Source organism: Cervus elaphus, chromosome 3 (assembly GCF_910594005.1).
Source record: "Cervus elaphus chromosome 3, mCerEla1.1, whole genome shotgun sequence".
Lineage (NCBI taxonomy): Eukaryota > Metazoa > Chordata > Mammalia > Artiodactyla > Cervidae > Cervus > Cervus elaphus.
In genome coordinates, this window is record NC_057817.1 from 51,151,798 (window position 1) to 51,295,976 (window position 144,179).

Below are 144,179 nucleotides of genomic sequence, written 5' to 3' on the forward strand. Positions count from 1 at the left end.
CAGTTGTGCATGAACTACAGCTTGCCAAGCTTTCCTGTCCTTCACGATCTCCCAGAGCTTGCTAAAACTCATGTCCATTGGATCAGTGATGCCACCCAACCATCTTGTCCTCTATCATCCCCTTCTACTGCTTCCAGTCTTTCCCAGCATCAGGGTCTTTTCTAACGAGCTGGTTCTTCACATCAGGTGGCCATAGTATTGGATCTTCTGCTTCAGCATCAGTCCTTTCAATGAATATTCAGGATTGATTTCCTTTAGGATTGACTAGTTTGATCTCCTTGCAGCCCAAGGGACTCTCAAGAGTCCTCTTCAACACCACAGCTTAAAAGCATCAATTCTTTGGCATTCAGCCTTCCTTATGGTCCAACTCTCACATCCATACATGACTGCTGGAAAAAACATAGCTTTGACTATATGGACCTTTGTCAGAAAAGTAATGTTTCTGCTTTTTAATACACTGTCTAGGTTGGTCATAGCTTTTCTTCCAAAGAGCAAGCATCTTTTAATTTCATGGCTGACTCACCATCTGCACTGATTTTGGAGCCCAAGAAAATAAAGTCTCTCGTGGTTTCCATTGTTTCCCCATCTATACACCATGAAGTGATAGGACCAGATGCCGTGATCTTAGTTTTTTGAATCTTGAGTTTTAAGCCAGCTTTTTCACTCTCCTCTTTCACCTTCATCAAGAGGCTCTTTATTCCCTCTTCGCTTTCTACCATTAAGGTGGTGTCATCTGCATATCTGAGGTTATTGATATTTCTCCCGGCAATCTTGATTCCAGCTTGTGCTTCATCCAGCCCAGCCTTTTGCATGATGTACTCTGCATATAAGTTAAATAAGCAGGGTTGACAATATACAGCCTTGACTTAGCCCTTTCCCAATTTGCAACCAGTCCTTTGTTCCATGTCCAGTTCTAACTGTTGCTTCTTGACCTACATACAGGTTTCTCAGGAGTCAGGTAAGGTGGTATCTGGTATTCCCATCCCTTTAATAATTTCCTACAGTTTGTTGTGATCCACACAGTCAAAGGCTTTAGCATAGTCAATGAAGCAGAAGCAGACATTTTCCTGGAATTCTTTAGCTTTTTCTATGATCCAACAGATATTCACAATTTGATCTCTGGTTCCTCTGCCTTTTCTAAATCCAGCTTGAAGATCTGGAAATCCTTGGTTCACATATTGTTGAAGCCTGGCTTGGAGAATTTTGAGCATTACTTTGCTAGCATGTGAAATGAATGCAATTGTGCAGTAGTTTGAACATTCTTTGGCATTGTCCTTCTTTGGGATTGGAATGAAAACGACTTTTCCAATCCTGTGGCCACTGCTTAGTTTTCCATATTTGCTGGTATTTTGAGTACAGCTCTTTAACAGCATCATATCCCTTAGCCTGGTGTTAAAGAAGTACTTACGAAGGTCATGCTCGGCTCTTTTTTTTAGAGCTAGTATAAAGTCTATCATTCTAGAAACCATTTGTTTTGAAGGCAAGATCCATATTCCAGAAAAGAAGGAAACATACAAAATAGTGGCTCACGACAATATAGTGAGCATACCTGGATTTACATTTTGTTCTCCCAACCTTATAGCTCTATAACAAAGTTGCTTCTACTTTATAAGTTCATGTTTCCTCTTATGTAAAATTACATAAACACTTGTCAGTGTGATGTAAGGACTGAATGAGCTAATACATTTAATATAGAAACCATGGAAAATAAAATATGGTAAAAATAGAATGACAATAATTGTGGTGATACTGATAAATAACCTCTGTCATGCAAAAATTAAGGACTAAATTACATTGCACACTTCTAGGGCAAATGAGTCATGATTTAAGAAATTATAGCTTAATGCTATCATATATTATTACAATAACAAATATGTTTTCTTTATAATAAAACAATGATATCAAACTCCTAGCTCTGTTATTAATTTATAAATGATATCTCAAAGTTATAATTTTTAAAAATGGCACAAATTACTTCAGCAAATTCTTTGCCTTACCAAGAAAAGAATAAAACCTGTTGTTTTCTACTTATTTACATCCTGTTGTGAAATATTTTTACAGTGTAGGCCTGTTAATTTTGATTAAAGCAATATCAAAAAAGTGGAGTTGCTTTAAAAAAAAAAAATAACCTGCCATAAGTCTCTTTGACTTTAATGCAAACTAAAACCTTTTATGCATTGTTATCTTGGCAAATTTTTAGAGTTTATTCTCAATATCTTTTCACAGTGTGAGAAGTATAATCTGGAATTCTGCCTTAAAACTTAATATAGTGAAAAACACTTGGTTTTAATGAAAGTTGAACTAAAGGAAATTCACACCTGACTTTTCTTGTTTTCTGCTTTAAGATGTTCATTTTTAATGCAGCTCTTTTTCACAACTAGTCAGAGGTTACACTACATTTTGCATGTACTTCAAATAGCATGTCACAGGTTATTAGCCAGTAAGTTTAATTTTCTTACTACTCCAAAATGACTAAATGCTTTCATCTGGCAACCTTGCCTGTAAATGAATTCTGTGTGGCAGAGTTCCAATGATGAGAGATCAAAAAATTATTTTCAGGTGCTATTTGTCTTGCCCAGAGAGTGCCCACCGATATATAAACATGGTGGATGACATATTTAAAGTTAGTTCAAGTTACAAAAATGGATTACAAATGATCCATGTATGAATCATGCTCCTAAAGTGTAGTAAGTGGTGCTATGCACTAGGAACATTTTGATGCTTCAACATCTGGCAAACAGAGGCAGCAGATTTTAAATCTACTTGCTCTCAGAAATAACAGTTTTGTATAAATGCGAACCCAAAACAACAAAGTAAATGGCAACGGGACCATACCTATCAATAATTACCTTAAATGTAAATGGATTGAATGCCCCAATCAAAAGACAAAGACTGGCTGAATGGATACAAAAACAAGACCCCTATATATGCTGTCTACAAGAGACCCACCTCAAAACAAGGGACACATCCAGACTAAAAGTGAAGGGCTGGAAAAAAATATTTCACGCAAACGGAGACCAAAAGAAAGCAGGAGTCGCAATATTCATATCAGATAAAATAGACCTTAAAATAAAGGCTGTGAAAAGAGACAATTTTGATGATTTTTCTCTTGACTGGATTTTCTAAAGTCACTCAATAAACAAACCATTAAGAATGCATTTCATGCACATAATAAAAGGGCAGCATTCCAGTTCAAACAAACATATTTTATTAGTTGCTTATGTTCCAAACAGGGTAAATTACTGACATTGAAGCAATTTGGTTTAAATATTCTAATTCATATTCTTCCAAAGACTTTTTTAAAAACAACTTTACATTCAAAATTATTGACGACTATATTCACATACTAAAACCACTTTTATAATTGTTTTTAATCAATTACCTTGTATTTTCATTGTCCATCATGTCTTTTCTCTGTTAGGCCCAAAGAAGTGTTAAAGCCCCACCTTTCACTTTTGTTCTTGTTTTAAATTTCCATACCTTTTAGTTTGGCTCTTCATTTATGTTGTCATTTACTATACACAATATCCTGTTTGAGAATTAAGACAAATTTTTATCTTCACTCATTTTACATATAGGAAGTAACGAACATTGAAAAATGAAGTGACACAAGCTAGTTAATGATAGCTCCAATTCTGGGATTTAATTGTTCAATTATGCCCCGATTTAATGTTTATTATATCACAAAATATTGTTTTGTCCTAGTTTGCTCTCCCTTTTAACCCTTTTCTCTTCTATTATTTGTCTAATTTCTCAAGAAGCCACATTAAGCATGGAGACCATTTTATAGTGGTCTTACTGTTTCATTAGTATATTTGCAAGCTCCTGTTACATCACAGGATGAAAGTGATAGAAGTTTGAAGTTAAGAGGAAAACAAGTAAAATGAAAATATTTCAAGCAAAATGATTGATATTGTAAACAGTTGATAAAATGCAATTTCAATAATATTTATGTAACACGTAAAATGCGTGAGTATGTGCTCGCGTGCTAAGCTGCTTCAGTCGTGTCTGACTCTTTGTAACTATATCCCACCAGGTTCCTCTGTCCATGGGATTCTCCAGGCAATAACACTGGTGTGGGTGGCCATGCCCCAAGGGACCTTCCCGACCGAGGGATCAAAACCGTGTCTCATGTCTCCTGCATTGGCAGACATGCTCCTAACTGCCAGCACCAAGCTGGGAAGCCCAAAGTGTAGAATAAACATACTTAAAGCTTCTAGAATAAAACAGTTCTCAATATAATTGTGCCTTTAGTAACAAGTCAGCTTTTTTTTTTTTTTTAAATCTTCAGAGGATTATTTTGTGACATTTCTTCAAGGACAACCTGTTTCTATTCATGGACTCAACTGCATCTTGTCTCTTTAACAACTGCTTAACTTTTTAAGAATTGTGACACAGTTCTGTTAAGTTCATGCTGCTGCAGCCTTCTTTCTATACAGCAAGGCAAAGGTTCCAAAGTCAATACACAAAGAACTTCCTTTTAGGCCTTTAATCAATAGTTGCCAATAATAAATAAGCATCAATTATTAACAATGGATGTGGTTTAGGCTGTTTTACTTATGTCTGCTTCTAAAGCACTTGTAATGGATTGCTACTGTCAGGCGCATCCATTAAACAGAGTCCATGCCACTGAAAGCGCAGAGAAGGGTCAGGATTGTTGACAAGAGAGCCTTAATAATCCCAGGTTATCTATCTTTGATTCATAAAAAAAAATAATAATAACTCTGTGATATACTAAGAAAAGCTGGCATATAGAAGAATTTCTGCAATATTATTTATACAAAATATTAGGATTATTTTATTGAACTTGCAACAAATCTGGTATAAAATCAAAATTTGTCAGAGATTAGACATATGAGTTTTTCCATAAAACACTCCCAAATAAAAGTCAGTTGTCTTTACTGGAATAAGGGAATGAGTTAGAAACTGGGGTGACATAAAGGCATGAGGCCACACATGGCAGTATTATAATGTGGTGATAAAATGCATTAAATGCTTTTTAGAAGATGTTATCCAAAGACCCAGAGGAGATCAGTATGGAGCAAACATTCAGATTAAAACTTACCCAATGGATCAGGGCCAAGTGCGGAAACTTTAAATAGCACTCACTTAAAACTAGAGATCCTGGTAGAATAAAAGGCAGGCAAATGGTAGAAAATCATTCAACATGTTGAATTTATACTGTAAGAGAAAATGAGTCAACTGTGTAAATCTAAACAGAAAAATAAATAGATCTAATTAGTTTTCTGGGCTTCCCTGGTGGCTCAGCGGTGAAAGAAACCCACTTGCTAATGCAAGACACTTGGGTTTGATCCCTGGGTTGGGAAGATCTCCTGGAGAAGGAAATGGCAACCCACTTCAGTATTCTTGCCTGGGAAATCCCATGGAGAGAGGAGCCTGACAGGCTACAGTCCATGGGTTCACAAAGTCAGATACGACTTAGTGAGTAAACAACAACAATTAGCTTTTCTACAAAAGAATGACAGGAGTTGAATCTTTCAGAGGGAAAGGAATGATGACATTATTTATCAATGAAAAAATTGTGAATCACTACATTGTACACCTGTAGCTTATATAATATTACATATCAACTATACTTCAATAAAAATAAATAAATTAAAAATGCATTATCACTAATTCATCATCATTTATCTGTAATGACTATGTGCCTAGTGTCCACTAGTTTCTCAAGTATAAAGTATTATATTTAATTCCTAAAATAAACTTATAGGGAAGTCATTATGATAATATTTATTTCACATCAAGAACTGAGGTTCAAAGGTGTTTAATAACATGCTCAAGACAATACAGCTAAAAAAATGAACAAAGCACAGTTAATCCTTATCTGATTTATGATCTATCATGGGTGTCTTCTGCAACAGACAGCTAAGACCAAGTGTAGAACTTAAAATACAATGTTTAATATGCCTTATAATTTGCAATTTTCCTGATTTCCTATCTTTTTCATGCACTTAATTGCCTAGAAATATATCAATGCATTAAATTAAGGAGAACAACACTCAGCAGCATGAATTTATGGACTGGTGAGTGGTATCAGAATAATATTTCTTCATTATCAAACTCTTCTGAGTTTCTACTAAAAGGAGAATTTCTACTGACACCAGCAGCTAAAGCTGTAGATTTTTCCTTGGCCCGAAGCATACTTTTTTCCCAGACTTTTCTGTGACAAATATTAGGGTCTCTGACACATAGTTCTGATTGTTCAAGGCTCAGTAGACATTGGCTGCCCTCATGTGCTTCCTAACTTCCTTTCCCTACTCCAAAACTTACTGAATATAAACAATAACTGGGAATTTCAAAAGTGAGATTTTCATCCTCCTTTCTTGCAGAGGATTTTGTCTCTATATTCTGTCAAGGAATTAGTCATTTTAAATTTTGACAAACATCCCTGAAGTCTTCCCACAATACCTTTTCTCTACCAAGGTTTGGCCATTGATTGGTTTAATTGTCTTAAATTGTAGAATCCTCCAAATTCTTGCTAATTTTTCTGAAGTACATAAAGTAAATAATTCACACATGACTATCAATATAGAATATCACTGTAGTATTGAGACAACTAAGATTAAATATAACTGACAGGTAAGCATGAAACAGACCTTTTTACAATGTCATCACAATTTTTTAAAGAGTTCAGATTTATGATTTAAAATGCTCAATTAAAATATTCTCTTTTATATATTTAAGTATTCATAATGTTTTTATTTCTTATTTGTCTCAATGAAAGTGTTGAGTCATCTGAAGATTTTTAAATTGAAATTTACCAGCAAAATCACAGTTTCAATGTTAAGTCATTTCTGGCCTCACATGTCTACATGGGTTTAACTCTTAAGAGAAGGAGCCCAATATTTCCCTTAGATGTTATCAAACCTAGTCCAAAACATGTATCTGGGGAAAGCAGGTTAATTTAAAAACTTAAAAAGTCTGAATTCAGAGTTTGTGACATTCACTTACCTAAGTATGTATGAAATAAAGAATAAAGGCAAATATAAATTTAAAAATCAGTTGATTTGTATAGGAGAATCCATTCTTTCAAATGGTTTCACTATAAACTTTTTACTTATTTCATTAGCTTTTATATATAACACAATTAACCTCCAAACATTACTATGAGTGAAACCTAATATCTTGATAAAATCACATCAAAGGCATATTTTTTTTCAAATTCCTAAGTTATATAGAATTTAGTTTGAAGGTTAAATCATTTCTCCAAGATTAGAGATATAAAATATTTGCTTTCCGAAAATAGTGAAAAAAGTGTTTTACTATTTACCTTTGGGAATACTAGGCATTTAACAGGAGAGAATGAGTTTTAAAAAGATTGAGTGTGTTATCTGAACCTTTCCTTTGTGGTTAAATTTTTTTTGCCATAAACTAAAGTGGTTCTATGAGACTCAATTTCACATCCCTTTAATAGAATCAAACATGATCAGCTTCCCATCTGTTCCATTTCTTAAAATTAGAAGACTTTGAAAACATTCTTTAAATTCATGTAAACATCCTAAATTGTTTTAAATCAAATGAGAACAGAGACTAGTTATCTTGTCTAAGTTATAAAAATTGTGTAACATTTAGGAAAGAAAATTAAATCTACCCAACCATATGATATCTTCTATGATAAATTAAAGTATAAAGAGATTATCATAACATCTTATATCTTTTTATGCTTTTCTAGAATTAATTCATTAAATTGAAACACCTTAAAAAAAAAAAGAGGCATGGGGAATGAAACCTAATATTTAGAACAAAAGATAGCATTTGTTTTGATGACAAAAATATTTGTCATCAATATTTTCAGGCTGCACATTACTAATCCCAGTTACTGTTATTTTGACTGATTAATAATGTCATACATTATAGAAAAAACATCATTTGTTAATTTTTGTACCAATATATTGCAGTGTCTTTGTTGTTTTCTGGCTAGGAAAACTGCAAGAATTTAAACTGTCTCAAAATATTCACTCTCTCTCTGTCTCTCTCTCTTCCTCCCTCCCTCCCTTCCTCTCTCCCTCCCTACCTCTCTCTCTTTTAAAATTGTTTTCCTATCTCTTAGACTAAAGAATCTTTCTGTCCACTTCGACGACATTTATTTCATACCAAATGCTGTGTTGGTATTACAGTGAAATCTTAAATCTTAATTTAAAAAATGCATCAGTACTACTTTTGTTTTACAAGCTATGTAAGTGTACCATAGAAGAAAAAATAATAATAATTAGAAGCAACATTGAGTATAGATCCGTTTCTGTCAAGAGTTAAATGGAAAACTCTTCAGAAGGTAATCTGCATATTAACATGTTTTACATTGCCAGAAGATTTTCAGAAATTGAAAAAATGGGTCCTCTAGAAGGAGATTTCAAAATAAAGTGATTCTGTGATTGAGAGAAACATTAAAGAGAAAGGTTAGGTCTGCTGGCAACACATTCTCTTAGTTTTCCTTCTGTGACAGTGTTGTGATTTCCTCTTCATGCTGAATATTTTCCTGGATATAGAATTCTAGACTAATAGTTCTTTTCTTTTAGCACTTGAAAAATAGTGTACTAGTTCCTTCTTATTGCAGAGGTTTCTTGTGGGAAAGTTGGTGTCATTTATATTGCTTACCCCTTATGTAAGGTACTGTCTTGCTCTCGATACTTTCAAAAAAATTTTCTTGATCTTTAGTTTTCAGGATTTTGACAAATGATGTGTCTTGGTGGTTATTCTGATTTTATCCTGTTTGGCATTTGTTCAGCTTCTTGAATCTGTAAGATTGTACTTCCTGCTAAATGTTGGAAGTTTTCAGGTCAATGCTCAAGTACATGTTCAGCCCCACCCTTCTCTTCTATTTTTCCAGGACTCTGGTGACACAAATGTCAAATATGGAAAGTCCGACATGTTCTGAGACTCTAGGTTTTGTTTCTTTGTTTTCAGTCTGTCATCTTACTTTTGTTTAGATTGAATAATTTCTGTTTTAGTTTCTTCAGGTTTTGCTTTTTCTTTGCTCTGTGCACCTCATTCTGTTGATGAGCCAGTCCATCCATTAAAAAAATAAAATCATCTTTTAATTTCTGAAATTTCAGTTTAGTTCTTCCTATCTTCTATTTCTTTGCTAAAACTTTGGGTTTTTTTAATTTGTTTTTAAGCATTTTATTGATAACTCATTAAAATATCTTTATGAAAGATACTTTGCATTCTTGAATGATAGTGTTAGCCTAAGTGTACATTGACACATGAATAAAGAAATTGTAGCATATGTATATAATTTAATATTATTTAGCCTTAAAAATAAGGAGATCCTGTCATTCATAACAACATGGTGGCCTGGAGGACATTATGCTAATGAAATAAGCCATATACAGAAAAATTTTAAAAACTACATGTCACTTATACAGGGGATTTAAAAATGTCAAATACATAGTAGAGATTTGAACGGTGGTGAAGTGAGGACAATGGGAAGATTTCATCAAAGGATACAAAATTGCAGTCATATAAAATGAACAAATCTAAAGATCTAAAGCATGTTAGGGGCTTGCCTGGTGGCTCCGTGGTAAACAATCGGCCTGCCAGCAGTGTAGGAGACACAGGTTTGATCCCTGATCCGTGAAGACGCCACAGAGAACTAAGCTGTGACCCACACCCCCCGAGCCTGTGCGCCGCAGTCCAGGCGTGCAACTGCTGCGCCCGCGTGCTTCCAGAGCCCGGGCGCCGCGAGAGAAGCCACTGCAGTGGATGCCCGCACACGCGGTCAGGAGCGGCCCCGTGCGCCCCGAGAGAAGCCACTGCAGTGGGCGCCCGCACGCGCGGTTAGGAGCGGCCCCGCTCGCCCCGAGAGAAGCCAGTGCAGTGGATGCCCGCACACGCGGTCAGGAGCGGCCCCGCTTGCCCCGAGAGAAGCCACTGCAGTGGATGCCCGCACACGCGGTGAGGCGCGGCCCCGTGCGCCCCGAGAGAAGCCACTGCAGTGGGCGCCCGCACACGCGGTCAGGAGCGGCCCCCGTGCGCCCCGAGAGAAGCCAGTGCAGTGGGCGCCCGCACACGCGGTCAGGAGCGGCCCCGCTCGCCCCGAGAGAAGCCACTGCAGTGGATGCCCGCACACACGGTGAGGAGCGGCCCCCGTGCGCCCCGAGAGAAGCCAGTGCAGTGGGCGCCCGCACACGCGGTCAGGAGCGGCCCCGCTCGCCCCGAGAGAAGCCACTGCAGTGGATGCCCGCACACGCGGTCAGGAGCGGCCCCCGTGCGCCCCGAGAGAAGCCAGTGCAGTGGGCGCCCGCACACGCGGTCAGGAGCGGCCCCCTTGCGCCCCGAGAGAAGCCAGTGCAGTGGATGCCCGCACACGCGGTCAGGAGCGGCCCCGCTTGCCCCGAGAGAAGCCACTGCAGTGGATGCCCGCACACGCGGTTATGAGCGGCCCCGTGCGCCCCGAGAGAAGCCACTGCAGTGGGCGCCCGCACACGCGGTCAGGAGCGGCCCCGCTCGCCCCGAGAGAAGCCAGTGCAGTGGGCGCCCGCACACGCGGTCAGGAGCGGCCCCGCTCGCCCCGAGAGAAGCCAGTGCAGTGGGCGCCCGCACACGCGGTCAGGAGCGGCCCCGCTTGCCCCGAGAGAAGCCACTGCAGTGGATGCCCGCACACGCGGTCAGGAGCGGCCCCGTGCGCCCCGAGAGAAGCCACTGCAGTGGGCGCCCGCACGCGCGGTTAGGAGCGGCCCCGCTCGCCCCGAGAGAAGCCAGTGCAGTGGATGCCCGCACACGCGGTCAGGAGCGGCCCCGCTCGCCCCGAGAGAAGCCACTGCAGTGGATGCCCGCACACGCGGTCAGGAGCGGCCCCGCTTGCCCCGAGAGAAGCCACTGCAGTGGATGCCCGCACACGCGGTCAGGAGCGGCCCCGTGCGCCCCGAGAGAAGCCACTGCAGTGGGCGCCCGCACACGCGGTCAGGAGCGGCCCCGCTCGCCCCGAGAGAAGCCACTGCAGTGGGCGCCCGCACACGCGGTCAGGAGCGGCCCCGCTCGCCACGAGAGAAGCCACTGCAGTGGGCGCCCGCACGCGCGGTCAGGAGCGGCCCCCGCTCGCCCCGAGAGAAGCCAGTGCAGTGGGCGCCCGCACACGCGGTTAGGAGCGGCCCCGCTCGCCCCGAGAGAAGCCACTGCAGTGGGCGCCCGCACACGCGGTCAGGAGCGGCCCCGTACGCCCCGAGAGAAGCCACTGCAGTGGGCGCCCGCACACGCGGTGAGGCGCGGCCCCGTGCGCCCCGAGAGAAGCCACTGCAGTGGGCGCCCGCACACGCGGTCAGGAGCGGCCCCCGTGCGCCCCGAGAGAAGCCAGTGCAGTGGGCGCCCGCACACGCGGTTATGAGCGGCCCCGCTCGCCCCGAGAGAAGCCAGTGCAGTGGGCGCCCGCACACGCGGTCAGGAGCGGCCCCGCTTGCCCCGAGAGAAGCCACTGCAGTGGGCGCCCGCACACGCGGTCAGGAGCGGCCCCGCTCGCCGCAGCCAGAGAACACCTGCGCAGCGACGCAGCGGCAAAGATCCAGCACAGCCAGAAACAACGGCATCGAATTGTTAAAAAATGATGCTCATAGTGAATATACTTAGTGATACTGTACTGAACACTAGAAATTTGCTAAGAGAGTAGATTTCAGGTAAGGACTGTACATGTGAAAATTGAGGTGTCAGTGGATGATGTCACCCAGAGTAAGAAGGAAATATTGTCCAGAACAGAAGACCTACTGAAAAATTAAATAAAGATGAAATAGGTTTTCTTTTAGTTTAGAAAAAAACTATACTTGAAACAATAGAGATGGTAAACGGCAGCTAAACTAAGTTATCTTAGTAAAATATTTCACCGTAGAATCTGTTTAGGTAAATGACCATTGGGGTTGTCTATATTGTCACATATCCGTATTGTTATTTTTTTCTTAAAATGAGGAGTTTCTCCAACGTTGTGTTGACTTGTGTATCTTGAAAAAAAGTTTTTAATATACAGCTGGTTTATACAGTGCTGTCTTTGAAGAATACCCAGAGCACAACCCTTACAATTGCAGAGACAGAACTCATGACTGATCAGCGCAGTTCATCCATATTTGAACCGACTCGCCAGTGACCCAGAAGCTTGTTAGAGCTGAGTCCGTGTAACAGCATGTTAGCTTTCCCAAAGCTCTTTGGAAATGAAGTGCTGTCCGGTAGTCATTAATTTTCATTATCCCTGATTAAATAGTTCTATTGGGAAGTGCATTAGTATCACGAGCTAAAAATAGACTGGGAATTCCTAAAGATTTTCTTTACATGCTTTTCAGCATTCTATATTATATAGGTTAATGGAGGCTCATTCTCTTTAGAGATAAAATTATCTTTTGTTTGTTCTCTGTAATTCATGCATGAAGAAAAACCAAAGTGACAATGGCCTGCGTGCAGTCTGAAAGAATGTTGGGTGTTTTGTGGCAGACGTTTTATCAAAGTGAAAGCCTTTGCCAACAATGGGAGTTCCTGTCATTTTCGCTTGTAACACTGTGTGTTGCACACTTAGAGGTGCAACACCATTAAATATACTCTGAGTGTCCTTTAGACATAAAATGTTAAGTTTGAGTAAGATATCTACCATAACATAGCAGTGCTGCCTTATAACTTTCACTAATAGATGCATAAAACAAGGAACAAATTAAGATGTATAATGCACATTATTTGTGTCCTGAGTTTAGTAATCCTATATGTTAATCCCAGATACTGAAATCAGGCAGATATGTTTTTTGAAAGTGGAAACTGAATATACAATTATGTGTCTAAAAAATTATGAAAAAAGCAGCATATACCATGCATGCCATATGTATATTCTCTTGCCTCTTAAAAAAAACTTACAATAATATTAAATGAACATGTTGATTTTTTCATATTTTAACATCCGTAAGTATTGAGCAAAATCTATCTGAAGAGTCTTGTCAGTAAATGTATATCAAATGTGTATCATTTGCAGGGCATTATTTATTCACTATACCTCATTTGCATGTATTATTAGCTTTAAGTTAAAAATGTCATGGTGTGCGTATAGATCAAGATGAAGTTGGAAGATCCTGAGCTCACCTGCTCTCCTGGGCACACCAGTACTACAACTTCATATAGAACCTCTGAGAATGACCTGAAGACTAGCAGAACAGATTTTCTACAACTAAGAGCATAAGGAAAATGCCACATCAAGCAGGGCTTGGGGGCAGTGATGTGGCCTAATTATAATCCACACCCCAGTACAGTGACCCACAAATAAGAGGGATGTCAAAACCACAAAGGTCCTCCCATGTTGGGCTCCCAAGCTCAAGGGAACCCCTGTAATATCTGGCATTGAACATGTGGTACGGTTTATACCCAGGAGAGCCAGAGGACTGTGGGAAACCAAAACTCTACTCTTAAAGGACTTACGCACAAACTGACTATCTCCAAATTCTAGCAACAAGACAGCCACTTGGAAAGTGTACAGGTCATGCAAGGAGATTCATTGACTGATTTTAGGGCATGTACCAGAGTGGCATGGAACTGGTAGAACTTTCTCCAAGGACAGAGGCAATGGTGGGTACTGTTATTATTTTTTATTCTTTTTCCACTTAGCTGACCTGGCCCTTGTGGACACCACCTGTGTTTCTCTTCATCAATATAGGTGATGCAGAGAGCCCACCCAAGGGTCCCCACTCAGCACCCACCCACTTCAGCTGACCCTCCTAGGCAGCACCTGCCCCACACTAACTGGTGGGCTGCCAGCGCTGCCACCCCTCCAAAGGGGCAACAGGGCGCCGGCCCCTCACACCAGCAAGGACACAGCAGGGCCTCCCAGCCAGCAGCCGCAGCACCTGCAGCCTCATCCCATCAGGGGGGTGCAGGCGGCCCACACAGGGGCCAGCCTCGGGCGCCCGGCTTTGTGAGCAGGGAGGGTCATGCTCTGGGCCGCGAAGGACACCTTGTATACAAGGCCGCACTCTCAAGACCAGGAGACGTAAATGAAATGCCCAGTATATAACAGTATTAGGCAAAATGAGGAGACAAAAAATAGCTTCCAAATGAAAGAACAAGACAAAACCCCCGGAAAAGAACAAAGTGAGTTGGAGACGGGCAGTTTACCAGATAAAGAGTTCAAAATAATAATCAACTTTTCACCCACCTGCCAGTGCTGAGTTCTTTCTTTAAAGACTTCTCTGAGGCAGAAATTAATACAGAGTGTAGCTCTGAGAAATTAATAGTGGCCGTAAGCCTGTATTGAGAAGAATTCTGAGTTCCACCTATATTCAGTGCAACAGAATTTTGTAAACTTTTTTCAGTCTTTGCCTCTAATGCCTGAAGGTGAAAAAGCATCACTTGAGGGTATGTTCATAGAGACTATATGATTAAAGCTTCAAATGGTATTGTGAGAGCTTTGAAATCAGATGATTTGAGTCTCTAAGCCTGTATCTGTGAATTACTAATTCTGTGTCCTAACGCAAGCCAGTTTGACTTTTTGTCTTTCAGTTTCCTCATCCATTAAATCCAGTAATAATGCCTGCTGCAGAGATTTAGTCTAGGCACAATTGAGAGGAGTCAGGTATGGAAAGTATAGTGAAGCGCTTTATGTGTTGTGAAGTTAAAATATATATAAATAGTTGATGTTGTTTTTAAGTCTACTGACAACTTAGCCACTGTCTCTCCTTCCTCTATGCTCTAAGGGTCCTTGAAACATAACTCACATGCATTCCGCTCTGCTGTGACTATGTATCAAGGCATGGATTTCTATCCTGGAACTCTGAACTTGTCTATGGTAGAGACTGAATCTTATTCATTAGTGTATTTCCAGCATCCATCTCAGTGCCAGGAATGTAGAAACACAAAATAAATCTTAAATAATTGACTAAATGAAATAACAAAGGAACAACTTACTATATTCTTGGATCAAGCTGAAACCATCACTCTCTCTACATGATTCTCCCCATGATGTATTTTGTCCAAACATATCTTTCTTCCATTTAAGTGGTAGCATTTTCACTGCAGTAGAAAATTAAAGGTATATGCTTTTTCACATAAAGTCGAAAAGTGAGGGGACAGAAACTTCACATATTTATCTTTGTTCTTGTTTTTGTCTTGCATAAGGCATACACTTAATGAGGAAGAAGACACTGAAGCAAGTAAGTATGAGACTAAACAGAATTACACACGTTTTATAATAATAATATAGAAACAAGCAAAGTACTCTTGAATAACAGAAGAAGGACTATTGATTTTTAGGGAAATCTACCTAGGAGATCTCAGGGAAACTATGCTAACTATTTAGCATTTGAAATAATTAAAGCCAGATTACAGTTTTGATAGCAAAAATGAGGAGAGATAGTTCATCCTCTCATTCTATTTGTTGAAATATATTATTGTATTTATATTATTGTAATAAAAATGCCTTTATTTTTGAAGACGTGTATTGTGATTTTTTCCAAAATATCTCCCTTCCACAGATACGAGATGATATATAAGGACGAGAAAAGAGAGAGGCTACACACTATTTCCTTCTTCTGATATCTTTCATAGAAGTAAATGTCGTGGTAGGACAGTGTAGCATCCCAGAAGACATATTCTTGTGTGGTTTTATAGTTACTAATAATAGAAATATGGCCATCATTTGAATAGCAATAATTTCCTCAAAACAATGTTAGATAATTATTTGATTTATGTACTTTATTGAAATACATTGTGTAGAATGGAAAATGTTTACATGAAATGTGTATCAGTTCAGCTCAGTTCATTTGCTCAGTCGTGTCCAACTCTGCACCCCGTAGACTGCAGCAGCATGTCAGACTTCCTTGTCCATCACCAACTGAAATGTGTATAGTTTCTTTAATTTTCACAATGTGAACACACCCAGGTGAGAACCACTCACATTAAAACATAGAAAAATCAGCATGAAAAGCAGAAAAATTTTTATGCTCCTTCCTTGACACTGTGCTCCAAAGAATCATTATTCTGAATTTTATGAGCAAAGATAAATTTTTCTTGGTTTTCAAATTTATGTAAATGATATCACACAGTATGTATTCTTAATTGTGGCTTCTTTCATTGATGTTTATAATTTGAAATTCATCTATATTGTTGCATGTGATAGTGATCTGTGAGATTTACCCATGCTGTTGCATATAGTGGAAATTTATTTAGATTACTGAACAATATTATATATGAACATATATCACAGCTTATTTGCACATTCTATTGTTTATGGAATTTAGACGATTTCCAATTTGGTGCTGTTACAAATAATGCTGGTTTACACAATTTTATACATGTACTTTAATGTAAAACTGTATGCATATATTTTGGATGCATATGTAGGAGGGAAATTGCTATGAGATATGCATACATTGAGCTTTACTATGTTTAAAGTGCTTGTGCCAATTTACAAATCTACCAACAATAAATGTAATTTCAATCACATCAACACTTTTTATTTATTTATTTTTTTAATTTAAATAATTTGGGGGGAACTATTTGTTTTGGGGTCTTTCCATACCATCTTGGGCTTCCCAGGGTGCTCAGTGGTAAAGAATCTGCCTGCCAGTGCAAAAGATGCGGGAGACACAAGTTCGATCCCTTGGAAGGGAAGATCCCCTGGAGAAGGAAATGGCAACCATCTTATGGAAAAATCTGAACAAACATTTTAGCCAACCCCAAAGTGGTGATTATGAGTATTGTTCAATATCTTTTAGCATGTTTAGATTTAATTTTAATACCTTCTTTTGAAAAGCATTTTTTAGTCGTTTTCCCATGTTCTTACTACATAGTCTGTCCTTTCTCATTGATCTGTAACAATCTTTTTATGCTAATGTATATGAATCTTTGGTCTGAAACATGTATTCTAAACATTATTTTATTCCCTATTTTTTCACTTTCTTAATTTCAGCATTTTATAAGCTCAAATTTTGAATTTAAGTGAGATCAATACTCCTTCATTATTAATTTTTGCTCTTTTATAGTTTTTATCTTATAGACACAGTCATTTATCCCAAGGTAAGCAGAAGATATTATTCTAGTATTTTTTCTTTAAAAGTTAGTTTATTTTTTCATTTAGGCTTGCAATTCAATCAAAATTGATTTTTCATGTGTGACATAAGATAGGAGTCAAGGTTCATTTTCCCTGTCAGAATATTCAGCATAAACACTGACAATTATTGTTTTAAGTGAGGTAACTATAGAAGTGGATTTGTATCTGTGTGAGTTGGTTGGCTTCTTTATTCTTTCTCATCTGTCTACTCTTTAATTCTTATTTCAACACCTTTAATTACCAAAAATTGGAAATAAATCTCTATAACGTATAGTGCCACTCCTCCAACTGTGTTGTTCCTCACAAAAGTTTCTTCACTGTTTTTGTCATTTGCTTTCCCATGTGAATCTTAGATTCATTTTGTCAGTTTTCTCAGGTGAGAGAAAAAATACTCTAAGAATTTTATTTTAAATTGCTTTGGATCCATTGATCAGTTTGAAAAGAATGAACATTTTTACACTTGAGTCTTCTATTTCATAAGAATAATAAACCTTTATTTCATTATTTTAATGCTTCTCAGAAATGTATTTTAGTTCTCTGAGTTTTACACATCTTAAATAGCTAGTTCCAAACATATTTGATAATTTTAATACTATTATAAAAGTATCCCTTTATTTCTTCTAATAGCTTGTTTCTGATGTATAGAAATACAATTTAATTTTGTATATTGACATTGTAGCCAATGACTATGCTAAATTTACTTAACAATTCTAATAGTTTACATGTATTCACATGGGGTTTTGTATGTAAACAGTAATGCCTTGTGTTAAGACAGTTTTTTGTCTTCTTCTCTTTCTCTTATCTGTTTTTGTCTTGCCAGAATAACACAAAATATAAATAATGTTAACAAATAGACTTATAGTGACTTATCTAATTTCCTGAGAAATATTCCACTATCCTACCTTTAAATATGGTACTTGCTATATGTTTGTTAAATGAAGAATGGCCCCTACTATTCTTGGCTACCTAGATTTTTTTGTATGACTTGTTTTTATTTTGTTTTCCTGAACCATGATTCATTGATTGCTGAAGAAGGCTTTCTTATCTCTCCTTATCAATAACCTCAGATATGCAGATAACAGCACCCTTATAACAGAAAGTGAAGAAGAACTAAAGAGCCTCTTGATGAAAGTGAAAGAGGAGAGTGAACAAGTTGGCTTAAAGCTCAACATTCAGAAAACTAAATCATGGCATCTGGTCCCATCACTTCATGGCAAATAGATGGGGAAACAGTGGAAACAGTGTCAGATTTTATTTTTGGGGGCTCCAAAATCACTGCAGATGGCGATTGCAGCAATGAAATTAAAAGACGCTTACTCCTTGGAAGGAAAGTTATGACTAACCTAGATAGCGTATTAAAAAGTAGAGACATTACTTTGCCAACAAAGGTCCATCTAGTCAAGGCTATGGTTTTTCCAGTGGTCATGTATGGATGTGAGAGTTGGACTATAAAACAAGCACAGAAGAATTGATGCTTTTGAACTGTGGTGTTGGAGAAGACTCTTGAGATTCCCTTGGACTGCAAGGAGATCCAACCAGTCCATCCTAAAGGAGATCAGTCCTGGGTGTTCATTGGAAGGACTGATGCTGAAGCTGAAACTCCAATACTTTGGCCACCTGATGCAAAGAGATGACTCATTGGAAAAGACCCTGATGCTGGGAAAGATTGGGGGCGGGAGGAGAAGGTGACGACGGAGGATGAGATGGCTGGATAGCATCATCGACTCGATGGACTTGGGTTTGGGTGGACTCTGGGACTTGGTGATGGACAGGGAGGCCTGACGTGCTGTGATTCATGGGGTCACAAAGAGTCGGACATGACTGAGTGACTGAACTGAACTGAATCATGATTGAGTGCTGAATTTTGTCAAATATATTTATGCATTAAATATCAGTTTTCTCATTTAGTTTCCTAAGTAGTGAGATGCATGATTGATTTTCAAACATTTAAATAAGCTTGCATCCTGACATCAGCTGTAGTTGACTTTTATTTGAGGTGTTCATTCAAGTCCTGGCTGAGTTGGTAACTCAGTGAGATTGCTACAGACTCAAAGTTTCTGCTTTCTGATGGCCAAAATTACCAAGAGAAAAAAAATGCCTGCAACTATCCAGGTGACCTCAATATGTTTTGTTTTCAAATCTTGGCCTGAGTACTGACTATATTTTAGTGCCTTCAAACACATTTTTGCTTGTTTGTTTGTTTTTCCTACCTCTTTTTTTCTTTCTTAAAAAAAGAAAATTATCTAGCATTTGTGGTCTGATTATATCTACACTGCCAAAGCTGGAAGCAAAATCTTCAATAATTTATTTTCACTGTGAAAATTGATAAATTCTTAAGATCGGAAAGGTCCCAAATCTAATTTATGATAGGCACAGTGACAATGTAAGATATATTCTGTTCTTATCCATCCCAGAATTTTAAGCTTTCTTAAGGGTCCAATCATGTGGAAGCATGTGGCACAAAAATCTTTATACTCAGACAGAATAAAGGGAAAGATCAACTTCTCAGAGGCCAGAAACTCTCCATTAAACCTGTACTCTATAAAATTACCTCTCTTAGAAATATTTACCATAAAAACAGATCCATATTTTTGAAGAAAAAATATGTGCTTGTCTTCCTGGAAAGTGTGATTCTGACTCAAGAGAATAGCCAGCCACTGTAGAGTGTCATCATTTCCTGATTTCAGAAACGACAGCATTTACTTTAACTCACTTTGTGTTGTCCTTTTACACTTTTGTTTTACCAGTTATGATATAAGGCGAAGCACAGAGTCTTTCCTTTGTGATCATGTATAAGTGCAGAATGTAAATACACTATCTGCATAAGAGTTTGAGCACAAACCCAGAATCTGAAACTGATAGAAATCGTATTGATCTTTAGTCCTTCACATTGCATTCATATTAATAATGAATGTGACAGGAGCATCATAAATATGCAAAAGAGTAACACATCAGCCTAAACATCACCCATAATTTGTAGTCTCACACTCATATAGAAAACCACTAATGGAATACAGTGCATTTTCTTTTCTATGAATAGTCAAATGTCATGCATAATGTAACAGCGCAATTGCTAATAGCAGACTCATTTAAATTTGTTATTATGGGCAATATAAACTGATCTTTGAAGTGGCCTGTAATAAAATACTTCTCTGCCTTTACCCTGTCCTGATTGTTCAGTTGTCCTTTCCCAGTTATCCTTGTATTTATGGGAGGCACAAAAATGATTACTTTGATATTTGGGAGTACTTATCATCCTCTATCAGAGATAGGAGAATGGTGACCAATGAATGACTATTAGTAACAAATCAAAGTTAAAAGTTGGTGAAGCATCTGCTCAACCATTTTAATGTCAGAGTATTAGAACATTCTTTCAGAACATTCATTATAACATTATACGCTCATTGTATGCATTTTCAAAACTGCCTTTGTTTTTGGAATAGCTCTTACAAAAATAGTAATACTGAATTCACATGCAAATAAGTAGGAACAGAGTCTTAGTTGTAGGAGCTCACAGGATAATTAACAGCACCTAAAACATTGATGGCTCATTGGTAAAAAATCCACCTGTCAATGCAGGAGACATGTATTCAATCCTTGTCAGGAAGATCACCTGGAAAAGGAAATGGCAGCCCACTCCAAAGTTCTTGCTGTCTTCCCTGAGAAATCCCATGGACAGAGGAGCCTGGCAGGCTAAGTCAGACATGACTTAGCAACTGAACAACAACAGAACTAGGTTAAGTATCGGAAGCTCCAGGAAAATGTTCACATATAAAGGAATCCTGCTTGATATAAATATCCTGGGGATTTCTGGTTAGTTGCAGTTTATATTAGGTAACATCATAGTGGATAAACTAAATGATCCCAGTATTTTAGCTCTGTTTGGAAGCCCTAAGAATTCTTGAGTTCTTAGAGTTACAGAGTTACTCTGTTTTCAAGGCTATGAAGAGTATGTCTAGCATCTATTTGATCTTGCCTTGAAAGTACTATAGAAGAAAACTATTAAATTGCAGAAGTACCCCAGTCTAGAATTTTTTAATACTTTAATAATAATAATACTTTATTATATGGTCTTACAGCACAATACAAAATGTTGGCAATTAGTGGAAGCTCTTAATGTCTCATATCAGAAATCATTGATGAATTCGAAATTCTATAATATATATTTCATAAAATAGTTTCATAAATACTAATTGAAATATTCAATTCATATTTTTAGTATTTGAAAAGATAAAGCCCCAATGTATTCTTCTTAAGTTATATGAAAACATGCAAAATCCCATCTTTGGATTAGAAACTAAGATATATTCATATAATGCATTGATAGTGAATCAAAAATCCACAGCCCACCCCCAGGGATTGTCCACATGCAATGACTGACAGATGAAGTGGTGAAGTCAAGCCACTGAATTGTAAACTGGGCCGATCGAAAGAGCTGCCTCAGACTGTGAGTTCCTGATCAGTTCTGCCAGCACCACTGTGGATCCTGCCATGCAGCCCCTTTCTTCCTCTGCCCCATTCAGTTCAGTTCCTGTCAGTCACTCAGTCATGTCTGAGTCTTTGTGACCCCATGGACTGCAGCACGCCAGGCTTCCCTGTCCATCATCAACTCCTGGAGCTAGCTCAAACTCACGTCCAACAAGTCGGTGAGGCCATCCAACCGCCTCATCCTCTGTTGCCCCCTTATCCTCATGCCCCCAATCTTTCCCAGTGTCAGGGTCTTTTCCAATGAGTCAGCTCTTCACATCAGGTGGCCAAAGTATTGGAGCTTCAGCTTCAGCATCAGTCCTTCCAGTGAATATTCAGGACTGATTTCCTTTAGGATGGACTGGTTGGATCTCCTTGCAGTCCAAGGGACTCTCAAGAGTCTTCTCCAACACTACAGTTCAAAAGCATCAATTCTTTGGTGCTCAGCTTTTCTTATTAGAGTCCAACACTCACAATCATACGTGACTACTGGAAAAATCATAGCTTTTGACTAGATGGACCTTTTTTGGTAAAGTGATGTCTCTGCTTTTTAATATGCTGTCTAGGTTGGTCACAGCTTTTCTTCCAAGGAGCAAGCGTCTTTTAATATCATGGCTGCAGTCACCATCTGCAGTGATTTTGGAGCCCAAAAAAATAAAAAATCTCTCACTGTTTCCATTGTTTCCCCGTCTGTTTGCTATGAATTGATGGGACAGGATGCCATGATATTAATTTTCTGAATGTTGAGTTTTAAGTCAACTTTTTCATTCTCCTCTTTCATTTCCTCAAGAGGCTCTTCTTCAGTTCTTCTTCACTTTCTGCCATAAGGGTTGTGTCATCTGCACATCTGAGGTTATTGATATTTCTCCCAGCAGTAGCGATTCTAGCTTATGTTTCATCCAGCCTGGCATTTCACATGATGTACTCTGCATATAAGTGAAATAAGCAGGGTAACAATATACAGCCTTGACGTACTCCTTTTCCAGTTTGGAACCAGTCTCTTGTTCCATGTCCAGTTCTAACTGTTGCTTCCTGACCTGCCTACAGGTTTTTCAGGAGGCAGGTCAGGTGGTCTGGTGTTTCCATCTCTTTCAGAATTTTCCACAGTTTGTTGTGATCCACACAGTCAAAGGCTTTGGCATAGTCAATAAAGTATAAGAAGATGTTATTCTGGAACTCTCTTCCTTTTTCTATGATCCAACAGATGTTGGCAATTTGATCTCTGGTTCCTCTGCCTTTTCTAAATCCAGCTTGAACATCTGGAAGTTCACGGTTCATGTACTGTTGAAGCCTGCCTTGGAGGATTTTGAACATTACTTTGCTAGCGTGTGAGATGAGTGCAATTGTGCAGTAGTTTGAAGATTCTTTGGCATTGCCTTTCTTTGGAATTGGAATGAAAACTGACCTTTTACAGTCCTGTGGCCACTCCTGAATTTTCCAGATTGACTGGCATATTGAGTGCAGCACTTTCACAGCATCATCTTTTAGGATTTGAAATAGCTCAACTGGAATTCCATCACCTCCATTAGCTTTGTTCATAATGAGGCTTCCTAAGGCCCCCTTGACTTTGCATTACAGGATGTCTGGAACTAGGTGAGTGATCACACCATCATGGTTATCTGGGCCCTGAAGACCTTTTTTGTATAGTTCTTTGGTTATTGTTGCCACCTCTTCTTAATATCTTCTGCTTCTGTTAGGTCCATACCATTTCTGTCCTTTATTGTGCCCATCTTTGCATGAAATATTCCCTTGGTATCTCTAATTTTCTTGAAGAGATCTCTAGTCTTTCCCAGTCTCTTGTTTTCCTCTCTTTCTTTGCACTGATCACTGAGGAAGGCTATCTTATCTCTGCCCCGTTAATGCCCCCTTTATTCATCTCACAGATATAGATTTCAAGAATAATACTTTATTAGCTTACTATATGCTAATCTTCATCTCAGAATCTGCTTGCTGGTTAACTCAACTGATAGCAAGTCCTTTGCTCCATATTCTCTGAGAAGCCAGTATCAAGACAATTAAATGTGCCAAGATTTTATTATGTTCATTGCCCATGAGGACAAATGGAGAGAAATCCTGGAGAAGCTTGGATAGTCACCAGACCTTGGGAAGGAAGTCTGACTGTAGAGAAGTATAATGTTTGACAAACTCACAGGAAATTGTTAAAGTCAGCGGTCCAAGGAATCCTGTGCCTCTCAAGGACGGCTGAGAGGTGTACAGTTTCCCCATTATCCTCGGCTGTTGGTTCAAGGACCTGCCGTGGATGCCAAAACCTATGGATGTTTTCTACATCTGTGACTCTACTCCTGTTTTATAATTAAGTTCATTTGTACCATTCTTTTAGATTCCACATGTAAGTGATACCATATACTTGTCTTTCTCTGTCTGACTTACTTCACTCAGTATGTAAATCTTTAGGTCCATCCATGTTGTTGCAATGTTGTTGTTCATTTTTATGGCCAAGTAATATTCCACAGTTTATATCAATATGTGCTGCATCTTCATTACCCACTTCTCTCTTGGCGGACCTTTAGGTTGCTTACCAGGGGTAGAGATGGGAAAGGGGATGGAGGGGAAAATGGGTAGATCAGGATTGAATACACACAGTGCAATTTATATAAAATAGATAATTAATAAGGACCTACTATATAGCACAGGGAACTCTACTAAATACTCTGTAATAATGTGTATGGGAAAAGAACCTTAGAAAGAGTATATATATGCATGTTGTATATATATGTGTGTGTGTGTGTGTGTGTGTGTATATATATATATAAACTGATTCACTTTGCTCTACAGCAGAAGCTAAAAACATTATATATCAACTATACTCCAATAAATTTTTCAAAAAAACATTGAATAAAATATTCATATGTTCAAGTCCTGTAGTTGTTCATCCTTATCTGCAGTTCTGCATCCTCAACTCAACCTGAGGATCATGTAGCATGACTTACTGAACATAGACCTGTTCAGTCAAACCCATGTTGTTTAGGAGTCAACTGTCTGTTTAACTTGGTTAATTCTCACAACAAACCTGCAAGGTAAATGTTAACACACCTCATTGTACTGACAAGAAACTATTTTTCTGGAATGTTAAGTGCCTAAACTTACCCAACCTGTGAGTCACAGAACAAGTGTTAGCCAAGACCAATATGTCCCAGGATTTTTGCTGCTAAGAACCACACGGTAATCACAATGAGCCACTCCATAGACTAGGAATTCCTGGAAAGCAATGTGGCTAGGTCACCCTGAAGCAATACCCCAAGTTTCCCCCAGAACTATATATCGTAAGTCTTTCTTCCTGCCTTCCCATAATGAAACATAAGATCATTATCAGAATGAGCACAGAGAAAAGGGAAGTTCTAAGACTTTCTAGATTATTAAACACACACTAAGAATTAATAGATAATAAAATACATTAATATTTCATACCAATTACCATTTTATTTCTGAATGCATAGTAGAAATATACAAACTCAGTAATGGCAGAATTCCAGTTTTAGGCCCCTGAACCATCTCATTAGGAAAATGAATTAGGAAAGATTAAATAGGAGCCCCTGAAACTTCTCTACCTTATCAGATTGAGCATTAAAAAAAGAAAAATATCACTTTGTCCCTGATAAAACTATAATGCTTAATTATATCATTAGAGATTTTAAATATGCTGTATTTGGCAAGAAAAAATAAGTGATTAAGAAGAGAGAAATAACCATGAAAATAAGTTTAAATGTTCAATCAACTGAGCAATTATCCAAAAGATACTGTTTAACCTAAAAGAATGTATTCTTATTTGCTTTAACGAAAAACTACTGTTATATTTATTTGGAAAGCTCAAGTGCTTCATTAACCTTGCTTTGACCTTCTTGATCCCCACCCCTAACCCACAGCAAGCTGAAAACTGGAGCTCCAAACATAAGGAACTGAGATATAGACAAGAAAAACAAATTTGTTGCCACATTTTATTTTTGCTTTAAGCAATCATTCCTCTATACCTCCATATCTATCTCTCCATCTCTATCTCTAGATGTGTTTATATAGAGCTATAATAGAACTGTTCTAAGAACTTCTATAATATTTAACTAACTTTATCCTCGTGATATCCCTATCTAGCAGAAAATGTTATTAATCACATTTTCATCTGAGAGGACCTAAGATCAAGGGTTACTAAGTAAATTGCCCCCAAATTCACAGTTCGTAAGTAAAATGAAATAAGATTTTGCACTCAAGGAATTAACTCTAGAGCCTGTGCAGGCACTTGATAGTCAGTTAAGACATGTCTATTTTAAATCTTACAGAAATATGAGTAAATTAGTCAATTGAATCAGAGCTTAGAGACTTGGTGGGATAAAAAATGTTTTATTAAGAACTGAGGCAGAGTTTAACGGTTTACCACCTTTTTCTTAGAAATAATAAATCTATATAGCATCAATATGCACAAATTGTATATACATAGATTTATATACTTTCATATATATTAGTATATTATTCAAAGACATAATTAACTATATTTATAAACAATTTAAGATACTAGCTAGATACCATTGGGTATCAATTACAATTCTATAAGGATCTAGCACAGATTTACAGTCACAATTAATGGCATGTCAAATTGTTGGAAGAAAAGTATTGATGTTCAATAATAAAGCAATCAGATTCTCAGAAGGCCAGATAGTTTGAACATCTTTCAAAAAATGTCATTTATGTAAGATTACATGCAAAATGCTCTCATATTTCAAAAAGAAATGGTGGAAGTATCAAAAATAAGTGTATTTATCTTTATGGCTGTGTTTTGTGGCACAAGAAAAATACAGACTAACAATGAATATTTCAAGTCTATCATCTGAATCTTTGGCTACATGTTGCCAAATATTCAGGAACATTTGGTTTGTTATTATCTAGTGATGCAGTAATACAGTAATAATTTTCATTCACATATTGTAGCACCATTTGATAACCTCTCTGTACTTCCAAGACGGCCCCCAATGAACCCTGCCTCCTGAGACATTAGGCTTGTGTGACCCTCTTCCTGTGACAGCAGGCTGGACTTAGTAACTTAGTTTTATCCATATAATATGACAAAGATGGTGAGATGTCATTCATTTGATCAGGTTACAAAAGACTGTGAGTGCTGTTTTTCTATCATACTCTCCCTTTCTTTCTGGCTTTGGTGAAGCAGTCTGCCATGTTGATAAAGCCATGTGGCAAGGGATTGAGATTGGGCACCAGTGAGCAAGGAATCAAGCTTCTCAATCCAAGAACCCTGAAGTAACCGAACCAGTCAACAACCACCCCATGTGAATCGTGTCTGACTCTGTGATCCCAAGCACTGTAGCCTGTCATGCTCCTCTGTCCATGGGGATTCTCCAGGCAAGAATACTGGAGTGGGAAGATGGTGGAGGAGTAGGTGACGTGGAGTACATCTCTCCCCACGGAAACATCAGGAACACACCTTCAGACACAGAACTGCATGCAGAACACCAGCTGAGAGCAGACAGGAGTACCCGACCAGGGGAAGGGATATATAGGCCCACACAAAACTCCATAGGATGAGGGAACTAGGGGGGAAACAGGAGCGTTAGTAGGACTGGACCTGTCCTCAGCGGGTGGGGGAACTGAAGCTGGGGTCTGATCCCCACATCAGGGCAGTTGTCTGAACCAGAGGAGAAACATTTAAGGCTGAGAGTGAAACAGCTGACCTGTGGCAGCCTAAATGGAATGAGAATCAGACAGTCCTTGCCGCAGCCATACACACTCCGGACAGACACCCAGGTCCCCTGGAAGGTGTAGCATCTGGGAGCTGGAGTTTAGGGATTGTGGCGCAATCCTCCAGCGAGGGTTGCTATTGACTGTGGAGAGATGGATCGAGGGGAAGTGAGGGAGGAGATTGTGGTGGGAAATGCTTTTGGAGGAAAGCCGGACAACCGCGGAAGCAAGGCAATGCTGCTGAGTCACGTATAGAGGGTGGAGCCATCACCATAGTGTCTCCCCACCACACGCCAGCATTGGCAACTGAACAATAGAGAGGCCTGTCCATCAAACGCTTGATGCACTGAACTACAGAGAAGGACCCCACCCAGGGGGGCCCCTCTATGTGCCTGACAAACCAAAGAGCAGAGAAGGGCCCCAGGTGAGGAGCCCTCTAAGTTCCTGAATGGACGGAGCAATGGAGAAAGACTGGCCAAAGAGGCCTTCTGATCGCCAGCTACAGGAGGCTCGAAAAGAGACTCTGATCGGGCCATGACTCCTGCGACGGAGGCAGCCCGTGTCCCTGCACACTGGGCGCCACCAGGGTCCCCGCAAGCCAAGCAGCTGTGTCACCTTCATGCTCCACTCTCACTGGGGTAGACCGGCCACAGGCAAAAAAAGTCTTGCATCTATGCACGCAGGGTCACTTCAGTAGTGCCCGACTCTTTGCAACGCTGTAGACTGTGGTCTGCCCGGCTTCCCTGTCAGGGAGGGGGGTTCTCCAGGCAAGAATACTGGAGCCAATATTGGCCAATCCTGGTTGCCATACCCTTCTAGAGCACTATATCTCCTGCTGCCCTAGCCGTGAACCCCCCTGAGTACCCGGTGCTGCCAGAGCCCCTGAGACCCAAGCAGCTGCACCAGCTCCACACCTGGCCCTCACAGGGGCAGACCCAAGTCCTCCAGGACAGCCTCAGGGGCAAACCCCAGTGGACGACCCACATGCGGAGGTGGAAATAAAGCCACAATTGAAACCTAGGGGCAGTGTGACTAAGGAAGAAGACCTAAAACCTTCCCACCACCTGCACAAGCTGCAGATTAAATCCACACGATCAACTAAGCAGACGCTATCTCTCTGGAATATATTAAAGGTCATTGAGAATGCCCACAAAAGAAAATGCACTCGTTCTGAGAGCTGTGGACATTGGAGGCAAGAACGCAGAGGAGGAGGACCAGAGTGAATCTCAGCTGCCCCCACAGCAGGTCCAGAGATCAGCACAGTGTCACGGGGCTTCCTAGGGAGGGGAGGTGGGCTGTGACTCCCAGCGAGGGAAAGGACGCTGACAGCACTGACTCAAGAAAAACATTTATTATTCCTATGTTTTGACTTGTTCTGTAGATTCTTTTGGATTTTTTTCTTTTTTTTTTTTTCATCCCTACCTCCAGAGGGGGGTGATGGGGAGGGAAGTTGGAGGGGATGGGGAACACATGTAAATCCGTGGCTGATTCATATCAATGTATGGCAAAAACCACTACAATATTGTAAAGTAATTAGCCTCCAACTGATATAAATAAATGAAATATATATATATATATATATATATATACACATAAGTATATATATGTATATACATATATATATAAGTGTTTGAATGCTAGAGGCTGCTCTTTGTAAATCCCAACAGGCATTTTAATAATCAGTTAATGAGCATTTAAATTGTGTTATAAAATATTTTAGTTGATATCTGTTATAGTATATTATGCATCCATCTTACCTGTGTTTAATTTTTATCAGCTGCTATATCTACCATATAACAATATATTAAATTTAAAAAAAACAAGTGTATACTTTATCTTTCCCATTACTGTGTGTGTGTATATTCAGTTTCCCAGTTGTGTCTGACTTTTTCAATCCCATGAATTGCAGCATGCCAGGCCGCCCTGTCCCTCACCATCCCTGAATTTTGCCCAAGTTCATGTCCATCGCATTGGTGATGCCATCCAACCATCTCATCCACTGAGCCCCTCCTCCTCTTCTCCCCTCAGTCTTTCCCAATATCAGAGACTTTTCAAATGAGTTGGCTCTTTGCATCAAATGACAAAAATACTGGAGCTTCAGCTTCGGCATCAGTCCTTCAGAAGAGTATTCAGAGTTTATTTCCCTTAAAATTGACTGGTTTGATCTCTTTTCTGTCCAAGGGACTCTCAGGAGTCTTCTCCAGCACCACAGTTTAAAGACATCAATTCTTCGACCCTTTGCCTTCTTAATGGTCCAACTCTCACAACCTTACATGACCACTGGGAAGACCATAGCCTTAACTATTCAGATCTTTGTCGACAGAGTAATGTCTCTGCTTTTCAATACACTGTCTAGGTTTGTCATCATTTTTCTGCCAAGAAGTAATCGTCTTCTGATTTCATGGTTGCAGTCACTATCCGCAGTGATTGTAGAGCCCAGTAAGAGGAAATCTGTCACTACTTCCACCTTTTCCCCTTCTATTTGCCATGAAATAATGGGGCCAGATGCCATGATCTTAGTTTTTTTAAATATTTAACTTAAAGCTGGCTCTTTCACTCTCCTCCTTCACCCTCATCAAGAGACTTTTTAGTTCCTCTTCACTTTTTGCCAGTGGAGTGGTATCATCCACATGTCTGAGGTTGTTGGTGCTTCCCCGCTGTCTTGATTCTCACTTGTAACTCAGCCAGCCCAGCATTTCTCATGATGTACTCTGCCTATTACAGGTTAAACAAACATGCTGACAGCCGACAACCCTGCTGTACTCCTTTCTCAATATTGAGCCAAGCAGGTGTTTCATACAGGGTTCTAATTCTTGCTTCTTGACCCACATACACGAGACAGGTAAGGTGGTTATCAAGAGACAAGTAAGATGGTCTGGTATTGCCATCTCTTTAGAGCTTTCCACAGTATATTATGATCCATGTAGTCAAAGGCTTTAACATAGTAGGTCAAACAGAGGTAGAGGTTTTTCTGGAATTCTCTTGCTTTCTCTATGATCCAGCATATGTTGGCAATTTGATCTCTGGTTCCTCTGCCTTTTCTAAAGCCACCTTGGACATCTGGAAATTCTTGGCTCATATAATGCTGAAGCCTAGCATGCAAGATTTTAAGCATGACCTTACTAAGCATGGAAAGAAAAGAAAGTGAAGTTGCTCAGTCATGTCCAACTCTTTGTGACCTCATGAATTGTAGTCTACCAGGCTTCTCCATTGACGGGATTTTCCAGGCTAGAGTACTGGAGTACTGGAGTGGGTTGTCATTTCCTTCTCCAGGGGATCTTCCCAACCCAGGGATCGAACCCAGGTCTCCCACATTGTAGGCAGATGCTTTTACCGTAAAGATGAGTGCAGTTGTCCAATGGTTAGAACATTCTTTAGTAGTACACTTCTTGGGAATTGGTATGAGGATTGACCTTTTCCAGTTCTGTGGCCACTGCTGGGTCTTCCAGGTTTGCTGACATATTGAATGCGATACCTTGATGGCATCATAATTTGGTGTTTTGAATAGTTCTGCTGGCCTTCCATTGTATCCACTAGATTTATTAACAGCAGTACTTCCTAAGGCCCACTTGACTTCACACTCCAAAATGTCTGGCTCTGAGTGACTGACCATACCATTGTGGTAATCTGCTTTGTTAAGATCTTTTTTGTACAGTTCTTCCATGTATTCTTTACATCTCTTCTTGATCTCTTCAGAATCTACTGTCTACTATTTCTGTCCTTTATCGCACCCATCCTAGGGTGAAATGTTCCCTTGATAGTTCAGATTTTCCTGAAGAGATCTCTAGTCTTTCCCCTTCTGTTGTTTTCTCCTAGTTTTATGCACTGTTCATTGAAGAAGGCCTTCTTGTCTCTCCTTGATATTCTTTGCAACTCTGCGTTTAGTTGGATGTACTTTTCCCTTTCTCCCTTGCTTTTCACTTCTTTCTTCAGCTATTTGTAAAGCCTCCTCGGATAACCACTGTGTCTTCTTGCTTTGCTTTTTCTTTGGGATGGTTTTGTTCACTGCCTCCTGTACAATATTATGGACCTCCACCCACAATTCTTCAGGCACACTGTTTTTTAGATCTAATCCCTTGAAACTGTTTGTTACCTCCACTGCATATGCATAGGGGGTTTGATTTAAGTCATACCTGGTTGGCCTAGTGGATTTCCCCACTTTTTTTTGGTGCAAGTTTGATTTGGGGACATGCTTTAGATCCTCTTCTCAGTCTAGCCACTGAGCTAGTCATCGCCAGTTGTCATATAAAATCTACTTTCATCACACATCAAAATCTAACCAAGAAATGATTTGTTGTTGTTGCAGAGAGTAAGAAAAGATGATACTTCAAAATGATGATTTTTTTTTTTTAATTTCTGGTCAGCTCATGAGGTACCCACTTATTGAACTTTCCCACCTTTCCAGTTTGCTTCAAATGGCCAGTGATCATTGAATGGTTGATGTTGAGTTCTTTAGCAGTTTCTCATGTAGTTGTAAGAGGATCCGCTTCCGTGATCCTCTCAGCTGTTCACTGTCCACTTCTGATGGCCAGCTACTGCGCTTCTCATCTTCAAGGCTCTTGTTTCTTTGGCAAAATTTTTTGAATCACCACTGCACTGTACACTTGTTAGCAGTTCCAGGGTCAAATACATTTGTTGATGTTGCGAGCTGTTTCCACTGCTTTATGACCCATTTTGAACTTGAGTAAGAAAATCACCTGAATTTGCTCTTTTATCTAAACATCATTTCCCTCTTCTAAAATAAATATAAAATAAACAGCAAGCAATGTTATTAACAAAAAAAAAGGTAAAGTAAGAAATGTGCATTAAAATAATGTATAACATAAGCTCATTTATTTAAGAATGTATTCCAATATTAAACTGCAAATTCCAACAATGCAAAACCGCAATTACTTTTGCACCAACCTAATCATTTATATCATCCACTGAACTCTCAACTATTTCTTCATTGCTATCCCTAATGGATATGTGGAAGATGAGAGTACTTTGAGTTTCTCAAGAAAAAAATGCATACATAATAGAAGACTGATGACAAATTTTGCCCTTATTTGAGTGATTCTAGAATCTCATATGTATAATATGTATTACTTTTAGATACACTTTGTCATGTTGGTGATACAGTCATTAAGATCTAATTTGTTATGGAATGTTTAAATAAATAATGTTTTAAACATTTTCTTCCAAATTTTCCTTTTGGTTGCTTTTATTACCCTCTGTCTTTTTCATCCTCATTTCTTGAGGTTCAGCATTTCCTCCTTAATGTTTTTCACATCTGAACTTTCTTTTAATCTATCTTCTAAGAACAGGCCTTTGCATTTCTTGATTGTACCATTTTAATGATTTCCTGTGAGATAGATAATTAATACCATGAAAATGGACACTGTGTCTCTCTGGTTCTCCTTTGTATCCTAAATGCTGAGAATAATGCCTAAGTATAGTGAGGAGGCTTTTAAATTATGTCACAAATTAATGAATGAATGATTAATGAAGATGCTTTTTCTAATTCATTTTCCTCTTCTCTTCAATAAGTGTCCAATAGATAATCAGACTAATTAACTCCTTGCATGACAGAACTTTTTTTCTGCTAATATATGTATCATATACATATATATTTAGTCACAATTTTTCTTAGCACAAATTACATTTCTTTCACTAGTTTGAAAACACTGATTTTTTTAAAAAATTCATCTAGGAAATTAATTTCACCTGACATTAAATTTTTCTCTTCATGTGATAGTGGATCACAATATTAGAAAAAGTAAAGACCCTATGTGCAAAGAATTTAGAAGGTAGCAAAATATGCAGATATTAGATTAATGGTTATTATTGATATTCAGAAAATTATGTTCAGAATATTGCAGAAATTTCTGAAATATACCTATTACTTGCAGGGGTAGAATTTGCTCTCCTGTGTTTTCAAATTTGTCTATATAAAGCTTTTCTATTTTCTTTTCTTTTCCATCATTGTTGAATGCTACATGTCAGAAAAAATGGTGGCGTTAAAGTGTAATTTTAAGGCAGCCAAGTGTAGTAGTTAAGAACATACACTTTGGAGTCAGACCATGTGAGCTTGAATCCTAGCTGGGCAACTTTGGTACTTTTCTTAATCTCTGTGTCCCTCAGTTATCTGTGTAATATGAATACCACAGAACATATTTTCTGGGGCTGATGTAAGGGTTAAATAGCTTCTGGTCACATGGATGATTCCCACACATTTTTATTATCACTTCTTTTTTCACTTTAACCTTGGTTTTGTCTGCATATGCAGGATGAAATTAGTACCTAAATAAGTAAACCACAAAATATAATAAAAATTAAAATGAAAAATTAACCTTTTAAAAATATGTTTCAACAAAAACCTTTTTTTTTAATGTATAAAGTATCCAAATTATCACCTCAGTATGCACTGTTCTTTCTTAGCAATAACTGAACAGAACATAACTCTCTAATTCCAGTGATTCTACTTTCTTTCAATCAACTTACATAAAATAAAACACCATTCAATATAAGTAGTATTTAATTAAATTATGAGTTTAATGTAAGTATACAGTTCTCATGTACATATCCCTACATAAATACAGTGCTGAAAGAAATCTTCAAACCATGGCTTTCTAGGTTTCATTAAATGAATTTCAGTGATAGCTTCTTTTTTTACTATGGTGTAGCATCACATTGCGTGACTTGGGCTTTAATGCATCATGATAATTTGCCTCTGATGGTTCAGAAGGTAAAGCATCTGCCCGTAATGCGGGAGGACCTGGATTCGATCTCTAGGTTGGGAAGATCCACTGGAGAAGGAAATGGCAACCCACTCCGGCACTCTTGCCTGGAAAATCCCATGGACAGAGAAGCCTGGTAGGCTACAGTCCATGGGGCCGCAAAGAGTTGGACACTAGTGAGCAACTTCACTTTCACTTTCCCTCTGACTCACAGTTTGATGTTGTATACTGGAGATGATGGGCAGAGGGACCTTGAAAGAGGTTTCTCTCACTGCTTTTGGTCTTTTATCCACTGATCAACAATACTAATCATATTTTGTTTTACATAAACAAAGGAAAAGGAAAGAGAGCACATTGAAATTCCAGGACCAGAATATTCCTAACTCTTGATGTCAAAAAATCTATTTGTAGGTAGTCTACAAACAGGAAAATCTCAATAGGCAGCAACTTTATGTTTGCTTACATACTATTCAACCGGAAGTAAGCAGTGAGAAAATTCAAATGCCTTGCTTCCTCTATCTATGCATTATTCCTTGTAAATCAACAAACATCTGCCCTCCTCTTCCAAATACATGTTCCAGGGCCCCAGTGGACCTAATGGACCAGAATTTAGGTATTCACTTTTTCCCAATATTTGATGGAATTCAAGATGACTGGGCTTTGGGCAGTGACCTTTACTTTACAGTGTGTATGCCATGTAATGGCATATTATTATCATTATTTGCTTCCATGGAAATCAGTTTCTTCTATGTTTCTTGGGACAAAAGTAAAAGTAGACATATTTTTTATAGATTAAAGCAAAATAATATAATTTTTATGGAAATTTTCTATGCCATTCTACTCGTAGAGGCAGAAAATTTTCTGATTCTATTAAATAAAATTCACATTTTTATATAGTAATTCCTAATAATGACAGTATCATATTGTTCATATCCAATTTTTGTTCACAAATTTTATACAAAATGCAGTGCATTCATTTTAATAATAAGAAATTTTATATTCTTAGGAAAAATTTTATAGAATTTCGGTGAACAGACAGCTATCAAATTTACTTTTGATGTGAAGTCAAAAGAAAGGCCAATGAAATTTCTGCAAGTTAATATAAATCACTGTAAAAAAAGTGTCAGGTAAGAGTTTTGCTAGTTTATACTATTTCATCTTAGTTTTGGTAAGATATGTTGATACAGTCAAGGCCTGATTAGGATAGGATAGAAGGATTTCACTGGTGGCTCAGATGATAAAGAATCTGCTTGCCAATGCAGGAGATGCGAATTTAATCCCTGGGTCGGGAAAATACCCTGCAGGTGGAAATGGCAGCCCACCTCAGTATTCTCGCCTGGGAAGTCCCATGGACAGAGGAGCCTGGCGGCCTGCAGATGAAGAGAGTCGGGTAAGAGCTTTGCTAGTTTATACTACTTCATTTTGGCTTTGGAAACATATTTTAGTATAGTCAAGGACTGGTCATATGACATCAGTTCTGTCTGACTGGAGGAAGTCAAAGCTATTATCTTAACAGAATAATAATAATTCAGTTCCTTTTTCTGAAATCCAAGGAACTATTCAAACTTAGTATAAAAATGGAACATAATCTTGAAGTTATGCTAAATAAACTAATAATGTACATTTCATCTAAAAATGAAAACCTAATGTGTCTTAATAAATCACATCACCAGTTGACTACCCCATAGTGGGCTATGCCAAATTGAGATTAAAAGTTTATATTTCTAATTTATACAAGGAAAAACATAAAAATGTGAAGGGAGGATCAGGTAGTTTTTCTTCCTTAATGCTTTTATGCAACTTAGCAATTAATAATAATATCTATTAATATAATTTGCTATTTGGATTCATATGTGTACATGTTCCTTTGCTCACACAGGAAGTAAATATTTTTTTTACTTTTAATTAAGATTGATATATAAAATTGAGTATCCTTAGCTACTATTTATGGTCCAGGAGATGGTATGGTTTCTGAAGTTATGCTACCTCGTTTCAAATTCTGGGTTCAAAATCACAGTAGACAAAATTGCTTTGTGTCTATAAATAATTTTGTTGTGGTGATATAGTGAACTTAGGCAAGTAATAAATCTGTTTTTCATCCTCTCATCAAAGAAGTGGGATAATTCTTTTACTACAATCCCACAGTGTCATTGAAATTTTACAGCCTAACAATGTGACACAATCCTTGCCTCATAATAAAGTGTTCATTATATAAAAATGAAAATTATTTATTTTCCTACACTCAATTTCAAAGTAGTAATACTGATCTCTAACCCTCAATCAATGCAAATATCTTGTGTTCTAACACCACCAAAATACTATTTCTCACATACAAGGATATTTTTCAGCTTATGTTTATTCCAATATCATATCTGGAATTGCCTTTCCTACTTTTTCTGCCCAGCTTTCACTTCATTCTCTTAAGTTCTAGATCAAATGTCACCTGTTATCTCTAGCCTTACCTGAGTTTTCAAGGGAGAATAATTTATCCTGTGTTCTCAAAATTTCTTTTTGCATATCTCTAGCATGCTATTTCGGAGAAGGCAATGGCAACCCACTCCAGTACTCTTGCCTGGAAAATCCCATGTATGGAGGAGCCTGGTAGGCTGCAGTCCATGGGGTCGCGTAGAGTCGGACACGACTGAGCGACTTCACTTTCACTTTTCACTTTCATGCATTGGAGAAGGAAATGGCAACCCACTCCAGTGTTCTTGCCTGGAGAATCCCAGGGACGGGGGAACCTGGTGGGCTGCCGTCTATGGGGTCGCACAGAGTCGGACACGACTGAAGCAACTTAGCAGCAGCAGCAGCAGCATGCTATTTATCACATTGAAATTTATTTAATTATTTATAATAATAACTAACATTTGTTGAACACTTACTGTGTGTCAGGTATTATGCTAAGTACTTTACATGCATTGTTTCAATTTAAGTTTCAAAGTAATCCTCAATAGCATCTATTGTTATCCTCATTTCTCAGATTTGTACACTTAATTCAGTTTATTTTGTATAACAGAAAGAAGTAAATTGTTTAAGTACATCTCTTTGTAAGTAGCTGACTTGGTATTTAATTCCAGATTATGACACCAGAGCAAATCTCTTAATCACTATGTGTGAGTAGTAAGTACCACATTTATCCCAAAACCCCAGAGAGGGATCATGTCTTATTTATCATGTTTAAACCTTAGCATCTAGATGATCTTCTGACCAGAGTATAGGCTCAAAAATGTTGACAGTTCAGTTCAGTTGCTCAGTCGTGTCCGACTCTTTGCAACCCCATGGACTGCAGCACACAAGGCCTCCCTGTCCATCACCAACTTCTGGAGTTTACTCAAACTCATGTCCATTGAGTTGGTGATGCCATCCAGCCATCTCATCCTCTGTCGTCCCCTTATGCCCTTCTCCTCCCACCTTCAATCTTTCCCAGAATCAGGGTCTTTTCAAAAAAATGTTTAGTCAATCACTTGATGTGTCGTTAATCACATGATTAACTTGTCTTTAGAGGAGTTGAAAAAGTGAAAGTGTTAGTCGCTAAGTCCTGTCTGACTGTTTGTGACCCCATGGACTGTAGCCTACCAGGGTCCTCCATCTGTGTAATTCTCCAGGCAAGAATACTGGAGTGGGTAGTCATTCCCTTTTCCTGGGCATCTTCCTGACCCAGGTCTCCTGCATTGCAGGTAGATTCTTTACTGTCTGAGCCACCAGGAAAGCCCATAGAGGAGTTGAGGTACCTGGAAAATGCTAATAAAATTTTTGACATACAAAGGATCTTTAACATCCCTGGAAGAAACTGGCCAGAAAACCAGAGTGCAAGATAAGCAATTGTTAGGAACACCTAAGGATTAGCTCTGAGTAATCTTTGTCTCTAATAGAAATAACTTGGACACCAAAAACAAGATGTCAAGAGAAATAGTCATGAGGATATATAGTCAACATAGATGAAACAAAGCTAATTTGACTCATTAAAACAAGCAGAGTTTACAAGGCAATCAACTGCTATAGCAATTAACTATTATTATGTAATCAGTCATCACAAAGTACCATGTGTTAAATCAATAATCTTTTTTTCTCATTTTTTAAAATAAATTATCTGAATGTTTAGCTAGCCTTGTTGGGAACTGCTGATCTTGATTGAGCTAACTTATGTACGTTTGGACAGCTGGTGAACTGGGTGGAAGCTGGCTTAAGATGGCCTTGGCTAAGACAAGGTATGAAGGTACAAAGATCTACCTTCAAAGAATTTACCAAACAGTGGAATATATGCTATGTAAAGAATTACTTCTAAATTTAAATGGATTTCCAGGGCAGGAATAGAGATGCATTCCTATGTGTAATAGAGATCCTATCTAAATTTGTCCCACTCTCCAGATGAACAGAGCTTATAAGGCAATCAGCTGCTATAGCAGCTGGACATGTGGACCCAGGGGAGCAAGGGGAAAGTGGGATAAACTGGGAGATGAGGATTGACATATACACTCTGCCATGTGTAAACTAGAGAGCTAGTGGGAACCTGCTATAGAGCACAAGAAGCTCATCTTGGTGCTCCATGATTATCCAGATGGGTGGGATGGGAGGTTTAGGAGGGAGGTCTAAGGGGGAGGGGATATATGCATACATATAACTGATTCACTTCATTGCACAGCAGAGTTTTCCGGGTAAAGAATCTGCCTACAAGGCAGGAGACCCGTTTTCAATCTCTTGGCAGGAAAGAGCCCCTGGAGAACAGAATGGCTAGCCACTCCAGTAATTTTGCCTGGAGAATTCCAGTGGATAGACAGCCTGTAACCACAAGTCCATGTGGTCACAGAGTCAAACAGGATTGAGTGACTAACACTTTCACTTTTTTCACTTTCACAGCAGAGTAGCACAACATTGTAAAGCAATTGTACTCCAATAAAGAAATAAAATAAATTCAATAGACTATGCTATGCATAATTCAAGGGCATGCATGATGCTATTGGAGTAAAAGGAAATATTTTTGTTATGAGGATTGGAGATGATTTCATGAAAGTCACATTATCACCAGCACTTAAAAAAAGGTTAGGCTTTTGGCAAATGGATGTTTTTAGCAGATGGAATGACAATTGTACCTATAATGAGGCTAAAATGTCCAAGACATAATCAGGTAATGACAAATTGTCCAGACTGAACAGAACATAGCCAAGTAATGGAAAGAGCTCAGCTGGGGGTATAAAGTTGAGGTATAGTTTATCCTGAGTTATTTTGGATATGTTTCATATCTTTTATGTAGTCTCTCTCTCAGATATTTTATATTTAATTGTGGAGGGAAAAAAAGTTAAAGGAATGAACCATTACTCACTTGCTAATGGAGAGTGCTCATTAGCAGAATCATGCATAATAAATGGATAGTAGTTACAATGCCAAATTTTAAAGTAAAAATAAAACCTGTCTAAACTTTTCCCCAAAGTTTTGGATAAGAAAGCTTGAACCAAGCAGAGCCAAGAAACTAATAAAAACCTCTATGTGCTCTTATTTCATGGTTTTCCCTATTAGGAAGCATTGGTGATAATATTATTAAAAAGCCACATAATCCCTCCTGTTCACCTTTTCCTTATTGCTGCAAAGTGATTAATGTTGGAATGTCAAGAACAATGACTTCTTTGCTGACAGAGTGATTAAAAGATGTGGAACCTGTTTTTACTAGCAAAGGTGATACTTGCTTGGAGGAGAGTGACAAAAGGTTCAGTGCACATCCGTGGAACTCATTAGAACAGAAACATAGGGAACAGGATGTTTTCATAGACACTAGACTCCTATTCATCACTGTCCCATCAAACTTCTGAAATTGATCCCTCTTATCAACTGTAATGAAATATAACAACAAGGAATAAAAGTTGTCTGGGAATTTTAGCATAACTGACTCCTTCCATTTTTGCCTTATCTGTTGGCCCTGAAATTACCTGCTTGTTGTTCCACCGCTGAGCCGTGTCACTCTTTGTGACCCATGAAGTGCAGCATGCCAGGCTATCTCCTGGAGTTTACTGAAACTCAAGTCCATTGAGTCGGTAATGCCATCCAACCATCTCATGCTCTGTTGCCTGCTTGAGGTACCATTAAATTCAGCCAAAATATAAATATTTTTATTCCAAAGATTTTAAGTGAGAAGAGAGGTCCTATATTTATTTTATATTTTATGAGGCAGATTCAAACCCACTTCAACAAATGACACAACAAATGGAACTTATGTATTATGTTTGAAGTAATGCATCTTCAAAAAAACTTTTAGGCTGACTACACTTAAACTTTTGTTCTTCATTTAAACAAACAAAAGAATATTTAACTTAGTCCCTGGCTATTCATATGTAACGATCCAAAGCAGAAACATTAACTTATCCTTTATGTTTTCTTCCAATTATTTTTAAATTTTAATTGCAGAAATTAAAGGGATTCCTGTTATCCCATTCTACATATTAAGACACCATTACAATATTTTAAATATTTAACCCATCTGACAGTACTTTGAGACCCATAAGCTTTTGCAGATCGTTGGATTATCAACAAGCTTTGTTTGAATGAAAATCAGAAATTCTCAATGTCATCAGAAAGTTTCATTATTTTAGTAATTTTTTTCCCTTCCAAGAACCATCACCCAAGTATTACAACCTGTTTCCCACACCAGAGTTTTGTGATTACATTTTCCTAGGCTTTCAATATCATTATAAATGTGCATGTTTAAGTACACATACACTGTTTGAGCTCTGTCATTGTAAATTTGAATATATTTAATTACTGATTTCAGTACTTTAAAAGATTATTAATCAAAAACTATTATCTTTTAGGTTTATCATTTGTATGCAACATGTGCTACTCAAGCATTTCTCCTATAGTATACACATTTATCTATTTACATAATCATCTCATAATTATGTGCAAGGGAATAATGAATTCTACATTCCCATCACATTTAAATATAGTTTGAAGAACCATATAAATCCTGAAATAATCCCACTTATTTAAAACTGTCAGGCGAGTGTATGTTCATCGGTTCTGTCTCATCACAAGAAAGATTTGGAGTGACGGACATTGAAGCCCTCGGCGTGTCACAGCTCTCGGGGCTTGGACAGACCGTTCTCAGGTCTCGAACGGACCGTGTTATAGCTCTTAGACAAGTCAGTGTTACAGCTCTATTTTATTTAGATAATAGCAGGAAAAGCCATCCTCGAGGAGTGAGGGCATGTCAACCCAAAGACGAGAAGAGAAGAGCGCCCCTGCGCGCGGGAGAGAGAGAGAGAGACCCTCAGCCCTTTGGCTCCTCTTTTTATATGGTTTTTTCTCCCCCTGGGCCTGCCCTGTGTAAATTGGGCTAGCCAGGAGTGTTGTTTGTTCTACCTGAGGACTTCACTCCAGTCCTCGGACCGTCCTTTGTTCTATTTTCGCGGGCTTTTCCCTTCCTTGTCTTTTAGCCATCACCAATCTGGACTCCTGTTTCCTATTCTACCTACCTAACAAAACTATCTTTTAGGTCTGACTGCTGATACCACTAAACATTGTATCCATGTACTTAACTCTTCTGTGTTTGGTTAAAAATAAATTCTGCCTGGTGGGATGGTATCATGTTTTCTAAATTTTCACGACTTGAGATGTTTGTCAAATAGCACTGGCAATCTCTCAAGGTCTGTTGTGAATGTGTTAATATAATATGATAAAAATGGTCCAGAACCTCGTGAAGGGACAGCAGCCTGGTTGTTAAAAGCACAGACTCTAGAACCAGATCCCTGGGTTTGCCTCTTGGCTTTGCCACTTTGAGTTCTGTGATTTGGACAAGTTACTCCATTTCTCTGTTCCTCAACATACTGAAGTGTGAAAGAAAATATGTACTGCTGCATTATGAGAATTATGAATATGTATGTGAGTGTGTACGTGGTACATGTGTCTTTCTATATGTGTGTATTTATAGAGTGATCTCTAACTTCTTAAACCATAGTTTGCACTATTATTACTATTGTTTTTGTTATTATTATTATCATCATTCATTATTATTATTATCATTGTTGTCCTTCTTTCTTGAGTTAACCCAAAGCCCATGGTCAATAAAGAGCAGCTCTATTCCCACAAAGAGTCTACACAAGAACTTTAGGTAAGCACACCCCAAAATTTAAAAATTTGACACAATTATATAAAAAATTTGCTGTATCTAGAAGTGGGTTAATAATCATTGAAAAATGAAAAAAAAATTCCTTTGGGGCTTGGTATCTAAGCATTAGGTTTTAAAACAACAGACTATTGAGAGGCTTTTCAACTAAGTAATGTGAGAGGAGCTCTTGCTCAAATCTCAAAGGTTTACATTATGTTTTCTGACACATATGGAGAGAGTAGGCTTAGTCTATACTTTATATATGACCAGCACACTGCATTTTTTTTTGGCGATAAAATCACAAAATTGAAACTTAAATTCTCAGCTATCATCTTTCACATTTACAAAAGTTACTGTCATTTCTAGTATATTTCTTTAGTCAGCTCTACCTCTCATCTTCACAGTGGTATTTAAAACACTGAATCACCTTTATCTCAGATTCAGTGGATGGCCCTATACATACCCTACCTCACAAGGAAATAGAAAGTGAACAAATATCTCTTACCTTGGCTTTCCAACACCAAACCCAAACAGAACAATCCATTTGCTTTTCTTTCTCTTAGACAATAGATCTTCCTGCATCCAACTTTTCTTATTTACACACTGTTTAATTTTCATTCAGAGTTCACTAGAAATACCACTTCTCTTTCCTGGAACATAGACATGTTGTCTAGATTTATTTCTACTGATTAACGCTTAAGCATGTTTAAAAATTAAGCAAAACAAAAATTTTTAAGAAGTCAGCACTACCAAAAAATTAACACCCTAACACTAGTACTGGATTCCACTATCCTTCCTTCAGTTACCTTTTATTGTATAATAAAATACTCAGTGGCCTCAAAGAGTAAACATTCATTATTTTCATAATCCTCTAAATTGGCTGAGTAGTTCTTATCTGGGTTATCTTATCTGTGACTGGATGGTCCAGAGTGACCTCACCTAAATATCTGACAATTTGCAACCTGAATGGTCTCATGGCTGAATAGCTTGTTACCAGAAATGCGATGGCTCATTCCGCTCTCTCATCTTCTGGTAGCTTTGTTTGACTCCTTTGAACTCCTCTTGAATACTAGCCACTCTCTTGGAAGCTTGATTTATGCCTTCTCTGAGATATTTGATGAGAGGTACTGAACCATTTCATGGTTATGTCAGAGGTTCATAATGCAATTCTGATATTTACACAAATATAATTTAAACAGTCATGCATCATTTTACACCAGATAGCACTCTCAAGAGAAATACTTGACAATCCAAAAGTCACATCTTGAACATTTTTACAACCTAAGGTAACCTCTTTGAGGTAGAAGAGTTAATCCTAGTTATAAAATGCCTTAAGAACAACTTAGATTTCTGAATCAAATAGAAACACTAGTAATATCTCAGAAATAGTATTCCTGAATGTATGCATAATGTCTAAATCATGAAGTCTAATCCAAAGAATAATTCAGACATGTGTGCTTAATTGCTCAATTGTGTCTGACTGCAACCTCATAGACTGTGGCCTGCCAGGCTCCTCTGTCCACGGGATTCTCCAGGCAAGAAGAGTGGAGTGGGTAGCCAATCTCTTCTCCAGAGGATTTTCCTGACCCAGGGATTGTACCTGGGTCCCATACATTGCAGGTGGATTTTTTACCATCTTAGCCACCAGGGAAGTCCCATAATTCAGGAAATTCAGTTAATGCATCCAGTGCTTTGGAAGGTAGAAGTCAATCAATTGTTCCTTTAGTATGCTGGCTAAAGTTCAATGATCCACAGGGAATAAATGGCTTCCTCCCCTGAAAAATTTGCATGAATTTGTAAGCCTCAGGTATACAGGGATATGTAACAAAAATCATATATTTCTTTTATAATAGAAGTAATACCCAGGGAGAAAGATAGAGTCCCTGAAATAGACATAAATTCTCACTTAACTCGTTTTCAAACATTTCTCTTATGACTTCTTCCTGGAGACCCAGATCCACAATGAGTCATTCATCCCCTTTGGTTAGCCTATCTCTCAAAATGAATTTTGAATCTTGTAATTTGAGTCCACCCTTATGCATCCCTGTCTGAACCTCCCATTTCCTCCTAGCTCAATGTTAAATCAGAAAACATATAATCACATTTAAATCAATTTTAGAATAATCAAAAATACAACATTTTCCACTAGAAAAGGGGCTTAGAGAGTTTGAGTTACCCAAGTCAGAGTTAAGACCAAATAAAGAGTTATAGGTGAGTTCTCCCCATTCAATCACATATGAACTTTGCTAATGGTAACTGCCAAGATGTGCTTTCCTTCTGGACTTTAGGCCATTTTTATCTTTCAAAGGTCCCCTGGAGTCTAGCACATTTTTAAGCAGAGTGTTATCTGTATCATACCACATGCATGTTAAGTTGCTTTAGTTGTGTCTGACTCTTTGCAACACTATGAACTGTAGCCTGCCAGGCTTCTCTGCCCATGGGATTCTCCAAGCAGGAATACTAGAAGTGGGCTGCCATTTCCTTCTCTAGGGGATCTTCCCAACCTAGAATCAAACCTGTATCTCTTATGTCTCCTGCACTGGCAGGCAGGTTTTTTTTACCACTAGCGCCACCTGGGAAGCCCTCATACTACATGAGGCTTTGTTTATTTCAACCACATGTAATAGCAGTTGCAGCTCCATGAAGTCCATGAAACTCTCCTCAGATAATCATCTTAAATACATAAAATGATGTATGTTTGGCTGTAAACAAAATAAGTTATACTGAAATACAGTTATTAAAACATGAATCTGATATGGTAACATATGCTCTTATATAAACTAAAGATTTACAATTTTGGCAAAGTGTGAAGTTGTACTGGTTAGCTTGAGTTAGAACATCATACGATAGCGTTGTCTTTGACTTACCTCCTTCCATATGTTAATCAAACAACACTGAAGTTAGTGAACACTACAAAGTGTTCGGTAGTTAGACATTATCAGCAAAGAGGTGATGGTGGCTAAAGACAAGAGGGGACTAGTCCAGTTAGGCCCTAACTATCTGAAGATCCTCCCCTGCTCCCCACCCAGAAATATGAAACTCTGGTCAGGTGGTGGTCTGACCAGAAACTCTGGTCTGGTCAACTTGTCCTGATAAAGAGGGAGCACAATGACAGAGGTGAATTTCTCTAGGCTGTGCATGCCCAGGCTGGTCAGGAATATAACCTCTAGTAAACCCAAATTCATTATCAGTTCAGTTCAGTTCAGTCATTCAGTCATGTCCGACTCTTTGCGACCTCAAGGACTGTAGCACATCAGGCTTCCCTGTCCATCACCGGCTCCTGGAGCTTGTTCAAACTCACGTCCATCGAATCAGTGATGCCATCCAACCATCTCATCCTCTATCGTCCCCTTCTCCTTCTGCCTTCAATCTTTCCCAGCATCATTATACCAACATCATAATAAAATCTGTATGTGGTTTTGCTCTCCCCCAGGTGGTTTCTGTTAGTGTATCAGGAGTAAGGGCATAGACAATAATGAACTTGTTACAGAACTCAGAATAGTCACTCAAATAGCAGCCACCTGTCACTCACCCATGATCGCACCCACCTCCTTGCAGAACAACTCCATAGAAACACTCTTAAGCTTGTACAGGGCTTCCCTGTTGGCTCAGAGGGTAAAGAATCTGCGTGCAGGGTGGGAGACCTGGATTGGGAAGAGCCCCTGGAGAAGAGAATGGCTACCCACTCCAGTATCCTTTTTTTTTCTTTAATATTCATTTATTTTTAATTTATTGATGATGGCTTTACAATATTGGTTTCATTTCTGTCATACATCAGCATGAATTAACCATTGATGTACATATGTCCCCTCCCTCTTGAATCTCCCTCCCACTACCTGCCTATTCCTACCCCTCTAGGTTATTACAGAGTCAACATATGTAAATAGATAGCCAACGGGAATTTGCTGTATCACTCCACTGTTCTTGCCTGGAGAATTCCATGGACAAAGGAGCCTGGCAAGCTACAGTCCGTGGGATCACACAGAGTTGGACACAACTGAGCGACCAACATGTTCAAGCCTGTATAGGAGGGTAGGTTTCCCTTTGCAGAAACAGCCTGCCTCCCTCTGTGCGTGCATTCATGCATTAATAAACTTTGCTTTTGGCTCAAGCCCAAAGTGGTAGTCTGCAAAATTTCACTTACTATCTCAAGGATCAAGATTGCTGGTCCAGGTCTCCTGTTGACCTCCTCAGTTGAAGCCATCTGACACCACACAAGTCAACAGAAAGCAATAAGAAAATGTGACTTTGTTTAAAATCACTTGGAAAAAAAAACAACTGACCAGATGTCTTTGAGTTTTGTGTTTTTAATATATTTAGTGGTCCTCAACAGTGTATTTAAGTTTAATTAAATTCCAATTATTTAACCAAACTAAAATTTAACTTGAATCATTCTATCTAATCATCAGTTTGACAAATGATTAATTTTCCTGAAAAGAACACTTTTTAAATGTCTGCAAATTTTTTTTTAAAAATCACTCACTGAGACATCTTTTTTAGTAAAAGTAAAATTTAAGTAATTAAATTTTTACTACAGTATCATACAGATTCACACATATAAATAATGTGATTGAAAGCAAATATAAATGGGAAAAAATAACTCTTATCCTAATATATAAAATTTTCTCATTCTTAAGTTGGTTAAAAAAAAAGTGATACATATAAAAGTTTAAATTATCCTCAATCAAAAATGTTTTTACAAAAGCCCAAATGGTATCTGAATAGATATTAAAACATTAAAAAGTGATTGATTATAGATAAAATGTCAATCGGTATCCTAGTCACACACAGCATCAGGATAAGTTGTGGTTGAGTTCACTGGTATTAAGTCACCATTTTCTGTCAACTGGCTTTAGGTGATTGTGCTGCAAAAAATTTATGGTTTAGGATACCCTCATTTTTTCACCCAATCTTACTTCAATTTCTTGATCAGGGACATCTCTTCCATACAGTGGTCCTTGATTCCATCAAGCTAAATAATGATTTTTTTCCTTCTCTGATCATTAGTTTCACTTTAGGTACATACAATTGTCAAATAAATCATGTAGGGCAGGAAAATTTGCTACCCCAAAATGTCTGTTGGGCACAAGGATTAATTTAGGCTCCGTATCTTTATGACCCAAGAGACTGAGGAAGAAACTTTGACTTTCCCGTGTGTGTGTGTTAGTCACATCCAACTCTTTGCAACCCCACGGACTGTAACCCACCAGGCTTCTCTGTCCATGGAATTCTCCAGGCAAGAATACTGGAGTGGATTGCCATTACCTTCTCCAGAGGAACTTCCCAACCCAGGAATGGAACCCTGGTCTCCTGCCTCTCAGGTAGATTCTTTACCATTTGAGTCACAGGGAAGTCTGACTTTCTCCTAAAGTGCCTAAAAGATGTGTTCTGGGAAGGGAGCTATCACCATGGGTAACTTCGGTATAAACTAGCTGTGCTAGTGTAGCAAATGGCAACCCACTCCAGTATTCTTGCCTGGAAAATTTCATGAACAGAGAAGACTAGCAGGCTCACACACACACACACACACACACATGCACACACATACACACACCTGTTGTAGAAGGGGAAGAACCTAACAAAGTCTGTTAAGCCTGTTATTCCTCTCTATGTCGAATTGTCTCTGCAAAGCCCAACAAACATTTTATTACCAAACATTTGCTTTTCTATCACCATGTCAATTACTTCCCCCACCCCTGCTTTGAAGTCCCAAACCGCTACCCTCCAAACCATGTTTGTCTTTAGCTGAAGACAGTATTTAAGGTGAGGGTTTCGGTCATTTTGATGAGTTACTCTATTTTCCTGGGTCTCTCCAGTGTATATGTTATTAAATGGTTGCTTGATTTTCTCCTGTTAATCTGTCTCATGTCAACGTAATTCCTAGACCAGTTAGAAGAACCTAGAGGAGGACAGGAAAATCTCTTCCTTCCAGACAGTCACATTAAATTAATGAGATACCATCTAGTATCAGTTCAGTTCAGTTCACTCGTTCAGTCGTGTCTGACTCTTTGAGACACCGTGGACTGCAGCATACCAGGCTTCCCTGTCCGTTTAGTATATGAATATGTAAATAGTGAATGTCTCTCATTTTATGAACCAATAGATTTTAATCTTTCATAGTATATCTAATTTGCATTAAGGTATGACACAGTTGGGCTTCCCAGGTAGCACTAGAGGTAAACAACCCACTTGCCGGTGCAGGAGACATAAGAGACGTGGGTTTGATCCCTGGGTTGGGAAGATCCCCTGGAGGAGGGCATGGCAACCCACTCCAGTATGCTTGCCTGGAGAATCCCATGGACAGAAGACCTGGCTACAGTCCATGGGGTCACAAAGAGTCGGACACAAGTGAAACAACTGGGTGTACACACGTGCACAACACAGTTACAAATCATTAACCAGTGCAGGAGGAAGGGGGTGATAATACTCTGAATTCCATTTGGATGATGTTCTGAATACTTTATTTCAATCCTATTCTATATCTTTTACATACTGTGCAGAGCATACTGCATTAAAGGGCGAAGACTGCAATAGTGTTCTTTGTGATTATAAGGATTAATGCCATAGGTCAGTTTATCCATTTACCATTCACAGAAAAACTCAACTATATCATTTTAAGCAATTCCTTCTGCTGCTAACACTTACTGTTTATTCAGATGATAAATTTTGCAATATAAATGACTTGGGGACACCTGGATGGCATTGCTAAATGATAATTAGTACCCAACTTTTAAGCATCTTCCTTCCTTATATATACCAATTGGTTATTAATTTGTCTGGAAATAAAATCGATGTAAATAGCTAGATTTCATCTATAAAGAACATTGTTAGCTTGTTTATAACCTTTTGAGGTCTCTCTAATCACATGCATAAAGTATTCAGTTCAGTTCAGTTCAGTCGCTCAGTCGTGTCCAACTCTTTGCGACCCCATGAATCGCAGCACGCCAGGCCTCCCTGTCCATCACAAACTCCCAGAGTTTACTCAAACTCATGTCCATCGAGTCGGTGATGCCATCCAGCCATCTCATCCTCTGTTGTCCCCTTCTCCTCCTGCCCCCAATCCCTCCCAGCATCAGGGTCTTTTCCAATGAGTCAACTCTTTGCATGAGGTGGCCAAAGTATTGGAGTTTCAGCTTCAGCATCAGTCCTTCCAATGAACACCCAGGACTGATCTCCTTTAGGATGGACTGGCTGGATCTCCCTGCAGTCCAAGGGACTCTCAAGAGTCTTCTCCAACACCACAGTTCAAAAGCATCAATTCTTCGCGTTCAGCTTTCTTTATAGTCCAACTCTCACATCCACACATGACCACTGAAAAAACCATAGCCTTGACTAGACGGACCTTTGTTGACAAAGTAACGTCTTTGCTTTTTAATATGCTATCTAAGTTGGTCATAACTTTTCTTCCAAGGAGTAAGTGTCTTTTAATTTCATGGCTGCAGTAACCATCCACAGTGATTTTGGAGCCCCCCAAAATAAAGTCTGACACTCATAAAGCATTAGGAACACCTATTTGTCAAATTTGAAACTTAGGCTACTGTGCTGCTTTCATTCAAAGATCAAAGACCAACATTTCTGATCTAATAAATCTTCAATTTATTGGTCCTTTAAGCCATATGAAGAATAAGCCATGTTCTTTTAGAAAGCCCATTCATAAGCCATTCTATTTATTTGTTCAGTGGCTTGTATTTGTGAACTTTCTTGAAGTTTGATGGTAGGTATAATTCTAAGATTTTAAGTCTGCCCTGGCATTTAAATAAAGACTATTGTTTAGTGAATAAATTCCTTTAGCTAAAAATTGCTCAAAAAGGAAGAAGCTTTTTCTACTGTTAAATATGATGGAAAGAAAGACAACTGATGAAGGGACATTGGTTAATTGATTGATTTTAATCTCAACCTCAAGTGGAGCAACCATTAAACTTTTGAATGTCTTTTCTTCATTTTTTTTTTTTTTTAATGAGGACATCAGCTCAAATAACCTTTATGCTTCTTGTCAAATTAACATTTTACCAGGACTTTCATAAGACAGAAGTTATGTCTGTAACTAAATCTAACAGAATTTATGAGATCCAAATAAATAATTTTATTCTTGCCTTTACATAAACTTCATTTCTACCTTTTTGTTCTTTGAGTACTCACTTTGCCACTGGCATTAGCAGTCCAAATATCAACATTGTTAATATGTCAGTTACTTTCTGTATGAATTTTGAAGGATCATTGCTTTTTGATCAAGTACTTTTTAACTTTATTCTTTTGATTGATGTTCAAAGTGTACCAAATATACATATGTATATATTTATTTTGAAACTGTGATATAAAGGCATGTCTTTTTAAATTTATTTCCTCTCCTTTATTGAGCAATCACTGAACTTTGGCATCTGTAACTTGCTAATAACTGCAGGCCCTAGTTACCTTGCTGTGAAGTACCTGAGAGGAAAAAAAGGTAAATTGGCTCCCAGCAGAGACACTTGGCAAACCCTCGAGCAGTACACTTTTACTCAGATCTCAACTAGCACAACAATAGTCAGTACTTAAGGAATTGATACCACATTTTATGTCTTTCTAGACATTACTTGATGTTTCCTTGTTTGCTGGTGCTTTTAGAGATTTCCCTGGTTGATAATGTTTTTGTGTTGCTACCAAACCTAATTTGGCTTTTAGGGGAACCTTTGAATTTTTTATAATAAAGTCATTTACAGATGCCAGTAGATAAATTAGCACCACAAATGCAACTAAATTGCATAATCGCACCAATTGATTTTGTGTTAGACTTCAAGATATATAAATACCTGGTGGCATCTCTGTCAAAAGAAGGCAGTGAAAGCCTAAGCCCTTCAGCTTCCAGAAAACAAAGAAAAGCGTATCTGATGATCAGAGAAACACAGTTCTCCAAATGAAGTTCCTACCTGTTTATAGATGTTCAGTAGAGTGATATCACCTTGCCATAGGGTTCACACATATGTGAAGCCTAACACACACACACACACACACACACACACACATTGATTCTTAAGGGAATAACTAATCATATGATTATATTGGAAATAACCTCCATCACTGACATTGACTTCTTTTTCTTGGAATTATCAAGTGAAAATTAACTTGCATTTTTGTTACTGATAAATATTTTTAATCTCCCCCAGAGATCTATACTTCTCAGTGTAAGCAAAATTTTAGAGGATTAATGTGATCATTGAAGAATCTCTCCATATTAAGCCAAAGTATGCAATGATTTTTTTTTCTTCATTTTGTATCTTGATTCCAAACACTTGGAATGTATGCAATATACTCTAAGACTGTAGCTCTGGAATGGATGGCTGGTCATTGGAAATGATCACATTTGAACACTCTTGATTGGAAATGCTCACAGTTGAAATCTTGAGAATAAAGAAAAATTGAATCAATGGTCCCATTACATACAGAAAGTCATATTATTAGGACTTCTCATTCTGGCTTATCTTTGAGTCTCAGTAATTTCAGTCACTCAGTCATATCTGACTCTTTGTGACCCCATGAACTGCATCACGCCAGGCCTCCCTGTCCATCACCAACTCCCAGAGTCAACCCAAACTCATGTCCATTGAGTCGGTGATGCCATCCAACCATCTCATCCTCTGTCATCCCCTTCTCCTCCTGCCCTCAATCTTTCCCAGCACCAGAGTCTTTTCCAGTGAGTCAGCTCTTCGTATCAGGTGGCCAAAGTATTGGTGTTTCAGCTTCAGCATCAGTCCTACCAATGAACACCCAGGACTGATCTCCTTTAAGATGGACTGGTTGGGTCTCCTTGCAGTCCAAGGAACTCTCAAAAGTCTTCTCCAACACCACAGTTCAAAACCATCAATTCTTCTGCACTCAGCTTTCTTTATAGTCCAACTCTCACATCCATACATGACTACTGGAAAAACCATAGCCTTGACTAGATGGACCTTTTTGACAAAGAGATGTCTCTGCTTTTTAATATGCTGTCTATGGTTATGACCAACTGGTCATAACTTTCCTTCCAAGAAATAAGTGTCTCTTAATTTCATAGCTGCAATCACCATCTGCAGTGATTTTGGACCCCCAAAAAATAAAGTCAACCACTATTTCTATTGTTTCCCCATCTATTTGCCATGAAGTGATGGGAACAGATGCCATGATCTTAGTTTTCTGAATGTTGAACTTTAAGCCAACTTTTTCACCCTCCTCTTTCACTTTCATCAAGAAGCTCTTTAGTTCTTCTTCACTTTCTGCCATAAGGGTGGTGTCATCTGCATATCTGAGGTTATTGATATTTCACCCAGTAATCTTGATTCCAGCTTGTGCTTCCTTCAGCCCAGCGTTTCTCATGATGTACTCTGCATATAAGTTAAATAAGCAGGGTGACAATATACAGCCTTGACGTACTCCTTTTCCTATTTGGAACCAGTCTGTTGTTCCATGTCCAGTTCTAACTGTTGCTTCCTGACCTGCATACAGGTTTCTCAAGAGGCAGGTCAGGTGATCTGGTGTTCTAATCTCTTTCAAAATTTTCCACAGTTTATTGTGATGCACACAGTCAAAGGCTTTGGCATAGTCAATAAAGCAGAAATAGATGTTTTTCTGGAACTCTCTTGCTTTTTCGATGATCCAGAGGATGTTTGCAATTTGATCTCTGGTTCCTCTGCCTTTTCTAAACCCAGCTTGAACATCTGGAATTTCACAGTTCATGTATTGCTGAAGCCTGGCTTGGAGAATTTTGAGCATTACTTTACCGGTGTGTGAGATGAGTGCAATTGTGTGATAGTTTGAGCATTGTTTGGGATTGGAATGAGAACTGACCTTTTCCAGACCTGTGGCCACTGCTGAGTTTTCCAAACTTGCTGGCATAGTGAGTGCAGCACTTTCACAGCATCATCTTTTAGGATTTACCTACACCAAATAATCTTTAAGGGCTTTTGAATCTAGCTTCTAGAGTGCTTTTAAGTCATAGAATCAATCTCCTTCAGACTAAAATGAAACTCTTTATGGAATTAAAGTGTCATTTGTTCAGAAAAGTCTAACACAGAAAGGTGAAGTAGATGGAAATAAACTAGAAAAGTAGGCTCTATGCTTAACATTTAAACGTGTAATTTGTGCCATGAGATTCTTCTTAAAGTTAATTTAATTTCTAACTGGCCTAGAAATAACATATACAGCAGAAAGATGGTAACCTTGGAGTCCTGTCAACTTAGGTTTTGTTTCCAACTTTCATATTTTCTTTTCGCTTACCTTTCAGATTCTCAATTTTCTCATCAATAAGACTGTGATAAGAATACATATTCATCTTATATGATTATTGTGAAAATTAGAGTCACAGATAACAGTTGGGATAAATGAATGCATTTAAGTGGCATCATATTCTATTCCTAAACAAGCAAGGCATGTGTAGTTGAGTGTGCTGCGCTCTTTAAGTTCCCCCTCAGGATTGAAGGAGATATTCTCCCAGCTACCAAAAGTGCTTCTGACACCCTTGGCTTTAATCTTCAGCTAAGTAAGCCTCTTGACTCAAGGTCAAGCTCCCGTCCAAATGACAGCCCACATTTAGCAATGTGTTGATGGAAATTTATATTTCTTAGCCTTGAATGTGTGCCCAAGTGTGTCTGACTCTTGCAACCCCATGGACTGTAGCCTGCCAGGCTCCTTTGTCCATAGGATTTCTCAGGCGAGAATACTGGAGTGGGTTGCCATTTTCTCCTCCAGGAGATCTTCCCCACCCAGGGATTGAACCGATGTGGCCTGCATCGCCTGCATTGGCAGGCAGATTCTTTACCACTGAGCCAGGCAGGAAGCCTTTAATTCTTAGTCATCTCTCTCCAAACCCAGCAACTCTGAGGGACTTTCTTAGTTTCATTCCACACACGGAGTTGCCTGAGTCCCTATTCTAACTGTGGTGGAATCCATCTTACCCTCTTTACCATACCTGCCTCCTTTATTCTCCCTGCCAATTGCTCATCCTAAGAGTATTCTTCCTAAAAGCTGCATCTGATTTCCATCTGAGTTGGTTGTCCAGAGAATGCAAGACCTACAACTTGTTCAAAAGCTGCTTTTGATATTTTACATTAGTTTTCTTTTGGTTAGAGATTTCATGGGTGTCTTTCTATAATTTTCCTTTTAACTTTACTAGATTATAGTATTTAAAACATGTGTCTAGTAAAACAGCATATAGTTAAATTTTCTTTTTATCTAGTCTAACAATCTTTATTTATCCATTAATGCATTCAGTACATTTATATTTCAGGTAATTACTGATGCATTTAGTCTGACAACTGTCTTCTTACCATTTATTTTTTATTTATTGGGTTTTAAAATTTTATTTTTACTATTTTTTGTTTTAGATTGCTTAATTTGTTTAAACAATTAGATTGTTTAGGTTGTTTTGGATTGTTTCACTGTTTATTTGTCCATTCTATGAATTTGCTAATTAAATACAGTTTTCCTGTTTTGACACTCCTGTTCATCAATATAAAATAGTCTTTTTGCATCCAGTAGAGTGCAAGGGAATCAAAATACTATTTTTTCTAAAGCTTCCTCAAGTAGGCTTTACTTTGGAAATTAAAAAAATAAAATTATTATAATGGGCTTACAGTGTTGTGTTCATTTCAGGTACACAGCAAAGTGATTCAGTTTTATTACATATATATGTATGTATATGTATGTGTATGTATATGTGTATATGTGTATGTGTATGTATATGTATATATATATATAGGTCCCTAGGTCTCCTGTATTGTAAGCAGAACCACCAGGGAAGCCCATATATATTTAATACTTATATATTTTATATATATATATATTCTTTTTCAGATTCTTTTCCATTATAGGTTATTACAATATATTGACTATAGTTCCTGTGCTATACAGAAGGTCCTTGGTGTTTATATATTTTATGTATAGTAGTGTGTGTGTCTGCTAATCCCAAACTCCTAGTTTATCCCTCCCCACCACCACCATGCCCCTTTAGTCACCATAAATTTGTTTTCTATGTCTGTGAGCACTTAAAATACTTTCATTCCAATCCTCTCCCTCTTGACTTTGTGGTCTTGTTCATATATTTTACTTCTACATGCTTTTATACCTCAAAAGCAATTACTTTTCTCAATTTATAGAGTCAGATGCCCTCTGCATTTATCCACATAGGGGACTGCTCCCTGGGTTCTTCATTCCTGCCTGCGTTTATCTGCTTCCACTTGGAATCTGTGTTCACCTGCCTGAAGCACTCCTTATTAAATGTTTCTTCTTAACTGACCTTCTCAGTGTTTTGTTTTCGAACGTTCTTTTACAGCTTTTGTTTTAGGGGATTTTTTTGAATGTCATTTTTGTTGGGTAAAGAATTAAAAATGGGCAGTTGTTTCCTTTTATCTTTAAAAAGCCCATTTTGAGTTCCTTTATTTCTGTTTACAAGTCAGTTACTATTCTTCACCTTGTTCCTTTGAAAATAGTCTGTCTTCCCCCTCCCTTACTTCTGACTACATTTAAGATTTTCTCTTCATTATGATTTTCAGTAATTTTACTATCAGGGGCCTCAACATAGTCTTATTTAAACTTATCTTGATTAGGGTCCATACTTATTTTTTCCCTCTTAAAGTTATGGATTACATGGGTTTTTAAAAAATTCTTATGCATTATCTCTTCAAATATTGCTTCTTCCCCATGTATTTTTCTTCTCCACCTGGGAATCTCTTCATATATGTGCTTGGCCTATTTTCTAGGTATTGTATATCTCATAGTTTTGTCTGTCCTTTCCAATCCTCCTTTTTTCTTCTCTGTTAAATTTCTATATTTTAATCTCTTAAAATATAATGATATTTATATTTATTTTCTGTTATCTCCAAAATAAAGACCTCTTCTGAGTCTAAGATATGTGAATTTTTCTTCTGCTTGTTTAAGTGTTTTCTCTTCCAAATGTTATTAATTTTACTGAGTTCTTGATACTGTAAGCTGTAGAGATAATTTAAGACTCTGTATATTACCTTTTTTGCATAGAGAATTTACTTTTGCACTTAATAGAAAGCTAGTATAAGGAATATCACTTTAATCCATTTAAGACTTAGATAAATTGAAGCTCAGTGTTTAATATTTTTCTATACACTTTTTCTGAAGTGTAGCCTCTAGAAGTGAAATCTTGGGGTGTTTACCATTGTTGTTTTTAAGCTATAATGTTTTGTTTCCCTGTCCTCTTTATTATGAATATATCTACTCAATTTCTTTGCTTCTCAGCCACGAATCTATGTCTTGATAAATGCAAATGCCACAAGGGAAAAAGAGGCAAGAATGTCAGGATCATTTCCCTGAATTTCCTTCCTTGCTAGGATTTTGGTCCTATAAGTCAACTAAATTGGTAGTCTTTCAAAGTCTTCAAATCATTTTCTTCTGTTTTGTTTTCATATTTTGTTAAAATTTTCTAAATGTTCTCAGCAGGAAGAATGAAGTATAAAAGCTGATCTACCATGGACAGAAGTAGAAGTTTCAGACTTAACTCTTTTTTTTTTTCCCCAGCACCTAGTAAAATGTTTCGTGTTTCAGTGGTAATTTAATCAGTATTTGTTAAATGGTTTAAGACCATTTAACCATTGCTTTAAGAAAAAGAATACTAATTCAGTTTTATTGTTGCTTAGGTGAATAGTGATCAAGTATAAGGCTGGTATGAAAATCAGAGGCTAGATTTTAAAGGACTTTCCATGTGTTTGAACATTACCATGGAAGTAATGGAAAAATTGATTTTGTTTCTTCTATACATAGCAGTGGAATAATCAATTATAGAACCTTAGGTCAACAAGCATTTAATTTGGGTCCATGACATACTATGCATTATGTCAAAGTAGAAGTTAGAACCATAAGTAGGATGTTAGTTCTATCTTTAGGAATCATAGAGTTTAAACAATGATATAAGGGATATAAGGGAGAAGGAGTTTAATTTGTGTACTAAGTTCAGCAATTTTGTATATTGAAGTTCTTAAAGGGTTGCATTTAGTGATAGTGATACTGAATGATATAAGATGACTTATTAAAGTAATATTGAATAGCTTATAGATCCTGTAATAGATCAGGTAATCAGCCTTGCTAATCATTAAGAATTATTTTCCGTATCATGCTTCCTTACTGATCTGGTAAAGGCTCAAATCTGTCCTGACCTCTTTTTTACAAAGTCATACTTGTAATTGCATTTAGGGCCTGCCCAGATAACCCAGATAATACATATACATAATCCATGTATGTATATGTATATGTATACATGTATGGATATGGTAACACTACAGTTTCAAGATTAGTCCCTGATACCATTGATTATTCAGCCTACTGCAAACATTGCCCCAGGATGAATGCAGAAGCAGATATCAGAATGCCTCTGTCTTCTATTAAGCCACAAGTTAAAGAGATTTTAAAAAATTTAAAACAGCACTATTTCCACTGTATTTTTATTTGGAAATTATAACTATTTTCTGGTTGAAGTAGTATGTTGAAATTAATGTATTTTATACTTGCTAGATTATTTTAAGTGACTTAATAAATACATATTTTAAATGGCTTAGTATCAATAGATATAACCTGTATAAACAAAAAAAGATTTCTAGGATAATAATTTAAAAGAGGTTAACTGCCCTCCCAAAAAGAGGTAACTTCTACAATATCAGTACTTAGGTAGGAGAGAATTATGAACAAATGAGCTCCTAGGAGCCAAGTTGTGTGCTTTTCCATTGCTGTCTAATCTGTATGATATTTGAAGTCCAAGATATTAAATCACTACCATTTACTATGAGGCTTTTATTTGTAATGTGATAAACAAGAACACTAAATAGAGTTTAAATATCCTTGAAACAAAACCCCTTGAGTAGCTTTTACAATTTCTCCAAGGATATTATGGATTTTCTTTGAAAGCTTCATGTATTATCTACTGGGTGGCTATTTTCAATCTGAGTTTCTAGTAACATGCTTCTTAATTGCTGCCTGCCTTTTAAATCACATCTTTAATTCTCTACCAAGGGAACAAGCAATACCCTCCTGAGGCTATCAATGATATCCTTGAAATTTCTTCTGAAATTTCTTCTTGAGTATTGTGTGGGTTTTCGAAAGGAGTTATAAAAATATGTAAACATGGGAGTTTTCTCTTTCAAATCCATGTCCTTCAGGTGCACAAAAGTTCTGAAATTGCTGTGACATTGTAGAGCTCTCCTTTGTATTATTCAAGATTTTTAGTAGAATTATGTGTGTATATGTCCTTAGTGGACTGTCACTTAGCAAGGTGTGTGCTTAATTTATCTCTGAATAAGACACATTAAACTAAGACTGTAGTTTTTGGAGTTAAACAGACATTTGTGCAATTCCTGTATTAACCATTTCCCAGCTGTGAACCCTAGCGAAGTCACTCAGCTCTGAAGCTTAGTTTCCTCTACTGTAAAACAGAGACACGGGCTTCTCTGGTGGCCCAGTGGTAAAGAATCCACCTGCCAATGCAGAAGATGTGAGTTTGGTCCCTGGGTCGGGAAGATTCCCTGGAGCAGGAAATGGCAACCCACTCCAGTAAGTATTCTTGCCTGAGAAATCCCATGGACAAAGGAGCCTGGCGGGCTACCGCTCATGGGGTTGCAAAAAGCTGGACATGACCGTGACTAAATAACAACAAAAACAGAGATGACAGTATCTGTCCAAGATGATTGTACAAAAATTAAGGAAGAGAATGTGAGTGAATCAGTCATTCAATTAGAAAGTTTCTCATTACTATACTAAGAATGTTTTTTATTTTTATTTTTCCATTCTCTTCTTCCTGTTTCATTTGTATCTGTTTTTCAGTCCATCAACCCTGGATCAGTGTCTTAAAGTAAAAAGGAGAATTTACTTCTTAGAAGTTAGTATTTCTGACCCAATTTATAGCCTGGGTTAAGGTCAAAATAGGAAGGGGATGCACTTGTATTTCCCTGTGAGTAAGTGATATCCTTCCACCTTCTTGATTTTCGTGCTCAGCTCTCTCATTAATTGCTTTGCCCATGGCTCCTGGTTTGCTGCTTCAGTTTACTTATCTATAGATACTGAACACAAAAACCTTAGTTTAAGACACACATCCATCTAAAGATGACATGCTTTGGCCAACTCTGCTAAAGAGTGAGAAGTGTTTGCCAACAAATAATATAAAACACATATAACATGCTATTTTACAGAGAGATAGATATAGATATAAATATATAGATATAGATATATGCCCTTAAATATTTGAGGGGCTTTGCGGAATAGGGTGCTTTGATTTTGTTTTTCTGTGCTGTAGATATGTGCCCTTAAATATTTGAGGGGCTTTGTGGAATAGGGTGCTTTGATTTTGTTTTTCTGTGCTGTAGATTACTCTTAGCTTTTGGACTGAATAGAGACTTCAGCTGAAGCTACCAAGGAGTAGACACCAAAAAGCTTCTCTAGCCCATAAATTCATTAAGAGAAGAGAGTAGCCTTCATCATTTCAGTAAACTTCAAGAAGTGATTGTTGGGTAGAAATACAGGCTTGAAAATCCTTATGGGGGCTGTTTAACCCTAAGGATTTCATCCGTCAGGAAAGTTATTAAAGAATATGTTATAATATTGAATAACTAATCAATTAATAAAAATCAGGGCCATCTCATATCATGTATAGATCTTTTCTTTCAAGTAGTGTCCTCAGCATCAGATATTCCTGAATTTTTCCAGATGCAAGCATGGTGATTCTCTGAAACTTCTGGGTTTTGTGATGTTACTGGATTCATATTCCAAGCTGTTTCATGCTATCATATATGGATGTTAATGAATACTTTTGACTCCCTCAGGCTATATTCATTTGATAAAAGGATATTTAATATATTAACTGAAAAAAGTGAATTATCCAGAATTTCTAGGTACCTTCTCAAAAACATGGAACTGTAAAGTTAGAAGGATTTTAGATTCTAAAAACACATCATGTAGAAAATAATCAAATGCTAATATTACTTTTGCTAAAGGGATTCATAAATAAATTTAAATAATGATTAACATTTATTAATTCAAAACATTAAAGCCAAAAATAAAAAGAATATTAACACTAAAAATATAGCTAAATATATCTTTTCCTATCTGTCAACATCTATTAGCCATTCATTTACACATCCTCATGTTCAATAAACTTCATTTCATGTGGATAAATGTAGAAATTAGATAGGCCTTTAGCCTCCAGACATCAAGAAACTGAAGCACTCCGCCTAGAGTCTGAAAGCAGTGAAAAAGTATTAGTCAGTCATGTCCAAGTCTTAGTGACACCATTGATTACATGTAGCCCGCCAGGCTCCTCTGTCCATGGAATTCTCTAGGCAAGAACACTGGAGTGGGAATCCATTGCCTTCTCCAGGGATCTTCCCCACACAGGGATCAAACCAATGTCTCCCACATTGCAGGCAAATTCTTTACAGTCTGAACCACCAGGAAGTTTTCAAGGAACTAAATGTAGGCAACAGCCATGTGAACTTGGAAACAAATCCTTCCTCAGCTGAGTCTTTAGATGAGAAGTCAGTCCCGACTTTCCCACCAGGGAACTAGACTAAGCTCTGATTCCTTGCCCACAATTATTGTGAGATACTAAAGTATATTGCTTTAAGTGTCTAAGTTTGTGGTGATTTGTTGTACAGTAATGGATAACTCTTAAGATTGTTGATCTATTTCAGTTTTTTTATAGATATGCACAGTGGCAGTAAGTAAGTTTTCCTAGTATTCATTAAATTTAAACCCACAAGTTCACATTTTGTGCCAAGTATCTCTTCTTTAGCTCAGGTTGAAATATTCCACAGTGAATTATGTATAACTTAGAGCAACTATAGCCAAGTAACATTTTAACTGTTAGTCATACAACCAAAGATATCACTAAGTAATTTAATAGGAAATAATGTATTTATGAGAGTATTTCTACTAAATGTCACTGGATTTTGAAAAATAGTTTAAAATATTGTTCTATAGTAGCCATGCACAATATTACCATATACCACTGTGCTCCTTATCTTGCTCAATTTATGGGGAATTCTTGTATTATATTCAAGACAAAATGCTCTTTAGTTCCAGCTGAATATTCATTAAACTAACCTTTCTTTCTCAGGGAATGTTTGATTTGTGTTTAAATCTGTTTTTGGATGCTAGGGAGAATAACAAGAATAGTATCACAGTGTTTTGTAAACAATATATGTTTGACAGCATGCACCATGCTTCATCCAAAATGAAAGTTATTAGATTCTTGAAGTCAGTAATCAAAGTTCAATTGCATTTTCCTTAGGAAAAACTTTCAATAATTATAAAATTCTTTAGAAATAGACATTTCAAAGAAATAAATTTTCTATTTTGACGTTTTGGAAATGCAGTTCACATAATGATACCACTATTAAACTCTGAAGTTTAAGCATTCTATTGTCCAAGCCAGTTAATACTTTCCTCTTGAAGTAATATTGTTACATTTTTTTTTTTCCAGTTTAGGAATAGGTTATTTAAAAAATACAGCAGTGGAAGGGGAGAGTTCAAGATGACATATCCTAAACACATCTCCTCCCATAGACACAACAAATCTATTAATACAATTACCTATTAAATAATTTCCTTGGAAAGGGATGAACAGAGCCTCTAAGACAAAGGATAAAAGGAGAGCAATGATGCAGGCAAGAGAGGCAGAGATATAGTCTCACCAGGGAAAAAACTGTACCCTAGCTGTGGCAATCTGCAGTCAAACTCAAGCTACAAGTCCCCAAAACAGCTAATTTTAAAAACCAATGGAGAAAAATGTAGAATTATAAGAAATGGAAAATTCACTCTTAAATAGCTTTCACACAGGCTCACTTGATCCAAAAGCCAGTGTAGTTACTAATCTCAGGCTTTACCAGATGCAGGAACCAGTTGGGATGCTCCCTGGAAAGTGAGACACTGGTAGAAACCATTTTTGTGATGTCAGCCTACCTTGCTAATGCTGGTGCTGGTAGGCACCATTTTGGAGTTCTCCCTTTAACTTATTAATGTCAGTGAGGCATAGTAGGGGGCTTTAACATACCATTTACATTGATGGATAGACCATCCAGAAAGAAGATCAGTGAGGTACAGTGAATTAAATGATGCATTACACCAGAGATATAACAGATTATATATATATATATATATATATATATATATATATATATAAATGCAGTTCTTCACATATTGAAATACATCAGAATACACATTCTTCTCAAGTACACATGAAACATTCTCTATGGTAGGTCACATTTAGTTTACAAAGCAAGTATTAATAAATTCAAGAAGATTGGAATCATATCAAGCAGTTTTTACAACCAAAATAGTATGAAACTAGAAACCAATCTCAAGGAAATACTGGAAAAAGTGCAAAAACACGAAGATTAAACAATATGACACTGAACAGCAAATGGGTCATTGAAGATACCAAAGGAGAAACGAAAATACTAAGAGACAAACGAAAAACAGAAATACAACACAGCCAAATCTTCAGGATGCAGCAAAAGTGGTTCTAAGAGGGATGTTCGTAGCAATATAGGCCTACCTCAAGAAACAAGAAAAACCCCAAATACAAAGCCAAGCTTTGCTACTAAAGGAATTAGAAAAATAAGAACAAAGCCCAGTTTAGCAGATTGAAAGAAATAATAAAGATCAGAGCAGAAATAAATGAAATGGAGACTAAAAAAAAATAGGAAAGATCAATGAAGAATTTTTTCTTTGAAAGATTTACAAAATTAGCAAAACTGTAGTCAGACTAACAAAGAAAAAGAGAAGATTCAAATAAATAAAGTGAGAATGAAAAAGCTACAACAGAAACACAAAGGATCATAAGAGACCATTATGAACATTCAAATGCCAACAATTTGGACAACCTATAAAAAATGGATAAATTCCTAGAAACATGCAATCTTCTAAGACTGAATCATGAGTAAATAGAAAATCTGAATAGGTTGATTACTAGTAAGGAGATTGAAATAGTAATCAAGAAAATCTCCTAAAAAACAAAATCCTAGGACCAGTTGGCTTCACTGGCAAAATCTATGATGAATTCAATGAAGATTTGGTATCTGCTTTTCTCAAACTGTTTCAAAAAATTGAAAAAGAGGGAAACCTTCCAAATACATTTTATTAATCCAGCATTAATCAGATACCAAATCCAGACAAAAACTCCAACAAAAAAGAAAATTACAGGCCAGTATTACTAATGAACACAGATGCAGACATCTTCAACAAAGTATTAGCAAACCAAATCCAACAATACATTAAAAAGGATCACACACAGTGATCAAATGAGTTTTATTCCAGGGATTTAAGGATGGTTAAACAATCACAAGTCAATCAACATGTTACATCCCACTAAAACAAAAGAATAATAAAAGCTATATGATCATCTCAGTAGATGCAGAAAAAGTTTTTGACAAAGTTTGACAGCAGTTTATGATGAAAACTGTCAGCATAGTGGGTATAGAGGAAACACTTCAACATAATAAAGGTTATAAATGACAGACCCACAGCTAACACCATATATACAGAAATCTGTAGTCTTTCTATACAGTTACACTGGGCTCTAAGAAAGACAAATTAATAAAACAATCTCATATACAACTGCAAAAAAAGAAAAAAAATGCCAAGGAATAATTTTAACCACAGAGGGAAAAGAAGCCTACACTGCAAACTTCAAGCACAGATGAAGGAAATTAAAGAAGATATGAATAAATGGAATGATAATCCATGTTTATGAATTGGACAAATTAACATTGCTAAGATCGCAATACTGCACAAAACAATCTACAGATTCAATGCAATCCCTATCAAAATTTTAATGGCATATTTCACACAGCAAGATCAAATAACCCTAAAATTTGTATGGAACCACAAAAGATCTCAAATAGCCAAATCAGTCTTGAGAAGGAAGAACAAAGCTGGAGGTATCATACGCCCTGATTTCAAACTATACTACAAAACTACAGCAATCAAACAGTATGGTACTGGTGTGCACACACACACACACACACACATACACACACACACACACACACACACACACACACACACACACACACACACACCCCAGAAATACAGATGAATGGAACAGAACTGAGAGCCCAGAAATAAACCCACACATGTATGGACAATTAACTTACACAAAGTAGCTAAAAACATACAGCTAAGAAAGGATAGTGTTTTCAATAAATGTTGGAAAAACTAGACACCCACATGCAAAAAAATGAAACTAGACCACTACCTTACATCACACACAAAATTAACTCAAACTAGATTAAACACTTGAATGTAAGACCTGGTATCATAAAATTCCTAGAAGAAAATTTAGGTAATAACTTCTTGACATCAATCTTAGCAATGTTTTTGTGGATTTGACTTCAAAGGCAAGGGAAATAAAAGCGAAAATAAACAAATGGGACTATATCAAACTAAAAAGTTTCTGCACAGTGAAACAAATCATCATCACAGCATAAGGGAAACCTACTGAAAGGGGAAAAGTATTTGCAAAGCATATATCCATTAAGAGGTTAATATCCAAAATATATAAAGAACTCAACAGAGATAAAACAAACAACCCAATTAATGTGCAGATGGTCTGAACAGATATTTTTCCAAAGACTTATAGATAACTACAGACATGTGAAAAGATATTCAGCATCACTAATTATTAGGGAAAGGCAAGTCAAAATAACAGTGAGATATCACCTTACACCTGCTAGAATGGCTGCTATCAAAAAAGAGAAAAGGAAAAAAAAAAAAAAAAAGGAGAAAAGGAAGCCCTTTTGCACTGTTCATGAATCATGAATTGTTGCATGTAAAGTATGTAAATTCCTCAAAAAATTAAGAATAGAGCTATCAACTTATCCATACTTCTTTATCAGTATTTATTCAAAGAACACAAAAACACAAATGTGAAAAGATATATGCACCCTTATGTTCACTGTAGCATTATTTACAATGATCAAAATATGGAAACAACATAAGTGTCCATCAGTGGATGAGTGAATATAGAAGATATGTACACAGTAGAATACTGCCCAGCCATAAAAATGAATAAATCCTGTTATTTGCAACAATGCATGTGGACCTTGAAGGTATTATGCTAAGTGAAATATTTCAGATGGAGACTGATGTTGTATGATCCCACTGATATGTTAAATTTATAAAAGCAAAACAAAATAAAAACAAACTGATACTCTTGCATTGCTGGTGGAAATGTAAACTGATACAGCCACTATGGAAGATGGTATGGAGACTCCTTGAAAAGCTAGGAATAAAACCACCATATGACCCAGCAATCCTACTCCTGGGCATATACCCTGAGGAAATCAAAACTGAAAAAGATATATGTACCCCAATGTTCACTGAAGCACTATTTACAATAGATAGAACATGGAAGCAACCTCGATGTCCATTGATAGATGAATGGCTAAAGAAGCTGTGGTACATATATACAATGGAAGACTACTCAGCCATAGAAAGGAACACACCTGAATCTGCTCTAACGAGGAGGACAAACTAGAGCCCATTATACAGAGTCAAGTCAGAAAGAGAAACATAAACAGAGTATACTGACACGTATATATGGAATCTGAAGAGATGGCACTGATGAATTTATTTTCAGGGCAGCAAAAGAGAAACAGACATAGAGAACAGACCTATGGTCAAGATGGAAGGAGAGGCGGGAAAAGGGGAGATGTATGGAGAGAGTAACATAGACATTTACAATACCACGTGTAAAACGGATCGCCAGCAGGAATTTTCTCTGTGACTCAGGGAACCCAAACAGGGGCTCTGCGACAGGCTGATGGGGGGGGGGGGGAGAGGGGAGTGGGGTCTGGGAGAGAGGGGGCATGGGTGTGCCTATGGCTGACTCTTGTTGATGTATGACAGAAAACCACAAAATTCTGTAAAGCAATTATCCTTCAGTTAAAAAATTAAAACAAACAAACAAACAACAACAACCACCACAAAAACCTGATACTGAAATCAGAATTGAGGTTACCAGAGGAGAAAGGGTTTGGGGGATCTGCAAAATGGGTGAAGTGGGCCAAGTCTTTAGTGATGGATGGAAACTAGGTTTGTGGTGGCGATCATTTGTAATGTATATGGATATCAAGTTTTTAACACAATGTAATACAGTGTACACTTGTGATATAAATGATTTTTTAAAAACACAACAAAGCAAGCAGCACATACTCTATTATCACATGTATGTTGGTATGAAGTTAATTTTGATTGTCTCTATAATTAAACTGCCCACCACCCTCTACTCTAGAGGGTTAATTCCAAAAGATCCAGCAAGGTTCTAGTTCATCTTCTTCTCTAAAACTATGTTGTGTTAAAACCCTCAGCAATGCAAAGGTATTTCTTACTGAAATAATGTTTCAACCTGAATGCATGTTTTCTAGGTTTTAGATGGTAACAATTTTATATAAATGATCCTCAAAGTTAAATGCCAACTTTTGGTTCAGTATATATTATCTTAATGAAAACATAATGATCATAGGCCATGCATTTTTAGGAAAGTCTGAAACTTAAAAACTTATTTTTATAACATGAATCGTCTTGGATATCTTACTTCCTGAACCTCAGCTGAGGTGTGCCCTTCTCTTTGCTGAATGTGATTTCCCCTGCCTAAGTCACTCAATGCCTTCATCTCCTACCCCTACCCCCATTCCACTCTTAGTAATAAAACTCTACTCTTAGAAAAAGAAAAAAAAAAAAAAGATCTGAACTGTTTTCCCTCTTCTTGGAGAGAAGCTGTAAGTCTTATCCTAACTTCTCCAATGTATTCTCTTTTCTAACTGTGATAATTTGCAGGACAAAGTTGGTTCTAAAGCACTGAAGCACAGAATTATCCTGCCCTGTTTAAGAACCAACAAACACTCCTCAAAGCAAACCTTTTCTTTTCTTTATTCTGACTATACCATCTGAAAACCTTAAGGGGTTTTCCATGCACTCTAATACATTGTTTGGACCAGACTTTATACTGGTCCAAACTGGTTGTATATAGTTTTAGTAAATTTCCCTAGAAATCTTTGATTTCTTTATTAGTTGACCCCTTTGGTCAGGAAGATCCTCTGCAGAAGGGATACCACTACCCACTCCAATATTCTTGGGCTTCCCTGGTGGCTCAGCTGGTAAAAAATCCGCCTGCCATGTGAGAGACCTGGGTTCGATCCCTGGGTTGGGAACATCCCCTGGAGGAGAGAAAGACTACCCACCCCAGTGTTCTGGCCTGGAGAATTCCATGGGCTGTATAATCTGTGGGGTCACAAAGAGTCGGACACGACTGAGTGACTTTCACTCTCTCACTTTGAATGTATAATATATGTGCATGTGGTTGTTATTTTAGTTGCTAAGTCATGTCCGACTCTTGTAACCTCAGGGACTGCAGCCCACCAGACTCCTATGTCCATGGGATTTCCCAGGTAAGAATTTTGGGATGGGTTGCCCTTTCCTTCTCCACAGGAATCTTTCTGACCCAGGGATCAAACACACATCTGCATTGTCAGGCAGATTCCTTACCACTGAGCCTCCAGGGAAGCCCAATTTATCTACATAATTCCAACGAACCCCAGCTCTTTTTCCATGCACATGGAGGATTAGTCTTACAGATTATATTTCTAGACATGTAAATGTGTTAGCTATCCATATTAGAATTGTAATAAGAGTTTTTATGTAAAATGTAAAACCTTTTGTTTTTCTCATAAACAAAAATGATAACTTTAATGTAACATGTGAAAAGTCAAATTTGAATGAAATAATGTTCCATTTTGTTTTTTTTTTAATCTGCCACCTAAAACTAAATACTGTATTCTAGTACCTTCACCATGTTCTTCTTTCCAAGTGAATAACAAGCTAAGTGTAAGTGTGCGAGAGTTGGAAGTTTCCACTTCTAAAACTCTAATTTTCCTGACAGAGGTGTCCTATAGTCAGAAATTTGCTTGCAATACATTTAATAAATTGAAATAGGAATTGCTTTTTCTTGATATTCTGCCTGAAGCTCAACATGTAGATATACATAATTCACTCCTAGCAGGAACTAAATTTTGAAACTATAAGAATAAGATGAGCAAACCTCAAATTTCTAACTGTAGTGAACAGGAAGATTGTTCTGAAGGAAAATACAGTCAGAAGAAATAAAATTTAAGCAAGTATGCTGCGGAAAATGCATATGCTGGCTAAGTTTTGATGAACTGCTTTTTCCTCTGTGCAGTTTTTATTCTTTCTCTTTGCAAATGAGGCTGTAGCTTTAAATTTTTAAATTTCCTTATTTGCTAAGAAATGAAAGTTTCTTTTCATCTCCCCCCCTCCCAATGTCTTTGAAATAGCTTCTCCTTTCATATGTGACCTCACACGTCTCCTCTTTACACACCTTAAACTTGATATCTCTCCCTTTGGTCATTCTGTTCTTCTCATACACAAATGTGCACATGCATATATGTTCACACATAGAACATGTGTGTTCTATGTTGGCTCTCTGGTAGCTTCCCTGGTGCCTCATACCGTAGAGAATCTGCCTGCACTGCCGGGACCTGGGTTCATCCCTGGGTCGGGAAGATCCCCTGGAGAAGGGCATGGCAACCCACTCCAGTACTCTTGCTTGGAGAATCCCATGGCCGGAGGAACCTGGCAGGCTACAGCTCATGGGGTTGCAAGGAGTCAGATATAACTGAGCAACTAACACTTTCACAGGAAAAGTTACTAATATAACTTCTGTTAAACATGTCAAATGGTCATGAGAGGGGGGTAGACTTTTAGACAGTTCCTAGTCTTGTCCACATATCCTAAGGACGTCACCTATTGAATTGGGTAAGTATTCAAATGCTCCTAGACAATGCTACAGATTCACATAAAGGGTCATACCAGAAAGTTTTTGCACTTTTTCTTACTAAATTCTTAATTGAAAAACATAAAAGATAGATGCTCCAAGGGGAACCTAGACTAAAATCTTTATGGGAGAAATAGGAAAAAAGAAGAGAACATGTATCCAGTAAGTTGGAAAACTTGCTCTTATCAGATAATTAAGCAAATAGGTCTACACATGGCTCAGCAGAAGTGGAAAGGCCAGCTGCTTCAGTCAAGTCCAATTCTTTGTGAGCCCATGGACTGTGTTGGGGCATAGGCTTGGATTACTGTGATATTGAATGGTTTGCCTTGAAAACGAACAGAGATCATTCTGTCGTTTTTGAGATTGCATCCAAGTACTGCATTTCAGATTCTTTTGTTGACTATGATGGACACACCATTTTCTCTAAGGGATTTTTGCCCACAGTAGTAGGTATAATGGTCATCTGAGTTAAATTCATCCATTCCAGTCCATTTTAGTTTGCTAATACCTAAAATGTCAGTGTTTGCTCTTACCATCTCCTGTTTGACCACTGCCAAATTGCCTTTATTCATGGACCTAACATTCCAGGTTCCTATGCAATATTGCTCTTTTCAGCACTGGACCTTGCTTCCATTACCAGTCACATCCACAACTGGGTGTTGTTTTTGCTTTGTCTCCAGCTCTTCATTCTTTCTGGAATTGTTTCTCCGCTGGTCTCCAGTAGTGTATTGGGCATCTACCGACCTGGGGAGTTCCTCTTTCAGCATCCTATCTTTTTGCCTTTTCATACTGTTCATGGGGTTCTCAAGGCAGGAATACTGAAGTGGTTTGCCGTTCCCTTCTCCAGTGGACCACATTCTGTCAGACCTCCCCACCACGACCTGTCCATCTTGGGTGGCTGTACACATCATGCCTCATTGTTTCACTGAATCAGACAAGGCAGAATGATCTCTGTTCATTTCTAAGGCAAACCATTCAATATCACAGTAATCCAAGTATATGCCCCGACCAGTAATACTGAAGAGGCTGAAACTGAACGGTTCTATGAAGACCTACAAGACCTTCTAGAACTAACACCCCCAAAATATGTCCTTTTCATTATAGGGGACTGGAATGCAAAAGTAGGAAGTCAAGAAACACCTGGAGTAACAGGCAAATTCGGCCTTGGAGTACAGAATGAAGCAGGGCAAAGGCTAATAGAGTTTTGCCAAGAGAATGCACTGGTCATAGCAAACACCCTCTTCCAACAACACAAGAGAAGACTCTGCACATGGACATCACCAGGTGGTCAACACTGAAATCATATTGATTATATTCTTTGCAGTCACAGATGGAGAAACTGTATAGAGTCAGCAAAAACAAGACCAGGAGCTGACTGTGGCTCAGATCATGAACTCCTTATTGCCAAATTCAGACTTAAGTTGAAGAAAGTAGGGAAAACCACTAGATCATTCAGGTATGACCTAAATTAAATACCTAACGATTATACAGTGGAAGTGACAAATAGATTTAAGGGACTAGATCTGATAGACAGAGAGCCTGATGAACTATGGGCAGAGGTTTGTGACATGATACAGGAGACAGGGATCAAGACCATCCCCAAGAAAAAGAAATGCAAAAATAAAAATGGCTGTCTGAGGAGGCCTTACACATAGCTGAGAAAAGAAGAAAAACAAAAGCAAAGGAGAAAAGGAAAGATATACCCATTTGAAAGCAGAGTCCCAAAGAATAGCAAAGAGAGATAAGAAAGCCTTCCTCAGTGATCAATGCAGAGAAATTAAGGAAAACAATAGAATGGGAAAGACATCTCTTCAAGCAAATTAGATATACCAAGGGAAAATTTTATGCAAAGATGGGCACAATAAAGGAGAAAAATAGTATGGAACTAACAGAAGCAGGAGATATTGAGAAGAGGTGGCAAGAATACATAAAAGAACTATACAAAAAAAATTCATGACCCAGATAACCACGATGGTGTGATCCCTCACCTAGAGCCAGACATCCAGGAATGCGAAGTCAAGTGGGCCTTAGGAAGCATCACTATGAACAAAGCTAGTGGAGGTGATAGAATTCCAGTTGAGCTGTTTTAAAACCTAAAAGATGATGCTGTGATATTGCTGCAGTCAATATGCCAGCAAATTTGGAAAACTCAGCAGTGGCCACAGGACTGGAAAAGGTCAGTTTTCATTCCAATCCCAAAGAAAGGCAATGGCAAAGAATGCTCAAACTACCACACAACTGCACCCATCTCACACGCTAGTAAAGTAATGCCCAAAATTCTCCAAGCCAGGCTTCAACAATATATGAACCGTGAACTTCCAGATGTTCAAGCTGGATTTAGAAAAGGCAGAGGAACCAGAGATCAAATGGCCAACATCTGTTGGACCATCAAAAAAGCAAGAGAGTTCCAGAAAAACATCTATTTCTGCTTTATTGTCTATGCCAAAGCCTTTGTGTGAAGCAGTGAAATGAAGTTGCTCAGTCATGTCTGACTCTTTGTGACCCCATGGACTGCAGTCTACCAGGCTCCTCTATCCATGGGACTTTCCAGGCAGGAGTACAGGAGTGGGCTGCCATTTCACTCTCCAGAGGATCTTTCCGACCCCGGGATCAGACCCATGTCTCCCGGATTGTAGGCAGATGCTTTACCATCTGAGCCACCAGGGAAGTTTGACTGTGTGGATCACAATAAACTCTGTAAAACTCTGAAAGAGATGGGAATAGCAGACCACCTGATCTGCCTCTTGAGAAATCTGTATGCAGGTGAGAAAGCAACAGTTAGAACTGGATATGGCACAACAGACTGGTTCCAAATAGGAAAAGAAGTATGTCAAGGTGTATATTGTCATCATGCTTATTTAACTTTTATGCAGAGTACATCATGAGAAACACTAGGCTGGAGGAAGCACAAGCTGGAATCAAGATTGCCAGGAGAAATATCAATAACCTCAGATATGCAGATGACACCACCCTTATGGCAGAAAGTGAAGAGGAACTAAAGAGCCTCTTGATGAAAGAGAAAGAGAAGAGTAAAAGTTGGCCTAAAGCTCAACATTCAGAGAACTAAGATCATGGCATCTGGTCCCATCATTTCATGGCAAATAGATGGGGAAACAGTGGAAACAGTGTCAGACTTTATTTTTTTGGGCTTCAAAATCACTGCAGATGGTGATTGCTGCCATGAAATTAAAAGATGCTGACCCCTTGGAAGGAAAGTTATGGCCAACCTAGACAGCATATTAAAAAACAGAGACATTACTTTGCCAACAAAGGTCCGTCTAGTCAAGGCTATGGTTTTTCCAGGAGTCATATATAGTTGTGAGAGTTGGACTATTAAAGAAAGCTGAGTGCCAAAGAATTTATGTTTTTGAACTGTGGTGTTGGAGAAGACTCTTGAGAGTCCCTTGGACTTCATCCTAAAGGAAATCAGTCTTAAATATTCATTGGAATGACTGATGTTGAAGCTGAAACTCCAATACTTTGGCCACCTGATGCGAAGAGCTGACTCATTTGAAAAGACCCTGATGCTGGGAAAGATTGAAGGCAGGAGGAGAAGGGGACAACAGAGGATGAGATGGTTGGATGGCATCAAAGACTCAATGGACATGCTTGAGTAAACTCTGGGAGTTGGTGATGGACAGGGAAGATTGGCGTGCTGCACTCCATGGGGTCGCAAATAGTCAGACACAGCTGAGTGACTGAACTGAACTGATGGACTGTGTAGCCCACCATGCTTCTCGGTCCATAAGCTTCCCCAGGCAAAAATTATGGAGTGTGTTGCCATTTCCTCCTCCAGGGAATCTTCCTGACCCAGGGATTGAACCTGCATCTCTTACATCTCCTGCATTGGCAGGAGGGTTTTTTACCTCTAGTGCCACCTGGGAAGCACCCAGAAGCTGGAAAGAAAGTTTAAACTGATCACAGCTATGGGAACATTCTAAAGTTTTATTGCTATGCCCTCTGTGGTCCCTCTGGCCACATGTATATATTTAAATCTAAATTTAATAAAATAAAATAAAACTTAAGATGTTGGTTTTTCAATCATGTAAGACAAATTTCAAGTGCTCACTAATAGTTTGTGTTGCCACTGCATCTGGAGGATGCTAATGCAGAAGTTTTTCATCTTTGTATAATGTTCTATTTGTCAGCCTTGTTTTATAGACGTTAACTCTGTGTGACTGGATATAAGTAATGGTGATTTATAAATGCTTACATAGAGACCAAACTATCTCTCTATGAATATATTAGAAACTATCAGCTGTTCCTAATATCTGTTTTTCCTTTGCAGACAAATTTTAGCTCGTTATATAATTGTCCAGAATAAAGGCCATGTCCTCCAACATGATTTATAGCTAGGTCAAAGATAGATATAAATGAAAGTGTTACATGTCGAATTTCTGGGGTGTCCCCTTAAAGACAATACATTCTTCTCTCTGTTCTGTTTTCCGAGGCCCTTTCTTCCAATCTGCGGCCTGAATTTGGATACCGTGTTCCAAACTTTACTTGCCATATTCAATCATTACAACAACGCTGCCCACAAGGGTGGGTGAAGTAATAACCAGAGAAAGGCCTGAATTCCTAATAACCTCCTGGATCAGGGCCATCACACTGGCCCAGAACTGCCCACATCCTGACTTTTATATAAAAAAGAAATACATTTAATTTAAGCCATTGTGCATTTCTGTCTCTTGTATACTATAGCAATATATAGCGCATTCTTTATGTAGCCTTTTTATATGATGTACTTCCATCACTGTGCTGTTTGCCTTTAACGTCTCTCTCCTCTTAGCCAGTTGTTAGCTCCAAAAGGGTATAACTAATATCTCTTTTGCTAATCTTCTACCGTGTTAGCTACTTGCATGTAAGCAGGCAAGAAGAAAGGAAAGAAAGAAGGAATAACTAGGTGGGATGAGAACAGGTCATGGTCTGCCACAAGGAAATTCAATTATGAATAAATAGGAGGCTTATAATAACTTAAACGATGTAGAAATCAGACACTAGCTTTGATGGAAACTGCATGAGAAATTCTTAAAATAGCCTCATTTTCAGAATCACAGTTAGCAAGGTCACAGATGAGAATTTTTCATCTGGCTAATTCATATAGCTCTTAATAAGAAGATAGTCTTAGAGAAGAGGTTTTTAAATAACATAATGAATATGCTTAGACCTTTGAATCTTAGTTATATGAGTTCAAAGTAAGTACAATCATATAATTGACAACCTCAAAGGGCTCCCATGAAAACTTGGAACGGGTGCAGGTACAGGTATAAGAAATGATGATGTTAGATAGATATAAAGATATAGTCATATAGTTACATAATTAGGTATATGATTATATAATTACATTACATGATTAGTTATGTAGTTTTATCATTATAACCCAAACTATAAAATATCCATGAATCCCTGGATAATTTTAAATATTTTTTAAAGTAAAATATTTTGAAAAATAAGTTTAAATAAACTTTTTTGTGCTATTTTAAAAAAAAAATTTCCTGAGTATAATTGATTTACAGTGTTGTAAATCAGTTATATAATCTGTACACTTATGTATTCACTCATTTTTTATATTCTTTTCTTATAGAGGCCATCACAAAGTATTGAGTAGAGTTCCCTGTGATATACAGCAGGTTTTATTAGTCATCTGTTTTATATGTAGCAGTGTTTATATGTCAGTCTCACAGCCACTGTGGAGAACAGTATAGCAATTCCTTAAAAAAACTAAAAATAGAACTGTCATACGAACCAGCGGTCCCAGTACTGGGCATATGCCCAGAAAAAAACATAATTTGGAAAGATGCAGGCACCCTAGTTTAATTGCAGCACTATTTACAGTGGGTAGGATGCTGAAGTGAACTGAATGTTCATCCACAGAGGAATGGATAAAAAGAAGGTGTGGTATATATATATACATATGTATGTATATATATAATGGAATACTGTGTCTTTAGTTGCTAAGTTGTGTGACTCTTTTCAGCCCCATGGACTGTACCCTGCCAGACTCCTCCGACCATGAGATTCTCCAGGCAAGAATACTGGAGTGAATTGCCATTTCCATCTTTAGGGGATCTTCCCAACCCACGGATTGAACCTATGTTTCCTGCATTAGCAGGATGGGTTGAGCCACCAGGGAAACCCATAATGGAATATTACTCAGCTATAAAAAGTACAAAATAATGCCATTTGTAGCAACATGGATAGACACAGAGATTGTCATACTGAGTGAAGTTAATCAGAGAAAGACATACCATATAATATTGCTTATATGGGGAATCTAAAAAGAAAGGTACAAATGAATTTATTCACAAAACAGAAGTAGAGTTATGGATGTAGAAAATAAACATGATTACCAGGGGATAGGTGGGGGTAGGAATAATTTTAAATAAACTTTATTTAAGAACAACATTTCCATATACCCACATTCAATTTCTCTTACTTTTAACAGATTATATTAGAATAGTGTGTTTGTCACAACTAATGAACCAATATTGGTGAATTATTATTAAGTCCATAGTTTCTTCAGATTTCATTAGGTTATACCTAATGCCCTTTTTATTCCAGGATACTATCTAGGCTATCACAGATAGGAGTTGTGTCTCTTTATGGCTCCTCTCGGCTGTGGGAAAGTTTTTCAGATTTTCAGGTATTTTGAGGATGAAATTTTATTGGAGTTACTATTATGTTTTTTTCATGATGGGGATGTTGTTATTGTGTGTGTTGGGGAAGAACACCGTTTTCATCCCATAACTGTCGAGGGTACATACTATCAACTCAGCTTGCACACTGTTAATGTTGATCTTCATCATATGACTAAAGTAGTGTTTGTCAGGTTTCTCTATTGTAAAACTAACCTTTCCTCCCACTTTCCATACTGTGTTTTGTTGGAAGAAATTCAACACACTTAAGGAGTTTGGACTTATGCTCTTTATCCTTCAGGCAGAGTATCTCCATAAACTGTTTGAAATTTTCCTATATAGGAGCTTTTATCTCTTCTCCCCCTTTTGTTTATTATCTAATCATTTATTTATATCACTGTGAACTCATGAATCAAACCCTTATGATTACACAGTGGAAATGACAAATATATTCAAGGGATTAGATCTAATAGACAGAGTGTGTGAAGAACTATGGATGGAGGTTCATGACACTGTACAAGAGGCAGTGATCAAAACTGTCCCCAAGAAAAATAAATGCAAAAAAGCCAAATGGTTGTCTGAGGAAGCCTTATAAATAGCTGAGAAAAGAAGAAAAGAAAAGGGCAAAGGAGAAAAGGAAAGATATACTCATTTGAATGCAGAGTTCCAAAGAATAGAAAGGAGAGATAAGAAAGTCTTCCTCAGTGATCAATGCAAAGAAATAGAGGAAAACAATAGAATGGGAAAGACTAGAGATCTCTTCAAGAAAATTAGAGATACCAAGGGAACATTTCATGCAAAGGTGAGAAGAATAAAGGACAGAAATGGTATGGACCTGACAGAAGCAGAAGATATTAAGAAGAGGTGGCAAGAATACACAGAAGAACTATACAAAAAAGATCTTTGTGACCCGGATAACCACAATGGTGTGATCACTCACCTAGAGCCAGATATCCTGGAATGCAAAGTCAAGTGGGCCTTAGGAAGCATCATTACAAACAGAGCCAGTGGAGGTGATGGAATTCCAGTTGAACTATTTCAAATCCTAAAAGATGATGCTGTGAAAGTGCTGCACTCAATATGCCAGCAAATTTGGAAAACTCAGCAGTGGCCACAGGACTGGAAAAGTTTTCATTCCAATCACAAAGAAAATCAATGCCAAAGAATACTCAAACTACTGCACAATCGCACTCATCTCACACACTAGCAGGCATCAACAGTATGTTAACTGTGAATTCCAGAATAACATTTACTTTTGCTATATTGACTATGCCAAGGTCTTTGACTGTGTGGATCGCAACAAACTGTGGAAAATTCTCAAGAGATGGGAATACTAGACCACCTGACCCCCCTCCTGAGAAATTTGTGTGCAGGTCAAGAAGCAACAGTTAGAACTAGACATGTAACAATAGACTGGTTCCAAATCGGGAAAGGAATACGTCAAGGCTGTATATTGTCACCCTGCTTATTAAACTTAAATTCAGAGTACATCATGCACAATTCTGGGCTGGATGAAGCACAAGCTGGAATCAAGATTGCCAGGAGAAATATCAGTAACCTCAGATATGGAGATGACACCACCCTTATAGCAGAAAGTGAAGAAGAACTAAAGAGCCTCTTGATGAAAGTGAAAGAGGAGAGTGAAAATGTTGACTTAAAACTCAATATTCAGAAAACCAAGATTATGGCATCTGGTCGCATCACTTCATGGCAAATGGATGGGAAAACAATGGAAACAGTGAGAGACTTTATGTTTTGGGGCTCCAAAATCACTGCAGATGGTGACTGCAGCCATGAAATTAAAAGACACTTGCTCCTTGGAAGAAAAGTTATGACCAGCCTGGAGACAGCATATTAAAAAACAGAGACATTACTTTGCCAACAAAGGTTCATCAAGTCAAAGCTATGTTTTTATCCAGTAGTCATGTTTGGATGTGAGAATTGGACTATAAAGAAAGCTGAGTGACAATGAATCAACGCTTTGAACTGTGGTGTTGGAGAACACTCTTGAGAGTCCCTTGCACTGCAAGATTCGTTTAGCATTTGTATCTTGCTTTGATACCAAGAAAATGATATGTGGCTCATTATAGCATCCTCCCCTTGCTTATCTTTAACCTCCCACTCTAACAGTGAAAGCCTGACTCCCACTGTCCACCATCCCATTTCTTTAACTGTTTAAGTGCAGTGTATGTATATAGCAGCATCAGAATTGTTAACCTGTACTTTCTTAGGAAGAAATTTTATTAACTAGAATACAGTATGTGTAGTCCCTTTTGCCTCTAGTATTACAGACATGAGTCATTTCCAAAGGTATTACTGCCACCAGCATTTCCCCCACGTCACACTGATGAGGCTATCTCACATACACGTAACTCTGGGACAGCTGGGGTTTAGCGGTGCTGACCCTCCTTGCAGTCAAAAATCCATGTAAAAAACTTATAGTCAACCCCCTATGTCCATGGTTCCTCTGCATCTGTAGTTCTACATTCCTAGATTTAACCCACCCTGGATCATGTAGTTCTGCAAGTGCATGCTCAGTTGCTAAGTCATGTCCAACTCTGCAACCCCATGGACTATAGCCCACCAAGCTCCTCTGTCCATGGGATTTTCCAGGCAAGAATGTGGAATAGGGCTTGCCATTTCCTACTCCAGCGGTTCTTCCCAACCCAGAGATCAAAGGCACATCACCCGTGTCTCCTGCACTGGCAAGCAGCTTCTTTACCACTGAGCCACCTGAGACGCCACTGTAGCATTTGTTACTAAAAAAACAATCTGTGTATAAAGAGACCCGCATAGTTTAAACCCATGTTGTTCAAGGACCAACTGTATTTGTAATACACTTCAGTTGTTCCATTATTTTTTTTTTCCTTCTTTGGATCCCCAAACTTCTAATTATTTTTCAAAATTGTATACATTAAAGTTCATTCTATTATGAATCACAATTACAGCATCAAACAGAATAGTTTCTTCACCCTAAAGATTCCCCTGTGTTTCAACCTACTCTGTTCAAATTTCCTTCTGATTTCCTGGCAGCCGCAAATCAGTTCACTATAGTTATAGTTTTGTCATTTCCAAATGTCCAGTTATTGGAATCATACAATCTATAGCCTTTTCACACTCACACTTTTCACTTATCAGTATGCATTTAGTATATACTTCTTTTTCTGATTGATAGCTCATTTCCTTTAAATATTGAATAATATTCTGTTTATTTGTGTACACATTGAAGGACTTCTTTTTGCATCTAGTTTTTAGAGATTGTGACTAAGTCTGTTTTTAACCTCCACATGCAAGATTTTATGTGGATGTGATTTTCAATTCACTGGGTAAATATTTAGAAGTATGGTTGCTGGATCTCATGGTAAAATTACTTTTAGCTTACTGAGAAACTCCCAAACTGTGGTCCAAAATGGCTATTGCATTTCCATCAGCACACATTTTGAGAAGTTCTATTTTCATTTCAGTTTAAAATATTTTAAAATTTACCTTGAGACGTATTATTTGATCATGTGTTACTTTTTTTTTTTTTAATAATTTTGTTTATCTAGTCACTTTTATTTGGCTGTGCTGGGTCTGCATTTCTGGGTGGGCTTTTCCTCTAGTGGAGGTGAGCGGGGGCTCCTCCCTAGTTGCGGTGCTCAGGCTTGTCATTGGGCGGCATCTCTTGTTGCAGAGCCGGGCTCTAGGGCACGTGGGCTTCAGTAGTTGTGGCTCCTGGGCTCCATAGTACAGGCCTAGTAGTTGAGGTGCATGGGCTTATTTGCTGTGTGGCATGGGGGATCTTCCCAGATTTTACGGATCAAACCTGTGTCTCCTGCAACGACAGGTGGATTCTTTACCACTGAGCCACCAGGAAAACCCTGACTACGTGTTACTTTGAAATATATTGTTCAATCTCCCAACATTAGGATTTTCCCCATGATTTTTCTGTTATTACTTTCTACTTTAATTTCATTGTTGTCTGAAAACATGTTTTCTGTTCCTTTAAATTTGTTAAGATGTGTCTTTCCATTCAAACCTTAACCATTATTACTTCCAATATTTCTTTTCCTTTATTCTCTTTCCTTCTGTTGGTATCCCAATTCTGCATGTTACATTGATAGTTACCTGGTAACTTTAAATATTTGATGGTTCCAAGGAATATTATTGACTTTGTTTTATTCTTTACTTGTGCTAAATATGGGAGTGACTATTTCTGCATGGTTTATATGTCAGAGTTGAAATTGGGAGTCTTCTGAAATTATTTAGGAATCAATAATATGGAAAGCTGCACCAACCTTCCTACTTCCTTTTATTGCATCCCTTTAGGTGTAAAAGACCATAATGGCAGGTTAACAAACTACCTCTCTGTCTTTTAAAATTATTTCAGTATGGTCCAGTAATAGGAGATATTTTCGGGCAATGGAGATATGCAATTGATAGCTTACAGTGAAAGATGTCGGATTCGTGATCTCCAAAGAAGATTTAGCTTCGGGACCAGGGACCAGGCTTGATCACTCAAGAGCTTTTGTGTAGCAGAGTTTTATTAAAGTGAAAGGGGTCATATGGCAGTTCTATTCCCAGTTTTTAAAGAAATCTCCACACTGTTTTCCATAGTGGCTGTACTAGTTTGCGTTCCCACCAACAGTGTAAGAGGGTTCCCTTTTCTCCACACCCTCTCCAGCATTTATTGCTTGTAGACTTTTGGATAGCAGCCATCCTGACTGGCGTGTAATGGTACCTCATTGTGGTTTTGATCTACATTTCTCTGATAATGAGTGATGTGGAGCATCTTTTCATGTGTTTGTTAGCCATCTGTATGTCTTCTTTGGAGAAATGTCTGTTTAGTTCTTTGGCCCATTTTTTGATTGGGTCATTTATTTTTCTGGAATTGAGCTGCAGGAGTTGCTTGTATATTTTTGAGATTAATCCTTTGTCTGTTGCTTCATTTGCTATTATTTTCTCCCAATCTGAGGGCTGTCTTTTCACCTTACTTATAGTTTCCTTTGTTGTGCAAAAGCTTTTAAGTTTCATTAGGTCCCATTTGTTTATTTTTGCTTTTATTTCCAATATTCTGGGAGGTGGGTCATAGAGGATCCTGCTGTGATTCATGTCGGAGAGTGTTTTGCCTATGTTCTCCTCTAGGAGTTTTATAGTTTCTGGTCTTACATTTAGATCTTTAATCCATTTTGAGTTTATTTTTGTGTATGGTGTTAGAAAGTGTTCTAGTTTCATTCTTTTACAAGTGGTTGACCAGTTTTCCCAGCACCACTTGTTGAAGAGGTTGTCTTTTTTCCATTGTATATCCTTGCCTCCTTTGTCAAAGATAAGGTGTCCATAGGTCCGTGGATTTATCTCTGGGCTTTCTATTCTGTTCCATTGGTCTATATTTCTGTCTCTGTGCCAGTACCACACACTGCCATATGACCCAGCAATCCCACTTCTGGGCATACACACTGAGGAAACCAGATCTGAAAGAGACACGTGCACCCCAATGTTCATCGCAGCACTATTTATAATAGCCAGGACATGGAAGCAACCTAGATGCCCATCAGCATATGAATGGATAAGGAAGCTGTGGTATATATACACCATGGAATATTACTCAGCCATTAAAAAGAATTCATTTGAATCAGTTCTAATGAGATGGATGAAACTGGAGCCCATTATACAGAGTGAAGTAAGCCAGAAAGATAAAGAACATTACAGCATACTAACACATATATATGGAATTTAGAAAGATGGTAACGATAACTCTATATGCAAAACAGAAAAAGAGACACAGATGTACAGAACAGACTTTTGGACTCTTTGGGAGAAGGCGAGGGTGGGATGTATCGAGAGAACAGCATGTATACTATCTATGGTGAAACAGACCACCGGCCCAGGTGGGATGCATGAGACAGGTGCTCGGGCCTGGTGCACTGGGAAGACCCAGAGGAATCGGGTGGAGAGGGAGGTGGGAGGGGGGATCGGAATGGGGAATACGTGTAACTCCATGGCTGATTCATGTCAATGTATGACAAAACCCACTGAAATGTTGCGAAGTAATTAGCCTCCAACTAATAAAAATAATTGAAAAAAAAGAAAAAAAAATAAAGTGAAAGGGGACAGAGAAAGCTTCTGACACAGACATCAGAAGGGGGATGGAGAGCACCCCCCTCGCTAGTGTCAGCAAGGGAATTACGTACTTTTTAAATTGGTTATTACAATAAATCAAAAGAATGTCTCAAGGTTGTAAAGCTCATACTAGACCCACTCCCATAATTCACATTTTAAAATGACAGGATTAGAACTAACAATAGAAAGATGTTACCAGACCAGTTCCCATAAAATACATTTTAAGATGGCACGATTGGTCAGAAGGTTCTCAAGAAGGAGAAACATGTCCTCAAGTAGGATACATTGTTGTCCTTTGTACAGAGTTTCACTAAAGGAAATCATATCCTTGAGCAAGATTAGTTGTTTTGTTGTGCAATCATCAGCTCTGGGCTTAAAGGAAAAAACCTTTGTCTTTTTCTCCTCCTTGAGAACTCCAGACCCCTATCTCCTCCTTGAGAGCCCCAGACCCCTCCCTCCTCCTCAGGGACCCACGACTTCTTATCAACCTGCCTAAGAATTGACTTGACAATCATGAGGAATGCCATCCCATGACCTGAACCTGTCTGGAAAATATTTATTGTCATGAAGAACAGTATTTATGAAAGTTGGATTAATCTCAAAAGTTTTTAGATTTTCAAAAAACAAATTAATCAAGAACCAGTACATGGGATTTGATGTAAAAAACAAAACTGCACAAAACAGACACTGGTTGGAATATTGATTAAGTCACTTCAAAGATGTTTGCCTTTGGGAAAGCTAAGCACCCTATTTTTTGTCGAAGTAGTTTTTAATAGCAAAAGTGATTTTTGCCATACATTGACATGAATCAGACATGGATTTACATGTATGGCAAAAACCACTACAATATTGTAAAGCAATTAGCCTCCAACTAATAAAAATAAATGGGGAAAAAATAGTAAAAGTGAGAAAATAATATAGCTCTTTTTACAGTGATGATGTGCATGGCACATAGAAGTCACTCAACATTAGCAGTGATGATGATGGTGGTATGATGCTGGTAGAGCTTCTCTGTCTTTGTTTCTATTCATTAAACAAAACTCTTCCCAGGCAGCACTGCTGGTAAAGATCCCGCCTGCCAATGCGGGAGACGTAAGAGACGCAGGCTCGAGCCCTGGCTCAGGAGGATCCCTGGAGAAGGAAAAGGCAACCGGCTCCAATACTCTTGCCTGGAAAATCCCGTGGACAGAGGAGCCTGGTGGACTACAGTCCGTTAGATCACAAAGAGTTGAACACGACTTAGCAAACAAGGCTCACAGAAATCTTTAGATGCCACAGAGTCCCCTAAAATGCACTATAGCCTATAGTAAGTATTATACAAAAATCAGAAGTAACCGTTAGAGAAAAGGACCGACTCTCTCACTGGTCTCCTTTGGGAATGGTGAAGTATAGCACATCTAATTGTTAATGCAGCAAAAGGGCTCAGAAGACTCCAAGCAATTAGGTCTATTTTGTTGACAGAGACTCTTGAAGGTTTTCACAAAACGTTTGATTATATTTTGTTTCAGTACAAGTGTATGTTAACTTATCTGTGATAAACAATGACCACTGAGTAACTAATCTCTGAAAGGAAATTTTCTAATCATGGTTCATCTAGTTGAGAGATGTTCATTATTAGACAACTGTGTTTTCTTCAGGGTTAATAGTGGGTAAGATTGAGAGTTTATAGTTTCAATGACCGTTGACGTTTAAGCCTAATTGTCACTTCTTTAGACAAGCCCACATTAAACTTTAAATCAGGACCCTGAGTTATAATCTCCATTATACCTTTCAATTTTCATTTCTATCACTTACCACAGCTTGCAATTATGTCCCCAAATTAGTTTTTTAAATCTCTTACAGGTTAGATACAGTACACATTTTTGCAACTTTAGGACCCACATTATAAAATCTTAAAAAAAAATAGTTATGCAAGGAGATAAACTGGGATACTAATTATTTTGGTGAGGCTTTAGTGGGCTTAGAGCTTTCTCATAAGCATAAAATTGGCAGAAATTATGCTGGCAGAAATTCTGAGGCTACTTTAGAGTAGGCGATAGAGTCTCCAGCCTTGGTTTATGCAAACACCTATAGAAGGAGCTTTGCAAGTAAGCCAGCCTCATAGTAAAGCCACACATAGGTGCTCCATCAGTGTACACAGCTTTTAGCCTCCAAGCCTAGGTGCCAAGCATGAAAATGGATGAGCCTTCGGATGCTTCCAGCCCCAAGCTACAAGCCACCCCAGCCTTGGAGTCTTTGTAGCTGAGGCTTCAAATATTGTGGAAGATAGCCAGGCTGTCCCCATGATATCCTTTCTAAATTCTTGACCTTCAGAATTTGTGCATGTAACACAGTTGTTGTTTTAACCTAGTAAGTAATTTGTTACCAGGGCTTCCCTGGTAACAAAGCGTCTGCTTTGTTAAAGAAGTTAAAGTGTCTGCCTACAATGCGGGAGACCTGGATTCGATCCCTGGGTCGGGAAGATCCCCTGGAGGAGGAAATGGCAACCCACTCCAGTATTCTTGCCTGGAGAATCCCATGGACAGAGGAGCCTAGTGGGCTACAGTCCACGGGGTCGCAAAGAGTATCAGACACTACTGAGCGACTTCACTAACTAATTTGTTACAAATCAGTAGTAACTGAAACATGGAAAATAATGGAAATATCACAAGGATTTTAGAATTTGGACCAAAAAACCTAACCCTAAATCTAGGACTAAAATGATGGACTCTGGATTCAGACTCTAATTGCATATGGTAAAACATGTAATAAGTGTTCACTAGATCCTAAGATTATGCTAATGATCACACATGCATAATCATATGAAATTCTTGTAACAACTCTGCATTTATGGACTATAGCTGTCCTTACTTAAAATAAGAAGCAGAAGCTCAGAGAGGTTAAGTAAATTGTTGTGTCGCGTATACAATAAGGCCTCACAGATGCCAATGGACGCTCTGAAGTTGGGATTGTTGCTCAAATGCCCGGTCATGTACGAGTCTTTGTGACCCTGTGGGCTGCAGCACGCCATGCTTCCCTGTTCATCATCTCCCAGAGTTTGCTCAGACTCATGTCCACTGGTGAGTGATGCCGGTCAACCGTCTCATCCTCTTGTTATCCCAGTCTCCTGCCTTCAATATTTCCCAGTGTAAGGTCTTCCTCAATGAGACAGCTCTTCATATCAGGTGGCCGAAGTATTGGAGCTTCAGCATCGGTCATTCCAGTGAACATTCAAGTTGTCCCCGTTGTTGTCAGGGAGAGTTCAGCCTTTTAGAGCCTGTGTCAACAAATCATAGCATGCAGGCTACTCCAGAGAGTCCTCGTAATCACACAGAATTAATAAACAAGACGATAGACATCAGGAGAGTTTTTAATTGGTGGAAGCATTGCCAGGAAGGACAGAAATGTGTTTCTGGGGATGCTTATATGACTCTGTCTATCAATCATGTTTTGGTTACAGAAATGTATGTTTCTGGGGATGCTTATATGACTCTGTTTATCAATCATGTTTAGGTTACAGGAATGTATGTTTCTTTTGAATACTCACTGAGCTACACACTCAGTTCACTTCAGTCACTCAGTCATGTCCAGCTCTTTTTGACCCCATCAAGTGCCACACACCCAGGCTTCACTGTTCATCACCAACTCCCAGAACTTGCTCAAAGTCATGTCCATCGAGTAGGTGATAGCATCTAACCATCTCATCCTCTGTTGTCCCCTTCTCCTCCTGCCTTCAATCTTTCCCAGCATCAGGGTCTTTTCTAATGAGTCAGTTCTTTGCACTAGGGGGCCAAAGTACTGGAGCTTCAGCTTCAGCATCAATCCTTCCAACATATATTCAGGACTGATGTCCTTTAGGATTGACTGGTTTGATCTCCCTTCAGTCCAAGGGACTCTCAAGAGTCTTCTCTAACACCGCAGTTCAAAAGCATCAATTCTTTGGCGCTCACATAGTCCAACTCTCACATCCATACATGGCTACTGGAAAAAACCATAGCTTTGACTAGACAGACATTTGTTGGCAAAGTAATGTGTCTGCTTTTTAATATGCTGTCTAGGTTGGTTGGTCATAGCTTTGTTGCAAGAAGCAAACGTCTTTTCATGTCTGCAATCACCATTGCAGTGATTTTGGAGCCCAAGAAAATAAAATCTCTCACTGTTTCCATTGTTTCCCTATCTATAGATGCTATGAGATGATGGGACCAGATGGCATAATCTTCATTTTTTGAATGTTGAGTTTTAAGCCAGCTTTTTCACTCTTCTCTTTCACCTTCATCAAGAGGCTGTTTAAGTTCCTCTTTGCTTTCTACCATAAGGGTGGTGTCATCTATGTATCTGAGGTTATTGATATTTTGCCCTGCAATCTTGATTCCAACTTGTGCTTCATCCAACCTGGCATTTTGCATGATGTCTATAAGTTAAATATGCATATAAATTAAATAAGCAGGGTGACAATACATAGCATGACATAATCCTTTTCCAGTTTGGAACCAGCTCATTGTTCCATGCCTGGTTCTAAGTGTTGCTTCTTGACTTGCATACAGATTTCTCAGGGGGCAGGTAAGGTGGTGTCTAGCATTCCCATCTCCTGAAAAATTTTCCAGTTTGTTGTGATTCACCCAAAGGCTTTAGCATAGTCAACAAAGCAGAAGTAGATGTTTTTCTGGAATTCGCTTGCATTTTCTGTGATCCACCTGATGTTGGCAATTTGATCTCTGGTTATTCTACCTTTTCTAAATCCAACTTGAACATCAGGAAGTTCTTGGTTCACATACTACTGAAGCCTAGCTTGGAGAATTTTCATTATTACTTTGCTAGTGTGTGCAATGAGTACAATTGTGTAGTAGTTTGAACATTCTTTGGCATTGATTTTCTTTGGGATTTGAATGAAAACTGACTTTTTCTAGTCCTGTGATCACTGCTGAATTTTCCAAATTTGCTGACATATTGAGTGCAGCACCTTAATAGCATCATCTTTTAGGATTTGAAATAGTTCAGCTGGAATTCCATGTCCTCCACTGGCTTTGTTCATAGTGATGCTTCCTAGGGCCCACTTGACTTTGCACTCCAGCAAATCTGGCTCTAAGTGAATGGTCACACCATTGTGGTTATCTGGGTCATTAAGATTTTTTTTTTTTATAGTTCTGTGTATTCTTGCCACCTCTTCTTAATATCTCCTGCTTCTGTTAGGTCCATACCATTTTTGTCCTTATTGAGACCATCTTCACATGAAATGTTCCCTTGGTAACTCTAATTTTCTTGAAGAGATCTCTAGTCTTTCCCATTCTATTGTTTCCCTCTATTTCTTTGCATCGATCGCTGAGGAAGGCTTTCTTATCTCTCCTTGCAGTTCTTTGGAACTCTGCATTCAAATGGGAATATCTTTCCTTTTCTCCTTTGCCTTTCACTTCTCTTCTTTTCTCAGCTATTTGTAAGGCCTCCTCAGACAGCCATTCTGCCTTTTTGCATTTCTTTTTCTTAGGGATGGTTTTGGTCACTGCCTCCTGCACAGTGTCATGAACCTGTTCTTCAGGCACTCTGTCTATCAGCTCTAATCCCTTGAGTCTATTAGTCACTTCCACTGTGTAATCATAAGGGATTTGATTTAGGTCATACCTGAACGGCCTAGTGGTTTTCCCTACTTTCTTCAATTTAAGTCTGAATTTGGCAATAAGGAGTTCATTATTTGAGCCACAGTCAGCTCCCAGCCTTGTTTTTGCTGACTAGATAGAGCTTCTCCATCTTTGGCTGCCAAGACTATAATCAGTCTGATTTTGGTATTTAGCATCTGGTGATGTCCATGTGTAGCATCTTCTCTCGTGTTGCTGGAAGAGGGTGTTTGCTGTGACCAGTGAATTCTCATGGCAAAATTCTGTTAGCCTCTGTCCTGCTTCATTTTTCACTCCAAGGCCAAGCTTGCCTATTAATCCAGGTATCTCTTGAATTCCTTACTTTTGCATTGCAGTCCCCTATGATGAAAAGAACATCATTTTTGGATGTTAGTTCTAGACCCTCTTGTGGGTCTTTATAGAACCATTCAACCTCAACTTCTTCAGCATTACTGGTTGGGGCATAAACAGTGTGGAGATTCCTTAAAAAACTGGAAATAGAACTGCCATATGACCCAGCAATACCACTTCTGGGCATACACACTGAGGAAACCAGATCTGAAAGAGACACATGCACCCCAATGTTCATCGCAGCACTGTTTATAATAGCCAGGACATGGAAGCAACCTAGATGCCCATCAGCAGATGAATGGATAAGGAAGCTGTGGTACATATACACCATGGAATTTTACTCAGCCGTCAAAAGGAATTCATTTGAACCAGTCCTGATGAGATGGATGAAACTGGAGCCCCTTATACAGAGTGAAGTAAGCCAGAAAGATAAAGAACATTACAGCATACTAACACATATATATGGAATTTAGAAAGATGGTAACGATAACCCTATATGCAAAACAGAAAAAGAGACACAGAAATACAGAACAGACTTTTGAACTCTGTGGGAGAAGGTGAGGGTGGGATGTTTCAAAAGAACAGCATGTATACTATCTATGGTGAAACAGACCACCGGCCCAGGTGGGATGCATGAGACAAGTGCTCCGGCCTGGTGCACTGGGAAGACCCAGAGGAATCGGGTGGAGAGGGAGGTGGGAGGGGGGATCGGGATGGGGAATAAGTGTAAATCTATGGCTGATTCATATCAATGTATGACAAAACCCACTGAAATGTTGTGAAGTAATTAGCCTCCAACTAATAAAAAAATTAAAAAAAAAAAAAAAAAAAGACTTGGATTACTGTGATATTGAATGGTTTATCTTGGAAACGAACAGAGATCATTCTGTCATTTTTGAGACTGCATCCAATACTACATTTCAGACTCTTTTGTGACCATCATGGCTACCCCATTTCTTCTAAGGGATTCCTGCCCACAGTGGTAGATATAATGGTCATCTGAGTTAAATTCACCCATTCCAGTCCAGTTTAGTTCACTGATTCCTAAAATGTCGACGTTCACTCTTGCCACCTCCTGTTTGACCACTCCCAATTTACCTTGATTCATGGACCTAACATTCCAGGTTCCCATGCAGTGTTGCTCTTTACAGCATGTGATTTGACTTCCATCACCAGTCACATCTACAACTGGGTGTTGTTTTTGCTTTGGCTCACCCTCTTCATTCTTTGTGAAGCTATCTCTCCACTTTTTTCCAGTAGCATATTGGAAACCTACACACGAGGAGTTCATCTTTCAGTGTCATATCCTTTAGCCTTTTCATACTATCATGGGGTTCCCAAGGCAAAAATACTGAAGTGGTTTTCCATTCCCTTCTCCCGGGACCATGTTTTGTCAGAACTACACACGAATAAGTTGTAAACATTTTTGTGTGTAGTCTGGACATCAAAATCTTCAAATCTGTTATTCAAATCCTGATTTCCCATCAAAACAAGGTAGAGTTTATTCTAAGAATGCAAGATTCGTTTAACATTTTAAAATAAATTACTGCCATTCACCAGACTAGCAGAACAGAGGAGTGAAAGCTCATCTAATCATTTCAGTAGACGCAGATAAAACAATTGATAAATAGTATATAGAGAGAATAGAGAATTTCAATAGCATTGGAATAGAGAGAATTGGCATAGAGAATTTGGTAAGCATTACCTCCTCTCTAACAAGAAAATTTGGGCCATCTCTTATATATGCTCTTGTCTAATTGCCTTTCACTCCTGTTATCTTCGCTCGAGATGCATATTTCCCCAGAGGAAACCTGATTGGCTTTATTTTGGTTGTATCCATGCTCCTCTGACAAGAGTAAGACAGTTACTCTGGTCTCTGCTGTACAACAGTAGTACGAATCATAAAAAGAAGCAAGAAGAAGAGATACACAGTTCAATGTTGGTTTTAATAACTTTTTATTTAAGTGAATCAATTGACTACCAAGTTCAAAGGTACAGATACCTACAGCTACATAGATTTCATATATTCCGAGCTATAAATGGTTCATGGAAATTGGAAAGACAGATGTAAGTAAGAAAATTACTCTATATAAACAGCAGAGGCAGACAAGAAGCAGATCTCAAATGACCTGTTAACCCATGTAAGTGATATGGATTTAATTATAAAGAAATAGAAAGCCACCAAAGCATTTAAAGTAGATGGACATGAGTTGATATGGGCTTTAGTTAATAAAGAGCATGCTGGCATCTGTGATGGGAACATATATGAGGCGAGTGAGCTTTAAACACAGAGGTTGTATAATAATCCAGGTGAGAAATATAAAGGACCTGCATTGATGGGTAATGGGAATGAAGACAAAGAGGTGGGTTTAATTGCAGTTTATAAGGTAGCATCCATAAGGCTGAATATCTAGCTGAAAACACAGAATGAAGAATCAACTTTGAAAGGTGTGGCTAATTACCAGTGCCATATGCTATGCTTAGTCACTCAATCATGTCTGACTCTTTGAGTCCCCAAGGACTGTAGCCTGGCAGGCTCCCCTGTCCATGGGGATTCTCCAGGCAAGAATACTGGAGGGGGTTGCCATGCCATCCTCCAGGGGATCCTCCCAACACAAGGATTGAACCCAGATCTCTTGCCTTGCAGGTGGATTCTTTACCATCTGAGTCACCAAGGGAGTCCAAGAATACTGGAGTGGGTAAACTATCCCTTCTCCAGGGGATCTTCCTGACCCAGGAATTGAATTGGGGTCTCCTGCATTGCAGGTGGATTCTTTACTAGCTGAGCTACCAGGAAGCCCCTAATTATCAATAGAGGGTATTAAGAGAAAGATCAGTGAATGGGAAAAGACAGAGATAATGAATCAATTTGATCTATTTTGTCATCATTTCTTATTGCTCATCATGCTGGAGATGTCTAGTAGGCATGCACCTGGACATATAGTTCTGTTTTGAATTTAGGTATAAAGTATCAGAATTTGGTGAGCAACTATTTTAAGCTTTTCCTTTAGCCTGAACTTCTTTTTCTAATCCTCTTCTCCTTGAATACACAGGTTCCCTCTTAAAGGATATATTCAAGTGTCACTTCTCAAAAGCTTTACCTGTCAGAATCCACAAACCATAAAGAGTACTTTCTATTCTTCCCTACTCTGTTTTTCTGAGTGCATCCAGAGCTGTCCATATGTAACTCTAACGTGGAACCTAACTGAATGATCTAAATTCATCTAGAGTTTAAACTCTATAGGAGCAAGAATTTGGAATATCTCCTCTAGAATGTAGGTTTAAGGCATAGCAGTCTTCTTGGTAGATATTTGAGTGTATGATAAAAATTTGGTGAACCAAATAATGAAACAGTGAATGAATGAATCTGCAAACAGTGAATGAATGAATGAAACAGAGCCTCAATAGTATGTGATCACATTATCCCAGTGCCTGGCACATAATAAGTATACAATAAAGAGTTTTAACTGTGAAAGGCCAAAGAGCTACAAAATTACTTACACTATAATAAATTCATAAATACATGTGAACTGTATGCATTTTCTTATCATTTCCAACATTACCTCTCTTTGGCTAGAAACACTATGTATTTATGTTTTAGCTGGAAGAATACATTGAGATTTGCACATCATATTTTAATAATATACATCATATTAAGAGTGTGCTTTATATATTTCCTGCTTTTATGTGTAATTTGCCAATTACTTCAGGTTACGAGGCTTTTGCAACAGTCTTTTGCATTCCGTTGAAACTCTGGCCACTAATAGATATTCTACTCTTTTTCTTCATTACTTTACACTTTAGCTATCAATAATATTGAGAAATAATGACAAGTAAAAAGCTAAATGACATTCTAATTCACTTGGAAGTGGCTCTTTAGACACTCATTGTCTGGCTAATGCACAGTAAGAGGAAATGTACAGCAGGTATTGTGTTTCCTAGTCGTTGGCTAGCCTTCTAATCTTGCTACATTTACATTCAGGATCCTGATTTTATCTTCCTACATTCTGGTTGTGGTTGAGGACTGTTCACAAATGGGATTATTTGAGAGTATGTGTGTGTTTGTAGGTACAGAATTCTTGAGAAAAATATACTGAGTGTAATGAATTTTCCCAGGAAAAGGAAGCTTAGTTCTATCACTGATACTTTTGAAATGGTAATTCGTGGTGGTGCTTTTCATCAAACACATTATAAATGTAATGGTCTTTAAAAGCAGAAAACACACTGTTCGCTTTTTTTTGTTGTTTTGATGCCTCAATTTCTGTTTTGATTTTCATATTTGATACCATGTGTTTCTTTGTGACATTTTATTTTTAAATCGTTCATGTTCTTTCTGTCAATCACTGAAAATTTAACAATAATAATACTTATTTCAAATAGCTTTTATACCTTTTCTGCTGCCTTTAATCTGTTGGTGCCTAGTAAAAACTATATCAAAGTTTCTTATGAGTTATACTTAATATAAGAATCAATATAACACAAAATGAAACTATATGAGTAAGAATTCAAGGCTTTAGTTGAGGAGCTTTGCGATAAAAAATTTTGTTCCTAAACATTTTTTTCTTTTCATGAATTTTCAGAAGCATGTAATTTTTCTGTGGGATTGATATTCACAGAAATCAAACTGTGTAAAAGTGAGGCATTTTCTATTGTAAAAACAATTTACACGAGAGTAATTCCAAGTTATAGTGTGGTTGAAATTATGTTTTTTCTTAAATAGATGATAAAATGGTCTAGTGAAATTAGTACCTGCTTTGGAATCAGAAATATGAATTTAAATCATAGAACAGTTAGTTCATTAAATATGTTAAAGAGCTCTACTAACTTGTGAACCTTAATTACTTATTGATAAAGTGGGGGATAATCTCTTATGTCACATGGTAAGAATTCAGGGGTATATCACATGAAAAATAGTACCATATTGTCTGTTATGTGCCATGGTAGATTTTAAAGCCTTTTCATGTATCAATTTATGTAAACCATGTATATATTGTACATATATATGGTTCTAGGATAGAATCTGTTATCTGACATACATAATCAGGATAAATTCTATTAGCCTAATAAAACTTCATGGCATTTTGAGCATGCAAATCGCAGGAGAGGAAAAAATCATCAGTTCTGTTTGGAGAATGAAACACCAAACCTAATGGTCCTCTTTTTCAGTATTACGCGAGTATATAATGTTTAATCTTTATTCACAATTTTTCAGTAACATGAAAATCGACAATTACTAATTCTTTGATATAAAACTTATCTAGAGATCCTAAAAACTCCAGAATGGCTCAGAATGCCTCGAATTAGGCAAAAAAGATTAACACAGGATGAAGCCTTCAAGTAACTGCAAAGCAAATCTCCTGAAGACCTATAATATTCACTCCGTACATAGCTGTGAGTTGCCGGGGTATAACTATAAGAAAACAAATAAATAAAATACCTCATCCCTGCTTAGAAGCTTTATGAGTAATGTCCTGAAAAAAAGTTTCTATCAGCACTTCAGGATGGGACTGGTGAGGATAATGATACAATTGTGAAAAATTCAGAATATTGTAACATTTTTTTTTGAGAAATAGAGCCAAAGAATATATGTGAAACTTTAAAAATATTGCACCCAATTATTTTAAAAACAGGCTTAGGTTATCAAAATGTCATAATTGTAGGGATTAGAAATCATCTTTTTTATACCTAAGGAATTTCAAGATCCATCTAAATCAATACAGGTTGTTCTAATATTTTAAAGCCTGCACCTTATTATTCATTATTAGGGATTTATATCTTCCCTTGGCTCCTGTCTGAGAATTTACTTGAATACTTGCTGAGCAATTGCCTTCTTTAGCAGTGGGGAAGAAATAAAAGGGATGAGTGGTGTAGCTCAAATTAACTATTTTTCTTTTTTTACTAGTTTTAACACTTTCCACAATTCCTGTTGCTAAATGGCTTGAGCTTATTAAAACAGTGCTATCTAGCAGATGTTAACAGAGATGGGAGCAGTTAGACTGATGTAAATACAGTGTTCCCATTTGCCCAGAATCTTACTCCTGAAATAAGCTTTAAAAAACATAAACCGAGGGGACAGTTTTCTCAGTTTATTTCCATTTACAACAGAAGCATAGAATCTCAGAATTAAAGAATAAAGATCGTAGGTCAAAATGATATGCCAGAGTTGTAGAACCTGCAGGGAATGTAGGGCCACAGAAGGATGAATTATCCTTTCCTCAAATGAGGCAATCAGTGATCATGTGCACTAAATGTGTGCACCAATCTCTTTGCAAAATGTCAGTTATTTCCAACATAGGAGAGACATGAATTGAGAGGATAAAAGCACTAATCCTGAAAAGAAATGAGAAAAAATAAATTATCCTATGTTGAATCAGAATCAAATTGTTGTCAAGAACTTTTAGATGGAGGAATATGATACAGAGGAAAACAGACTCTATGGCTTAGTGGTTATCCAATGGAATTAAGTTCTGACTGAGCGTCAGTAAAGAAGAAGGAAAATAACATGCAGATAAGAGGAAATCTGTTACTGCAGAACCTCCCTGAAATTGTGAGGTAGGTAAATGTTTACGGAATACAGGGAAAGCCACACCCGAGTAAACTTTGAATAATTTGTTTGGACAGATACTATCCCTTTGGTATATATGTTCTAGCCTTTTGAACCCAAGTTTCCTCATCTGTAAAATAGTGTAGGTAGCAACAAATATTCTTTTCATTTGTGTGTGTGTGATGGACACTGAGCTAATGCATGAGCAATAACATGAAAAAAGAGAAGGCAGGAGTTGTGAAATCGGCAGCAGATTGTAATGTCCATGTTTCAGTGAGAATGAGGTAATGTAGGAGAACACAAATCCCAATACAATGAGATCAGTAATGAAATGAAATATTTCCCTATGGTTGTATTTAATTTACCTGGATTGTGAACAAAATTTGATCCTTAAATCCCTACTATTTTATTGATCTGTAAGCAAATGACATGTGTTTGGGGGGAGGTGGGGTGGGAGTATGGTTTAACCATGTCACAGTGACTTGCAGGATCTTTAAGTTTCCTGACTAGGAATCCAAGCCATGCCCCCTGCAGTGGAAGTATGGAGTCCTAACCACTGAAATGCAAGGGAAGTCCTAACACCTTGTTTTTATATATCAATTTTTAACTAAAATATGGTCAGGTTATCACTATTTATCTATTCTTCCCCTTTAATAAAAAGCACTAATGGTAAAGCCAGGGTTGATTATTATTAAGGTATACCACATATTTATTCCAAAAAGCAAACTATTAATAGATATGGATGAATGAACAATTATAAATTAACTGCTAATTAAACATCTAGAATCATCTCAAAATCAGAGACTTTATGTATACCTTTTTTGTCTTTAGTAGTCTAGTGTATGTGTCACAGAGAGAGAGAGAGAGAATACTCAGGCACGGCCTCCTGATTCAGTTGTGATGGACTGCTTTCCATCTGTCATGCCCCAGATTATATGTTATCAGCTTAATCAATCAATAAATTCATATAACAGAATTTATTGTCTGGTTTAGTTTTACTTCCTTACACACCCTCTTGAAAGGAATATTGCTACACATCAATAACCCCTTTCCTGAGCAAATATCAAAGTGTACACTTTGGTTTCTTACACTGCAGGGGGAGAAATACTTACATAGCATACACAGCGCACCATTATTTACTCATGTTTGGTGTTTGGTTTGCCACAAAGCAGCAATCATAAACAACAGCCAAGAGAGAACACTCAGCCTTCAATAATACTGTGTTGGGAATACATCACCTAGCATTGAAAATGTCATATAAAATTCATATCCATAACTGTTTACAGAGAGAAAAAAAAGCCGTTACGCTTTGTAATGCTAGCACAGTTCTCCAGAATATTGAGAAAGATGCCATGTGCTCTGTCTTTTTTCACACTTATTTTTGGTATCTGGAGCTATGTTTCAGGGTTTTATTGATTTTCATTCTGGCTGTGGTTGATTAATGTTTCAGGAAGGAATCAGGTCCATAGCTGAATAGAAATATCAGTGCTTTTTCTCAAGTCAAAGTGCGGTGGGGGTGGGACGAAACCAACCCACTTATTGGTTTTATCTGGTAATGTGTACACACAATAAAATGAATCTCTAAACCTAACAACCAAGTGCACTGGTTAGCAACTTCTGGCAACCAAAAAAAAGTTACTGTTTTATGAGAACATTAGTGATCTTTTTATTTTTCTTCAGATTTAATCTCTAGGTTAAGTGTGTTCACCTTATAAATTTGCTTCCCAGAAGGTACATTCATTAGTAATTGCTTTTCTTTGACAAGAGTTTCTCACTCATTACAGGAAACCCACAAGTGTAATAGTTGAGACGATTCCATTATAGTAACATTTTTCATCCTGACCCTATTCCCAAGGTTAAGAAATTGCTCCTCAATTTAATGTTTTATATTTGCTTCTTTGCCAGCTTCATGTTTATATTTTAATAGCTCATTTTCCACCATCCACACTTCCCTTCTTCATATCAGTCTGGCTTTTTCATTATGTTACTATTACATGATGCTCACAGATTTCTCTGAATCTAATAAATATCCAACATATTGTCATCCAGATAAACAATCACACCTAATTAATGTGGCTTGCAAACTCCCATTCATTCCTGAGAAGCAAATATATTTTGTAGAAATAACAGATGACCATTTAGCCCCACTGGTTATTACTGAATTTGAAATAAATTTTATTTTACTTTATAAATGTTAATGATTACAGTGAAGGAAAATACGTTTAATAAAATAGACTCAATAATTCAATTCATTTGTAATCAAAGGTTTTATTTTGAATTTTGGGAGAAATCATCACTTTCCTTATTTTTGGCAGTTGTCACATTTGCTAGAATTATACAGCTTACATGGAACATGACTAAAAATTCAACTTAAATGTATCTTTAATACTGTCAAAGATTAATCAACTTCAGAAAGTCCTGTAACCATATAATGAAGAACAGATTATGAAACTCTGAATCACTAGAGAATGTCTCTGTATTAAATAGAGAATGTCCCTAACATCAAAGACAAATGCATTCATTTATCATACACTTCAGTTCTATGAAACAACGCCACATTAATTTGCTCCAAATGTGGACCATGTTTTTCCATTTCCTTGAAATTATTGAAAAGCTTTCATTTCTTCATGCTAACCAAGAAAGAAAAGAAAGTATCAAATAGTATAACTTCTTATTCAACTCATGTGTATCTAGTCTTAAAATCATATATCCTGTGACATCAGGTCTAACTGGGGCTTCCCAGGTGGCCCAGTGGTGAAGAATCCGCCTTCAGTGCAAGAGACACAGGTTCAATCCTGGGTTGGGGTTCCTTTTCTAGATCTCCTGGAGAAAGAAATGGCAACTGGCTCAGTGTTCTTGCCTAGGAAATCCCATGGACAGAGAAGCCTGGCAGGCTCCAGTCCATGGGGTCAACAAAAAGTCGGACACTGTTTAGCAACTGATCATACACATAGGTCCATTTATTTTTCCCTGAAAAAAAATCCTTGCTGAAGCCCTGAACTTTTAATCTGGACTAATTGCTTTCTTAACACATTACTAAATTCTTCACTTGAATCTTCTGGTTACTGGAATCTCAATCTTCTTCGGTGGTGTTTTTGTCTTTTTTCTGTTTTTTGAATTGTTTCATTCTCAGTTATCTTCCTCTGAAAGGAGTACAAGCAATAAAATTGTCTGAAAATATATTTATTTTTACTTCATGCTTGATTGTTCTTTGGAGGTTTGAATGGGGATAAGATGAATAAATAAGTAAAATTATTAAAAAGTAATATAATCTACGAAGTTTGTATCTTGTCTCTTGTTCCTTTTTTTTTTTAAGGTTTCTGGATATTCTATTAGTGTTTTATTCAGATATAGACTCACATGAAGTTGTAAAAGAATAACAAAAAGAATCCCTCCTTTGTACCCCTTACCTGGTTTCCCCAATTGTAATATTTTGCAAAACTGTAATAATCATATCTAGAATAAAGGCATCGATATGATACAATGCACCAGTCACATCAGATCACTCTTATGGATTTACTTACTCATGTGTGTGTGCACACACATGTGCATGTATTAAATTCTATGCAGCTATGTCACCTGTATAGCTTCCTACTTCCACCACAAAGTCAAGATAAGCCGTCCCAATGCCACAAATATCCCTCTATTGTGATCTCATAACCAGAACCACCTTCCTATCTCCTTCTCCCCTTTCCAATTTCTAGACACTGCTAATCAGTCTCCATTTCTAAAATGTTATCATCTCAAGAATGTTGTATAAAGAGAATCATACCCTTTTAGATTGACTTCTCCATTAAGTGCAGTTCCCTGAAGATTCATCTGAGCTGTTCGTGCGTCACTCCTGCTGAATAGAATTCCAGGATAAGTATGCAGCACAGTTTGTTAAGTGATTCACTTGCTGAGGATATCTGGACTGATCCCTTGTTGCTTTTACAAATAAAGCTGCTTCTAATAGTTGCATACAGACTTTTGTGTATGAACATAGTGTTTTGTTTTGTTTTGTTTTTTTCTGAGATAAATGCCCCTGGATGCAAGTACTGGGTCATATGGTAGATGTATGTTTAGTTTTCTCAGACTCTACTTAACTCTCCCAAGAGTGCCTGTACCATTTTACATTCCCGTCAGCAATGTATCAGCAATCTAGCGTCCAAATGCTTACCAAAATTTAGTGGTGTCATTATTGGTTACTTCACCCATCCCAGTAGATATGTGATGTCTCATCATAGTTTTAATTTTCATTTCCATAATGAGCTAATGATGTGGAACACTTTTCACATATTGATGGTCATCTGTATATCAACTTAGTGACAATTATGTTTATTTTGTTCATCTTTATATTGTATATTTTATGTTTAATTTGGGGATTTTTATATATTCTAGATACTAGTGCTCTATTGGATAAATGGTTTGCAAATATATTTTCCCAGTCTGTGACTTTTTGTTTTCATTCTCTTCACATGGGTATTTACAGAGCATTTACATTTTTATAATTTTTAATCAATGTTTTTCTTTATGGATTAAAGCGTCTGCCTCCAATGTGGGAGACCTGGATTTGATCCCTGGGTTGGGAAGATCCCCTGGAGAAGGAAATGGTAACCCATTCCAGTATTCTTGCCTGGAGAATCCCATGGACAGAGGAGCCTGGTAGGCTACAGTCCATAGGGTTGCAAAGTGTTGGACACGGCTGAGCGACTTCACTTCACTTCACTTTATACTTTTTATAAGATGTAGGAAAGTATTGCCAAACCCAAATCAAAAAGACTTTATACTTTTTAATGTTGTATATTTGTATGTACTACTGTTTAATCTTTGTTCCATTTAGAGGTTTTTTCCTGAAGTATAATTGACTTACAATAGTATATAAGTTTCTAGTGTACAACATAGTGATTTGATGTTTTTAAACATTACAAAATGATTACCATGATAAGTGTATTAGATAATAAATCTATTCTAAAAACATACAAAATTAATACTCTGTTATTGGTTGTATTCCCTATGAAGTACATTACATCCCTGTGACTTATTTTTTCTATAGCTGGAAATTTGTACCTCTTAATAGTCCTCACCTAGTCATGTCCCACCCATTTCTCTCCGACAACCACCGCTTTATTCTTTTTATCTATGATTCTATTCCTGCTTTGTTATGTTTTATTCTTTCTTTTTTTTGGTTAGATTTCACATATGAGATTATTTCTGTGTCTGACTTATTTCACATTAACTTAATTACCCTCTAGGTCCATCCATATTGTGACAAATGGCAATATTTTATTCTTATTTTTGGCTGAGTAATATTCCATTATATATATATATATATATATATATATATATATATGCACTTGAAATGAAGTGTATTCTGCTTTTTAATGGACTGGTCCATATATATTAAGTGTAACTGATCTAATGTATCATTTAATGCCATTGTTTTCATATTGATTTTCTGTCTGGATGGTCTATATGTTTATGTAAGTAAGGTGTTATAGTCCCCTACTATTATTGTATTACTGTTATTTTTTATATGTTTGTTAATCTTTGCTTTATATATTTTGGTACTATGTTAGATACATATTTATTTACAACTGTAATATCTTCTCATTAATTTGATCCCTTACCATTATGCAATGTTCTTCTTTGTCTCTTACATGCAGTCGTTGTTTTAAAGTCTATATTGCCTGATACAGGTATTGCTTCCACAGATATCTTTTTATTTCTATTTATATTGAATACCTTTTTCCATTGGGTATACTTTTTATTTAAGATATGAGGTCTAAGTTGACATTTATTCTTTTTCTTATGTATATCTAATTGTTGCTGGACTATTTGTTGAACAGGATATTTTTCCTCATTTGGATTTTTCAGTTTCGTCAAAACTCAATTGAATATATGGGTCTATTTCTGCTCCATTGATCTATGTTGTCATCCTTCCACCAAAATATACTATCAATTACTATAGCTATATATTTAGCTTTAATATTATATAGAATAATTCTTCCCACTTTATTCCTTATCACAATATATTTAGCTATCTCAGGGCCTCTGCTTTTCTTTTTAATTTTTTGGAAATACCTGTTCATATCTACACAAAATCTTGCTGGGATTTCGTAGGAGTTGCACTAAACCTATATGCTTATTGGGAAAGAGTTGGCATCTTCAATGTATTGAGTCTTAACTCATGAACACCTTTTATCTCTCCACTCATTTGGATCTTCTTTGATTTCTTCCATCATAATTTTGAGATTTTTCTGTACACTTATCTTGTACATGCTTTAAGTGTATAAATATTTAATTTGGGGGGATGATTGTAAATGGTATGGTGTTTTAAATTTCTGTTTCCACATATTTATTGTTAGTATATAGAAATGCAATTGATATTTGTGTGTTTATCTTGCTTCCTGCAGCCTTGTTAAACTGACTTCCTAGTACTCAGAATTATGTATAGACTTTTTCTTTATTAATTTTTTACATTGAAGTATATTTGATTATAGCATTATTACTTTCAGATGTACAACATAGTAATTCCAAAATTTTATAGATTCACAGTTATAAAATATTGGCTATGTTACACAGCTGTATAAAATATCCTTGTAGCTTAATAACTTCATAATCAGTCTATACCTGTTTTTTAAACAAACTTTTTTATTGAAGTATATTGCTTTATAGTGTTGTGTGAATTTCAGCTGTGCAGCAAAGTGATTTGGTTATACATGCATAAATACTCTTTTTGAATATTCTTATGATTTATAATGGGGTATTGAATACATTTCCCTGTGTCATACCGTAGGTCCCCATTGTTTATCCATTCTACATATAATAGTTTGCACCTGCTACCCCCAAACCCCCACTGCATTCCTCTCCCAACCTCCTCCTTGGCAACCAGGAGTCTGTTCTGTCTTCTGTCTCTGCAAATCCATTTCTGTTCCATAGACAAGTTCATTTATGTTATATTTTAGAGTCCATACGTAACTGATACCATTTGGCATTTCTGTTTCTCTTTCTGAATTGTTGCATTTAGTATGATAAGCTCTAATTCCATCCATGGTGCTGCACATGGCATTATTTCATTCTTTTTTATGGATGGGATGGAATTTTGTCAAATTGCTGCTGTGATGCATTCATTAACTTACTTGAGTAAAACAACATAGATTTATTACCTTACAATTCTAAATTTCAGCAATCCTAGGACAATGTGTTGGCAGCACCATGTTCATTCTGAAGACTAGAGAGAAGCTGTTGCCTTGTATTTCCATCTTCTAGAGGCCTCTTGTATTTCTTAACTCATGGCTATTTCTGTATCTTCAAGATCAGCCACATAGCATCTTCAGGTCTTTTCCCATCTACACTGCTTCTTCCACCTTTGCTTACATTATCACATATCATTTTCCAATTCTGACTTCCCTGCCTCTATGGCATAACAAACTCATGTGATTACATTTGTTTTACTCAATAATCTAGGATGGACTTTCCAACTCAAAATCCTTAACTTAAAATCACATCTTCAGAATCCCTTTTGCCATATAAATTAGCATATCCACACGTTTGGGAATTAGGACATGGATATCTTTGAAGGAGGAGACCTTATTTTGTCTCGTGCAGATCTTATGATTTCTTTCCCTTAGCGTGTTGATATAGTGGATTATACTGATTCATTTTCCAATGTTAAACTAGATTTATATACCTAGGATAAATCTCACTTGGTCAATTTGTATAATTCTTTTTATATGTGATTGAATTCCACTTGCTAATATTTTCTTAAGGGTTAAGTCTAAGTTTATGAGAAATGTTGGATTATAGTGTGTGTGTGTGTGTGTGGTTTGTCTTGGTTTGGTTTTGATAACAGAATTATATTAACTCAAAAAATGTTTTCAAAAGTGTTCCCTACTTTCCTGTTTTTTTTTTCAGTTATTGTGTAACATTGGTATTCATTCTTTTAAAGTTTGTTAGAATTCTCCAGTGACACAAAACTCAAATTACAAATTCAGTTCCTTTGTTGGGTACAGGCTGCTCAGATCTCTAATTAGTCCTGCTTGAGGTTTAGTAGTTTGTGGTTTTTGAGGAATTGTATGCTATTGGGGAAGAGAGAGTTTTTAAATTATGAATTCAATTTACCTAATGGTTTTAGCCTGGTGTGCTGCAGTCCATGGGGTCACAAAGGGTCGGGCATGACTGAGAGACTGAACTGGATGGGTTTAAGGTAGTCCAAAATAATTATTTAACATTAGGTGAGTGTGGTAGTTTGTGGGGTTTTTTTCTCCCAATAATTAGTCTACTCCATCTATATTTTCAAATTTATGCATTTAAAACTGTTTATAATATTCCCTTTTAATGGCTTTTGTCATCCTTTTGATGGCTGCAGATATCCTTCATTTCTCTAGAGATATCCTTCATTTTATTTCTAATACTGGTAACTTGTGTTTTCTCTCCTTGTTTTCCACAAGAAGTTTGTCAATTTTATTGATCTTTTCAAAGAATTAGTTCTTGTTTCACTGATTTTATCTATGAATTTAATGTTTTCTATTTTATTGATTTCCATTCTTCATTATTTTCTTCCTTCTGCTTCCAATCCTTCTCAAACTCTTTCAAAAACTGAAGAAGGGGACTTCTAAATTTATTTTTCAAGGTCAACATTACCTTGATAACAATGAGGACACTGTAAGAAAAAAAGTTACAGACCAATGTCTCCATAGACATAGATGCAAAAGTCCTCAACAGAATACTAGCAAACTGAATTAAACAGCGTATAAGAAGGATACTGCATCATGATCAAGTGGAATTTATTGCTGGAATGCAAGGCTACTTCAATGTATGCAAATCAATAAATGTGATACACCACATTAACAGAATGAAAGGTGAAAACCATATGATCATCTTGATAGATGTAGAAAAATCACTTGACAAAATTCACCATCCTTTCATGATAAAAATTCCCGACAATCTGAGAGGAACATACCTCAACATCACTAAGCGTCCTATAATAAGTCCATAGCTATCATCTTACCCAATGATAAAATGCTAAAACCTTTTCTCCTCAAATCAAGAACAAGACAGAGATGCCTACTCTTGCCACTTCTATTCAGCATAGTACTGAAAGTACTAGCCAGGTAAATCAGGTTTTAAAAAAGGAATTAAAGCCATCCAAACTGGAAAGGAAAAAGTAAAATTGTCCCTCTTGAGATCCTAGCCTATTTCCGTGGGCTGCAGCTCTAATGACTGTCAAATTTTCTGGCTTTAGCAGTGTTATTTGAAACTGCTTCATGTAACTGGTGCCAGCAGGGCTTCCACTGGTCCTTACAGATGATGCCTGGGAGGACAGCAAGGTTCCAGCCCAGACTGCCAGATGTATCTCAGTAGGGGAAATGCGGTGCAAACCTCCTACTGTTCAACTCCTCCCTGATTTGTCCCAGTGTCTCTGGGAAGGAGAGGAGAATCTCTGGCCTAAGGGGATCTACTGACTAGGAAGCCTCTTCCCCCAGGAGAGACGCTTCCCCTGGCTACATATTTCTGGCAGAACTCCAGACCTATCCCTCTTTCCATTGATATTAGGCTGGTGTGCTATTGCTATTCCATCAAGGGAAACAATGAATCTACCTGTACAGTCTTCTGTTGCTAGGTAGGGGGTCAGCAAACAACAGGTCTGAGTAGTCTTCTGTTGACTGGGAGCATACAGAACTCTCTGCTGCTGGGCTGTTTCTCCTGTTTAGAATGCCAGCACCAACTCCCTGTCTTAGCACCTTTCAGAGTTCTTTGCTTGTCTTTTATGCCTTTTCCAGGGATAATATAGTTGCGCTTAGCAGGGAGAGTTAGGGAAAGACAGGTCTATACCATCTTGTCGAGGCTGGAAGTCTTCATTAAAAAAAAAGAAAAAGAAATAAAGAAAATGTGTCTTCCCTTGTTACTTAGAAATTTTACTAGTGTATGTTTGGACAACAAATTGAAATTTTATCTTCATAGGCTCATGTTTCTTTTCAGCAGTGGGAATTTTCATTCCATCTTTTCTGTTAACTTTGTCCCATATATTTTACCTATTCTTTCATCCTGGAACTCCTAATATTAATACTTGAATATTGGTCCACTTGCACTGAGTATTTATGGTTTTTTAATATTTTTCAAGGATTATTATATGTTTATCTTTTTTGCTACAGTTTCTGCCATTATATTCAAGAAATTGTATACACTTCTATCAACTCAGCAACTATATTTTTAATTTCTAAGAATACATTCATTTTCTCTATTTCCATATACTATTAAATTAAATCAATAGCAGTATCTTTTAAAAAATCTCTGAAAATCAATTATACATTTTGTTTTTAAATTATTTCCTGTTCCCTGAATGATCTCTGGTGTCTCCATGATTTACTTTTTTGTTTATTTTCTTTTCTCAGTCTTTATTTTTCACTCCATTGCTGTTTTGAACGTCTTCTACTAAACATATAATGCATGAGTGCTCAGGGGTGTCTGACTCCTTACCACCCCATGGATTGTAGCCCACCAGGCTCCTTTGTCCATGGAATTTTTCAGGCAAGGATACTGGAATGAGTTGCCATTTTCTACTCCAGAGGATCTTCCCAACACAGGGATCAAACCTGTGTCTCTTGTGTCTCCTGCATTGGCAGATGGATTCTTTACAACTATGCTGCCTGGGAAGCCCAAACATGTAATACATGACCATTTACAATGAAGCTTGTACTCAACTTGAGATACGAGAGGGACATTTTCTTCCATTTACAGTGAGTTAGATTGCTGTCTATTGTTATGGCCTCTCAAATGCCGAGATGATGAAAACAATGTCATGTCCCCACAGGTTTGCTCAGTTTCTTGGAGATTAGCTCTACAATTTTTTTTCCTTGGGGTTGAATGCTAGTCGCCTAGTATTTTTCATTTAGATAGTATGTGAAAAGATACAGCTGTTTTGATTTGTTTTTAATTAAACATCAACCAGTTTCCTTGTTTTCAGTAACCATCCTCACCCTGGCCCTATAACAAATTGCCAAAGAGAAGCGTGGGTCTTGGTTTGACTAGGAAATCTGCATTTATAACACACTGACATCTTTCTCTCTGCTTAATCTATTAGCATTCTCCAGAGTCCAACTACAAAAAAGTTAAAAAAATCTCATCCACCTGTGAAGACCCTTTTGTTTTTCTTTGTTGTTGCTTCATTCTTTTTCTATTTCTCTCATTTCTAAGGAGTATTAGGTATGCATTTTAGGAATAATAGGATGTAAATTCTTGTGCTAAGTCTTTCATCTTAAATTGCAAGTCAATTCATAACATTTAAGTACTAAATTGATATTGAATGGTTTGACTTGGAAACAAAAGAGATCATTCTGTCATTTTTGAGAATGCACCCAAGTACTGCATTTCAGACTTTTGTGGACTATGAGGGCTACTCCATTTCTTCTAATCACAGTATCCAAGTCTATGCCCCAACCACTAACACTGAAGAAGCTGCATTGAATGGTTCTATGAAGACCTACAAGACCTTCTAGAACTAACACCAAAAACAGATGTCCTTTTCATCATAGGGGACTGGAATGCAAAAGTAGGAAGTCAAGATATATGTAGGATAACAGGAAAGTTTGGTGTTGGAGTACAGATTGAAGCAGCGCAAAGGCTAATAGCGTTTTGCCAAGAGAATTCAGTGGTCATAGCGAAACCCTTTTCCAACAACACAAGAGAAGACTCTACACATTGACATCACCAGATGGTCAACACCGAAATCAGATTGATTATATTCTTTGCAGCCAAAGATGGAGAAGCTCTATACAGTCAGCAAAAACAAGACCGGGAACTGACTGGCTCAGATCATGAACTCCTTATTGTAAAATTCAGACTTAAATTGAAGAAAGTAGAGAAAACCACATTCAGGTATGACCTTAATCAAATCCATTACAATTATACAGTGAAAGTGACAAATAGGTTCAAGGCATTAGATCTGATCAGCAGAGTGTCTGAAGAACTGCAGATGGAGGTTTGTGACACTGTACAGGAGGCAAGGATCAAGACCATCCCCAAGAAAAAGGAATGCAAAAAGGCAACATGGTTGTCTGAGGAGGCTTACAAATATCTGAGAAAAGAAGAAAGTGAAAGGCAAAGGAGAAAAAGAAAGATATACCATTTGAATGTAGAGTTCCAAAGAATCGCAAGGAGAGATAAGAAAGCCTTCCTCAGCGATCAATGCAAAGAAATAGAGGAAAACAGTAGAATGGGAAAGACTAGAGATCTCTTCAAGAAAATTAGAGTTACCAAGGGAACATTTCATGCAAAGATGGGTTCAATTAAGGACAGAAATGGTATGGACCTAATGGAAGCAGAAGAAATTAAGAAGAGGTGGCAAGAAAACACAGAAGAACTATACAAAAAAAACTTAATGGCCCAGATAACCATGACAGCATGATCCCTCACCTAGAGCCAGACATCCTGGAATGTGAAGTCAAGTGGGCCCTAGGAAGCATCACTACAAACAAAGCTAGTGGAGGACTTGGAATTCCAGCTGAGATAGTTCAAGTCCTAAAAGATGATGCTGTTAAAGTGTTTTGCTCAATATGTCAGCAAATTTGGAAAACTCAGCAGTGGTCACGGGACTGGAAAAGGTCATTTTTCTTTCCAATCCCAAAGAAAGGCAATGCCAAAGAATGTTCAAAGTACCACACAATTGCACACATCTCACTCGCTAGCAAAATAATGCCCCAAATTCTTCAAACGAGGCTTCAACAGTACATGAACCGAGAATGTCCAGATATTCAAGCTGGATTTGGAAAAAGCAAGGTACCAGAGATAAATTGCCAACAGCTGTTGGATCATAGAAAAAAGCAAGTTCCAAAAAAACATCTGTTTCTGCTTTATTGACTACACCAAAGCCTTTGACTGGGTGGATCACAAAAAACTGCAGAAAATTCTTCAAGAGTTGGGAATACCAGAGCATTTTACTTGCCTCCTGAGAAATCTGCATGCACGGCAAGAAGCAACAGAGCCAGAAATGAAACAATGTACTGGTTCCAAATTGAGAAAGGAGTACATCAAGGCTGTATACTGTCACCCTGCTTATTTAACTTAAATGCAGTGTATAACATGTGAAACACTGGGCTGGATGAAGCACAAGCTGGAATCAAGATTGCCAGGAGAAATATCAATAACCTCAGATATGCAGATGACACCACCCTTATGACAGAAAGTAAAAAAGAACTAAAGAGCCTCTTGATGAAAGTGAAAGAGCAGAGTGAAAAAGTTGGCTTAAAACTCAACATTCAGAAAACTAAGATCATGGCATCTGGTCCCATCACTTCATGGCAAATAGATGGGGAAACAATGGAAACAGTGAAAGACTTTATTTTTCGGGGCTCCAAAATCACTGCAGATGGTGACTGCAGCCATGAAATTAAAGGATGCTTGCTCCTTGGAAGAAAAGCTATGACCAACCTAGACAACATATTAAAAAGCAGAGACATTACCAACAAAGGTCTATCTAGTCAAAGCTATGTTGTTTTCCCAGTAGTCATGTATGGATGTGAGCGCTGAACTATAAAGAAAGCTGAGTGCCAAAAATTGATGTTTTTGATTCTGTGGTGTTGGAAAAGACTCTTGAGAGTCCCTTGGACTGCAAGGAGATCCAACCAGTCAATCCTAAAGGAAATCAGTCCTGAATATTCATTGGAAGGACTGATGCTGAAGCTGAAGTTACAAATCTTTGGCCACCTGATGTGAAGAACTGACTCACTGGAAAAGACTCTGATGCTGGGAAAGATTGATGGCAGGAGGAGAAGGGGACAACAGAGGATCAGATGGTTGGATGGCATCACCAAATCAATGGACATGAGTTTGAGCAACTCCAGGGGTTAGTGATGGAGAGGGAAGCCTGGTGTGCTACAGTCCATGGGGTCGCGAAGATTCAGATACCACTGAACTGAACTGAACTGAAGTACTAAATTAAAGTTTTTATAAGGATATATTTGCATACAGAGAAAATCTCTTGAGCATTATATTTACCAATAATTTCTAGAAATGGAAATTGTCTGTTGTAATATTATCTCCATAACAACCAAAATGTATTTACCAATGGGTTAAAAGGGGCTTCCCTCGTAGCTCAGACGGTAAAGCGTCTGCCTGCAATTCAGGAGACTCATGTTCAATTCCTGGGTCGGGAAGATTCCCTGGGGAAGGAATGGCAACCACTCCATATTCTTGCCTGGAGAATTCAATGGACAAAGGAGCCTGGTGGAATACAGTCCGTGGAGTCTCAAAGAGTTGGACACAACTGAGCGATGAACACACACAAAAGGTTAAAAAGAGAAAGTATACATTGAATTCTCTTAAATTCCTGTAGCTATTATAGTATTTTTAGAAATCTCCTTTTATCTACCTTGCATTCAAGAATAAAATATTCTTGAGTTTCTGAATGTTACTTTGTTTCCTGATTTTTTTGCATTTACTTACATATTTTATAGTGAAACTGAAGCATGCAAAAGAGCATCATATTATACAATTTAAATGATATTTACTTGATTACCATGTCTATCTATATGCAAAGCATAAGAAAGTTATATTATCTTTTATACTTATATATGTATATTTTTAAGTTAGACCCAGAATGTTTTCTTCTCTATTTGATCTGTCATGTACTAGAAGTGTAAGTTAACAAAGTCATTTTATTTTCCTGGCTTCAGTTCTTCACATGGGGAAAGAAATGACTTTGCTAGACAAATATGTATTTTCACTAAGATTTTACACTTCATAGGATAAATGTTTCAGTCTGCATATGCATCTCATGTTTGGAACATCAGCAGTTATACTGAGGAATTTCTAGTTTTAGTGTTCTACTTTATTTGCTAATATTTAAATATCAGTGAAATAGTTTGACCATCTGGCTAAAATTTTTAAATGTTACTTGTTTCATTAACTGCAATAAATATTAAGTCATTTCTTTCAAGTCTCTGAAATTATTTTGCCAACTGAGCTAAAGATAGTTTAGAGGCCAACACAATATATAGATCAAATGTACGCTGGGAACATGTATATTTTAAAAGTACACGCATGTACTGAAACCACTCTGAAATTGATATGTGAAAGGGTTAGTCACTCAATCATGTCCAACTCTGTGACTCCATGGACTATAGCCCACCAGGCTCCTCTGTCCATGGGATTCTCTAGGCAAGAATTCTGGAGTGGGTTGCCATTCCCTTCTTCAGGAGATCTTTCTGACCCAGGGATTGAACCCTGGACTCCCATATTGCAGGCAGATTCTTTACGGTCTGAGACACCAGGCAACCCCTTATATGTGAAGAAACATTACAATAAATATCGTTATCTGGCATGACTATGTGATAAACACTTAAAGATACCTATTACTTACCCATTCTCAGTTTTTTTTCTAGTTTAACTCTGATATTTTCAAGAGATTAATGCACTAAGAAAACCTTGTAGATTCCCATTGAATTACATTTGTGCAGGTGACCCATATATCTGATCAATTAGATATAAGCTTCAATGTACTAGTGACACTTCCAAAAAGTTGTTGTCATCTAAAAGCAGTGTTAAACTTGACTGACGTTCTTTTGCCTTTCACTTTCTCCCTTCTTTTTTAAAAAATTCATTAATTATTTTTATTTTTGGCCGCACTGGGTCTTCATTGCTTCTGCGCGGGCTTTGTCTAGGTGCAGAGAGCGGGGTCTCCTCTTCATGCAGAGTGCTCGGGCATCGCGGTTGCGGAGCGGGGGCTCTAGGCGCGGGGGCTTCGGTCGTGGCGGCTCGCAGGCTGGGTAGCTGTGCCTCAAGGGCTCTAAGGCCTGCTCTGAGGCGTGTGGAATCTACCCAGGCCAGGGTTCGAACCCATGTTCCCTGCATTGGCAGGCGGATTCTTATTCACGGAGCCACCAGGGAAGTTCCACCTTCTCCCTTCTTTTTTTCTTTCTTTCTTTCCTTCTTTTCTAAATAGTTATAGCAGCCATCTTGCACAAGGCAATGAATAACAGAATAAGGAAAGAAAGATAAAATCACCCTTGTAAACTGATTACATCATGTAAGTACCTACACCAGCTCTGATCTCCTTTATGCCTGAGGTTTTCTGCTGCATGAGAAAAACGAATTGCTATTTACAAAATCTGTAGTCATATATTTGCATTATGTTAAGCTGGGTGTTTGAATTTTGCAGTTTCTTAATTATTCAATTGAATAGACACATGCTGATTTAATAGCGTAAGAGTAGTATAAAATAATATTAAATTTTTCTATATTTACTGAGAATAAGGGAAGTCAGATGATATATCTGTTATGCAAATTCGAGCAGCAAAATATTTAAACTTTCTCAGAGAGATGGCATGTGCTTGCTAGGGGATGTCATTTCTAAATATAGGCAACAGTATTATTGAAGTAGTGAAATTCACAGAGAGTTTCAGAAATAAAAGAAGCTAGCCATCTACTCACCACACAATTTAACCTGAGGGATAAAGAGAAATTCATGACGTGGGCTAAATATGAAAGGACATTTAAAGCAGAAGGATCAGTATGTCCAAATGCATAGAGACAAAGAGTTGCACAATATTTTTAAAGAATGACAAATAATTCAATAACTGTAATTAAAAGCTCTGAAAACAGCAGAGATCTTGTAAATTGAGCCCATCTGTAGCACTCAGTACTGTGTCCTGGAACATAATAAGGACTGGTACCTCAAAATATTAATGAAATAAATGAGTAGATAAATACATTCATGAAAAATCACAAAAATCTGGAGTGGTAGAGGAGAAAAAGACAGAAAATGTTTATCCATTCTTGTCGGGTGGTAACTTTTCTCTTTGTGTCTCTCACAACCAGGTTCTTACTCTTTGACACGAAAAGAATAATTATCTTATGAAGGCTATCGTGCTTTGAATGATAAAACATTATGCCTATACTCATTCACTAATAAATAGGTATAATGTATAAAAGTTTGCTAAGCATTTAATATCAACAATGTTAGACCTTATAGAATTTGAAAAACAAATGTCAGATAACAACTGCTTAGTTCACTAAGTCAAATACATAAGTAAGATTTCAGCATTTTATGCATTTTAAAAAATAATTTGGTGGTATCAGTAGTGAAGTTATATCTGAGAAATTTATGTGTTTAGTATCAGGTCAGATGAGTTATTTAAAACAAATAATTTAGAGATTTGATACTCTTAATTTATAGAAGTAAATATAAATATTTCCTGCAAGATAACATATATTCTTAAAAATTAAATGTCTGTCTAGCCAATCTCCATTTCATCCTGAATTATAGCTTACTTTTACATAAAGTCATAAAAATTGCATTCTTCCAATTTCTGTTGGTAATCAACTGTGACATTAAATGGCATAAATCTTTGTTCAATTCATTTCCTGCTTCTTCAAAGAAATGAAAATAAAGTACATCTAAAAATGATGATTATAGAAAGCACAAGAGATTCTAACTTTTTGCTAAGTTCTTGGAAGTTTTGATTTGAGTTTAAACCTTTCCTACCACTCACCTGTGGCAGTAGAAGAAAACTTGCTTTATTTTTTAACTGAAGATGATAGCTTAAGACTTAAACTTTTTATTATTTCAGATCAGTTTGAAAGTATCACTCAAACATAATCCTGTGTTTTCTAATTCAAACCTCAGGCAATGTCAGTGAACATCATAGCCTAATGTAAGGGTGGCCAGGCAGCAAGAACAGATGAGTCCAAACCAATATCTCTCCTAAGACAGATTCATTCTGCTGCCTTGGGCACATTTCTAGACCAGTCTGTGCCTAAAGTTTTTCTTATCCAGAAAAACTAGATTTTTTATAATACCTTTTTCAGACAGATGATCTGAAGGTCTGTGAGTTAATGCATACATAGCTTTGAATCTGAAGGATATTTTAAATTACAAATTTGTGATTATTTGTTTTGTTTTCAGCACACTGGGTCTTCACTGCTGTTTGGGGGCCACGCTCTGGTTGCGCAAAGGCTCCTCATTGGGTGGCCTCTCTTGTTGCGGAGACGGGCTCTCGGCGCTCAGGTTTCAGTAGTTGTGGTTCTTGGGGTTAGTTGCTTCGGAATCTTCTCAGACCAGGGATCGACCCAGCGTTCTCTGCATTGGCAGGAAGATTCGCAACCACTGAACTACTGGGGAAGTCCTTAAATTACAAATTTTAAAGTAGTTTTTTTTTTTTTTTTTTAATGAAAAAAAATTCAAACACAGCAAAGTAGATAAAGAGTATAGTCAAATCCCCAATACATATGAAATGTTCAAAAATTATCAAGATTTCTCTTCTTTTCACTAATATTAATGAAATTCTTATCCACTGAAATTCTAAGTCTCAAAGCTTATATAATTTCATTCTTATATATTTGTTTGCATTTTTTAAAATAGCCAGTTTGTTGCTAAAATGTTCTGCTCATATGACATGCATACAGCAATAAGAAATTCTGGTAATCATTAGATGTACACTTGATTCTAGGGAAACCACTAAAAAAGTTTTTAAAAAGAGTAGTATAGCTGATGTGTTTAAAAAAGGAGATAAAATGCAATAATTTTTAAAATCCTCAACTAAAACCACAAAAGAGAGTAGGATGGAAGATAAAATTGGAACCAAGAACAGGATAAAAAATAGAAAAAAGCAATTCATAGCTTAGATATTAATCCAGCTAAATCAGTAATCACTTTGAATATCAAGGTCTAAATGCATCATTTATAAAAGAAATTGTCAGGGTGGACCAAAAAACAAGACACAAATAAATATTGTCATCAAGAAACCCACTTTAAAGACACATATAGATTTAAAATAAATAAATGAAGGAAATTATATCATACTAATCCAAAGAAAGCAATAGTAGCTATATTAATTTCAGACCAAATAAACTGCAAACTATGGACAGTTATCAGGATTAAAGTACATGATGATAAAAGACTCAGTCCCCAAGAAGACATATAATCCTTAATATGTATGTACCCAACTAATAGTCAAAATACATGAGACAAAAAAACAATAGAATTGCAAGGAGAAATAAATGAATCTCTAACATATTTGAAGGCTTCAATACCCAGCTCTTAAGAAGTGAACACACCCAGCATGCAGAAAATCAGAAAATCAGGAAAGACATAGTGAAACTCAACACCATCAATCAACTGGATATAAATGACATCTATAGACTACTTTGACAATGACAGTGGAGTTCACATTCTTCTCAAGCTCACTTGGAATATTCAACAAATTAAACCACATTCTGGGCCATAAAACACATCTTGACAAATTTAAGAGAACAGATATCATACGATGTCTGCTCTCAAACCACCCTGGAATTAAGCTAGAAATCAGTAATAAAAAATAACTGGAAACCCTGAAATAAATGGAGGTTAAATAGCATACTTTTAAGTAATACATGAGTCAAAGGAGAAATATCAAGAGCAAATTAAAATGAAAACTAAATAAAAATGAAAACACAAATTATCAAAATGTGTGAGATGCAGTAAATGCGTGCATTAAATGCTATGTTATAATGATTTTGTCACCATTTTCATTTCTTTAAGGGAGATGGGAGCAAAAGTTTCTGGTGCTATGAAGAGAGGAAAATCTTCAATGTTTGATGCACTCTAGTCGGGATTTAAATAACACTCTAATCGTTCGGGATGGGACAGAAAAACATCAGCACCAATTGATGTTGAAGGAGAAGTAAGGAAAACCCTGCCTGCTTTGAAAGAATAAGCAGAAAAAAGAGCCGGACACAAACACCATCACAGGTACTTGGAAGAGCTCTCCATGATACTCATGATGAAGTGGTTCTGTAAATGCTGCCGGAAAGAAATTCAATAAAGAGGTGAGTAAATAGAACACTGACCTCCAAACCCAACTTTATTGCATAGAATCGAAATTTCAGAGGATTATAAAGTGACCAGATGTGGAGAAGCATTTCTCATGCACAATTACACTATTCTGATGTTCAGGATAACAGAAGAATCAGTCATTCAGTTCAGTCGCTCAGTCGTGTCCAACTCTTTGCAACCCCATGAACCGCAGCACGCCAGGCCTCCCTGTCCATCACCAACTCCCGGAGTTTACTCAAATTCATGTCCATCGAGTCGGTGATGTCATCCAACCATCTCATCCTCTGTCGTCCCCTTCTCCCCATGCCCCCAATCTTTCCCAGCATCAGGGTCTTTTCCAATGAGTCAGCTCTTCGCATCAGGTGGCCAAAGTATTGGAGCTTCAGTCTCAGCTACAGCATCAGTCCTTCCAATGAACACCTAGGACTTATCTCCTTCAGGATGGACTGGTTGGATCTCCTTGCAGTCCAAGGACTCTCAAAAGTCTTCTCCAACACCACAGTTCAGAAGCATCAATTCTTCTGCACTCAGCTTTCTTCACAGTCCAACTCTCACATCCATACATGACCACTGGAAAAACCATAGCCCTGACTAGATGGACCTTTGTTGGCAAAGTAATGTCTCTGCTTTTTAATATGCTATCTAGGTTGGTCTTAACTTTCCTTCCAAGGAGTAAGCATCTTTTAATTTCATGGCTGCAGTCATCATCTGCAGTGATTTTGGAGCCCCCCCAAAATAAAGTCAGCCACTGTTTCTACTGTTTCCCCATCTATTTGCCATGAAGTGATGGGACCGGATGCCATGATCTTAGTTTTCTGAATACTGAGTTTTAGGCCAACTTTTTCACTCCTCTCTTTCACTTTCATCAAAAGGCTTTTTAGTTCCTCTTCACTTTCTGCCATAAGGGTGGTGTCATCTGCATATCTGAGGTTATTGATATTTCTCCCAGCAATCTTGATTCCAGCTTGTGCTTCATCCAGCCCAGAATTGTGCATGATGTACTCTGAATTTAAGTTTAATAAGCAGGGTGACAATATACAGCCTTGACGTACTCCTTTTCCTATTTGGAACCAGTCTGTTGCTCCATGTCCAATTCTAACTGTTTTTATTTATAAAACTTAAAGGCATTATTTGATACTTAAGTGCCAGTACACATTATTCAGTGATGACACCTTCAATATGGTACTAACACAGTCCATTCAATTATTTACTGTGCACAATGAAGTTTTAGGTTATACTATGGCATTAATTTATGGGCTAACAATGAGAAGATGAGAGGAAAGTATTTGCATTTGAACAAGAAAGAAGTCTTGGCACCAACCCTTAACTGTGTATGATGGATTTCAAGGTTGCAAATATGAACGCAATTTGATTACTACTAACAAATGCACAAGGAAAAGGATGCTTATTTTACTTTTCACAATCACAGTGGTGAAAAATATGTTCTTTGGGTGTTACGTGGAAGTATATGACAGTGGAAGATGACTCTCACAAGGGTGCATCCACAATTGTTTGCATTTTCATTTGTGCCTTTGGAAAATGGAAATTAAATTTTGAGTACATTGTGGAGAACGCAGAAGAAACTTCAGATGACCTGGTGGATTATGTTGAGAGACCATATGTCTATGTAAGATGTGGCAGGGGCAAAAGGTCAGAAGCTCCAAGATTCCCACCAGTAACTTGGAATGTTTCTACATCGTTACTGAACAGTGATTACGGAATGAACAGTGATGAGGAAGGCTGGTATAGCAAATTCCACAAGCTGATAGTGCATCATCCTTCAATTTTGAGATATATTGAAGAATTAAAAGATGAATAGCAAAGCAATGAACAAGTTATCACTCAGTTTCTTGATGATTACATTCAAGTATGACCACCAAATTCATGATGATAGACAAAAATCAGATTTTACAACTGAGATTTTAACATATGTAATAAATATAAAGCCAATAATTAGGTCAAAATATACTTGGGAGTGATTCCTCATTGAATTAAGAGAAGCTCTGCCAAAATTCATGAGTAAGAACAAGAATAAATGTGAAACCCCAAATTCATCATGAATTGCAATAAATATAATGTAAATAAATTTAAGCATTTAAAATTGAATGTTAGTATTATTTGTATTATTAACAAATCATGGGCCAAATACCTCAATGGATGTTTTGGACAGGATCAATTTCAAGGAATTTTTGGTGTGGACCAAATGGCTCAATGGATATTTTGGACAGAAGCAAATATCAGAGATATTTTGGTGAAGTAAAACGTTTAATTGTTCAATGAATCACAGACTAAGTGTTTCAATGGATGTTATGTTTCAATGTTCAGTTATCCTGAAGAGATTATACCAATTCTCTACATTCTCTTTCAGAGGATAGAAAAAGAGGAAACTCAGTCTATGAAGTCAGTATTACACTATTTCAAAATTTAAAAAAAATATGTGAATTCTAGTAATTTTCTGGTAGAGTCTTTAGGGTTTTCTATATAGAGGATCATGTCATCTGCAAACAGTGAGAGTTTCACTTCTTCTTTTCCTATCTGGATTCCTTTTACTTCTTTTTCTGCTCTGATTGCTGTGGCCAAAACTTCCAACACTATGTTGAACAGTAGTGGTGAGAGTGGGCACCCTTGTCTTGTTCCTGATTTCAGGGGAAATGCTTTCAATTTTTCACCATTGAGGGTGATGCTTGCTGTGGGTTTGTCATATATAGCTTTTATTATGTTGAGGTATGTTCCTTCTATTCCTGCTTTTTGGAGAGTTTTAATCATAAATGAGTGTTGAATTTTGTCAAAGGCTTTCTCTGCATCTATTGAGATAATCATATGGTTTTTATCTTTCAATTTGTTAATGTGGTGTATTACATTGATTGATTTGCGGATGTTGAAGAATCCTTGCATTCCTGGGATAAAGCCCACTTGGTCGTGGTGTATGATTTTTTTAATATGTTGTTGGATTCTGTTTGCTAGAATTTTGTTAAGGATTTTTGCATCTATCTTCATCAGTGATATTGGCCTGTAGTTTTCTTTTTTTGTGGCATCTTTGTCAGGTTTTGGAATTAGGGTGATGGTGGCCTCATAGAATGAGTTTGGAAGTTTACCTTCTTCTGCAATTTTCTGGAAGAGTTTGAGTAAGGTAGGTGTTAGCTCTTCTCTAAATTTTTGGTAAAATTCAGCTGTGAAGCCATCTGGTCCTGGGCTTTTGTTTGCTGGAAGATTTTTGATTACAGTTTCGATTTCCTTGCCTGTGATGGGTCTGTTAAGATCTTCTATTTCTTCCTGGTTCAGTTTTGGAAAGTTATACTTTTCTAAGAATTTGTCCATTTCATCAATGACTATAGTAAAGTTGCAGGATATAAAATTAATACACAGAAATCCCTTGCATTCCTATATACTAACAATGAAAAAACAGAAAGAGAAATTAAGGAAACAATACCATTCACCATTGCAACAAAAAGAATAAAATACTTAGGAGTATATCTACCTAAAGAAACAAAAGACCTATACATAGAAAACTATAAAACACTGATGAAAGAAATCAAAGAGGACACAAACAGATGGAGAAACATACCGTGTTCATGGATTGGAAGAATCAATATTGTCAAAATGGCTATTCTACCCAAAGCAATCTATAGATTCAATGCAATCCCTATCAAGCTACCAACGGTATTTTTCACAGAACTAGACCAAAGAATTTCACAATTTGTATGGAAATACAAAAAACCTCGAATAGCCAAAGTAATCTTGAAAAAGAAGAATGGAACTGGAGGAATCAACCTGCCTGACTTCAGACTCTACTACAAAGCCACAGTCATCAAGACAGTGTGGTACTGGCACAAAGACAGAAATATAGACCAATGGAACAGAATAGAAAGCCCAGAGATAAATCCACGAACCTATGGACACCTTATCTTTGACAAAGGAGGCAAGGATATACAATGGAAAAAAGACAACCTCTTTAACAAGTGGTGCTGGGAAAACTGGTCAACCACTTGCAAAAGAATAAAACTAGAACACTTTCTAACACCATACACAAAAATAAACTCAAAATGGATTAAAGATCTAAATGTAAGACCAGAAACTATAAAACTCCTAGAGGAGAACATAGGCAAAACACTCTCCGACATAAATCACAGCAAGATCCTCTATGACCCACCTCTCAGAATATTGGAAATAAAAGCAAAACTAAACAAATGGGATCTAATGAAACTTAAAAGCTTTTGCACTACAAAAGAAACTATAAGTAAGGTGAAAAGACAGCCGACAGATTGGGAGAAAATAATAGCAAATGAAGAAACAGACAAAGGATTAATCTCAAAAATATACAAGCAACTCCTGCAGCTCAATTCCAGAAAAATAAATGACCCAATCAAAAAATGGGCCAGAGAACTAAACAGACATTTCTCCAAAGAAGACATACAGATGGCTAACAAACACATGAAAAGGTGCTCAACATCACTCATTATTAGAGAAATGCAAATCAAAACCACAATGAGGTACAATTACACACCAGTCAGGATGGCTGCTATCCAAAAGTCTACAAGCAATAAATGCTGGAGAGGGTGTGGAGAAAAGGGAACCCTCTTACACTGTTGGTGGGAATGCAAACTAGTACAGCCACTATGGAAAACAGTGTGGAGATTCCTTAAAAAACTGGAAATAGAACTGCCATATGACCCAGCAATACCACTTCTGGGCATACACACTGAGGAAACCAGATCTGAAAGAGACATGTGCACCCCAATGTTCATCGCAGCACTGTTTATAATAGCCAGGACATGGAAGCAACCTAGATGCCCATCAGCAGATGAATGGATAAGGAAGCTGTGGTACATATACACCATGGAATTTTACTCAGCCGTCAAAAAGAATTCATTTGAACCAGTCCTAATGAGATGGATGAAACTGGAGCCCCTTATACAGAGTGAAGTAAGCCAGAAAGATAAAGAACATTACAGCATACTAACACATATATATGGAATTTAGAAAGATGGTAATGATAACCCTATATGCAAAACAGAAAAAGAGACACAGAAATACAGAACAGACTTTTGAACTCTGTGGGAGAATGTGAGGGTGGGATGTTTCAAAAGAACAGCATGTCTACTATCTATGGTGAAACAGATCACCAGCCCAGGTGGGATGCATGAGACAAGTGCTCCGGCCTGGTGCACTGGGAAGACCCAGAGGAATCGGGTGGAGAGGGAGATGGGAGGGGGGATCGGGATGGGGAATAAGTGTAAATCTATGGCTGATTCATATCAATGTATGACAAAACCCACTGAAATGTTGTGAAGTAATTAGCCTCCAACTAATAAAAAAATTAAAAAAAATAAAATAAAATAAAAAAAAAATATGTGAATAAAAACTGGAGACCAATATCTCTCATGAACATAGACACAAAAATCTTCAACAAAATATTGGAAAATCAAATCCAACAATGCATAAAAAGAATTATACACCAGAAACAAGTCGGATTTATTCCAGATACGTAAGGCTGGTTTAAATAGTTGAAAATCAATTAATATAATCCATTAGATTAGGCAAAAAAGAAAATCACATGATCATATCAGAGGATGCAGAAAAAAGGGTACGACAAAATCCCGAATCTATACATGAAAAATACTCTCAACAAACTAGGAATAGAGGGGAACTTTCTCAACTTGATAAAGCATATCTATAAAATACCTATAGTTAACATCATTCATAATTATGAGAATCTCAAACTCACCCCATTACTGTCAGGAACAAGGCAAAGATTATCTCCTGTACTTCTTTCATCAGTGGAGGAAAAAACTCTAAGTTCTCAGAAACGAATCTACTCCTATTACCTGGAAAACCTCAAATGGAGGTGCTACTCCATGATGGGATGAGACCTGGCTGCCGAGTTGGATCAGAATGGCCGTAATGATGACCTCATCCTGCAGTTTATCACTCAATTTAGCATTTGATTGAAATGCTAGGTTAGCATTTCAATAAAATATCAGAAATGCAGCTACATAACAAAAATTTCTATTAAAAAATATACATGCCATTTGTTTACACAATGCCATTTTTCATAGTATATAGAGAGCTTCCATATATTAACAAGAGAAAAATCAATAATAAAAGAGTGAACAAAGCAATAATGAGATTTTTCAGGCAAGGAAATGCAAATAAATCTTAAAGGATAATACATACTTATCATCAATCACAATAAAATAAATATAAATTAAAATTACCCTGATACAATTTTTTTCTCCTTTAATATTGATAAAGACCAGAAAGCTTAAGAATACGTTGTGCTGACAAGGTTTGGGTAAAATAAACTTTCATTTACATTATTTGGGGATGAGAAATGGTAAAAAATTGGAAACAGTCTAAATTTTCTATTGATAAGAGAATGGTGAAATAAATCATGGTTCATCAATGCATTAAAATTCTAAGTAACTGGTTAATAAATTACAAGAATGTGTTTCACCTAATGAAATTATTTCTAGCAAATGTTAAGAGTCAGGTGTACAATAGCATACTATAGTGTATAGTATGCTAGCAATTATGTGAAAGATGAGGATGACAGCATATATTTATAAGCACATTTGGCTATACAAATATAAAATACATGTGGAAAATAACCATATAAAATAATAATATAGGTTGCAAGGAAAGAAATAATGTAGAGATCAGATATGGCAAATGGACTTTTTCACTCTTTATCCTTTCATATTTTTTGAATTTGAACTATGTAAATGTATTACATCAACAAAATATACTAATTAAACATTTTATTTTATTTTAATTAAACATTTTAAAATTTCAAGTATGATGTGTGGAAAATGCAATATACTAGCAGTCATAAATGTTTCATCACATTGGAAATCTGTTTATTCAAGCAGGTATCTTCATTTACAATTCTGCCTCTCTCTTTGATATTTAAAAGATAACTTGTGAATACATTGAACCCATAGAATCCAGTAAAGTGCCCTGATTTTATGGTTAGCTGATTAGCATTCTAAATTCCATCAACAACTTTAAGCCCTCTTCATGTAACATTATATTTTCATAGGTTCTGGGAATTACATATAGACATCTTGGTGGGGTCATTCTTTTGCCTCCTGCAATAGGCAACTTTTGGAAATATCTCCATTTATATACACTTTGCTCATGTGTAAAATGGTGATACAACCTCAAAAACAATTTAGGTTTAAGCTTTTTCTGCTATGTGGAAGTCTCAGTTGTTCTACATTAAATAACACGGAGTTAGAAGTCAAGAGAGGCATAGTTACCAACCACGGGTAGGTGTCATCTTCCTGAGATGTTAACTTTGAGCTATGTCCTTCAATTTTCTTGAGCTTTGATATCTTACACTCAATATGAGAATAGAAATAGATACCTCATGAAGCTGTTGTGAGAATTAAGTGAAATAATGGGCTTCCTTGGTGACTCAAATGGTAAAGAATCTGCCTAAAGTACGGGAGACCTGGGTTCACTGTCTGGGTTGGGAAGATCCCCTGGAGAAGGGAATGGCAATCCACTCCAGCATCTTGCCTGGAGAGTTCCATGGACAGAGGAGCCTGGCAAGCTACAGTCCATGGGGTCGCAAAGAGTCGGACAAGACTGAGCAACTTCACTTTCACTTTTGCTGTACATATGTGTCTCTTTAAACATGAAAATTACAGCAAAACTATGCAGCAAATCAAAGAAGTATAAACACGGAACTTAGAATCATGGTTTTTGCTGGAGTTGCATAGGAGAGAGATTCTTAGAGAAGCATATTAGGCACAGTTACCAAAATATTCTAATTCTTAAGTAAATGGGTAAATCCACATTGGATGAATTTATAGCTTTACTATGATAATTCCAAAGTTATAAATAGGCTATCACTACCCATCTATCCTTCAGTGTTCACCACATGTTACGGAATAAAATATTTTTAATTAGCAATTTTTTTAAAAAAATTCAAAATACTATGATTAGAATGAGTAATTATAAAATAATCTGGTAGAACAGAAATGTCCACTTATTAAGTAAAAATAATCATTCTATTACCTTCCTAATGTATAAATTAGACTATCATTTATTTAAATATAATGAGAATAAGACTAACACAATAGCAGTAGAAAATTAAATAAAGTCAGGTATTCTTAAAGGAATGTTGGTTCCATTCATTTAATATTCTCAAATAATACATTTCATTAAATTATCAATACTTTTCTTGATTCCAATTTCCTCTTTTGGAATGGATCCTACAGTCTCATTCACTCCTGGTAAATTTTATTGGATTCACCCCACAGTAAATCCTTGTGAGTGAACTCAGCATACACTTGAAAGTAGGAAAAGAAAAATGAACCTAAAGAAAATTGACCTGCATCCTTCAACTGACTTTGAAACAACCACAGAGCATTTTAAAAATTAAGTTTAGAGCTATTTATCGCAGTGAGAAACCTAGAGAGAAAATGCTCTTTACAGTAAAGAGGAAAAAAAAAAAAAAACCTGACTCTAAAGAAACAGATTAAAAGCTTCTTATCAATAAAAATGATCTAATTACTATTGTCAGGATCATCTTTTATGTAGCACCTCAACACTCAAGAGAGGACACCATCTGGGCAGATTTCAGTTCGATGGTGAAGGTAACCTAGCTGAAATGGCAGCAATAAAATCTGCTCTCAAGATCTTTCTGATTAAATACTCTAGTTGAAATTCACTCAGAATTGTTAGGGAAACCACTGAAGTTCATTTGTTAATCCTTAAAAGTTTCATCCTGAAATCCACAAATTGAAGTCTCCTCTGTACTATAATCTGACTCTTGTTATACATCCTTAATTGAACTGTAATTCTCTGCCTTTTTCAGTGATGTAATTAAATCAGAATGACTCAACTCTGAAGAATGTGGCTTTAGTTCCTCTTTCCTTTTTAAAAGATTGCTGGTTTGTCAGTGAAATGAAATCTGTGGGGTTGGATTAAGGCAAGTAAATGTGACTTTCAAAAGGAAATGTGTTGCCAAATAAATGGGTTGCCTTTGCTAAGACTTCCTCTGGTGTAGAACTACTCTGAGATATTTCTACCATGTGAGGTTTGCTGATTTTATTACCAATAAAAGATTCTATTCATGGAGTTATTCTATCTTCTTTCCCTCCAGAATCAGAGTTTGATTTGAAAGTATGCCAGTGATTATTTGGAAGCTCAAATTGTGGTCAAAATAGAATTGTGAACATGTAGGAACGCCTACCAGATACATTTAGCACTAATATTCTTTTTTTTTTTCCATTTATTTTGATTAGTTGGAGGCTAATTACTTTACAATATTGTAGTGGTTTTTGTCATACACTGACATGAATCAGCCATGGATTTACATGTATTCCCCATCCCGATCCCCGCTCCCACCTCCCTCTCCACCTGATCCCTCTGGGTCTTCCCAGTGCACCAGCCCCGAGCACTTGTCTCATGCATCCAACCTGGGTTGGTGATCTGTTTCACCCTTGATAATATACCTGTTTCGATGCTGTTCTCTCTCTAATATTCCAAGTCATGTGCTCAGCAAAGAGTGAGATGATTCTCCCTTTTTAATCCACTTGGGAAAGGCCTACTTTCCAAGCTTTTACTTTCTTGTCTTGCTGCCACACACATACCTCACACACACAATTCCACCTTTCTGTTCTTATTAATATATAGCTTAAAAAAAAAAATAGATGGACTTTTCCTAAACTGGATTATTGTCTCTTTTTTGAACCGGTTGACTTTGAACTTGATAATGGTCCTTAAGGTATGCTTATGAAGAAGAATGATCCAAACACAGATTCTACAAATAACAGCCAAACAGAATCATTTACTACTTTTCATAAACTCATCATCCAGTCATTTCTTTTCCCTTTGCCGTCAAGTTGAGTTTGATCATGGTCTTGGATCAGTTGTGTTTTTAGTCAGGGCAGTAAGTAGCCTATCTACAAATGAATTCTATTCTGAGAGCACAGTCACAGGTCCAGGAACAAAAACAAGATCCAACTATATGCTGGATGCAAGAGACTCTTTATGATTCAAAGAAATGAAAGAATTGGAAGTGAAAGAATGGCAAGATATATTCCAATTAATTAGTAATCAAAAGAAAACAGGAGTGGCTATACAAATAAAGTAAGTCCCCTAAGTATGAATGAGTTCTGTTCTGAGTGTGTTCCTAAGTCCAATTTGTTTGTAAGTCCATCAAAGTTAGCCTGGGTACCCAACTAACACAATCAGCTATATATACTATACTATAAAAGGTTTATAATACTTTTCTCACAAATACTGCATAAAAAACAAGCAGAAAATAAAAACATGTTTAATCGTACAATACAGTGCCTTGAAAAGTACAGTAGTACAGTACCACAGCTTGCATACAGGGGCGGGCATTGAGTGAACAGGCAGGAAGAGTTATCGACAAGTAGGAAGAGGAGGTGGAAGATGGCAGAACTGAAAGATCCGCAACAAAAGGAGATAGAGGGCAAGTTGCAATTTCACTCACACCTGGCATTGGTGGCACAGGTTCTGGTTCCTTGCTGGATTCAATCCTATCTACCCTCTTGAAAAAAATGATCCAGTGATGTCTCGGTGGTAGCTCTGTTTTTCTCATCACAGATGACACAGTAGCACTGGCTTGCATTCTGAATAACCGCTGCAACCTCTGTGTACCTTTCTACATTCTGGTCCTGTTCCTCAAAACCTAACAGTGCCTCCTCAGATAAAGAAGATCCCCTTGCTCTTTCTGCATCATGAATGCCTTCAGCTTGTCAATTACTTCCTCTTTCTCTTGCCTCTCTTCATCCTTCTTGGTGCCTGGCACGCCTTAGCAGCCCTAGCTACAATCATCATTGTTTTTTGGTTACTTTTGGACATCCTGGGCTTGAAATAAAGATGATGTACTACTGTTCTCTATACAGTAATGTCCAGTAAAGTACACAAAAGCATTACTATTTATAGAGGATTCACGCACCTGACAATGTGCAACAGACACGTGAACTAACCTAACTTATGTGATTGGACAAGTGAAGACATTTTCACATCCTTGAAAGTTCTCAACTCAAAGGTTCAAATGTAGGGGACTTACTGTAGAGGTAAGGAGACCTTTCCAATATTGAGCAGGCTTAAAAAATAAAGCAAAATCAGCGTATTATGTCTTAATACCAGAAAGCAGGATTCTTCCTACCTTCCTCCTACACTGTACATTAAAGCTTGAGAAACAGGGTCCCTGCCTTACCAGTTCTTCTCAAGAAAGTCTGTAAAGCCCTATCTAGATCCTGGGCACCCGCTCCTACTCCTTTCCTTCTTAGAATTCCACTCTCCTGATAACTCTCTATGCATCTCTGCTCACACAGACTGCTCTGTCCTTGTGTAGTTTTGCCTGTTGGCAACTACCTGCTCCTTCTTATTAAACGCTAACACGTTCACTGCTGGTATGAATCACCAAGTCATCTGTCGTATCTTCTGGATGAAAAGAAAGAGTTAGTTTCTCAGTCGTGTCTGACTATTTACAACTCCACAACTATAGCCTGCTAGGTTCCTCTGTCCACGGAGTTCTCCAGGCGAGAATACTGGAGTGGGTTGCCATTCCCTTCTTCAACGGGATCTTTCCGGCCCAGGGATCAAACCTGGATCTTGAATTGCAGGCAGATTCTTTACCATCTGAGCAACCAGGAAAGCTCCTAATCTTTCTGGTTATCAGCAGCTAAATTGAACTTCATACCTGACTGACCCTAGTAAACATCACTATTTTCTTAATATCTGACTCCTCTGGTCTGTTCTGTCCCATCATTCACTGACAGAACTTTAAAGCACATTTCCCAAAACCATTTAATCAAGTGTTTCTATTTGAATTGTGTAGACAATTGACTAAATTTTCAATTTTAATACACGTCCATTGGTGACAACGTGGATGTTATGAACAAGCTCTAGGGTGTGTATTAAAAGATCAGTTTCATCCATAATGTGCACTAGCTGGAGTTACACAAAAGATAAGAAAGTAGTCCTGCTTTTAAGAAGCTTTGTACAATGATACAGACAATATGATAGCAACATAAATTGTCATGATGATTTTAACTATTGATGGTTTTTAATAATGTGAAATAGCAAACAAGGAAAAGATGAGAGCAACAACTAAGTATTAGCAGTCAACAAAGGCTCAAATAATTAAGAGACACTAGCTTTAGGGCAATCCAGAAAGATTGTTCTAAGGGAGAGAATAGCAAATGCAACATTTCAGAAGGAAGCATTAAAAAAGGTTAGATCATATGTGTCATTAAAAAGTTATAGCTCGAAATGAGGAAGCTGACATTCAGATTGACACAAAATAATTCTAGAAAAGATCATAAGATTCATTAATATTAAATCTCATTAATAATATTAAATAACAAATTTCTTTAAGAAGAGCAAAGGAATTTGGAAGTTTGAAGGCACTTAGAATAATTATTGTTCTCAGATGATATTCAGACTTCTAAAAGTCCCTAAAAAGACAGTTTATTGTTGCTATTTTTATCACCATTCATTTGTGTTTTTTCATCTTCACTTTGTTCTATAATTAATTTTCTCTCCAGGAGAAGGTGGACGACTACTCTGAAATGTCACAATAGGCTTCCATTTCAGTAATTCCACATTATAAGTTGTACAGCTGAAGATAAGCATGAATAAAAAGGAAGCACCTGATATAAACTGTAGGAGCCCTCTGCTTTACTTGGCCTGCGTGACCATGGAAGTTTAAACAGCAGTGACTTAAGTGTAATGATTAAACATTGATCATCATCTTTCATTTCTGAGCTACCATCTTGAAGCTATTATACATTTATACTAAATGGACTAAATACTCCAATATTATCTTCTTTGACAGTTCCCTGAGAAATGTTTAAATCTAAACTGAATGTGTTGGTGAATAGCGGTGGCAGCTGGAATATCTTTAAAATGTAAATGGCATCTAGGTTGCTTCCATGTCCTGGCTATTATAAACAGTGCTGCGATGAACATTGGGGTGCACGTGTCTCTTTCAGATCTGGTTTCTTCGGTGTGTATGCCCAGAAGTGGGATTGCTGGGTCATATGGCAGTTCTATTTCCAGTTTTTTAAGAAATCTCCACACTGTTTTCCATAGCGGCTGTACTAGTTTGCATTCCCACCAACAGTGTAAGAGGGTTCCCTTTTCTCCACACCCTCTGCAGCATTTATTGCTTATAGACTTTTGGATAGCAGCCATCCTGACTGGCGTGTAATGGTACCTCATTGTAATTTTGATTTACATTTCTCTGATAATGAGTGATGTTGAGCATCTTTTCATGTGTTTGTTAGCCATCTATATGTCTTCTTTGGAGAAATGTCTGTTTAGTTCTTTGGCCCATTTTTTGATTGGGTCATTTATTTTTCTGGAATTGAGCTTCAGGAGTTGCTTGTATATTTTTGAGATTAATCCTTTGTCTGTTGCTTCGTTTGCTATTATTTTCTCCCAATCTGAGGGCTGTCTTTTCACCTTGCACTGTTTATAATAGCCAGGACATGGAAGCAACCTAGATGCCCATCAGCAGATGAATGGATAAGGAAGCTGTGGTACATATACACCATGGAATATTACTCAGCCATTAAAAAGAATTCATTTGAATCAGTTCTAATGAGATGGATGAAACTGGAGCCCATTATACAGAGTGAAGTAAGCCAGAAAGATAAAGACCAATACAGTATACTAACACATATATATGGAATTTAGAAAGATGGTAATGATAATCCTATATGCAAAACAGAAAAAGAGACACAGATGTACAGAACAGACTTTTGGACTCTGTGGGAGAAGGCAAGGGTGGGATGTTTCGAGAAAACAGCATCGAAACTGTATATTATCTAGGGTGAAACAGATCACCAGCCCAGGTTGGATGCATGAGACAAGTGCTCGGGCCTGGTGCACTGGGAAGACCCAGAGCAATCGGGTAGAGAGGGAGGTGGGAGGGGGGATCGGGATGGGGAATACATGTAAATCCATGGCTGATTCATGTCAATGTATGGCAAAAACCACTACAATATTGTAAAGTAATTAGCTTCCAACTAATAAAAATAGATGGAAAAAAAATGTAAATGGCAAGCAATAAATTGCCCTTTCTGTCTTTGATCACAGCTAACAAGTTTATAAGTAGCATTAAGAGATGTTATACTAGTTTAATCATGATGCTAGACAAATATGAGTTCAATTCTAGCATTTGCCTTCTATGCCTCTACTTATTAATACCTACCTATCATTCTACCAATCATAATCTATTCATCTACCTTTCAACTTACTGTAAATACTCAATACTGATCATGACAATCACATGAAAAAAATATCCAGTTATATCTCTTTACTTCACAAATGAGAAGAATTCAAGGACATGGCCAAATTCATAGGCCTAGCTCTTTGGTGATAATCCATAGCCCTCTTAGCCCTTCACAAATGTATCAAGCTAATCTGATGACTGTCTTTACCACTGAGCTGCTGGGGAAGCCCAATCTATAGGTCTGCTGCTGCTTCTAAGTCGCTTCAGTCGTGTCCGACTCTGTGCGACCCCATAGACGGCAGCCCTCCAGGCTCCCCCATCCCCGGGATTCTCTAGGCAAGAACACTGGAGTGGGTTGCCATTTCCTTCTCCAATGCATGAAAGTGAAAAGTGAAGTCGCTCAGTCGCTCAGTCGTGTCTGACTCTTAGCGACCCCATGAACTGCAGCCCACCAGGCTCCTCCATCCATGGGATTTTCCAGGCAAGAGCACTGGAGTGGGGTGCCATTGCCTCCTCTGCCATGGACTATTAATTCTTTGTCTCATTTATTATTTTCCTAAATTTCTTGAAAGATTTTGTTGAAGAAATCAGGTTGTTAACATAACTATCTGAATTTTACTCATTCCAGGCTTGTGATATCCTTCAGCACTTCTCTGTATTTCCTTCTTGTTAAACCAGAGACTTGATAACATTCAGATTTAACCATTTTAGTGAGACTATTTCTACTATCTATCTGCCTTTCTTTTTGCAGTGTTAGCACACATAGTTATCAATGCTGAAATCCGTGAATTTTTAGAAGCTGAAAAATGTTATACTTTAAATCTATGGTTATTTCTTCACTTATTCGCTAGAAAATACTTTAAACATTTTATCAACTATTGAATTAAGCTAATGTGAATATTATGTAAAAAAGGAAGATTAAAATCTGACTTCTGTTAATTCACCAGTTTTGAAATAATGAGTTGCTCCCTAGAATCCTCTGAAAGTGAAATTGAGTTCACTTTTTCTCTTCTATGTTAATATGATTAATATATGGTTTTAGTATATTTTACTCATTTTAACTTCTTGTAGTTATTATTATCAATTCACAAATTTTGCTATCATAGTTTATTCTCAGGGGCACCTGAGTTCCTCTACCATAATTAAGTGGTCTTTAAGAAAACTTTAAGAGTTTTCTAGTATTATTACCAAAAGTTGTGGTCTGTCTTCTTGCAGCTCAAAAGCCAATAAAGAGGCCTGGTTGGTGGAAAGGAAAGTTTGCTTTACTTCAGACGCGGACAACCGGGGAAACGATAATGGACTCCAGTCCAAAGGCCAGCTCTCCTCCCACTGATAATCAGTGAGCAAGAGTTTTTATGGGTGAAGGGAGGGTAGTATGTGCATAACCAGCACAGTCAGGTCTGACAGTCATCTTGACGTTGGTCACTGGTGGTCCGATCGGCCTCATTTTGATTGTTTTAAGTACAGTTAGTCTTCAGTTCCAGGGTTGGCTTGTTCCCATTTCTTTGAAGCCAATTCTCAACATTGTGGTAATTTATGTCATGGCTACAGTCTGGTCATCATATACTTAACTTCTGCCCCCTGGAGGGGGTTTCACTATCTATAGGACAGTTCACAGGATATAGCTCAGAATGTTACATATAGCCTGAAAGAGGACCTAAAGGTCCTTGATTATGCTTAATGAGTACGTGATTATTACTTGGTCTCCTTTGACAATTTTCCTCTGTTTCTACATGTTCTCACTTCTCTGACTAAATTTATTCTTTGGCTAAAGTTTTTTCACAGGCAGAGGGTAGGCTGAGGACGTGGGGAGCAAGGACCACAGGGTCCTGCTTCTTCCAGTAGGACTGCATATCCTAAGCCCTTCCTGAATACTTCTGGTACCAGATGTTTAGTTAGCTATTTATTCAAGAAGTCTGGTTTCTTTGGTGAAAAATGATATTTAAAGAATGCAATTTATTTTCCAAAGTGTGCTCACTGTTACTGAGTTGGTCACTTTCTGGGCTTTTTTTTGGTAATAAAAGCTTGTAAATATGTGCTTTGTTTAAAATATAGTTTGAGTTCACAGTCCTGATTTCAAATCAGCACTTTGGGATTTTTATTTAATGGACATATATTTTTGGTTATGTTTGTTATGATAGTTTTTAACCATTTAAACCTGTCTTTATTTTCTAGAAATTGCTCATTGTTTGTTGACTCTGCTTTAGTTATATAATAGAACTCAGAACTGGGATCCATGTAGTTAAATAGTTCCTACCACAGCATGTACTATAAGAAATGGCACAAACTCCCATGTGCTCATTTCTTATTCTGGAATAGCTGGGGAATTCCTCCATGACATGCCCAAGAGTGCTTATAATAAATTCTAGCAAATCTTAATAGTTGACTCAGAGTCTGGACCTTGTCAAGTAGAATGCTTTCACTGAGGATTTTACTAAAAATCTTCCTGGAACATCCTGGACTAAGGAGGTCATGATTCTAGGATAGAATGGAACATTAGAATATCTTAGGTGTACCCTGTTTCCCAGTTATTCCACCATCCACATGAAGCAGCTTTTCCTGACGTGGTTTACCATTTGTAGGTTTGTAGTGGCAGAGTAATATGCATATGAAACAATCAAATATTTAGTTAAATACTTGTAGATAAAATAATATCCGTTTTATATTTTTTAGTCTTCAGTATGTAAAGAGGGTATTTACACAAAGAAGCAAGGAGAATGGAGAAAGCTAGGAAAGATGGAGCTTTCCTAGAAAATATGGAAAATTAAATGTGGAAGAGATTTAAATCACTTAAAACACTGTTCAGTGTTTTTAATGTCCAGTTATACACAGGATCACATAAGGGAAGTTAATAAATAAAAATGTACACCTAGGCTGTACTTTTAGGGCCTCTGACAGATATGAGTACTTTTAAAGCTCTTCAGATAAATCTAATGTGCCACCAGAGTTGAGAACCAATAAAATACTCCAAGGTCTTCATAAGGTAACTGAAGCCTGAAAAAGTGTGTGTATACATACATATATATATACACACACACACATATATATACACACACATATATAAAGAGCCAGCCTTATGCCTGTGTATCTCATAAGCTTCATATGACATGTCACTTTTTGATGCCTTTTTAATTTCTCGGCTGGGTAAACTATGTTTTTTTCCCTTCTGTTTCACTCTTCATGTATGGTCATCACATGTACTAGATACTCATGCAACAAGTAAGGAAACGTCTCCAGCAGGGAACACTGGACTGAACTTGGTGACAGTTCTCTGGCTGATTTCCCCTGGCAGCCCCTCCCATCAGGCCCTGGGTTGGCAGAGTTGTGCGTGGAAGCAGTTTCAGAGATAACCAGCTTCTACTAATCAGGCTGCTTCCTCCCCTTTATACCTTAGGTGCATCACACTGATAAAAGGCTTTGTACTTCCCCGCCTTCCCTACATCTTCTGGAAATATACCAGCTCCTGTTAACTTATAGCATGTAATAATAACAAAAGGAAATGACGATATGTAAGAAATTATGGTATTCTCAGGAGGATTTTCACAGCTTACAAAAGGAAAATATAGCCTAAATCTGCTCATTTCTTGTGGGCTCTTTTCCTCTTTTTCTATTCTTTCTTGCTCTACTTAAATATTTGCATACTTAATATTCTAAAGCATAGGGCATGAATTTGTCATCTTGCTAAAGTGAACTGTATGTGCTACAAATATTAGAATGATACTGGAAGGAAGTGACAAAATTGGAATGACAGTTTAATAGCTATGGATTTTTTCTTTTAATTTTTTTATTCAGATGTAATCCATATATAGCATTCTATTGTTTCAAGTATACAACATAATGATTACATATATATATATACATATATATATATAGTGAAATGATTATAACAATGTCTAGTTAACATCAATCACCACATAGTTACTATTATTTTTATCATGATGACAGATTTTAAGACCTAGTGTCTTACTAACTTTCAAATATACAATACTGTGTCATTAACTCTAGTTGCTATGCTGTATATTATATCCCCAGAACTTATTTATTGTATAACTGGAAGATTGTACTTTTTAACCCTATTCACACAACAATCTGTTTTCTGTATCTGGAGTCCAGTTTTGTTTTCTTTCATTTTGTTTTTTGATTTTATGCACAAGTGAGATCATATAGTATTTTTCTTTCTTGGTCTGAAATGGGTCTTTCCATTTCAGATTTCTATTCAAAATCTGCTATGAGGTTTTAAAAGTCAAGAAACAACCTACTATTACCTCCTCTACTTCACCTTTGTGATTGGAATCTTCTCTGTGTTATAATTATACGAATTTTCTAATTAAGAACAAAGGGTTTATGTCAATATTTTGCATGTGTTTACTTCATGGTGCATATAAGCTCAGGCCATATGTATACACATGATTCAGGTACACTGTGTATACACTACTGCTCCTAATAAGAAAATGAGAATAATTTTCTTTTTTTCAAGACTATACACTAGTTGCTCTATAAAACCATATTGATTTTCCCAAACCCAGTACTATTTTAGTGCATTTAACATTTAACATCTCTAAAGATGTTTCTTGAGACAAATCCTACTGGGGAGCAGGGAAGCAAGAGATCCAGCTGATCTAGGCTTCTCCCCTCCACCCACCCCGTACTGCCTGTCTCTCTGTCCATATGTCTCTCTCTCTCCCCCCCACACATACACATATATATACAGATAGTTTATACATGCATGGCTTATTGCCCAGTCAAAATTTCTGTTCTTTACTATATAATTTCCTGAATAATCCTTCAGTATTTCAAGAGATGGATATTTGGAAGTCCCTGAAATTCCCTATAGAGAAAAAAAAAAAAAAACTATACTAAGTCTATCATGAGTGAGGCTCTATCTAATTTGAAAGTATTCCCATTGAGGAAACTAGTAACAGTAAACGTGTTCCAATGGTCTTGTGAAACTTGTGATTGTTGAATTAAAGTCCAAAAGAGGGGCTCAGCTGATGTGTCAAAGCCTTTATATAAAGAGAGAAATTCTTTGTAAGAAATAATTAGATTTTGTATTTTTTTAATAAATATAAAGAAAACTACACTTGAGATTATGCTCCAAGTACATTTAGTTGGATCAAATTAGAGTAATAATCATCTATCAGTGTGAAACTAGAAACTTTCTATTAGACTAACAGCTTAAAAAACAGCTTTATTTTCCAAGCAGAAGTACTATGATACTTGATTCAAACACATATTATCTGTACCAATAAAGTTTAAAGAAATTTATTCATAAAAATAATGTTAAGTGTCTTCTGACTTACTTTAAAAATAAGTTCTGAATGTGTTTGCTATAGTGAGCAAATTAAAAGAAAGACAAAGAACGAGGAAAGTTTATATTTGTATTTTTAATCCCTGAAAAATGCCTGCCAAGTGATTATCATATATATCCTGCTTGACTGAAATACAGACTCCTTACTAAATGATCAGACTTACAGACTTCAGACATTAGGATCCTCTATAGCGCGGAAAGTTGGAATTTATAACCTGATAATTATAAACATCAATTTAAAAGTAATTAATATGTTTTGATAATCATTACTTTAGTCTATCTTAATATGTGAGGGTATAATCTTTATCTTAACAAATTTCTTAGACCCACGCAGTTTTCTTATCTAAGTATCCTAAAATGAGTCAATCTTTCTCTTTGCTTTTTCTTAGTGACAGAACATGAGTTCCCTTCCCCACTCTCATGATGTGAGATGAGTCCTCACTGTGCAGTACGTGGAAATTTGAAAGACTAAACAGGAGGTAAAAGATCAGAGATATAAATTACTTACTTTAGAGCAAATCTTCATTTTGAATGCATAGCATGGGGTTCACTTTTTAAAAGAGTATGTCATTGTATCCTAAACAACAACAACAAAATTAATGTAAGGAATGAGATCACTTCCTTTAAAACATTTCACATCTTAGGGAAATACAAAATTAATATATTTTGTCACAAAAAAATTGAATAGCAAATGATAAGATATGGAAGAAAACTATAAGCATTTGTCACAAAAAAATTGAATAGCAAATGATAAGATATGGAAGAAAACTATAAGCAAAAGAGTCTTATATTCTGATTACCATTGCTTTTTTGCTTTTCATTATTTTTCATCTTTTTTATGTCAAAGGGAACTTTCATATATACTAGTAGCATGAATGCCTATATAGAAAATAGTGCTATATGTTTCCAAATAGACAACTAATCACAAGAGGAGATATTTATTTAACTTGGCAAAGCTTTATATAGGAAGACAATACTAAGAATTATAAAACCATAAACAAAAATTGAGAAATGTCTTATTAAAAAAAACGAGCATAGTTATACATGATGCTAATTTAAGATTTGTATGGAATATATTTTTGAACTAATACAATTTTATACTTAAAATAGGTTCCAATTATAATTATAAAGCACTTGTAAAACTACTGTGAAATTTAACTAAAATTGAAATAGCCAGCTGATCGTCACTTATTAATTGATAAGTAAAAAAATGAAATAGAAAGGATGAACTGGATGTGTCATTATGTTCATGGATATTCAACACATTTACCAGTGATAGGAAAATTGAAACTATATAGTGATGAAAAAAATTTTAAGCTGTAGATACTAGTATTATGTACCTAAATTAGCTTCCTCCTTCATGGTAGTCATCTTGATTGTCCAAAATATGTTTAGTTCCTCTATTAAAATTCTTTTATGTTCCATAAAAGCAATTCTACAACTAGACTGAAAGACAAAATTTTTATCCTTTGAGACTAAACTCAATTTTATGACAGTAGTTGAACATAATGAAGCTAATGCTCAGGCAGAGTATCGTCACTGAGAACCCAAAAAAAGGTATGGCTGAAAAGATTGAGGGAATTTTTAAATGTGGAGTAGGAACTAGTTCAGAAAGCACTTCTAAAGAGTGTCAGGAAACTTTGATCACAGGAGGCACTACAGGCATATGAAATTGCTTTCTAAATTCCTCCCTTAGTGGATATCACTTATAGGGATATCAATGGTTTGGAACCGAATTTTTAAAAGTGAGAAACACTTGTATTAGTTTCTCATAGAAGCATGTACATTTAGAATAATTATTTTTTTTTTATTTTTCATTGGAGAGAATAGAACTAATTTTTAATACAAATTATAGAAAAGTTTCTTTTCTCAAAATACTGAGTCTTCTTGTTCAGTTGCTCAGTAGTGACAGCTCTTTTTGACCCCATGGATTGCAGCGCACCAGGCCTCCCTGTCCTTCACCGTCTCCCAGAGCTTGCTCACACTCATGTCCATTGAGTCAATGATGCCATCCAACCATCTCGTCCTCTGTTGCCACCTTCTCCTCCTGCCTTCAATTTTTCCTAGCATTAGGGTCTCTTCCAATGAGTCGGCCCTTCACATCAGGTGGAAAAGTATTGAAGCTTCAGTATCAGTCCTTCCAATGAATATTCAAGGCTGATTTCTTTTAGGATTGACTGGTTTGATCTCCTTGCTGTTCAAGGACTCTCGAGAATCTTCTCCAACACCACAGTTTGAAGGCATCAATTCTTCAGGTCTCAGCCTTTCTTATTGTCCAGCTCTCACATCCATACATGACTACTGGAAAAACCATAGATTTGACTACATAGGCTTTTGTCAATAAAGTGATATCTCTGTTTTTTAATACACTGTCTAGGTTTGTCAAAGTTTCTCTTCCAAGGAGTAAGCACCTTTTAATTTCATGACTACAGTCACCATTCACAGTGGTTTTAGAGCCCAAGATATAAAGTCTGTTATTGTTTCTATTGTTTCCCCATCTATTTGCCATAAAGTGGTGCCATAATATTAGTTTTTTGAATGTTGAGTTTTAAGCCAGCTTTTTCACTCTCCTCTTTCACCTTCATCAAGAGGTTCTTTAGCTCCTCTTCACTTTCTGCCATAAGGATAGTATCATCTGCATATCTGAGATTATTGATATTTCTCCCAGAAATCTTGATTCCAGCTTGTGCTTCATCCAGCCCAGCATTTCACATGATGTACTCTGCATACAAATTAAATAAGCAGGGTGACAATATACAGCCTAAATGTACTTTTTCCCAATTAGAAACCAGTCCATTATTCTTTGTTTGGTTCTAACTGTTGCTTCTTGACCTACATACAGGTGAATGGAAATAGACAATTATGGCTAGCCTTGCTGCTTACCTCCTAATCATTCTTTTCAGGACAATACAAAACAGCAGAAGAAAAAAGTAATTCTACCTGGAATACAGGCCACAGGGAATAAACTTCAAAGTATAGTTGACTCAAATATACTCGACTATACTCACAGTATAGTTGAATCAAAGGGGTAGTTATGCTTTAAAGGGAAGAGCAAAATTTAAAGATGCAATTTAAAATTTAGACTGAGACAGGTAGATTCCAGGGATGAAAGAAGAATGAAAATAAAGAAAGAAGCACCTTTTTAGAGTCAGGTAACAAAGGAACAAGAAGAAATAAGAAAAAAAGATGTAAGATCTTATAAGACAAAATAAATTCATAAAATAAGATTTCCCACCACCAAAATGAACAAGGAAAATCACCAAAGTGCTTAGACCTGCTCTTCTGACTGTAAAAGTAGAAATCTTATAAAATGCCTGAAAATGTTAAACATGAAAAGAAGGAAAGACAAGTTCACCATAATTACAGAATTTCAGCAACAGCATTTCATACAAGTAAGTTATTTGACAATATATACTGAGGGAAATTCACACCCCTTACAAAAAACTCCATGAAACAAGAAATTGTGTCAATAGTCCAGAAAGAATTAATGTAATTGAAGAAGTATTTAATGATATAAATAATCTTCAATCAGAAACTTACAAATTATAGACTGAAATGGATAAAAATCAGGAAGAAAAATATTTGAATGCACTCAGCAAAAAAAATATTTTTTAAAAGACAAAATTAGCTCAGAAATAGATAATAAATTAGGAGATGCCCAAAGTAGAAAAGGCTCAAATGATAAATTAATAAAGGGCATTAAAGGGAAGCAGAAAAATAACCAAGCAGAGAAAGAAACATAAAGAAAGAAGTAAAAATGATCAGAGAGAAATAAGCAGAAAATGGAAGTGAGAATAATATTGAAAATAATAAAAATACAGGGAAGTAAAACATTTAAAATATCAAAATCCTTAAAGAAATAAAATAAAACAATGAAATATAGCTATTACTTAAAACAGTAATCTAAGAAAACTTTCTAGTAACAGAAAAGAGCTGAAACTAACAGTATAAATGTTCACCAGGTACCTGCAAAAATTAACCCAAAATGATCAGCTCTGAGATTGATCAGAGTAAATCTTTCAGATTTCAAAGATAAAGAATAAATCTTCTAAACCTGCAGACAAAAGTTTAAATAATTAACAAAGGCAAAAGAGTTAGGATACTTTAGGCTTTTCAAATCAATTTGCAAGGCTTCTTGCTTTAGCAGTAACATGTAAAGAGCTTGAGGGTTATTTAAGCCACCTACTCTGCAATACTTTGTTACAGCAGCCCTGCAAATTAATGCAGCGGCTAAGTAAAAAGGAACACGCCATGCTTAACGTAAGCAAGAAAAGGAGAGTTATCTTTCCATCTTTGCTAAAGAAGCGCAGGAAAAACAAAGCAGAAAATTAGAAATCGGTTGCTTAGAGGTGCTGAAGGAAAAGGACTGAAAAGAAGAGTGAAATTTGACTTGGGTACTAGAGACAGAACAAATGACACTTCTTTTAGTTTACATTTTTATATAACATTATAGTGCTGTTTCACAAATCCTGGAAAAGATAAATAAAACATATAAGAATGAAGGAGACAAAGTGGAATTAAAAACAATGACAAATGAACTAAACTGTATTGTAAGTGAATAACATAACTGTATCATGCAGGAAAAGGAACTAATATTTCACTTTGGAAAATAGTGTCTTGACTACATATCATAAGGTTAAAGAAAAAAAGAAACTACAGAAACACATTAGTCCAGTTAATAAATTGTCTTCTCACACAGGTATGTTCTAGCGATTCTGAAATGCCTTTATGCATATATTAGAATTGATGATGTAAGTTTGTACGTGTTATGAACTAAGGTTTTTGTTTGTTTGTTTGGAGAAAATTTTCTAATAAAGGGAGAAGGCTAGGATAAACTTTGTGTTATTGAATTACAAAGAAAGAGAAATATGTTTTTAATTATATAGACAAACGGATATAGAAGTAAATACAGATGTGTTTGCATGGATGGGTTAATATAGATACTTATAATGCTTAGTTTTTCCCACCGAGAGAGCCTAGATGTAATGCCAGCAGCAATGAGCACTCATAGCAACCAGATCTTGATTTCTAAGCTCTGTTCTGCAGTAAAAGGAACCAGGGCTGTTAATTGTAGCATCCATCAGTGGTGGTGGTGGTGGAGTCTCTAAGTCGTGTCCATCTCTTGTGACCCCACGCACTGTAGCCCGCCAGGCTCCTCTCTCTATGGAATTCTCCAGGCCAGTAATATTTTAATGTTTCTAAAAATGCATACTATATGCCCTAAAAGCACTAATATAAATAGTGTTATTTTCAATCCTGTACTTAAAACACACTATTTAGTTCACTAATTTTTATAAGTATCATGGCACCTAATAAACTAGTGAGATAAATTAAAAAAAAAAAAAAAGAATACTGGAGTGGTTGCCATTTCCTTCTCCAGGGGCTCTTCCTGACCCGTGGATTGAACTTGGGTCTTCTGCTCTGCAGGCAAATTCGTTACCAACTGAGCTATGAGGGAAGCCCCGTCTATCAGTAGATGTTATCTTCTGCAATTATTACTGTGGCATTTTTCTAAAGATGATTTTCTAGTTCTTTCTTTCTGCATTTACTAATTGGAAAATTTCTGTAAGTATACATATTTTCATCCCAATCATGAGAAAATACAGACAAATACAACATGAGGGACATTTTACCAAGAAACCACTAAGTAACTAACTAATAATCGTCAAAAGTGCCAAATCGTGAAACGTAAGGAAAGACTGAGATACTGTCACAGGTTGGAGGCGACTGAAGAGACATACCAACTAAATACAATATGATCCTGGATTGGACACAAGAACATAAAAATTATGTATTTTGACCTGAAACACATTTAGTATGTTGACCTGGAAAAAGAAAATAGACAGCCAGATATTTCCCCATCAAAAATAGGCTTATTAGGGATCAGCATTTAGGGGTCTCAACCATGGTGAGCCACATGAAAGTCCACACAAGGCATAGGAAGAACCCTTACAGAAAGGAAAAGGAAGTTAGGAAGACTGTAATAAATAAAGAGTCCATGGATTTTTTTTTTTTTAATTGAAGTATGGTTGCTATATAATGTTATGTTAATGTCCTAGAATTCACGGCTTTTCATTGACTGAGACCTTGCCAGGAAAGAAGAGGAATCTTTTTTCTTCCCACTTAGCTCTGCTATAGCCACATGAAAGCTCCCTTTTCTGGCCTCCTAACTCTATTTAATTGAGGTTTCTGTTTATCAATTTGTATACAGTGGAAAAACTGGTGAAATATGAATAAGGTCTATAACTTAATAACATTATGCTAATATTACTTTTTTTGGTTTTGATTATTTTAGTGTGCTTACATGAGAGGTTAATATTAGGAGAAGCTTCTGAAAAATAAAATAAATTCTGTGTACAATTACTGCAAGCATTTCTATAAGTCAAAATTATTTCAAAACAGTAGAAGTTTAAAATATGTAAGATGAATACAAAATTAGTCTCTGAGACAGAAAATTTAAGGTAGTAACTCATCTTTCACATAAACTTGTAAAATCATTGAAAGCCTCCACTAGAAATAAGGAGAGTAAAGAAATCATGTTATATACCATTTAGGATATAGATAGATAGATGTGGAGATAGATATCTATAGGTATATAGATGTGGAGATATGTATATATATATATATATATATATATACAGAGAGAGAGAGAGAGATAGAGATTATGTAGATCTCTTCACATAATCATATGTCAAAAGGTGTATTATAATTATCTTTAAATATTTGAAATTCTGACTGGTGATAATCATTTTTAACTAGTCTATGCAATAATACTCTAAGGAAGTATTGATGTAGTTTTAAAGTCCATAATACCAATAGTTCAGTTCAGTTGCTCAGTTGTGTCCGACTCTTTGTGACCCCATGGACTGCACCATGCCAGGCCTTCCTGTCCATCACCAACTCCCAGAGTTTATTCAAACGCATGTCCATTGAGTCAGTGATGCCATCCAACCATCTCATCCTCTGTCATCCCATTCTCCTCCTGCCTTCAATCTTTCCTAGTATCAGGGTCTTTTCAAATGAGTCAGCTCTTTGCATCAGGTGGCCAAAGTATTGGAGTTTCAGCTTCAACATCAGTCCTTCCAATGAATATTCAGGAATGATTTCCTTAGGATGAACTGGTTGGATCTCCTTGTGGTCTAAGGGACTCTCAAGAGTCTTCTCCAACACCATAGTTCAAAAGTATCGATTCTTTGGTGCTCAGCTTTCTTTATAGTCCAACTCTCATATCCATACACAACTACTGGAAAAACCACAGCCTGGTTTAGACGGACCTTTGTTGGCAAAGTAATGTCTGTGCTTTTTAATATGCTATCTAGGTTGTTCTTAACTTTCCTTCCAAGAAGTAAGCATCTTTTAATTTCATGGCTGCAGTCACCATCTGCAGTGATTTTGGAGCCCAGAAAAATAAAGTCAGCCACTGTTTCCACTGTTTCCTCATCTATTTGCCGTGAAGTGATGGGACCAGATGCCATGATCTTAATTTTCTGAATGTTGAGCTTTAAGCCAACTTTTTCACTCTCCTCTTTCACTTTTACCAAGAGGCTCTTTAGTTCTTCTTCACTTTCTGCCATAAGGGTCGTGTCATAATTCCAATTAAGACTCTCACTATTCACTGATATCATCAATTGATGAATTTCTATGTTAATTAAGTAGAGCTTTTGTGGGTTATATAACTACCTGATTTTGTTTTTCAATCTTCATTTCCATTGTCCAAAACAGTAATAAGCCCTGGGCCAAGCAGTGTGAGGCAGGAACAGAATACGTAGGCTCCCTGCTGTATCACAATCCACAAGCGTTAATAGGCAGTGGCTTCATGCCCTTTGATGTTTTTGGTATCTATTTTCTGATTCTGTAGTTTGACCCCATAACATCCCATAACATTCAAATTAAGGTTGAGTTATTAGTAGCTTTTCCCATTCAAGGTTCTTCTTGACTAAATCTCAACAGGAAGCCTAAACTGGTAAGATTTACTGTGGCCCCAAGAATATTAAATTAAGTCCATGCTACACAAAGCAGAACATAATTAGTGCCAAAGCCTAGTTCTGTCTGCACATTTACAGTCTATTTGAACTCTGAAAAGTGCTAGACTGGTTCAAATAATCAAGTCCTGCTTGAAATTTCAGTGACCTAATTTTATGAAACAGAATTGTGCTCTAACTGCTATCAGTATGAACTATTCAGTTGATTTACAAAATATTGATATGACAAATGTTATAACTGTTATCAGCAAAACTCTGGGGCATTTCCCCATATTTATCCTTTCTTCATCTTGTCATTTGTACTCAGTGAGGATAGACACAGGTTCAGGGATACTATAGAAAAATATGCAATTTTCACAGGTAAGCTGAGTTTGAAGCGTTTTATTTAAATCAAGTTTGGATTGTTTTAGGATAGTTTACAAAGATTCAAAGGCTCTTAAAATATCAAAGGAAATATTTAATTCTTATTCTGTGCCAACTGATTTTCATTATTTAAAATTTTACATAAATAATCCATGCTTATTTTATATAAATTCAGCAAAATATACAAAGCAAAAAGGGAAAAAACGCACTTATTTTCTCATTTCTAATAAGTATGAAGTGTAGAATTTTATATATATCCAACCAGAATCCCCTAAAAATATAGTACTTAACAACATTAAATGGAGCGTTTTGTTAGCTACACATTATTTTATTGTATACTTTATGATCACAATGAACTTTTCATTAAGCTTCTCTACATATATTTGTCTGCTTATCTGACTATTTCATAATTCATAAAATTAGGAAATGTGAATCAGAAGAAAAAACATTTTAATGATTTTGACATAAAAGTCTGACTTCTTAAAATTTACATACTGTGGATTTTTCTATTCTCAAATATTCATCAAATCTTTTTATTAATAAAATCATTAATATTTTTCCCATCATCCATCAAGGTAAAATGTTTTCTATATATTTGAACATATGATATAAAACAGTCTGTTATAAATTATTAAAAAATTCTCATGAATAAAAATGGAAAAAGATATATTTCATAAAAGGAGAAAATAATAAGGAAATGGAATTGACTAAATTTTTTGAGATAGGAACAAAAATAAGCTCTTATATATATATTATTCTGTTTTATGTCATTTTCATGATCCATCATGAGAGATCCATAGCTATCTTTTTCTTTTTTCTCTTCCAGAAGAGGACAATATAGCACAGTGATTTTAAAAAATGACTCACATTAACTTAACAAATAAGTAGTAGAAAAAAATATGAACTCATATATATGTGCCCCCCCCAATATCTCATTCCTTTATATTATTCCACAAATGTAATTTTATGATGCTTTTTAAAAACTATAATAACGAAGGATTTAGAAATATTTTCATAGAAGGAAATTTGAAACTAAAGCCTGGAAAGTAAGACTAATAAGAGTAATAAACTCTTTCCAAACATCAAAGGACTATTCTAAGTAAAAAAGAATAATTAAGATAGTGTTTCTTAAAGTGTGTTGTATAAGAAGTGAAATCATACCCTAATGCCAGTTAAAAAAACGGGGAAAGTCTGAGTTACACATGGTAGTCACTTTTGTGTGAAGGAAGAGTTTTACAGAGCCTCTAAATATCCAGTGTGCTGTGAAAGTTTCAAAGTGAGAGAAGTAATATGAAGAATTTCATGAATGTGTATTCATAAGGAAGGTTGTATGTGCTCAGGATGTAGGGACATACTTTGCTAAAAGCTTTGGTTGTTTGAGTGAATGGGTCTTGTCTAATATTATCAGGTCAAATGGAGGGAGATGGTGCAGAAGACTTTACAATTATAGTGGAAGTGAAGTCGCTCAGTCCGGTCCGACTCTTTGCGATCACATGGACCTGTAGTCTACCAGGCTTCTCAGTCCATGGGATTTTCCAGGCAAGAATACTGGAGTGGGTTGCCATTTCCTTCTCCAGGGGATCTTCCTGACCCAGGGATCAAACCCAGGTCTGCTGCATTGCAGGCAGACGATTATCCCTCTGAGGCACCAGAGAAGCCCCTTACAATTATAACCACCAGGCTAAAAACAAATGATCACCCACAGATCCACGCCAACTCCGCTAAGAACTGCCACTGTTACTGCTGAAATTACGCTCTTCTTTTCTGCCTCTGCATCCTTAAAGATAATGTGCCTTTAGATAGGATATATCTACCTTTGGGTCTCCTGAGTTGCAGGTGGATTCTTTACCAACTGAGCTATCAGGAAAGCCCTTTTTTCTATGCAGTCTATCCCTTTTGCTCTATCTATTGAGTTATTTTAGGCCTGATACATCTGATAATATTTTGTTTAACTCTATCCCTGTTTATTCTCTCTCCTCTCTTTATTTTCATCTCAATCCAGAGATCCCTCTAACTCAACTCCGTTGGTTCCTGCCTCATAGTCTCGATCCACTTCTAAACCACATCTGATCCGTCCTTGCTCTCCTACTGTCCTTCTGCTTCAGAATCATGTATTCTCCCTTACTGCTTTGGCAGATGAGTCATTAAAGTTATGTCACATTCTACATATTTGTGTCTTTACATGTGGAGACAGCATATTACATCTTTCTAATTTGATTTTTAAGTTATCCCAAATAGCATATAGAAGATTACAGATAATCTTATTAAATTCAACTAAAATTGGTTAAAGTCATTAAGAGATAAAATCATTCTACCTTTTAAAATACAGCATTGCTTTTGTAAATATATATTATCTTTCTTAGCCTTAAGATGGCAACACTAGGTTAAAGAAAAAAAGAATACCACAATGCAATTATTTAATATTTTAACTATAGAAGCTGAAAGCATTGAAAGGCACTCATGGTTTCCGTTCC